The sequence below is a fragment of the Caloenas nicobarica genome, chromosome 11 (assembly GCF_036013445.1).
Source record: "Caloenas nicobarica isolate bCalNic1 chromosome 11, bCalNic1.hap1, whole genome shotgun sequence".
Classification (NCBI taxonomy): domain Eukaryota; kingdom Metazoa; phylum Chordata; class Aves; order Columbiformes; family Columbidae; genus Caloenas; species Caloenas nicobarica.
The window spans coordinates 12,248,682-12,392,860 of NC_088255.1; the positions used below are offsets into that span (position 1 = coordinate 12,248,682).

The following is a 144,179-nucleotide window of genomic DNA, read 5'->3' on the forward strand; positions in this document are numbered from 1 at the left end:
CCAGCATGTCTCCTTAGCATCTTTACGAGTTGTTAGTAAAATGCAACACAGGCCCAGGAGTTCAGAAAAGAGCACCTGAAGTCACTGAGAATCATTTTTTGTGAGAAAAGATAAAGAGTAAATATGAAAAGCTTGAGGGGAATGGGCCCAAAGGGAAAGGCTTGGCACTCAAAACCAGACGCGTGTTAGAAGAATTAGGGTACGTTTAAGTATATCTTGTGGATAATGGGATGGATAAAGAAAGTTTATGATGAACATCAGGGGAAAAACAAACAAACAAACCAGTCCTGAAAGGCAAGTACACTAGAAAGTAGAACTATCTTAAACACCCCAAGCAACTGAGCTTTATCACACCTCTTCTGAAACTGGACAGGAAAAGGCTTTAAGTGCCTAAAATAAGAGATAAAAAAGGAACTACCCGGGGAAGGAAAGAGAAGACCAATTAATCTCTTGATTGTCATATAATTTCTTGCAGGAGGCATCCTCAGCTTCCCAGATACTGCATCTGGGCCTCAGATGTGAGGTTCTGGATTTGATATATTTTGATTCCAAGGGCAGGGCAAATGCACAATTGCGCACCATTCTACCACCAAGTGGACTGAACCAGCTCAGGGAAACTCTAGCCGAATAGAACAGAAACCTTCCAGAAACGCTGAATTATAAGGTGAGGAAAAAATATTAGAGGTAGAAATAATCTGAAGAAGTCATTTAGCCCATGCCAAACCCTAGGGCTGGGCTCCATCATGGAGAAGTGGGGAGAGGGGCTTTGAGAAAGCTGGGTGAGCTATTCCATTGCATAACTTACCCTACAACTGCCTCAACAGCTGGTCTCTCCCTATGGTCATCCAAATCTGTAACTCCTTGTCCTAAGCACTATGGGCAAAGAGAACAGATCATGCCCCCCCTCAATGCAGCACACAGTGCTGAAAAGCTTTGTAACTCACACTGATTTTGTGATACCTCTTCCACTGTCTGGCTGCAACAGCTTTTGCAATCTGGGGGAGTGCAGAGAAGATCACGGGGCGGTTTGGAGGGTGGGAAGGGGTGGCAGGTGTGCTGCACTGCCTTCCCTGGCTTCATTTCCTGAGGAGCTGGGGCAGCAGCAGGCTCGCTTGGGGCCCCTGGCGGGATGGGCACCGCTCACAAAAACTTGTCACCTTCAGCCTGTTGTCACCTGCGGATGCAGTGACAGAGTTACGGTACTTTCCAACTTCGAGGCACAAAGGAGCAAAAATGTTTGCAATACTCATCATGATTCAGCCTGTTCCCCTCCGGCCTGTCCAGCGCCCGCCTCGCTGTATTGCACTGTGTGTTTGTTGTAAAGCTCCATCTCCTGGAGCCACGACATTAATACAGAAATGACCCAACTTCCACTTGAAATAAGGTTGCGAGTTAAAGAGGAAAGTTTGCAAAGGAGTGAATCTTAAAGGGGCAATATTTAAAATTATGAGTGTCTTCCTGATTTGTTAGTTTTAAAAAACCCCTTAACTTTTAAGCTCACCACCTCATCTGGGGGAAGCCAGCTGAATTTCTCAGCACTTGAGAGCAGGATCATTCTGCAGAAGCTCTATTTAACATCTTCTCAGAGCCCAGTACCCTGGAGATTTAAGGCTTTTGCCTTACATACATGAGGGTAAGCACGGCTGCCCCCGCCATTTAACTCGCCCCCCTCTTTCCCCGCCTTTGACCTTCCCACCCCGGGCAGCTCACAGCGCCCCTCTGCCGAGCCGGCTGCCTCGGCCCGGAGGCCGCTGCCGTGTGCGGGGAGGAGCCGATGTGCGCGGGGAGGAGCCGATGTGCGCGGGGAGGAGCCGATGTGCGCGGGGAGGAGCCGATGTGCGCGGGGAGGAGCCGATGTGCGCGGGGAGGAGCCGATGTGCGCGGGGAGGAGCCGATGTGCGCGGGGAGGAGCCGATGTGCGCGGGGAGGAGCCGATGTGCGCGGCGGGGCCGGGCCGGGCCGGGCCCTCCCGCGCTCCCTCAGGCGGGGCAGCCCCCCCCGGCGCGGGCGGCGCCTTCCCGCTCCCGCAAAATGGCGGCGGCGCCGCGCGTTCCCGGGGCGGCAGCGCCCCCTGCCGGGCGGTGGGCCGCGGCTGGGTGGGAGCCGGCGGGTGCCCGGGTGGCCGAGAAGGCCGGCAGCAGCCTGGCTTGTGTCAGCACCGGGGCGGCCAGCAGGACCGGGCAGTGACGGCACCGTGTGCTGGGCATCGGGGAGGCTGCACCTCAAATCCTGCGCTCAGTTTTGGGCCCCTCACGACAAGAAAGACATTGAGGTGCTGGAGGGAGTTCGGAGAAGGGAACGGAGCTGGTGAGGGGCCTGGAGCACAAGTGCGATGAGGAGCTGCTGAGGGAGCTGGGGCTGTTCAGCCTGCAGAACAGGAGGCTGAGGGGAGACCTTGTTGCTGTCTACAACTGCCTGAAATGAAGTTCAAGTATGGAGGGTGTTGGTCTCTTCTCCCAAGTAACAAGTGATAGGACAAGAGGAAATGGCCTCAAGTTGTGCCAGGGCAGGTTTAGATTGGATATTAGGAAAAAATTCTTCACAGAAAGGGCTGTGAGGCATTGGAACAGGCTGCCCAGGGCAGTGGTGGAGTCGCCGTCCCTGGAGGGGCTGAACAGACACATGGATGATGTTCTTAGGGACATGGTTTAGAGGTGGGCTTGGCAGTGCCAGGTTAAGAGTTGGACTCGTTCTCAAACCAAAATGATCGCGCTATTCCAGGGCGCGGAGAGGCTGTGGCAGGTTTGGGCTCCTGCTGCTCCCCTCCTGCTGCTGCACTTGCGGGGCGGCAGCGGCCGGGGGCTCCAGGGCACAGGGGCCCAGGGCAGCTGCTCCCCCAGCCCCCCTCCCTCAGTTCTCAAACCCTCAGTCCCCGTCAGAAAGTCAGAAATCATCTGTGAGGGGCAGCACACTCCCGAGCCTGCCTCCTGTCTGTAACCACATTGCTCAGAAGAAAGAGCACTGCTTGCAAGCGCAGAGGGTTTGCCAGGCCTTTCCTGGCACTGCTCAGAGGAGTTTTACTGTCGCTCACAGCTGTCACAGACCTCTCCTCTACTTGGCAAACCAAACTTCAGTTGCTGCTGTGCAACAGAGAGCCTCTGACCTCCAGGGAGGCCGTGCTGTGGTCCCGCTGAGCAGCCAAGCCACGTGTGTCACCAGGGGAATGCAGGTTTACATCTACCGGTGTAGCCTGGGGCCGGCAGCTCCTGGGTCTCAAGTTCGTCCTTGCTTTGCCCCCATGTTCCAGAGGGCAGCTCTGCGTTGTCCGCTCTCAGGTTTCTTGTTATGGAAACGGGATTGCACATAAGGTTTCTCACCCTGCTCGCCTGTCCAAGGAATCCACGTTCTTCCGCTTGCGAGTCGAAGTGTGTGTGCTTGGTGACGCCGCCGGCAGCGCACTCTGCGCTCTGCTGGGCTCACCATCTGCACGTTTCATCCTAGCGCATCTATCAGTGTTGCTGACCAGGAAGGCTCTCCTTTCTCATCAGCCATTTTTTACACTGGTTGTTTTGTTTTCTACAAGATCATAACACAACTTCAAGAAGGGCCGTTTGCCTATCTGCAGCCTGATTTGAGTCTTTTTATCAGGTCTGTCTTTTTTTTAAGGCAAACAAAATCAAATTGTTCAACAGCACAAAAGTAGATGGTCAAGAAAGGAATGCTCAGGAAAATGCCTCTGCCCCATCCTGCGTTTGAGCTTTCCTTCCTCGGTCCTCTTTTGTGACCAGTGTTCACCGGGGTGTGAACACTAACAAATGGATGTAGAAGACTTTTCAGGCACCTCTGGAACAACCACAGAGCCCATGCCAAGACAAGCAGCTACTGGTAGCCTGGTGGCTTTCCCAGTTCTTTTGATTATTTCTATCACCAGTGCGTTGCAAAGGCCGGTTTCACAAGCATTCCTAGATCTGCTGCAAGATAGTCCCAGATTATTGCAAGAGAGCATAGTGACAGTGACAGGTGAATGGTGCTAAAGCTGCCTGAGAGAATGAGTGTCAGGGTGAGGGACCAGAGCAGACTCGGCAGGATGAGCTGAACAGCTGCACTTTGGAACTGTTGACTGCTACAGCTCACATGAAACCCACAAGGATGAGCTGTTTCAGTTACACCAATACCATCGTACAGCTCCCTTGCCGAAAGCCCTAACACACAACTATTGCACTTTTTCAATAAATACAAACTAACGAAGCAAAGAACTGGATTGTCTCAAAGATAAAGGTCGGGCCTTCTGCTTTCATTGGCCCAGTTCAGTGTCCTCATCCCCAGCACAGTTTAAGATCAGTTTGAATCCTGCAGGTATCTGCTCTGGGTCCAGTTCTGTTCCAGAGTGTTATTAACAAGATGGCATCATAACATAAAGTGTCCCTGAGAGTACAGGCAGAGCACAGTGAAGGGAGAAGCACCCGTAAAAACCTTATGGAACAAAATGAGAATGCAAAAAGGTCTTAAAAAAAAAAGACAAAAGTTGGAAAGGGTATCAAAGTTTGCAAGACACAGCTGGAGGGAGACAAGAACAGACCAGTACACTTCAGGCAAAATCAAATATACACCACAGGACGTCATGGCTCAGAAACAACTTGGGCAGAAAATGACTTGGAGAATATGGTGGGCCACAAATTGGATACAGTCAAATATCCCTTTGGGATGTGCAGACAGCACAGAGGAGGCCCCAGCTGCTGCACCGTGTCCTCATTTGGATGCAGCAATTTGAGGACGGGGGAGACAAACGGGAGCAGAGCAATGGCTCAGAACAGCACACGCTGTCGGGGAGGCTGGGAGAACAGGATCTGGTCAGTCTTTCAGGCACAAAACCGGGCTGGCTGGATAAACTGAGAGAAATTCCCACGTGCGGGAGAATCACCCGTGGGGAGTCAGTCACCACGCGTGTTCACGGTAGCGTGGAAGGACAGAAGGACAAGATGAGGAACGACAGCTTCCTTTGCTGCTGAGACGACTTGTCTGAAATGTTTGGTGACACCCTGACTGACCTGCAGTCCAGCGGCTTCTCCCTGCAAGGTCCCAAGGGCCGGGGTCAGTCACAGGAGGAGTTTGTCCCCAGAGCCACCCAGCTGAGAGCTGACCCGGAGCGGGGCCGGGACCGAACCGTACGGTTTGGTCCCGGCCCCGGCCCCGCTCCGGGTCAGCTCCGGTCACCCTCAGTGCGGCCGCCTGGGGCAGCAGCTGGAGCCCAACACGGGCAAGCGGGTCCTTTCGTTAATTACCGTGATATAGCTGCAAAACAGCCGCGAATAGCGAGAGAGAGAACAAATCCCTGCGGAACGGGTCCATTTATGCTTATGAGAGAGCACTGGGCGTCGAGAAGAGGCTGCAGTGACGCAGGGGTGGGAAGGGAGCTTTAAGAACCATTAAACACGTAAAGATTTGTTTCCTGTCGTGTCACGACAGCAGAAGGCATGTATCAAATAGCACTAGCCTGGGCAACTGTTAAATGTGCGGTTTTCAGTGGCCCTCAAAACTTCTCATGTCTTTACTGGCCATTATATGGTCCAGCAATTATAAAAGGGACCACGGAACAGGGTGCAGAGGGAAAAGCCCGGCCGGGAGTAGTTTCTGTCACTGCTTACTCATGGTAAGAATTTCCCAAGGCCAGAAGTGGTTCAAGAACTTGGTCTCTAGTTTATTGCACTAAATATGGAGAGAGAAAAGCAGCTTTCCTGAGTGAACACGAGGACAGAGGGTCAACTGGAAAATGAAATAATGCAACAGTTTAGAGTGAACCTTGCAGACAAGTTGGTAGATAATAGTCCAAAACTTGGGGAATTTCTTCAGGCGCCACGTTCACATGCAGTGAAAGATCAGAAGCAAAACGTGATTGCCGTTTCTCTGTAGAAACCAGAACATCCTCTTTCAGCTAGAAAACACAGAATTGTTTCTTAACCTAAAAACTTAAGTTTGTGGGAGAGTAGCAACCCCCTTCCTATTAAACCATGTAGATACCAAAAGAACATTATAGCCATAAAGAATTTGTTGGCGTGAATGTCCTAGAGGCAAATGAGGATGAAGAGCTCTGATTACTGAAAGTTACAGACAAAACACAGGTCGGTCTCTCATTGGTAACAGCAGGGATGTTAAAGGGATGTAACTAGGATGCCTTTGGTAATCTGTGCCGTTTCCAAACTTGTCTAACTGAAAAACACTGACCTCAGACACATTAAGATGCAAATAACCTTTAAACCCTTCCTAGAAATGTGCTATATGAATAAAAATGCCAAAAGATTGCAGGAGGGTGCTTTGTACAGTTGCAGTCAATAGAAGGCATTCACTCTAGATTTTTTTTTTTAATTAATCACTAGGTTGCCACTTAACTATTGCAACAGAAAACTCATATAAATAAGATTCTATCAGGCTTCAGCTGTTTCCCCTGCCCACCCCCCCCTCCCCCCCAATACAATTAACAAAGAAGCTAAAAATAAAAGCCTGACTCTTTTGTAGCAGACCCAGAACAATCTTGCTGGAGTCATGACGCAGCTTTTCAGTAAACTGCTCAGCAAAACCCACCACGAGCACATGGTTTCTCACAGCCTGAAGCAGCAGCAGAAACTTTTTTCAGTCTGTTTCCTGCAACCCCTGAGCAGGGCATGAACTGAGAAAAAATTCCAAGTCACTTCTCGAGGAGCATTTCCTGCTAGAATGTTTAAAATAGCCATAGAAACTGAAGTGCTGCAGACAGAGGTGCCTTGCCGTTTGAAACCCTCAGAATACTATTTCTGTATGAAAAATAAGATCACATTGTTCAAGCCAGCAGTAGATCCAAGAGGATTTAAAACAGAAATCCAAGTTTGTCCTGGGTCTGGCTGGCAATATGAAAGGCAGCAACAACCCTCGCCCCAGAGCTTCCTGCAGGCTCCGAGAGCTGCAGGCCGGGCCGGGAACCCAGAGTGACGCTCAGGGTCACGGCTCGTGTCCTTCTGAGCCCCGGTGCCCACAACAAGGACACGAGGTTTCCCGCAGCACAGCCCTGCCGCGGCAGCCGCCCGGCCCCAGAACCTGCCGCACACCAACCAACCCCGAATTCCAACTGCCGCACGAGCCACTGAATCCACGCGAAGACTTTTTTGAAGTTTAACTGCAACGTACTTTGTAATCCCAAATACATGCTGCATTAGAAAACTATTGCTACTGCAAGCATTTAAGTAGTCCCTGTGTTAAAAAAAAAAAAAAATTAAAAAAGATCAAGGCTTTAAGGAAATGAACTTTTCTGATAGCAATTTTTAAATTTTAGTATCAAGAGCCAAATTAAGGGCTGACCTTCACGCTTGTATTCTGAAAAGTAAACTCCATTACATTTTCTATTCATATGCTACTCCCATATAATAGTTTTTAATAGGAAATACACCCATGAAACCTATAAAGCACCTGTTGCCTGGTTTTCTGGAGTTCAACTGCACATTTATAGCTCTGTCTGAATGGCCATATACAGAAATAGGCTCTGGGCTGTATGTAATTATGGAACTTTCTATCATCCAGATTTAGAAAATACAAGCTATGAGAGAATAGATTGAGTGCTGCACCTCCCTGCTCACGGAGCAGCAGCTGCCTGGCTGGAGGGCTGTAACACCTTCCACAAAACACAGCTGCTTCGAAATGCAGGAGGTTTTTGGTCGTGTTTGTGTTTTGTTTGTTTTTTAATCCACATTTATGTATTTTTTTTTAAGGCAGGAAATCCTGATTTAGTAAATACAATCTCTAAATGTAGGCACATATTAAGATGCTTACTGTGATGTTAAAGCATTATTTCTGTTTTTATTAGCCATTGCAAAACAAAAAAAAAAAGCAGATACATAAATGGATCCATACCTCAAAGTTCTTCTGCAAGTCCTTACAATAGTGACGCTAGTGCTGCTAAAACAAACATATCGAAAGGTCACAGGTGCTTAAAGAACAAGTTTATTGACAATATCTTCACAAATAAACAGTCTAAATAAAATTTCAGAAATCTCTAAACTTAGAAATTTTAAAATTTTGTTCTCATTGGCAATATATTCCCACCAAAAAAAAAAAAAAAGAAAAAAAAGAGAGAAGTGTAAGATGTCACCGTATTTTTAAAGTTTCCTAATTTCAACATTTTGGTTCAGTCCTTTAATTTTATAATACACATCCAACCCTTAAGCACAATGAAAATGAGTCAAAGTACAATTTTCCTTCTGTAAGGGGTTCTCAATCAATAGGATTTTTATTTTTTGGCAAGCACCTCCCTTAATCCTGTCTGTTTACAACTTGATAGGTAATGTCAGCAAGAAATAACTTCATAAATATTCCAACTGAGCCAAATTATTCTGGTGTTAATCAAAACCTAGATTTCCCCCAAATGATACAAAGCATACCCTGTAGTACAAGAAACTATTAGCATGCACTTCAGAGGTCATTTTTGTACTTCAGGTATGTGAACTTAAAAACCAAAGAGGGACAATTCTGATAAAAATGTACTCAGATATTTCATAACATTAATATTTATTGCTTTATATGAATACTGTATTGAAAGCCCAAGCATTCAGTTTACACACAGAAATTATACAATTATATACCGTTTCACAATGGCAGTGAGCACTCATTACAATCTACAAAAATCTACTTTACAGAAATTTAAAAATTCTAAATATCAAAAAGGTACAGTTGAAGAAACAGGTATAAATTTGGCAGCCAGTAATTGTGACTGGGAGGTTGCAGCTTGCATGTCTTTAAATATGGGAACTGAAAATATCCAGAGTTTAAAGCAGTAGTTTGTGCTTTGAGCTGGTCTGAAAAAAATGTAACACTGGCTGTCAAAGTAGCATGTTCAAAAATATCTAGTTCGCTCCCAAAATGTTATACAAATCATGGTGATTTCTATGCACCCCTACACCTTCTAGTTGTTTAGCTCAGGTACATCACTATGGTCATGTATTAATTCTTCCAATACAGTGGTGTGATCATACCGATACCATCTGCCAACCTTAAAATAACTTTGAGACTTCTCTACAATATTCACAATGCTCCAAGAAGCGCTCGAAAAGGCAAGTACCTGTTCATTTCTTCCAAGATATTTTCTTATCATATTTTCAAACATTTCTTCTACAAAAGTTGAAGCTAATGTTTTGATTACAACGTTCAACATAAAGCACATTTGCTCATAAATAAATGAAATCCTTTCACTCAGGCACCTCAGAAGTATACAAAAATGTTGTCATCTGAACAGTTCTCTTGGAATGTGTTTACTCTGGTGTTTTCAACAATGTTAATATTTCCAGGGTTTCATATGGGCCAGATTTCATTTGGTTTGTTTTCCAGAGGCAAAACAGAGTGCCTTGAGATGTGAACTCTGTCTTTTCCTATAGAAATTCATCTTTTATAGAGACAGAAAAATATACCATTTCCCCCTTAGAACAGTGAGGGTACACATACGTGTGCATGCGTGCGTATATGTGTGTGTGAAATGTAACACATTTTAAACACACAACATAAGGTTTCATAGTGTGTAATCAAATAAAAATCTGGAAACCAGCATGAAACCCCATATTTCACAGGTCAAATGTTGAAACTGTAACCAAAATATGAAGTAACTGCTATAGCTGTCAGAAAAAGACAAGACAAAAAGCTTTCTTGCTTACATACAACTAGGTGTGGTAATCTCCAAAAAAGTTGTCAAAATTATAATTACCTTCCAGTTTAAAAACTTTTATTCTAAATAAAAAAAAAACTATACACAAACCACTGATTTGACCAAACGAAAGTTCAGCGGTAAGCAGGACCTGAAGGAGCTGGTATTCACAGTTCTTATCATGTACAACTCTTTCAAGGTTCAATCCGTGGAGAAGTTTATTTTACAACCTGCTTCTTTTTTGTAAAACTAAAGGTCCACTTTATTACATAAAATTATTTATACAGTGTAAAACTGGAGCCTTATGGAAAATACTGCATCTAAGTGTATTTAAATTAGTCTTGCTCCATAGGTTCATCTGCAACTTCTGTGGCTTCATCACTGTTTTCCATGGGGGTCTCTGACGAAGTTTCTGGCGTTTCACTGGCATCGGACCCCAACTCTTCCGTTTCACTGCAGTCAGCTCCACTACTGGCAGATCCACTAATTTCACTGTCATCTGAGTGTAAATCCTTCTCAGCCTGAGACTGATCAGACTCCTCCATTTGATTGCTTTCCTCTGAGGTCTCTTCATTCACAGTTGAGGATTCAGTGTCTTTTTCTTGATCTTTTCTGTCTGGACCAACATTTCTGGGAGACATGGACTCTAAAAATGGTGAAAGTACAGTATTACTAAGGCATTTTTAAACAAATCTTAATCCTGCTACTTTCCATTCCCAGCTATGCTGAGCAGTGCTTCTACAACACAGCCAAGGCCAGGAAGAACTGACAATCCTAAATTGTATTAGTATTAGCCACCTTCACCAGGACAGCCAAACTATCCTAATATACCATAAAGTCATTTTTAAAAAATTAAATAGGTAGTTTCACTTAATTATATTTCAGTGAACGAAGACAGTCTAACAAGTAACAACTTCTTGCTTCCCCACATTCCTCCTTCTATCTTCAGCAGCAGTCTTTTAGACATGTTGAAAACATTACTGTTTCAAGCGTACATCTACCATGATCTAGAGGAACATTTAAGAAATATGTGAGCTGCAAAAAAATAAATATGAAAAGGAAACTTTAAGAGAATGATCTATTTTTTACATATTCTCTAACTGCGGTTATCTTTTTTTTTTCATTAGGTACAAGGCATGCCTTAGAGTGGGGTAATTTTTGTTGTTCTAGTAGGATCAGGAGAGATTGTTGCTCAGCCTCCTCAGTGAGAGAACATAACTTTATATCCATATTTCAGTAATTTATTAATAATATAGTCAAATGTAGATATGACCCATCCCCCTTCTGAAGACGACATGAGAACATCTGATGATACCCCGAATGAGGATTCCTGAATTCTCAGTGCATCATTACCATCCTCCTGTAATAGATTTTAACTACCATTTTATAAATTTTCAAATACAGATGTAGGACAGAGAAAAAAAGAAGAAATAACAGAATTACTGAACTATGTGAAACTGAAGCATAAACAAGCAGTTCACCTTTATGCACAACTGGAGACATTCAGCAATCCTGACAGCACCAGCCTCCAGCACAGAAAATTCCAACACCTTGGAAAATGCACAAAGACAATTAAAAAAAAAAAGAAAACTGAAATACCTTCCTCCTCTTCCTCTGTACAGTGCTGTGTGGCACAAGTAGTATCTCTTTCTTTATCCTGAGATGTAGAGGATGTTCTTGTCTCTTCCCCCATGCCTGAAGAGCCTTCACTGGAGGCAGTTTGGTTGGTTACATCTCTGGCTTCCCCTTCCTTGTCAAACTTGAGTCTTTTTACCTCACGTCCTTCTGCTTCTGTAGGATCATCTTCAGAATGCTTATTTTTTACTGGGCTGCTCTGAGCACCTTCTGATTCAGATGCTGGTGATTCACTATAAACAACAAAAGCAGCTGCAGTTTTTACTGAAGAAAACCACTCTGACATACTTAAAAAAAAGTAGCAGCTATTTCAAGTTAAACACTCCACAAAAGGTAACAGTAGAACTCGTTTCACTTATTACACAACAAAATCTTGAAGCCATCACTACTCCTTCACCTGGTTGCCAAGGAAAATGCAGAATAATCGGGCTACTCTGGTGGGTCCAAATTACAGATAGTTCCTACTGTGAGAATCAGTGGCAAACGTCTATGAAATATCGTATCTGGTTAGAGCTTAACATCCTGACACAAATATGGTAACCGTGAATTTCTGAACTCTCTTGTTCACTCCTCCTTTTTTCTATATATCCTGTACACTTATGAGATGTGTTACTGTGACTGTGGAAACTTGAGCTAATAGTTATCTAGACAGTGTAAAGAGTAGTAAATACATATCAAATCCTGCTGCAGATACTCATATATTAAGACTTAATTATGCATACCTTCAATGGCTATTCTCTTCTCAAATTTTTTTTTAAATGCAAGTGGAAAAATCTGAGAATAATAAACACTCAAAATACATTACTCCCCACAAACCTGTGTTTTTTATCTTCTGATTGCGGAGAGCTTGATTCTTTGTGTTCCGTGCTGTCTGGCAAACCGTTTGTTGTCATAGGATTTGACAAAGAAACCTTCGGTCGATTTACTGGTCTGGGGGTTCCAGGACCATTTACATTAGATCTTTAAAAATAATAACAAAAAAATTAACCCATTTAATAATTTGTTCCTAACAGGCAGAAAGGAGCTATAACCTTGTTTTAAAAGATCGCCAAAACAAAGATGAGGTACTTTGTTATTTTATATTGAACAAAAAATTCCTTGCCTACAACATGCAAGAAAAGCCTAAACACTTTAAAATAACGAAAAAATATTCTAAACAATGAGGTTACAAGCACATAAAAAATAGAGTACATAGTGTGTGTGTGTTCATGCCTCCTCTTCCCTCCTTCCCCCAGTATTCCATGTCACACCCCATTTTTGAGGCTACTTATTTGGGATCAGAATAGGTAATGATAAAGAATCTGAACCAGCTGCTTCCAGAACCACCTTGCTTTTATCCAGAAAAAGTTAACTCCCCAAACTAAACTTACCTGTCAGAGTACCCTGGCGAATTTCCTGGGAACATAACACCATTCATTCGATTTAAACTATTGGAATTATTTTTCCTAACAATGAAAAGGTAAGAATTAGAATGTTACGAATAAAGGAACTTAAATTACTTTAAAGATTGTTTGCACAGAATTCCCCCCCCCTAACTTAAATACTCCCTCCACTATCAGTCCTCAAGGGGTTCTCTACCTTTACATTATACTGGGAATATAGGCCAGGATACAAATTCACACCATTATCGAGGGGTATCCATTTTTTCCATCCCCACCTAGGGTATAAAATAACAGCTTAGCATCCAGGAATAATACTGAACTGCACCATATATCTGATTCCAAAGCTGTTTGTTCATTTCCAAATTACTACAGGTAGCACCTGCAGACCACTACTCTTAACTACTGGCAATGAGAATGGAACTCTGCGTGTCTGTCTTTTGGATACAACTACCAGAGCAAGAGAAATTCTAGACAGACATGTACACATTCTCTCCTTTACTAACACAAGCTGAAAGTTTCAGGAAAAAAGATTATACTTACTCTGAGGATGGATACACACAGCTGACAACCATGACATTCTGTAATACACAAACAACATATTAAGAGTTCAGAAACAGAAACTTCAGCTCCTGAGAACACCGTAAAACTTAACAGATAGGACCAAAATCGTGTAACCTGTTGAAGTATCTCTACAGAAAATTGGGTTGAAAGCTACCAACAGATTACAGATACATAAAGTGTCTCTTCTCACTCTTTGCGCGGTCAGGCCATAATCGCACTAAAAGCTAGTATTTTCATAGGTGGGTTGCTGTCAAAACAAGACCAGCACACTAAACCTCAGGCCCAAGTGTTTGTAGTTTCTACTTGAAGTATCCCCGGAAAGCAAAGTATTCTGAAATGTGGAAAAATTCCTGAATTGCTGCAGAAATGCTCTGTTTGTACACAAGTCCTGCATTCAGAAGTTTGCAAGCACCATTAGCTATTTTTGGCATGGCCACATATTGTTAAATTATTTTGGCCCTACATAAACAAAGGACAGAAATAATGATTAATTCAATGTATTTTAATTAGGCACCTCTCCCTCTTGAATGGCACTGCCAACTAAATCAATTTTAACATCCAGAAACCTAGCTTTAAAATTAGTAAGCTCCTCTCTTCAAATCAGTACTTAAATTATACAGAGGGGCTTTTTGCACAGAGCCAGCTGAAGTTGCAAGAATAAACCTGACCATACCCACTGCCACAGTGAAAACAAACCCATTTAAAAGTTAACCCTTCTTCAATTGAACAGCTTACATAGGAACCTCAAACCAATTTTGCCATTTAGAAAATCCTACGTGGAACCACATCCTGAAAGGCTGTTATCTAATTTTGAAAGATCCCACATTCTGACATAAGCTATAAAATACCATTACGTGACATCAGTGTGCTTTTACAAAGGCACAGTCCTCTAGACAAGAGGATTTAAACACTGGAACAAAACACACTGGAGGGAGGGAGGCTCCTTTCTTCACCTACTGCATCTAATCTGAACCCAAATGTGGAAGGAAATGCCTGATCAAAAAAATCAAATTATTTCAACTGATTATTTGACTATTTCTAGCTAGGACTCTTTAAAAAGTGACCTTACGCTCTCCACAAACTACAGTTTGAGCACTGCGCAGTGATTAGGAAACACAACAGTTAGAGCTCAGAGATTTATTTTTATGTCTTAAATCAGTTATTTTAAAATTGCTTTTTGATGTTAAAAGGTATGAAACAAATTCATACACTTGGACTAGCTATTAGCTATACTATGGCTGTGAGCCATAATGAAACCAACAGACCTTTAGGAGTAATTCAGAATTTATTTAAGTGGTGGCTGCGACTAGTTGTGTTCTCTCAGAAAAATACATACCTTTTCCACACCTCTTAGAAATTTGTCTGTTCCTGTGTAATTCCTCCTAGGATCTGTCAGCAACTCACAGAGTCGCTGAATAGTGAAGGGGATGCTGCAATGAAATAGATTTATAACAATTTAATTTTATTTTAATGAGGATACTGCTAGGAAGCAACAACATTATTGCTTGCTCCTCCTTACTGAGAAGATAAAAGCAAATAGTACTGAAATTTGTCATCATTAGCAACATACAGTAGTAACTCAAGGTCTTATTTTTCCCTGTCTCATACACTGAGGTAACAAAGCTCCGTCTCTTGTGCTCACCACCACAATACTCTTAAGTAGAATTCTAAATACATCATCCCACGCTCAAAACAATTCATTAAAACAATGAAAAGGAAATCAGATAATCAACAGTAAAATAGTTTAAGGCTGTATTTATTATTCAAATATACGGAACAGAAATGGCAAGTGATTCAAAACAAATTTGAGTCATACACATTAGAGCTAAAAATTTCTCAACTTGTACTTTATTTCATGTTTTACAAAATACATTTACAGAAAAAGCATTAAATGTTGGCATTAGTAGAATCATTGTACTTTAGCTGTTACAAATACTCCGTTTTGCCACAACTGTATAGTATACTTATCTATCAAGGAACAGCTCAGTAACAATAATTAAACTCACAGTAAGATATATATAAATCCATAAGCATCACATTCACACTTTCTGTTTTCCGACATTTCTGCACTCAACTTCATTCTCACTTAAAGGAGCAACTGACCTTTCAGACAAGCAATACTTGACATACATTTACCAGTTACCCGTGATACACTTTCATTGCAAATTCAGTGTCACATTTTAACAAACTTCTGTGACTTTTGACAAAACAGTAAATACTTTGAAAGTTATTGAAATAAGATAATAAAGAATCATGCATTTTTACAGTTAACTATTTGAAGTTGAAGCCATGAACATTTCAAAAATTCATCTAAAAATAATATTTGGTACAATTGGATACTTAAGAACCATTTCTTGATTGGAAATAAGACTGATACACCAAATCCAGAACAATAAATTCAACTTTTATTATTTTCTGAGGAATGCAGTACACAGTATCTTAAGTCTATTCCATTAGCTACCACAACATGTATCTCTAGTTTAGTTCATTGGCTAAAAAGCAACATCTTAAAGATGCACAGATCTACTACTAGTTTAGTGCAAACAGGTCAGCACAGCTCTGATCAATCACACCACATGACACTTTAACTAAAACCAAGCAGTAATCAGAGAGGCCAAGTATCAGACATTTAATTATGTTTTTCAGAACTGTCTATGAAATTACTGAGGAAGTTATAATCCTCAAGTGGAAAACAATAAGGAGGTGAACTACAATGCAGCCACCCTTAGCCCTAGTTCCAACACAGCTACCTGAAAAAACACAGAAGGTATCTCACATTTACGCTATTAGTTCATGCCTTCCCTCGCTATTCACACTGAATTACACCATACCAACTCGTATTTACTTGACTTCTTAGAACAGAAAGATGGTAAAGTTAAATATCCATCAATCAGCTGTGGAGAGTTAGAATACAGCTGATGAAGCATTAAATACATTAAACACTTGCAAAAAGTAATGCTGTAAAATGACGTCTGCTTTGACATGTTATTGCTTATAAGCAGGTAAAATGGCAGAAAACAAGTGTTTTGGCACACATGCAAAATACATTTCACCCTGTTTTGATCCAAAGTATCTCCTCCCCCATTCCCCAAATTTGAGAGGTACAAACCAGGAACAATTGTTCCTTTAAATTCAGTTTATTATGTGAAGGCCTGACAGTGGTTCTGTCATTATTAATTTCCCTAAAGCTTCCTTAGTATCAAATAGTGCTGCTGTTCAGCAACTTTTGGCCAACCAGTAATCCTTCTGACACCCAATTCTTCATGAAGTTCAGCTTCTGTGCAGTGCCCTCTTTTAGGGAGATTCCTAACTCTAACTTTGTCATGAAGAATTTACTTGATGCGTTAACATTTCCACACAGGTACAGCAATAATTATATCTACTGTTTCTCATTGATGGCCACTTTGGTTTTGGGTTGAGAAGTCCATAATTAAAGAGATTTTGCAGTTTTTTAATAGACTAGACTGTCCATTCACAATCAATTTATTTCACAGCAACAAAAGTACACAATTTTGAATTCTTTTTCATCAGCCAAATCTGTAAGACATCCTGGAGAATCACTGCCTGGCTAATTTGCATTTAGCTGTACCCAACTGGACACCTGGAGTACTCAGACAAATTCTGGCTACTTAGGGAATAAGCACACAAGAAATCGTGCAGCCTGCAAATATATCCAGAACTAAAAGTTGCCTTCCTATTTTACTGTCAGCCATAAGATGTTTAAACAAAAGCTAAAACCAGTTTATTTCCCCCCCAAATTTTCCATAGTAAACTGAACTTCCTATATTGAGCAGCAGATGGCACCAAGTATCACACTATCACCTCCTCTGTATTTAATTTGTTCAACATTTTAGTGGTGGTTTTAGTCGGCAAAACCCAAAGTTAACTTCACCTTGTGTATCCTTTTTGGTGAAACTATTATTTTAAAATAGCATAACAATGTGATTTTAAAATATAACTAATTGAAATTGGTGCAAATCTATGCATGAACACCAATGTAAAAGTTTGTAAGCAGTATAAAAATTGATCTTAAATGCTTAGAAATTTATTTAGTTCAGAGCATTAACAGACCTAATCTGCCTACTTAAGGTAACCACTTAAAATTCCATATGAAAATATTCAAAACTGCACTTCCTAGCACTACAGTTCAGAATGAATTACAAACCAAAAATTCATCATATGGACAAGATTCAATAGGTATCTGGGGAAACTACTTACAACAGCCATAGTAAATTGTAGTCAACAATATACATAATGAAAAGTTTTGTTATAAATATGTCTATTTTATTAATGCTGTGAAGGCTCCTCTGTCATCTAACATCCCCCGATAACTTACCTTGGAACTTTCTGCTTCACTAGCAAAAGATAAAGACAACGGCAAGTCTTAAGAACTTCCTAATCCAAAGCAATTCTAAAGTATAGCAAGAGAATCTGGCTCTGCAAGCATATTACATAACATTAAGTAAGATGCAGTAAGGTTAAAACAAACAGTTTGAGATTTCTTTAAAAGACACTTCACCTATAAAGACCCCAAAACAAGGGTAATTTTAAATTTGTTACTACTTTGACTTTTTAAAAAGTTTTCAAAAATTAGCTATTTTTAATGAACTCCTTTTTCCCCTCACTCTTTTAAACAAACACCAATAAAAACATCCTAATAAAGTCACATTGAACAGCTTCCTTCTGCACTATGGTAACCTGAAGTGATACCACAATTCTAAATAAGAAGCCTGAATATATCCAATCGCACAAACCTAAACCTGCTGCTGTTACTTTTTGGACACATCTCCACATGATTCAGCTTTAACACTCATATCCTCACCATAGGAACTGCAGGATTTACTAAATGAACCACTCTACAACCCTAGATTCTGAAACATCCTACTGTATTATTTTAAGATAACTAATGCCCGCAGTTTACTTCCTCAAAGACTGGGTGGTTCACTTCAAACTACAAGGAAGCTGAGCACTTTGAGGTGTTACAGCAACAGAAGAAAGTAGCCAGAGCAAGCTCCAGACTTGGTCACCAGAAGTTTGTTTAGTCCACTTGGGAACAACAGAAGATAACAGCAGCCCATTCATTAGCTATCTCCATGAGAGAACATTAGAAACGTCGTGGGCAGTGAAGCATTAACAAAAAGCTGGAGGAGGCAGGAAAGAGGCAGACTCTGGCATAAAGGATAGGTTTGTTTTTGAATTCCTTTAGTGAAGTGGCCTGGTATAAATATTGGGTAGCTGAGAACAAGCTGAATTTCACATTCTTAGAAGTATCCCACACAAGTAGCAATTGGGGGTTGGAGGATGGAGATGAGATCTGACTTAAGACACTTAAACTGCAAATAAATTAAGTAGTATGGAAGAGTGTCAGTAAAAATTACTAGCCTAGTATCAAAATATATGATACTATGGATGTGCTGGTAGCAGCGCCAAATCTGAAAGTTTAGGGTAGCAGGGAGGCAAGCTTTACAGCACACCCATTTACCAACAAGCTGAGAAAAATACTGAAAATCTCCCTTAAGCAAGCACCAAGACTCACAAGCAGCCTGACTCAGCTTATGGTAAGTATGTAATCCAGCTAAAACCAAGAAAAATACTATATAAACTATTAAACACACATACACCAAGTAAAAGAAGAAAAACCAACCAAACAAAAAACCACAACCAAGCCACACAAACACACATACAAACAGGAGCTTTATTTTAAAGGAAATAAAACGTCCATAATTATTAAAGCAGCAAAGAGTATACACTTTAATCTAAGACACTGTCAGCAATAGGTCGAACACCACAAGTCTCTCAATTAGTATCACTCAGTCTGTGTATCTGAATCTGGCACAATTTAACAATTCAAAGCTATGTAGACCTTGCCTCCTGGTCACACCATGTTTATCACAGCATTACTTCTTCAAAAGCTACTGAACTGCCACAAAGCAATTACGAATTGAACACCAAAAGACCTCTTTTTATTAGGTATTTCAAAATATATTGAAAGAAATCTGACTTTACTATCTATTTTACCTGTTAAATATACATAGTAATATCATGCTTCACTGAAGGGTATTACTTAAAAACTACATGTTAAAAAAAACTGAAGTAACCAACACATCACAGGATGCCATAACTTTAATCAAAGACAGAATAATGAAAGTTCTGAAACTACTGTAACATATTTTCAAGGTATATATTTGCTTCTGCTCATCTACTTGAGAAAGCAAAATGAACAGTCGGATAGCACAAACTACTAAATTGAAAATTGGAAAAATATTTTTGTTATCTTGATTTTACAAAAATTATACATACCCATTAAATCCAGTGACAATTTTCAGGATTCTTTCTTTCATCTCTTCAAAGGGAATATATTCCACATTTGGATTGGGGGGCCCTCTTGGTTCTGGAGCTGAGGTTCTGAAATCGTCCATAACTTTCTCCAGTTTGAAAATAAAATAGCCTTTAAACTGAGACCACTGAACCCTGCATAAAACACAAGAATAAAGACTCAGGCAAGTCAGCCCTAAACCCACAGAAAAGCAGCATAACTTCGTTTACAAAACAACATTCATGCTGGTATGCTAATCCTAAAATAAATGGGGCAAGTAACAGTATTATTTTTCTTCCTGAATTTAAAGCATAACTATTCAAATAATTACAGTTGTAATTATTACACAGGTCAATTGCCATTAACAACACGGTAAGCCATTTCCTTAAAGAACCAATATCCACTTCAAACTTAAATGTGAGATATGCATGCATGCTATACCATTTACCAGTGAGCCTACATGGTACCTAAAGTCTTCACTGAGCTCACAAAGGGGAAAAAAAATTTAAAAAAAAAAAAGAAGATTGAGAGTTTCAAGTCTTGAAACCATACAGCAATTGTACACAGCGTTATCTGCCTTTCGTTACAAAAATCTTATTGAAGGGCTTTTTGTAATTAACTGTTCAGTATCCATGCACCTTAAAAGCATTTAATGGTACCTCTTTTTCTCAGAATGGCAAATATATTTTGTATCACCGTTAGCACTTGTTAACGAATATTTGAGCAAAACAACTTTGACTCCTAAAAAACATTCCCACGTCAGTAATCTATTAAAATCTTTCCAAATTACCTTCTGCCTTACAACTTAGAAGTCCTAGCATTTATAGAACTCTATATATTGACATTTTCATGAAAACAGGTCTCCCACACTGCATACAATGGACAAGGCAGGAAACTCCTGACAAAGCCCTTCTACACCAATCACCCCACACAACAGTCATAGAAGAAATTCTGGGTCTCCTCTGGCTGGTGCATTTCTCAGCAACATAAGGAGAAACTTGAAAGCAACTGACAATTTCATTCTATTCATGCTGATGCAGGAGCTTTCAAAGCTACAGGATGGAGATGCTAGTGGAGAAAAAGCAGAAACAGGGAGAATAACAAACCAACATTAAAAGACAGGAAATTATCTTTGACGTTCATCTGTAACATATGCAACCTGGAATGAACAGGTTCAAATCAAATAAGCATAAAATCTGAACCCTCTGGACAGCCCTTGAGCTCCTGCTGAACACAATGCTACTTAACCCCAGGATGGATTTCTACAGGCTGCCTTTGGTAGCAGGGCAGGCTTAAACAGCCCTGACTATTTTCAGTCCCACATAACATCTGACCTTCTGTTGGGCTGATACAACTATTTGTGTGGTGAACTACATGTGGTGACTCGCCAGCAAAGTGAGGATGTTTGTGTCCTGCACACTGTTACTCTCAAGCATCCCTACTACCAAATATGAAACCACAGGCCAATGAAATCATATTAGCCTACTTTCACGAAAAAAGGGTGCCATGTGGTCTTCACCTTAATTTTCTCCTTGCTCTTAAATTAATAATTATGAGATTAAAAAGAGGGAAAAAAATCAACTCAGGTTTATCTACAGAGATTAAAACACAAACCTCATCTTTTATCAGGAGTGATAAACCTGCAAGAATGGAAGGAAATCCAAAGAGGAAAGCAAACCTCCCTTTTCCTTCACAAGAACTCATTAAGCACCTCACAACAGAGGGGAATTCAGGACTTAGTGAATAAAAATAAAACCAGAACCAAAAATAGAAAGAAAGAAAAAAGATCTCAAAAGGGAATGGCATGGATAGATTAAACAGCATCGACTCTCATTGGATTCCTGCTCTAATTAGCATTACACTGCCAAAGCAGAATCACACAGAATCATAGAATGTTAGGGATTGGAAGGGACCTCGAAATACCACAATGTTTCCAATGCACAATATTAGACATGACTACAACAAATGTTAAATTAAAACGCTATCCAACTCTGCAGTGCTACCACCATGAGACCAAAGCTTTCGTAATAAATACATAGGCACATCGCAAAACACAGGAAAGATACAGCAAATAACCCCATGCCAGAATAGGATTATTCCCTACAGAGCATCCCAGGAGCTTTACTTGCCTCATGAAAGGGGATTCCACTAGCATTCTAAACATTCTTTGACAACCCCATCGAGAATTTTTTTTACACTTTAAAACTTGAGCTGTTCTTTATTTTCATTGTTATCTATTTCTTGCTAAATAGTAACACTTATATTTTCATAGATTATTAATCCAGTGTTGTGTTGCCAAAATAAACCAACATATGAGATTTAAAATGGCAATCGATTGCCTGAAAGCGGTACTTAACAGCTTCTCCTTACAACGCTGAAACATAAACCACCCCAAACAAAACAAATACACACAAACCAGCAACTAAAGAATGTAACATTTTGCCCCATATAGATGTCTAGAAAACTATCGCTTGTTTTAAACCCAAGTATCTTAATTAGTATTTCTACTATCATAACAAGGTTAAGAAACTGCATCTGCAATACTGACATAAAAAGCATGTTTCATCCTGTATTTCTAAAACACATGATAAATGACTGCCAACCAGGTGATACAGTCCAGCTTACAAATAGAAGCAGCGGAGTTTAAGGATAAACTTCTCCTGCAGTCACAACTTGACTACGGCTAAGGCAGAGACAGCAACACCAGCTTTAAATCAAGGAAACAAGCTGTTGCTAGAAACAGTGTAACCACAGCAGAGGGAGTTCAGGCCAGGCTTACTGTTCACACATTTACTCAGTTTCTCAAGCAGGTTTTTTCAACATTGCTGAATTCTGTGCTGCTGTGGCTGCACTACCAGCACCATGAAAGCTAACTGGTTGAAGGGGTACGATCACATTGCAGTCACAGATGTAACTGCAGTTCATACCATAAACAGCTGCTTTCAAGTCACAGAGGTGTCTCGTGCTTCTCATCTCCTGACCTCAGTGTTGTAATTTAGACATTAAAACATAGTCCCATTTAGATGATTGTCTTGAAGCACTTTCAATCTATGCAACTGGTTTCTGACAAACAGCTTTATCCCAGTATCAGCAAGTTACATGGGAACTCCAGCCACTCAACAGTAAATATTATTTGCACCACAGAAGACTGAGTCGGCTCCAGGCTCTTCAACCACATATAAGAAATCCAGTTCTGCAGTGGCAGCACAGTGGATTCCTGGAAGGCAGGAAGGAGGTTTCTGGAGGCTGCAATGCAGGTCACTTGTTTCTGTGAGGCCCGACTCTGGACTCTGTCGTTATCCTAGGATGAAGAATCTCCACCTTCTGCGTGCCACCCTTCAGTCATCTCCTTCCTGCCTCTCCTACCAACCCAACAAGTAGCTGCCCCTCTTCCCCTTCCCTCCTTTACTTATAATTCTGTGTCTGCCAGGAAGGGGGCAGGACTGCACACTATTCCTACAGGAGGAAGAAAACACTTCAAAATCAAGGGCGAGCAGCTCCAGAAAGCAGGTTTCTGCTCCTTCTGCTCTCCCCCAGAACTGCTATTGCTTCCTTTTCCCTCAAAGCCAGTCCCTTAGTCAGCAACAGCAGCATCTACCACCATACTTCCAGACACCAACAGCCTCCGAGAGCTGTGTACTATGCCTCTAGTTTAAGCGAACCCTGAACAAGTCCTCAGAAAAGAAACATAACACACAAGGTGGATTAATAAAGGATTTATATAAAAAGAATCTCACCTTAAGAAATATGCATAAATAAGGTTGCTTGAAGAAACTTATCTACACTTGTGACAATGTGCTACAAAGTTTGAACACTTTTAAAACTGTTTAAAAAAGATTACACTCAAACTGATCTACAAAACTGAAATATATCTGACTGCATATCTGAAGAAAAGAAGTGGTTAAAATAGTGAACTCAGTTCTGACAAAAAGAAATATATAATTTCTGCAGGGACAGTAAGATTTTCTTAATTTCCATTTACTTCAGTGAAGTGTCAAAAGTGAGTATCAAAAGAGGAAAGTTACTTTTCCTGTTTTGCCAGTCTGTGAAAGTGACATGTAGAAGCTGATACCAACTAAACCCTTGAAACTCACTTGCATCTTACCCACAGAGAAAACCATTTAGTTCATAAACAATGGGTAGAACTGTTAAGCCAATGCAACACAAAATAATTAAGATAAAAATAGCATATCCTCCTAATTAGCAAAGCGATCTATATCTACACCTCTAGAAACTAAGTTATCAGCATCCATTGAAAGACTGGTCACTGAGAAAGCCAGACAGTAGTAGTGAGAAGAAAAACAAATGGCAAGTATCTGTCTTCAAGAAAAAAAAAAATCTTCCACATGTACCACAACCTCCCTAAGAACAACTCCAGCATTAGGATGCAATATCTCTGGTTTAGCTGCTTTGTCACAAAATGGGAGACACCAAAAATAAAGTTTGGTCAATACCTCCTGTAATTAAACCAAGAGCCAAATGGAAGCAAAAGAAAACTCTTCCACGCAGTTTTATGTACAACCTCATTCAGTTTTATACACTGGAAAATAACTGACAAACACTTTAAACTCCGTAAAGAAACCAAACTGAAGAAATTCCATGGAGAAAATACTACTCACACTTTCTTCTGAGCAGGCACTTTTATAAATACTTGCTCTTCCTACTCAGCATTGTACATAATCGGCCTTTTCTAAATGCACATTGTTGTCTTCTAAATCATATTTTTCCTGTCTGCTACGCAAACTTGTGAACTTGTACCAGCAAATTTGAGAGCTCTTCTATAGCCACTCAAAAAAAACCACCCTGGGAACACTGTATTATCTGTAAAAACAATCTTCATAAACAATACTTTAAAAAAAAAAAACAGTTGATCATAAAATGTTTTGGTTCAGTGTACTCTCATTCTAGAAAATGACAACTTTGAAGTTATATACATTTTATGGATATCTAAAGCATGTTTCACTAAAATATCTGAGTCAGCCTGTGTAAATACACCTGTATAAATACAGTTCCCTTGGGCTAACGAGCCTGTTGTTTCACAGATCATAAGCTGACATTTCTTCTAAAATGAAGAGCCCACTGCTTCCCTCCCACCAGCTCCTGCAGCATACTTCCCTTGTATCAACCTAAAGATTTTGCTCTGACATACAGAAAAATAGAGGAAGAAACTAATTTTCGGAAAAAAGCATCTAGCAAGGAAAAAAGTCACCATAGGCAGTAATGAATGGCAAAAAAGCAGCAACCAAAGCACACTTCAGAACTATAGCTTGTCCGTGTATGTAGATATAGATATATCTCTCATAGCAGAACCGCGCATCTCAGATTCTCCCAGGACCGATAGAAATCCTGGTAGCTTAACTCAACAATTAATTTTTTTTAAAAAGTGCCTTCAACAGTCATGCAACAGACGAAAGCATAGAAGCTAAGACAAAATCCAACAGTTCAGTCTTTGTATATTACTTAAAAACATGATGCTACGTCCTAGATTTGATGTATGCTAATAACTGTGCTTTAAGGTACAAAAATATGTTTAACATCATGATACTGCACCAGAACGCAGTCCCTGACTTTGCAATTTAAATAAGAATTAAAAACAGAGAAACATGGATGAAAACACTCCAGTGTTTGAAGACACTGTGTTTTACAAATATTAAACAGGAAAGCAAACAGCACCTGACAGAACAGCCAATAGTATGGCAAATGTAAGCAAGTTCTGAGAATATTTACATATAGTTAGAGGCAGCATGAGAACAGGCTAAAAAAAAAAAGTGGGGAAATACATGTAAGACATGAAATGAGCAAGCAGAGATTAAATAAAAGGACAGGCTACACAAGAAACCACACCAATAAATGAAAATTAAAACAAAAAAATCCCACACACAAACACACAAAACCCCAGGATGGGGTCAGAATTACTAAGTAAAGACAAGAAAGCTAAGCCCTATGAAGAAAGACAAAGGAGTATAACGAAACTCTACAGTCAAAACAGTACTACAATAACGTTCTTATTCATTGAAAGTTGATGAGGCAGCAAAAATGTCTCCACTGGATAGGGAAGGAAGAATTAAAAACCAGATTGATTTAGACAAGGGATATAACCTAGCATTACCAGAGCAGAAAGAAGTATGAACACAATCCTAAGTAACTTTGTTTTCTAATAAAAGCAACTATTTCACACCTGTACTTGAACTACATGATTTTCTGTTGGAACTAATCCATTACTACAGATCAACTGTAGTTTGCCAAGCAACATCAACCAAGTTTAGAAATCCAGCAGTTCTATTTAATAAACAGCACTCTGTGACAAGGGACAGAGGTCACCTACAGACAGAAAGCAGTTCATGTAATCTGATGCTGTGCTTTGATTTAAAAGAATTACTAGCACAAAGTTGCTTCCAAGGTACGATTGCTTCTCTACTAACATGATTTGCACAGAATTAATCTTTCCAAATATGCATATCGAAAACAAAATTGCATTTTACATGGAAACGATCTAATCCAATCACTCCCAGAGTGCAAAGACTTCCCTCCCATTCCCTTATCTCCCGCTTAGTCAGAATGTTTGTACTGATGAAACTGAGAAAGCAGCTTTCTCACTTACTGCACTGGTTATTGTGAAAGAGGAAAACCCTCTGTCGAAACCTTGTGCTATCAAGATGGCTTTTGTATGTCAGAGAATTAACCGATATTTTCTTCTGACCGTTGGTAAAGTTCTTATATTTGATTCTTTTGCCACTTAGTAGATGCACTTTGGGAAACTTGAAATTTCAACAAATAAGAGCAGAAAGTCAGAAACATTAAACAAATCTGTTAAGACAAAGGCAAGATTTGACAAACATTAAAAGCCAAGTAACAGAAGTAAATAGTGAAAAGCAACTTAAGAACCTGAAATGGAAAATTTTGAAGTCTGGAGAACCACAGAAAAACATTAACTTTCAGAGAAATAGAACAAGAAAGGAGACAAAGCTGTAATTGCAATATCCCTACCTCCATCATAAAACACAGTGCTTCCCCTACTGCTCTTAAGAAAAACTATCCATGTTGAACAAGTAATACAGTTCTTTCTCATGTATTTAGGACTACACTGGAAGGCTTTGCTATGACACTTCAATCCCTAACATTACTATATAACTTGGACACTAAGTGTAGATTGGACTACAAGTCTCCACAAGTGCAGAAGACAGCTAGTATAAGTTACCGATCTCCCTTTTTAGTAACTATATTAAAATATCAGACACAACTCTAAGGTAGTACACATGGCTTACACACTTCATACAAACTGTACCAGATTTTAAGTTTCAGACTTCAGTAAGACTTGTGGAAGGTTAAGCCAGGACAATACCTAAAAATAACTGAACAACAGGAAGAATTCAGAGTGCCTGAAACAAGGCTACCTCCTGAAATAAAGGTACAGCAATTATTTCGTAAATCTTTCTGGAATTGCTTCGAAGATTACAGGTTTAATTAAGAAAAACATTATACTGAAGGAATGTTAAGCTTATGGAGACCTTAAGAGTCCCAAGAGTCCTGGTGGGATGTCTGTCTTCAGATTTCACAGTGGTTAAGTTCATTGCAAAATTACTTGGTTTAAATTTTAAGAAGATGCCATCTGTTCTGGAGAGATGCTATATGCCACAAAGAACATAAAATGAAAAGGAAAACAAAGCAGATCTACTATTGATTCTGTTCATTGCATAGGCCATAAAAGAAACATCAGAACTTAGCAAGAGAAGGGAGGACTGCCCTCTACACCCTTATCCTACTATTAGGTCTCTGAAAACAGAAATAAACTTAAAACCAGTACAAAATAGTATATTTAGAATGCAAACACTCTACATACAGCTACAACGATTTTAAGCCAAAGTCCCCAGAACACAGAAGGAAGGAACCCAAGGACAATCTTGGAGGGATTCACCTAACACATAAGAAGAAATAAGAGTAGTTTATATTAGCTTCCCCCTTCCTCCCCAGTTATTGTTAACTGAGATTAGACTTCCACAGACACTATTTATTATATAAATAGTAAATATTGCTTCTTAATGAAGAGTGCTCAGTGGTAGAGACAGGGCTTTTGATTTCTTCAGAAAACACCTCTGAAAAATTTTGTGAGTAGAAAGCTGGCACCACTGAACTCCCATGAACGGGGAGATGAGCTATGCAGTGGTTCAGTGGGGTTTTCATCACGTGCCCCCCCACATACTCACCTTCGTGCCTGGTCTACACAGGAAGGGCCAAGCCTGCTGCGCAGCTCCCACACCTTCCTGTGATCCCGCACACGGGGAGGTGAAGCAAACCACTAGTCTAACCACAAAATTAATGCTACAGATAAGCAAGAGTAAGATGTGTGATGTGACAATAGAGAGCAGAGCCATTCCTTTAAGCAGCTGCCCTCACGTACCAGATATAAGAACATACCTTAATATTGGAAACTAGTGGAATTAAGTAATTTAATTTTGAACTTATTTTCCTACTTCTCGTGCTTTACTTTAACACTCATTTTTTTGGTGCAATAATTTTAGTGCCATCATTTTGAGCACTGTTGCTATTTTCACCATCCACACAGTGCAGATTAACAAGGGAAATTCCAAGTAATGCCAATAGATTTACACAATAAAATCCCCCGTGCATCAATGCAGGCTAGTTTCCTAAATGATTCTGGCAAACACAACCTACATTAAAACCATAAGTAAGTGCTAGATTCTTATTCATGTTTCTGAATGAGCAATAAATTTTAAATTTTAGGTGATACAGCACAGTGAATTTACTGGAACATTGTGCTTTGCTCTTAAGTGGTATCCTCCTGTTAGGAAACACCCTGGTAATCACTCTTCCTGGGGGAGCTTCCTGTTCACTTTCACCTGGTAATTCATGTAAAATTAAAACACTCATGTTTTATCTTCAGTAGGATTTGACCTCATGTTACCTTTCACTTTAATTAAAAATACATTGAAGAGCTCGAAAGAGGAAAAACTGGTATTTCGCACAAGCACAGAAGGTATTTTTCCATTTTCACTTGCTGATTGTTGTCAGCCTAATTTAAGTCTTTGCTCTCCTCCTTGTGAGCCCGACGAGCTCATTGCAGAACCACGGAAACCGGAATACAATAGAACTACATCTACTTCGGTAGAGTGTTCACCTCTCTACTACTTGCAAATTACTACTGCTATTGCCAGGAACAAAGATTAAGACTTAGTTATGGAAACAGACAGCTGCTGAAGACATTAAAGTAGTATCTGTAATCATCAAGGGACTAATTCTGATCTCTCCTGATAAATATTCAGCTGACTCCAACAAAATACAGCTGTTCCACAGAACAGAAAAAATTTGAACTAAGAGTCAGAATTTTTCAAGAAAGTACATTTGGTAAAATAGTTACCTAAAAACAAATGAACACAAACACATTTCATTTTCTTTTATTTTCAAGGCAAAAACTGACCATAGAACAAAAGAGGACAAGATCACAACAGATTCTTCATTCAGGAATTAAATTCCTTGAGGCAGAGTAGAAAGTGATACATACAAAGTAACTAAGAGCCTACAAAACTTCCACAGGCCATCAGCAGTGGCTTATCTATAAAGATGAAAGTGAAAGTGCATTTTATTTTCATTGAATTTTCCTCTTCCACTTGAAAATTCACTTGAAGTTATCTTGGGCTGCTAAGAATAAACTGGTGTATTTACTGATCAATTTCACCTACTGTGCTTCTGCATTATGTACCAGTATTTCCATTCTCACCTTACTCTGATTTCTTATTCTTCATATATTTCATTTATGCCTATATTCAAATACATTTCTTAAAAATCTCAAGTTTTATTGCAAGCAGAATTATCACCCCCGATACTGACTTTCTCATAAAGTGCACATCGACTGCAAAGCTCTCCAAGTCTTACTAACGCAGACTTTTGGATAAGCATCAATTACCAGCTAAGTACTCCTCCATCTGAGCAGCATCAACTATAGTTAACCTATTTATTTACAATTTAGTTATATTTCCTATTGTGCAGAAAAATCACTAGTTCAGAGAACCACACTAAACTTATGCAACAATATATGGAGCTCTAGTATCCCTGCTGTCACATTTTAGAGCATACTTTACCTCAACAGATTTTATTTCTCTAGTTCTGGATAATTTTTTTTTACCAATATTCTGTGTAATTATTACATTTAGCTTTGTGAAAAATTTAGTTAGCACCCATTGTACTAGATTATTTTAAAATCATCTGAGTTTTGTGTGCTTTTAAATCTGATTGATAACCTTCTAAATAATCTTTCCTGGGTAACTTAATTATATGGCACACAGAATTTTCAGGAACTCTCAGCAAACACTGTGTAGAGCAATGTTTTTCAGCCCACATCTGCCTCATTTGTGTAGAATATATCTTCGAGACAGGGACTGGATTACTGCATATTTCTGCAACACTTCCTACAAGACTTTGATTCAGTTATTACTACAACAAACTATACTAGAAACAATTATTCCAAAGAGGCACAACTTCAGTGACCATATTATTGAAATTTCATTTTTAACCTGTAAAGGACATTCACATCAACCTCAGAATTACAAACAAAGTTTCACTTAAGCAACCAGCACAAAGAGCTCAGGAGGGGGAAAGTATTAGACTTCGGTCATGAGCTACAGTCACACAAACACTAGGAACATTTATATTCATTTGTTCTACCAACAATAACTGTAGCTGCATTTGAACAGCACTAGCCAAATAGATCGTCAATAGAAGATAGGTATTATCTGTGCCAAAATAACTCCCCAAGACCACTTACATAGTAATCTAGATCTGCCTTTAACATGATTGGACATTTGCTTGAAATTTAGACAACCACATTTCAGCTCTAACAATTCCATGGATTATTCTCATCTTTTCCTTGTTTCCATTTCAGATAAAATTTCACTGAACAGATTAGTATTCACTGATGATGCCATGCACTGTATTATAGAGATTCTGCAGGAATATCATAGCACAATTCAGAGTGCGTCCCACTCAATAGATATGGCACAGGAAAATACTCCATCCAGAAAGGGCACAACATAATTCTATAGTACTCTGGAGTTGATGCAGGCAGAATATAGACACATTAAATAGATGACACGTTCTCAATGAACCTGTACAGCAGATGTGCAGAGTCAAAACTTCAGTAAAGTATTATACAATAAGTGAAGCATATTCAAAAGTCTTCCTGAACTTACAGCAAGTTAAAATTACTACTTCTATAGGAGCTGCCTACAGACTGCATTTGGATGACTGCATATATAAATACATCACCTCTTCTATACCCAAACTAAATTCCGTGTATCTACTAATATCAGACACTGAAGTTATTCCAGGTATCACCAGTTTACACAGAATAATAAAAGGAATGCTGCAATTCACCTGGTAAGTGTAGCTATTGCTGTTAAATGACCAGTGCATCGAGATCCACAAGTTACATCAGAAAAGCAGTAGAGCCTGCTGAGATAATACTATCAAATCCCTACTACACTGAGCAATAAAGCTGGGAAACCAGATAAATGAAAATGTATCCTGTACTACTACTATTGGATTTGAATTTGCTTTATGCTGTACTCCTATGCGTGCTAGTTCGTGCATTGTCCTACAGAATGACAGGCTTCCCTCAGGTCTGAAAGCAGTACTGCTAGCACCAGGTAAACTGCACTTCCTTTACTAATTCCTTCCAAAACCAGAAACAAAAGCCATCCAATTGGCTTCTACACAAGGCAGTTCAGTTGACACACACATAAACTTGGGCTGACAAGCTGTATCCTACCTAAGTGACCTAACACACTGGCATGAGGTATTCTTCATCACCACACTCCCCCTCACGACTTCTGAGCAAAGCCTCATCAGGTGTAGCTATCATGGAAATCTTGTAACCATCTTCAAGTGGTATTATTTCTAAAACTGAGGCCTGCTAAGACACCAGCTTTGTGAAAAAACAGCATGTCTGATTTACCCACAAACCTGATAATCCTTCCCAAAATCTGTAGAGGAAGAGGGAGCAAGGCTCATCAATTACATGGTAAAGACAGAAAAAACATCTTTGCTACTATAAAGTGTAATATGAAGTGGAACAATAACAAAATGTCTGGGAAAGTATTTCACGTGAAATAGTAATGAGCAAGGCCACCAAGGAACAGGAGACTTGAGGACCACTGGAAAAGACAGAGGTAAAGTTGAGGCAGCCACTACAGCTATGAAGAAACATTACTAAGAGGTAACGGTAAGAACTGATAGAAATTCTGAGGATGAGCACAAATTCAACTAAGCAATGCAGAACTGTGCCTGAACAATAGAAGATGCCAACAGAAGGATACTAAAGGTAATAGATGGGGCTTTGAGCAACCTGGTCTAGGGGAAGGTATCTGTGACCACAGCACAGGGTATGGAATTAGATGATCTTTAAGGTTCCTTTCAAACCATTCTATGATTCAGGTGACCAGAAGCACATGAAACTGTATTAACTGCTACAGAACAAATGGGGGGCAGGGGAGGGAGTGGGTGGAGCTCTGTGCAAAGTAACAGTGAACTGTCTGCAAAGAGACTAGAGGGAGTGTGCTCACAGAACAGACTGTTTATTGCTCCAGGGAAGAGATGTACTTACAAATGGAAGTCCGCATGCACATACAGTTACATTTGCAGTCAAAATAGCCCTATTACACCAAAAAGGTTACCAAAGCTATGAGGAGTTTGCCTTTTCTCTTGCATTACGTATGTATTCTATAGAGACTAAAGTTTACTAAGATCAGTTTGCCATGCACGTTTTATAATGGTAGTTGAAGTCTGACCTTTATACTGTAAACCCCACTCCCAATAGATATGAAGTAGCAGCATTAAAACTCTATAATAGTGTGCATTTCCTAAAGGAGCAAGTGATTTCACTTGTATCACAATTAAGTCCTCTGAAATGCTACAACTGTACACTTGATACATATATATTTTTTAAATATAGGTACAAAAGCCAGGAAGCTAAGCTACCTTTGACAAAGATAAATCAGCAGGCTTTTCAATTGAGATTTCCGTCCATTGGAGGCATCAGTGGATTACAAAACAGAGAACAGTGTCAGTGGAATGGGAATTAGTGAGGAATAAGTCCAGCCACTTAGTGGAATGGAGTTACTAAGAAATAATAGTAGGAAACAATGCAAGGAAGTTTACTCACATCTCTTGCTTCACTGAGAACATGGAAATGGAAGAGGCCTATACTAACAGAGGCACAGAGACTTCTTTCAGAAAATATTATCCTGTTCATTATGGCAGAAACTTGAAAATTGTTTTATTTCACTTTAAAAAAAAAAAATTATATTCCCCCAGTAGTGCTAAAGATTTCCAGGTAAAGATTTGCTTCCAAATCAGACCAAAATTTTCAAACTAGTCAAAAAATACTAGCATTCACATGTCAAGCAACAAAACTGCTAGCTGAATAAAACTGAAAAAAAAAAAAAAGAAAAAATATAGAGTTAAATTTAAGCATGGGAAACAAGCTAGAGGACATATGGCTACAAAAAACTACATATTTGTAACATAAAAAGGGAAATTACTATACAAGAGTTCAGAATATGTCCTTAAAACACTAAAGCTGAGAACAGAAACTTATTCTCATCCATGCTCACTGCTACCATATTTCCACTCACGTCTTTTCTACAGCCAACAAACCATTTCACTCCTGTAAAGAAATAATATTTAAGATAAACTGATCCAAAAGTGTTTCAAAAATGTAGTAAAAAAAAATTTCACTGCTTCATAGGGTACATGAAGCAGTATCAAAGGGTCATATTTTTGTTTGCCATTATCTCTGACAGAACTACAATTATGTAACTTAGATTTATAGTTATATAAATTACTAACAGCAAATCGTGCCTGGTCTACCTGACTGACTCTGCCGATGGGGGGGAAAAAAAAAAGCAAACACTATTTTGGCTTTACCAAGACACACAGCACACTCTCCCACAGCATCTTTGCAGCCAAGCTGGACAGCTACAGACTGGGTGGACCATTAGGCCTACACAGTAGGGGTTGTGGCCAACGGAGTCCGAAGTCTGACCGCAACCCAGTACAAAGGATGTTGCTCAGAGTCAATACTGGGGCCAAGACCCGTGCTGAACATCTGTCACTGCGGCTCTGTTGTGACAAAGGCTGCCTGCACACTGGGTTACATTTGCAACATCAGAGAAAGCGATTATACCCCTCTGCCTGGCACTTAAGAGTCGCTAACCACTGTGTCCAGTTTGGGGTCATGCAATAAAAAAAAGAGAGCAGAAAGAGTGACATGACTGGAAGGCCACTAAGACAGTTCACAGAGCTAAGACAGCATGTCTTCCATAAAACAGGCAGCTATGGTGGAGGAATCTTAACTGCTGCCTTTCACAACTCAAGGGGTAAACCGTGTACAGTCAAGATTAAAACAGGTTCCCTTCACACATACACAAATGGGGGGTAAGAAGCAGTGATCCCAGCTTGCTCCAAGGGAAACTCCGGGCTGCAGCAAGGGAAATCTTATTCCCAGTGCACGTGGTTAAGCAGTGAAACAAGGACTCAAACAGAGGTGATGGAACTGCCACCACTGGAGATGTTAGGCAGAGCTGCACAAAGCCCTAAGCAACCTAAATTTTGGAATTAGCTCCCCTCAAATACAGGGCCTGACTGGATGACCTCCAGAAGTCCCTTCCAGCTTACATTGTTCTATGATGATACTACAGATGTTCATATTTGCTCTATAATCACATGTACTTTACAGAAAAGCATTTCTGTTGGTCCTCAACTGAAAAGACCTCTGTCTTCAGGCTTAGATGAGGTGCAAATTAATATTTCAGATCTTCCAAGGAAACTCTGAGGAAAGAATCTGACTACACAAAGAAATAAAACCAGAATGTATTTTAATGGCTGTTTATACTGCATTCATAGAACTGGTATAACTACATTACATCCTGGCCAGGCCAGTGATCTCTGCTTAAGCCTAGAACTATTTTACAGTTAATCACTTCTGCCTAGATACTTTATTTCTCCAGATTTTGGTAGTTCACTACTTATTTCTGGATTCCTTCACTGTCAGTAAGCCTCTGTATTATACTTTCCACTATAGTAAGCCATTAAAGGTGTGCTTCATAGGTTGCCTGCCCCAAGGCAGGTGTGGAGGAAATGCAGAGAAAATCGACAAAATTTTTTATTGTTTTTGGTTTTTAAGTTTTACTTTCAACTTTATAACCAAAGGAAAATTCTAGTTTTCCTTTCCAGTCCAACAAATTGGATTTTCTTGATGAAGTACCTAAACAAAGGGTTTAGAAACATTTTTGCTCATGAAGGGGCAGAGCGATTTTAAATCCAAGAGAATTTCCTAATAGGTAAGAGAAAACGTACTTTAAATACAAAACACAAGGTCACAATTGATAAAGAATGGGTATGACGATGACTTAAGAATTCTTTGGAAGAAGAAAAAATATTTCACTTTTGCATTTCACTTCTAGTACTGCAGTGCTGTGATTTTTGTACCGCCTCTTAAGGCTGTTTTCTTAAGGCTGTTTTTAATGCGAAAAAAAAATAGATAAATTGATTTATTATGCAAAAAAAGCACAAAAACATTGCTGTATATGAAAAACTTCTTTTAAAACAGCCTAAGTATTAAGAAATTTTGTTTATCTTCACTTTACTCAGTTTTGCAAGTCACACTGATCTTTTACAAACTAGAGGAAAGGAAATCATGATGATCTTCCCTGATTCTACTTTGTCTCACTAAAGAAATTCCATGTTAGTATCTCAGTAAAGTGTCAAATCAATTAAGGAGTACATCACTCCTCTGAAAAGAAGTCCTAGGACTCAACGCAAGACTAAAAAAAAAGAAAAAAAAAAGGTTGAACCACAAACTTTATATTTCACCCAAGGCTAAGTCTTACCATAGCAACTGTTAAGAAACAAAAATATGTTCTAAGTAGCCAAGCAATCAAACTTTTGCTTCTGTTCACCTATAAAGGAAGTTTAGACAGGCTTTTGTAAATGCAGGCCATCATTCCATAAACAATTAAGTGAATGGTTAACTTCGCACAAGAAGAGAACGTAAACTTCAAATAGATGAAGTTAACACACGTGATAACACAATCAGGCTTTTACTGCAAGGTACTGGTAACACAACTAAGTTTATGCTGATAATATAACCAAATTTAGCAACATTTGTATTGCAGACCTTCCCTCTAAGTGAAAAAGACTTTTAATTACAGTAGAGACACACTCTGAAGAGCCTTATCATAGCTGCAGTGCTGGCTTATACAACTCTCGCCCTTTGTTCCTCCACTACGCCACCTCTTCAGCTGTGCTGGGGTTTGACATATCGGTTAACACAGACAAAACAAGCCAGGATCAATGCACTGAACCTTGCTAAAAACAGTAGTGCCAAAAAGAAAGGTACTACAACTGTGAGCAGTTTCCTGCACTAGGTTACCATGTAGCTACATAAACAGTAGAACAAGCACAAGCAAAATAGTGACCCAAGTGCTGCCTTAGACAGGACTGCTGCCAAGAGAAATACTAGTAAAATTACAGCCTAACCTAAACCTGCATTTACCTGTTCTTAACTCACTCAGATGAATAAGCACAATGAAGGAAATGGGAGCAGGGAGGTGCACACCAGCCTTATGTGAGCCTGCGCTTTCAATTTGGTAAGCAAGCTAAGCCACCATCATGCTCTGATGAGAACCTCAGAAGTAATTTTCATTTACTTCATTAGAAACCTTTCAAACTAAGTTTACTAATTGTTTACAAGACCTTTTGCAACTATGTTCAAAACAGGTTGGGGAGGAAAGAACACTCTACATTTAACCCAGGATGTTGACTGCAGCATATAATCTAAAAATCTGTATTCATCATGGAGTAAGCTAAAAAGCTGAGAGAACCTCCATGAACACTATATAACTCTCCTAGAAACAGCAACTCAAAGCAAAATATTTCACTTGTCCTTGTTTGCCTTGGTCCTCACTTACATGGGTACTTTTTGTATGCTACTTTAGGGACAGGCTGTGACTGAATAAGACCCATTGTTTTTCAATGAAAAAGTCTGCAAACCATTTGTGTAATTACCTGACTGAACCATCCTCTAAAAAAAAAAAAAAAAAAACCACACACCAAAACTGAGCTCTGAACTTCATAAAAATCCTAATAAACATCACTACAAACTATTATTTTAGATTCAATCTTCTCATTCCAAGGCAAGCTATTTATTTAATAGAAATCTAAACCAGTAATAAAGTTACTTTTGCATAACTGGAAATAAAGAATATTTAGCTCATTTTGAATTAACATGTATTTGGTAGGTTTGTGTATTCAGGAACACTTTCACAGTGATCAAGCTGTACTGGCTTAAAAATACATTAAGGTCTTATAATGCATATTACCAATCTTTATGTGAATGTTTACCAGGAGATTTTAGTTTTTACTAATTTCTTCCTGATACTTTGACACATAACACATCACTGAAAACAGAAGTATACTTGAGGAAGAAATACAGACTTCAGTAGATAATGGGAAGCAAATTAAATCTCATTGAACAATAGTTCCATGTTTGTCTCCAGATTATATTAGATACTTCTGATGTTCACATCCAACACTTTTTAAAAAACAATTTAATGCAACCAAAAGGTCCAAGAATGACAAAAAAAGCTACAGACCTGAAAAAAGCCAAATAAAACCCTGGAAAAATAGAAGGCCAAGGTCTGCATGAAGTTCCAGATGATAAATTGCAGTTCAGGTTTAAGCAACAGTTTGTAATAATCAAATAGTAACATAAGAAAAAAAAAATCTACATTTCCCAAATGGAAATAAAAATCAAGAGTTCATTCTCCAAGTTTCACATAAAGAAGAATTTTCCCAAGAACTTGCCACTACACAATCACTTTTTAAAATTACTTTGGAACATATGTAATAATAACAGAAACAATAAGACGGTCTGAAAAAATACTTCAGAACAGGAAAAATATTTTAAACATATTATACAGACAGACCACACCACAGTGAGCCCATACTAAAATAAGTACCACACCAAAATATTAAGCATTATAGCTGTGGATTTCTGCTGAGCCAAAACCTTCTATTCAAGGAGCAAAGCACGTTTCAGAACTTGCTTTTCTTTTAAAACCATTAGTTCAAGCAGTACTAGCAAGCTACCAAAAAAACAAACAAAAAACCCAAAATACACAGCTCACATACACCAAAATCTACAAACCTCTTACGTGTTAGAGGGATTCTAGAAACCCAAAGCCTCTGTGATCCCTGGTTGCTAATAAAAGACTGCTAAAAGCACGTATCTCTGGCTGAAGCCCGTAGTCTGGCACTAGGCCTCAAAAACACGGAGACAGCCCGGGCGCCAGAAAGTGAGCACCTCTACAACAAGGCACCCGGGGAAGCCTTTCCCCTTCCTGCCAAATAGTGATCCACCAGGAAGTCACCCCGCGCTGGCCCGGCCGGAGCGGGCGGCACAGCCCGGCGGGCACAGCGCACCCGGGCCCGGGACCCGCCGGGGGGCTGCGGAACGGAGCCCAGGAAAAGAAAAACTCCCGTGCGAGCTGAAAAAACGAGCGGCTACGGAAATCCAGAGGAGTGCCCGTACGTCTCCTCTGCAGCGAGTACCGACGTGGTTCTCCCCTCTTCACCAAAAGCATTTAGACAGAGTCATCGCACCGCACGGCAGATAAAGCCTAAAAGAAATAATCTAAGACATTCATATCTCTGTGTAAATAATACTATTAGCTACTGTTTACAACAGGTACTACAACAGCATACAACAGACATTACAACAGTGAGCTCAACTTTCAATTTAAAAAAAAAAAAAACAACACATTCATGTCACATAAAATGTAGAAAGAGCAACAGGTTTACTGCACTGAGGGGAATAAGTCAGACCTGACAGATACCCCTCAGCAGAGACCTCCTGCTACATAAAACTACCATCAAACAAAACTAATACATCCAAAATTAAGTGGGAACTAAGGCAAGGTTATTTGGCTCACGGAAGCAATCTACAGACAAAAAGCGAACCCAGGCAGCATCTCAGTGACTTAAAACGCAGAAATGTTACACGCTACAACTAAACATCACAACAAAAAGTCACACTTACATCGTCTCTCCAGTCTTAGCAACATGACAAAGAAACTGATCCAGTATTGGACACACTTCCTTCTTTCCTCTCTTCTCAAAATCTGTTGGTATGAGAAAGACACAAAAGGAATGGTAAAAGACGACAGGATAGAACAAAAATTAATCATAATTAGGGGCTTATTTGCTTTAACGCTTAGCACAGCTCCCGCAAAAGTATTTTCACACTTTAACAATGCTTCAGTTGTTCCCAGGAGCTCTGCCAGCTTCCCAGCCCTGTAAAACACTTATTATTTTCGTGTGGAGAAACTACGTGCATCTGAGTAGCAAAAGTTGATTTGCAACTTCTTCTGAGCAGCTACAACAGCGAAAGAGGCTGATTTCCTCAGGCTGCGCCCAGCAAGGCAAGCTAGCCCAGAAGCGGACTGGGAAAGGAGAAAGAAGGTGAGGGCAGAGGAGGGGAGGCAGGCGGGGGAGCAAAGGGCACTCAGGCAGGGGATCCCCGGGCCTGGGGAAGGGGAGCCGGGGGGTCACCAACCTCCCCCAGCCCAGAGCGAGCCCGGGGATGGCCCGGGCAGCGGGAACTGGGGGCTCTCCCCCCCCTCCCCACAGGGACCCCCGGGCCTCTCCCCACCCCCGGGACCCCCTTCCCTCCCACGCGGGCCGCCCCCTCCCCGCAGCGCGGGGACCCCGATCCTCGTCCCGCCGGAGGGGACCCGCAGCCACGGCCACTCCTTCCCCACACGCGGGTCTCAGCTGCGAGGGAGGACCCCTCCACCGCCCCACCCCGTCTCCCCTTCAGCGTGGGGACACCGCTCCCCCACCCCCCGCTCTCCGCGACAAGCCCCGGCACCACCTTTCAGAGCCTCCTGCAGCCTCTCGACATCCATGATCCGCCTGAGCGTCTCCCCCCCGCTCCGCGCTGCTCCCCTCCTCCAGCCCCCCCCCGCCCCACGCAGAAAACGGGCTCCAGCCGCCGCGCACACACAGAGACCCGGGGCTCAGCAACCCTCCAACATGGCGCCCGGGCCGTCCCCGTGCGCGGCCCCGACAGCCCGCCCTCCTCTCCCTCCCGCCCGCCGGGGGGCGGTGGCGCGCAGGGGGCGGGGCCGCGGGGCGGCCCTGCGGGAGGCGCCGGGCCGGGCCGCCTCGGGCTGCAGCGTCTCCTCAGGCCGGGGGTACCGGCCTTTTCACGCCGGCCCCGGGGGGAAGGGGATGGGAACGCGGAGCTCCTGCTTGACTGGCGGGGCGGCCCCGCCCCGGCCCCTCAGGGAGCGTGTGCGGCTTCCTGCCCCCTCAGGCCGAGGGTGACTGTTCCTCCTCCGCCGTGTTTGTGCACAGATACACCTGTCTCCCTTTTATTCTCGAAAAGGAGCTGCGTTCCCCTTTCCTCACTCTACCCACCTCTCCCACCTTTTTGCGTGCTTTCAAGCCCAGCACCCGCTCTCCCCCGCACAGGCTGCCCGTGCTCCCGGGGACGGGCCCTCCTGCCACCCTGTGCCACCCCTGAGCTCTGACCACGGGGACACGAAGTCCAGGCGGCCTCTTGTCACTCCTTTGCGAACAAGGTCCCCGGGGAGGCAGGAGCGGGTCACCCAGAGCAGGGACTGGGGGCTCTGGCCCCGCCAACCCCAAATGCATCGGCAGGACTGAGCGACACTGTCTAGTTGTTCCTGGGGGAAAGGGAAACGCTAATTCAAAAACACAAAACAAAAGGTTGTAAATAAGGCAGCCAAGTATCAATGCCAACTGTCACTCAAGGCACACGTGAGCCGGCGCATCTGCAGCGGTTCACTATTAAGTGAGGTCCTGCGATAGACCAGATCGTGTCCCGTTCTCCCAAGCCCCACGCACGGAGGCAGCCGGTGTCCCTGCTGCCCTGCTCACGCATCCCGGCAGCCACGCGTGCGGAGGTGTCCGTGCTGCCCTGCTCACGCATCCCGGCAGCCACGCGTGCGGAGGTGTCCGTGCTGCCCTGCTCACGCATCCCGGCAGCCACGCGTGCGGAGGTGTCCGTGCTGCCCTGCTCACGCATCCCGGCAGCCACGCGTGCGGAGGTGTCCGTGCTGCCCTGCTCACGCATCCCGGCAGCCACGCGTACGGAGGTGTCCGTGCTGCCCTGCTCACGCATCCCGGCAGCCACGCGTGCGGAGGTGTCCGTGCTGCCCTGCTCACGCATCCCGGCTGATGGCAAGAGCAGCTCCGCTGCCTACAGCAGGAACACCGACTCCGCTGCACCACCTCAGAGCAGCCCCTACAAATATCATAATGCCGGTGGCTGTACTAACTTTTCCACTCTCCCACGTGCCGGCTTATCAACAGAAAACCTTTCACGTGCCTGCATTTCTTAGAAATGCTGCTAATGCCACAGCAAAATCACCCAGTTTGTGGACCACCACAAATGGCTAAAAGACAAACATGGCACCTGTAGAGAGACAAAAAGATACGACTTGGCAAAACCTCTAGAGGAAAAAAACCAAACAACCCCCCACCAAAAAACAACCAACAAACCCTGGTGCACAAGGTGGCATTAAAACCATAGTGAATTTAGCTACTGTATTTCCTCTGACCACTTTGCCCATCATAGAGACAATGAACAATGTTCATTATGGGCCACCCTGCCCTTACAGCTCTGCTAACATGGCTCTCCCTGCCCCTGGGGCACATGTACCTTTCCAGCATTAGAAATTATGCATTAACTGAAACTACATTAGTTTCCATTTATAATTCGACAATAAAATGCTCTCTACAGCATTAAAAATATCCTCCCCCAAAACATCAGTGAAAAATTTCCTCGACGCAGGAAGAGCTGTGTTGAGAAAGGAGTTGAGAGAGGACACGGGAAGGTTTTAAAGCGAGCAGCGGACATAGGGCTGAAACAAACACTGAGGCCTCTGCAGGTGCACCAACAACACACAAGGGCGATACAATCAAGGTTACAGGTTACCCTGCATCCTTTTCCTTGAGGTCCACTTTATTATTTTAAAAGAGATATCAAAGTCCAGTTACAGTAACAAAACCAGCAGCTTACCTTTACAACCTTCAAAACAGCGGAGACCAGACCTTTCCTAGAGCAAAGATTCTCTTAAATAACTTCTACATCCCAGCTGACAGCATTTCCCCCAGACACCCCATTAGCTCCCAGCACAGCTTGGCCCTTGTAATAATTCCCAGACCTGGTCACATGCCCTCAATTTTCAGCTCTTCCCGAGGAACTGCTTTTCCCAGCATGATTGCTCTTAAAGAATCCCACCAACTGAAATAAGCCTAGAGCGGCATTAAATGTGCATATTAAAGACTAGTGTGGTTAAACAACCTACTTGAAAAACCCTGGGAGAGCAAACTGAATCATCCTAAAAAACATCTCGTTCCATTTACAGGTATCACCAAAACCAACAAAATAAAGCCCATCATTGTCAATTTGAAAAGTTGTGTTGCTAGCCTGTTCTTTTAAAACAGTAAAAAAAAATACAGTTGTTCCCAAGATACCTAGAATTACTATTGAAAACTGGGACAACACAGCATTTCTTCACTAAGAAAGCAAGTTGCATAATTTTTTTTTTTTTTTCTGAATTCTTGTATGACATTCTGTACAAAAAGATAAGCCTAATTTAACAGTTTCTAATAGAATAAAATAGACTCGGCCATTTTGTTAAGCACTTTAGAGCCACTTTCTGCACTCAGAAGGTACCAGGTGAGTTTTGATGCTAACGCTGCACGATGTGGCAGGTGTGCTCGCGGCGCTGGGACTTTCTGCACGTTTGCTACACGCAACTCACACATTTCCTTGGTGCTACTCTGCAACACAGACCCTGCTCTGAGGATGGGGAAAGCCACTGGGGCCACCATGCTCACATCTTGTCTCTAAAAGTGAGATACAAGCTAATAAAACAATTTCTGCAGAATTTACCTGATAGGGAAAAAAACCTCTGGTTTCATTCTGATCCTTTGATTTCTTATTTTGAAAAAAGGTGGACGTTTACTTTCGGAAGTGTAGCACTTATCACATATGTGTACTATGTTAAATAAATTACCACTGATATGTTGGAGATGACACCGAAGGAAGATCTTTGTTCATATTGTGGTAGAATCCACAAGAAGTGAACCTATTCTATGTCATCATTGGCTTCTCATTGTTGAGCAGCTTTTCTAATCCTTTCCATTTGTTCAGACTAGATGGCAAATCTATTCTAAATCTAAAAAATAGCAGCATTTTGTAGTTTACACAGGTATATGAGTGATGCATAAGGCACGCTGCACAATGGCGTTACTGCTGCCACTTTGCCCGTAACTCCCTTCAACAACAGGTGAACCGTTGCCCCCCGTGAGCTCCCGGCTGCTTCCTCCCCGCTGGCCAGCCAAGGCCAAAACTTCTGGAAAAAGAGACAAAATGTGAGGTGCCGGTTACAAATATCTTTGCAGTGAGATGGGTTTTAATTAAAGTGACAAAACACAGACATTTGACTAGATTGGACCCTCTTGGCAATCATCAAAAGAGACAGTACATATGTTTTGAAGATAGTAGAATTCTGTGGAAAGCTATGCTTCTGATCTGGAAAATCTCAAATGTAATTCATGGAGAAGTTTCAGTTTTGCAGTTCAGTATACCTTCGAATCCTTGCATGCACTGACACACCAGAAATTGTCTAATTGCTTTCTTTTCCTTGAAATCTTGTTTTCGATACTGTTCATTGATAGATAATGTGTACATAAGTCTACCGGCCCAACTATAAAACTCTCAGATTCCACTGAAAAAGTATTTAAGAGAGACAGGAATCTTTCATTTTAAAAAAAGTCATTCCCCAGTTTACAGGAAATAAATGATAAAGCCACATTCACTGTCTTCTCTCCTCATGCCCTCCTACCATGGGAGGAGAAAAGAGAAAATGCTTCTTTGCATTTCTCAGCCCTCCCTCTCTCTCTCTCCCCCCGCACCCCCATTAGAGGAAAAAAGATGAGTGTTTCAAATAATATACTTCTAAAAGCTTTTTGGTTTCTACAGGAAAGCCATTTTAAATTGAAAAAACTTTTTTTGAGGAAAAAAAATAGCATCTACCTGTTCTGAGGACACTAGAGCCATCTCCTCTGGAGCAGGAACAAAATAAAACCCACAATTATTTCTATGGAAATAAATCAAACAAAGCACACGAATGACTGGTATATTCGTGTGTGGTAACAAAGATTATTTCAAATGCATGTTAGGATGGGGCTCAGATTAGGGGAAGTTTGCATGTTTTGAAACCCACATCCCCTCAACTAAATGAAAAATATTTCAATTCATAACAAATAATCTTTTCCTCCCATTTTCAAAGGAGAAACATTTAAATGTAATCCTAGAATACAAGAAAAGCTTGTAGGTGGTTTCATCATCAATTTGTTATGTGATCTCAAGCAAATGAGTCAGGCAATCATAACCTGTGTTTCTTCATTAATGAAATAGAAATGATAATTACTCTTCTTTGTAAGATATTGGGCACACCTTGTAATAAAAACATACACAGAGAGTAAGATTTCATTTGTGTCAGTCTCCCATGCTGCTTGTATTTACAGAGAATCAGCAACGAAAATAAAATATCACTGTGTAGGACATGTGGTGGTTTTAAACAGTTAACTAAGAACAATGAGAAATTGTTTTCCAATCCAGATTTTGTTTCCCTTCTTGCACTAAACTTACACAAAGCCTTATTCAGATTTACATTTTAGATTTTTTTTAAGCTTCTGCAAAACATATTTGAGAGTTTTTAAGGAGAGCAGGACCTGGTCCTGCCTACAATATGAGTTTAGTTCTGCCTGGTGCACTTGGACAAATCTCTGTTTTCTTACTTGATCTTACACTTGAGAAGCTCAGCTCAAGCACTGATTTGGTAAGACGTAAGTCCATATTCTCCACTACTGGAGGAAGACACAGTAGTAATATCGAAGTTACATAGCATGATTATGTACTTTCACATTCTCGTCTTCCTGAAAAACAAGCAGAAATTAGAACAAGCTAGTAACCAAGTGACAGCAACATAATCACATCACAGTCTTTGCAGACATAAGCAAACAAACAAAAGGGGGCAGAACTAAAAAAAAAAAGAGGCAGAAAAGATATTGCCAATTCTGACGGATCTTTAAGAGACTAATGTGCACTACCCCAAACCCGAATTCCTGCATCTCCTGTTCCTTTCTTGCTGTCGACCTAGTTGAAAACAATTATTTTTGCAAAGCCAGTTCTCAACACCCTCAGCGGGTGTCCTGCAGCGTGGCCGGGACGGCTGGTGCAGGGAAGGGCAGGACGGGGCGAGCTGTGGAAAGGACGATGACTTGTCTGGGCGGCCACGGGGCCTCAGCTGGGCGAGTTTATCTCGCTGCACTGGAAGGTCTTTAACTCCACAATGAACAACAACACCTGACTCTTGAGCTTTAGGACCATAAGGCTTTTGAAGGTCACCACAGAATTATAGACTGTCCGACCCCTGGGCACAGATCAATAGGCTCGATGTTGATTAAAATTATGGAAGGCGTAGGAGCAGCAGATACTTTTGCTTTCAATAACAAAGCTTAGATTAGGTATATAGAGATGCCTGACCTAACCTGACTTAAAGTAATTTCATTCACTGATGTGTGACAGCAATTTATAAGGTATTTCAACTCAGTGTGAACCAAAATTGATTAGTGTGCTTTGAAAGAATCTGTAGCAATTCAATACAATACCAAGGAGCAATTCAATACAATACCAAGCAAGTGAGATACAGCAGAATCCGAATAGGGAGAACAAGAAGAAAATGAGAAAAATTCTGTGTTTTGAGACCCACTTAGATCTTCAGAAAATATTGTACATTGATACAAATGATTTACAAAAGGCAGTTAGGGTGTTTGTTTTGTTTTTTAGTTTATTGCTGCAGGAACTCAAGTACGACACAATATAACAACACTAAAAACTTGTGTGTCTCCGAACCATTTCAGAATGGAAAAGTTTTTTATTTTTTTTGCTTTAAAGTACATCATAGCCAATTCGAGACCAATTATGTCCCTCCTCTGAGAATATGACTAACAATCTTTAATAAGCTTTTAATAGACCTGGAAGACTTGGGGGCATCAAAAGATCACAATAGCTCACGTGTGGTGCCTTAAATCCAGAAAAGGCTGAAAATGGAAAAATAAAAATGGTATTTTGGGGAGTTGGGTTTTATTTTGAAAGAGTACTCACAGTGAGATTTAAAAAAAAGGAAGAGTTATGTGCTAACCATTCTAGGCTTTACCTAGGTTGGTCACTGAGCCCTATACTGACACACTTCAAGTCCCCACGTATTTTCTCATATTAATCTGAGAGCCCACAGCAAACCAGCACCAGTGCAGTTTTCTTTCCAAGCTGCTTTCTCACACCTTCCTCCCAGTACATCCCCTGGAGAGAAAGCTGCTTGTAGGCTGCTCTACGAACTACAGGATTGTTCAGATTAAAACCAGACTTGTTTTTTTGCCTGGAGCATCGGGTGTGAGGAAGCCAGTATTCAAACCAAGTTGCCCTTTAGAAGTGCCGAGCAGAAGAGGAAGATCATTTTTAAAGGTGTGTACCCTGAGAAGGCACCTGCTTGGCACGGTTGTAACCACCACCACAGGGAATTAACCTCTTGCAGGATTTGGGAAAGACGTTTCTGCAGGAACGGGTCAGAAAAAAAAAAGGGCCACGTCATTTCAGCATCACTATTTCAGTATGACCAAAGTTTTTTAGTTCTAAGACGCTGTTACACATTTTTGGACTACACTGTAGTTTTCACAAAATAACATAAGCGATTATGGTACATTTATAGAAATGTGAAAGTCAAAACATTTTACCTCAAAAGAAAACATTAACAAAGTGCTTTGTTAATCTTAAATGCCGATTCTCATTTTGGTGTTGTCTGAATTTTCATTTTCATTTGAAAGGAAGTGTTGACAGTTTGTTTTTTATTCCGATCCAGAATGAAAGCAAAATTTCCAAATATTGCTATTTCTATTGAAGCACAAATAACAATTCCTCATCTCATGCCAACGATGGCTCTTCAAGAATCTGTAGTCTGTGTGTATCCCAGCGTGGACACAAGTGCCTCAAGAGCACAGGGGTGGAATGTTCCAGCATGTGGGGGACACCCCGTGTCCCTGTGTTATCCCATCTCTGGGTGGGGACTCAGTGACTATTTACTAACATCATATTTGACGATATCTGATGGAGAGGAGCAAAACACTATCTGAAAGTTGGCTCCCTTGTGGTTACAGGTACTCAATTCTTAGTAGCCTCATCTTGAAAAAGTGGGAAGGAAATTATTTGAAATTAAACGATCAACAGTTTGTGTTAAAGCTGATAAAGTGTCGAGATATATCCTGGTATTGAAGTCTCACATATTTTTAAGTTAGTGGTGCTTTATTCCCAGCTCCAAATGTCACAGAACACACAGAAATGTTCTCTACTAGGATATTTAAGAGGATGAATGTAGAGTCACAGCCGAGCTCCATTTAGACGCAAGCTCTGCAAGAACGTGATGAGGACGTCTCCTGGCTGTCGATGTGCAGTGAGGGCAGGGGAGAGACCACACCAGCACCCAGGTCCCTCAGCTGTGGGTAACCGAGCGCCAAGGCCTTGCTTCAGTGTTCATTTGTTCCGTTTGATTATGGAACATGTAACCAAGCACCACACAACCACATGCTTCCCAGGCCAGGGACGAAGCAGCGCTGCACAGAGCACTGTTGTTGTACAGCTGCCCTTATCTTTTCTCATGAATAGCAATGGGAGTTTTATTCTTGACTTCAAAGGGAGCGTGACGGAGCCCAACATACTGTACAGTTGAGCAAGTTGGGCAAGTGAGAAAACAATTTCATCACCGGGCAGACAACTGGTTTGGCTGACTAGACGACTCTCAAACTTCTGTCACACGGAAATGTCACAGCAAAACCAAGGACATCGCAACAGTGACCATATAAGAGTGTCAAAGAAATAAAATTACATATAGGAAGAAGGGAAGGGAAATGATGCTAAATGACCAAATACTCTAAGGAGCCAAAGATAATCGAGAAACAGTAAAAAGTAAGAAGAAAAGGTAAAACTTCAGTTTCCTTTCAGATCAGGTTGTGATCTATGGTCACTGTGACACAACTGGAGTTGCAGGATGACCCATTAGCACTTTGAAGTTAAATATATGTATTTGTCTCTTTAGTAACATACCCAATCTAGTACTCTTTCACTACACTAAGAGTAAAATTGTAAAAGAGGAACATTTTAATCTGCTTGATGCAGGCATAACCTGTACACGTACACCGTAACATCGCTAATCCTAAACTCCATCCCAACCAGACCCAGTGTACACACACAAAATCTGACATTTAAAAGAAAACTATCAACACGCAGAGCTTGCTTAAAACTTCATTTATTTGTAATGTAAGCCAAAGGATCTTAACACAGAAATGCACTGCTAGGCCTCCTTGGGAGCTATAAACAATTGGTGCACTTGTCAAACAAAAATAAACAAGCAATTAAATGACAGAGAAAAGGTACAGAATTCTTGACACATGCGCTCTTGTTGTGTACACACGCACACATAGACACACAAACACACAGAGCAGTTTCCAGTTTCCACCCGTAAGTGAAATGACAGCAAAGCTCTCTGAGCCCACTTTGTACTACGCAGGCAAATCGCCTAGAAAAACTCTGAGGTTATATAAATGATGCAACCAAACGCTTCCTGCTCTGGCGGTTCTGTGTTGTAGAATGCACACTGGTCGCCTGACGCTTTCTTAAATGGCTTTGGGCTAAAAGGAGGTGCTCAGCAGCTCTTAATATAAAGCCCCTATTTATCTATCTTCGGAAAGTTCAAGTATAAGATAGCAAATTTAAAACCTGAATATTAGACGCTGATACAGCATGGCCCTGGTTACATGCTTACATGCTTAACTTTATGCACTGCGTATCAGCCTACCGACCACACAGGCAAAATTCAGAGTATCAAACTTTTGGTGGGCTAGGGCTTCCATTCACATAACCCGGGTGCAGTCCTCTATTTTCTTTCTCAGTGTGAAAGGTGATTCTTTTCCTTTGTTATCAACACATTCCATGTGCTGGAGTTTCTCTTCAATTAAAGAGAACTATTTTCGTTTCCCCCCCTATGTTATGATGACCCTGCTCAAGGTGTTACATTAGCAAAGGTGTTTTGCTTACATTATACCATCGGAAATAGCTAAAATACATGACAGGAAGGGGAAATGAGGATATAAAGTCTATATAAGTATTTACACATCCCGTTATTAAAATAAATGTAGGCTAATTATCAAGGAATTAGCCACAGGTATAAAATAAGAAATGAATGAAACCTGGTTTCTAAACAAGATTAATATAAGAATTAACTACTGTTAAAACCAAAATACAATATGGTTTTGGAAGCTGTAATAAAATATAAATTAATAGTTCTAGCAACAAAACCAATCAAAGCTACATAATTGTTTTAAAATGCTTTGGAGTACTCAAATTGTAGCTTTTTTTTCTTAGAAAAAGCATAGCGGGGGAAACCTCCCCCATTCTTCCTGCAAGTTGATATTACATTAACAAAAGTCTTCATGTTAAAGCATATACTTCATGTATTTTAATAGCTGTTGAGAACATAACACAGTTCTTTCTAAACATAATGTAGCACCTCCTGTAAACATGAAAAGCACTGTTTTAATCTCTAATCATTTCATATGCAGTAATGCCTTTGTTTTGTAATGAATTCCATTCCTTCATTTTAATGTGCCCGTAGTTGCAGGGTTTTGCTGAATCACAGCTTACGCAATCACAACCTCCCAAACTTCAGAGGCTGAGCACCAGAGCTGCAACTGTCTGGGCAGCAAGACTTTTGCTCTGCGACTTTCTGTGGCGTGTAGATACCAGAGAAATGAGGAATTTGGAGTGGCCAGCTAGCCTAAAAAGTTTAACCTCTCATTATTTAGGCTTATGTTATCTCAAACTGTTTAAAACAGCCTGCTGAATTTTTCCTTTCTTTGCCTTCTGGTTCTGAAGTCCTCAAGGTCCATTTGGGTTACATTTTCAAACATTCCTCTGTAGCTAGAAATGTACTGTTCTTTTTAAGTGGCAACTAAAACTTCAGTTAAAACATAAAGTACTAAGGCAAGTTGCAAGAGACAGTAACTTCTACACTTAAGTTTAAATGCCTTTCTGGGTCTCAATAGGAAATTCCAGGCTTTCAATCAAAATAGATGCAGAGCTGCCTCTGCCCTTTGCGTGTTGATTTACACTTACGTGGCAAAGGCTGCAAGACAACAGACCTGAGTCAGAAACACACACAAACTGCTGATTAGAATTTGCACCACACAGAGGCGCAAACAGCAGTTCATTTGTCTGTTGTGCCTGTGAGGAGGAGTACAGAGCTGCAGTGAAATTGCTTGGACCAAGCCCATCTGCCCTTATCACAAGCCTCTAACCTGACACCTCCGCTCCCCAGAGGACTCCGTAGCAATGCTGTTTGCCACGCTGGGTCATTCACACACCACGCTTACAGACATGTCACAGACTTTTTCACACTCCAGCGTTTGGCAAAAGTTTGCCGGCACTGCAGTCCTCTGCACAGCCTGTTTATCTGGCAGCCCGAGGTGCCAGCAAGGCCTGCGTTTTCCCTCCTTTCATGAGCTGCCACACAAGGAGAGAGGAATGTGCAAACTAAAAGGACTTTCTCTTGAAGATTGTTTTTCTTATCAGTCCTGACTGAATAAGGTAGAAATCCTCAAAACTGCAATTCTTCAGAAATCCTACTTTTTAACTTAGGAAATATATCCTTTCCCGCATCCACATTCCCCAAATATTTATCTCTAATAAATGTGTGTTACATGTACAAGATACACAACCTGTATCAGCTTTCCTTTCATTAGAGCAAAGCTTCACATATTTCACCCTCCTCACCTCTCTCCGACTTTGCCTATTAGATATAGAAGTTCCAACTAATGGCTAATTTTTTTTGCTGAACAGACTTGAAAAGTGAGATCATTTTCTCTGCTGTTTTCTTAAACACTCACCTACACACACCCCTTGGGGATTACATTTAGAAAATGCCCTTTGGGAGTCTGCTCTTGTATTGCTGCTCTTTAAGAGTGTCCTCACTTTGAGTTTCCCAGCACCTTTCAGCTACTGCAAATTTTAATTAGCTCTTGTCTGTGCATGTCCTAATACGATCATCACACTTTCAAAATCTGAACTAAATGAAGTATTTTAAATAAACATCAAAGCCATCTTGTATCCTTATTCACTTTGGGTCTATTCATTATGACCTTAGCATAAAACATTCTACTTCCAGGAACAAAAGCACCAAACAGAAATATATTTCTATGCCCCAGGTTTCTGGCGAAGCGGGACAGGGTGCGTCCGAGGCAGCATTCTCAGTCTCCCAATGCAGTGATGGAAGAACAGCTTGTGGTGGCATTGCATTAGTACTGTGCAGTAAACAGCAATTAAAGAGGATTAATTAAAGAAGAAAACAGATCAATAGTACCTGGTTTTGTACTCTTCATTCACAATATTCTTGGACTGTGCCTAATGTAATTATTATGACCCAGGTAAGGAATACATTCTTAAAAGTGTGAGACAGTGGAGGGGAGGCCCATGGCTGTACTCCACGCGAGAAAGAATTCTCTGTCTGTTCTCCATTAGCTGTGCAGGTGCCACAGCCTCCACCACACTCCCCTCCCATTCCTTGTACACTGTTCTCTTATTTATGCTGTAATTATTTTCCTTCTAATTCCTTCATGAGAAGCCCTCACAAAACCACTGAAGAGCAGAAGGGGAAAATGACAATCATAGGCACAAGGTGCTGTAAAATACAAAGTAAATAGGCACTTCTATTCCCCTCATCTTTTTGAGTAAGAGAACTCTTAGGTCCTACATGTGAAGAATAGCAGGTAATATACCTTCAGACAGAAGTGCAATTTTAAGAAAATACTTTCCTCTTGCTATAGTAAATTTTCACTTATCCTACCACAAGAGTGATCATTTCTGTAATTTGGCATTCTTATGACAGTCAAGAATATTTGCCCTATCACTTCCAGAGTTTTATTCCCTATGTGTCACATAGCTCAAATCGTAACTTCTTTGTCAAGCCCAATATCAGTACAAGCTTTTGCTCAACTTCAAAAAAAGTTACAGTGAATACAGCTGTACTTAAACAAATAATCAAACTGAATTCGTAAAATAAAAGTGAGAATCAATCATGAGTGTTGCAACCAAGAATAAATGTAGGAAGAGAACAAAAGGACAGTTTAGGTAGACTTCTAGGTAAACTTCCTCTGTTTTTGTAATTTCATGGTTTATCAGGAAATTGGATAAGGAAAATATTTTAATTCTGAGTTTCAGTAAAGGAGCTCGTTCATACCCTTCATTTATATATTTCATGAGATAGGGTACAAGAACTAGAAACTCTGCATAAAAATATAGCTACATTTAGTATCTGTGGTTCGCCCCCAAGTAGACAATGACACGATTTTCATACACCTTCTTCATAGTTTTCTCAATTTGCTTCAAAAATACTTGTGGAATTCTCCCACATAAAGTGTGCACTGTATCCAGAAACTTCGACTGCAGAGGGTAGTACAAAGACTGGAAGAGATTGTCTTCAAATGGAAACTAAAGAAAAGAAAAAAGAATTATTGGTTTTCACTAGTTACAAAATGGGATTTTAGAAGTTTCTGTAAGACAACACCTTACATAGGTAGGCAATGAGTTGTCCTTCACCATCCCAGGGTGTCATCAAAGCCTATCAACTGGAGCCACTGGTATTCTAGAGTCTGTATTTAAAGGAGATTTACTAACATAGGGATACTGTAACAAAACATATATTTTAGACAGTGGAGTTGTAGATATACGACATTCAAAGTGGAAATATGGAGCTGTGTCTGCAAGCTTCTGCCTTCCCTGTGCGCAGAGGCTCTCAGTGCTCAGGAAGGACAAGCTTTCATTGGGCATTTATTGCCCAGAGCTGCACTACCAGCAGGAAGAGTTCTATTCAAACACTTTTTTTTTTTTTCCCCCACCTCCAGTATTATAGAAAAGCAATTTATCAGCCTTTTTGATTAGAAGTTTACTATGATATGAAGAAGGATCACTTAAATCATCTCAAATATACACATGCAATAGCACAGGAGAGGTCAAAGCAACCTTTGTGTCTGATGTGTGTACACAAAGCACAACTATGCTCAGCCTGATCACCTGGAACAGCAATCTGAGTCACCCAGATAAAGCAGCGATCTGCACTGAAATAAAAGCACTGCCTCTATCGAGATAAAAGACTTACATCACGTATCACTTCATAGAGTGTCTTGAATGTAGGCTGTTTGTCATCATGATAGACACCTCTGTTTCCATGGAGAATAGAGACACCTTCTTCTTCTGCACCTTTACAGTTGCTCCCGTACATACAGTGATCAGGACGGTAGTTCCACTGACATGGAAACACATAAAGACACTCTGCCAGTGTCAGGGCAGACAGGGAGAAAGAAAAAAAAGGACACATCAAACAAGAGTTACGACAAATTAAACCATGTTTCTGTAAAATAGCTGGGACAGATGATCAGAAAAAAAAAATCAGTTACTTCTTTTGCAAATATCCCAAGCAGCAGCTAGACTTAAAAGCTTCCTTTTCCTCAAAGGATGACTGTACAAACCTCAGCACTGTTGGACCTGAACTAACAAAAAGCAAGGGCAACACAAAGACCAAGTGCAAACATAAACCAAGAGCAGTTTACGAAGATGGAAGTGACAGAATCAAACCCAGAGGGTATGCGCCAGGCAGCACCAGCCAGGGTCCTCTGCCCTAGTAAAGAAGTTTCCAGAGTTACAGAAATTGTTAGAGAAGCACACACGGCAGCGAGGGTTATGCAAAATCGTGAGTCCTTCTGGAGATGGCATGGGAAAGCTTGCAAAGTATATCCAGTGTTTGCTGCTGAAGCTTTCATCGAGGCTATGACAATTTATTATACTGAGATACAGCAGAGAACAAGAGGTAGGGTGTTTTATGCGCAATCCTAAGAGTTGTCATCCCTTAATTTCACAAGTCCAGGTTATTTAAAAATGAGCCTAACTACTCAACAGAGCTTGTAACCTCCTTTCTCATACTGATTTTTTTTAAACTTTCTCTATGCACCCACAGTATTTGCAATATGCTTACAATAAATCATGCCAGTCCCTGTGAACTTTTTGCTTCAGAAATGGAGTCCAATGATCATTGCCCTGTGCCAGCAGGTCATGTCAGAGGCACTGAAGACTGAATTCCTCACTTGGCCTTTCTTAGCTTCCCAGGAAGCCTGCAGCTGGTCCTGTGTGGCTCTTGAAGAAGTATCCGAAAAAGTTTCTGAAACATTTCTTCCCTCAAGCCCTCTCCAGTAGGAGACTCCTCAAGAAAGGGTAAATTGTAAGTGGTTTCCACTCAGTCTGACCTATCACACGTTCAGAATTGCTCCCCAGTGCCGCTGAAAGCACAGGAAGAGCTGTAAGTCCTGATCCAAACCTGTTGCAGTTAACGGGGATCCTTCCATTAACCCTGAGCAGATGTTTGCAAGTACAGCTCATCAGCAGATCACTATGTGGAGAGGATGTCATCAGGTGCTTATTAGTTTTCCTACATGTTACTTGAGTATTCTTGATCTTCTCACCGTGACGCTTTTATGAAGTTTTTGCTGTCACAGCTGGACTCAAACTCCAGCTGTTCTGCAAGCCTTCAAATTCATTAATCATCAGAACACACTTCAGAGATGGGAAAAAGGGAGCAACTTTTCAGGCCCCAGGTAACACAGTTCTGTGGATTTATAAACCAATGCACTGCATCTATAAAATGCCACTTGCAGCTGCCTCAGGAAAGTCTGGTTTTCTATTTTAGTTGTATCCAGTTCTTTTGTTTTCTTTTCTTGTGCAGTCTGATGTTACGTAATTTGTAAAAAAAAATATTTACCAGTTACAAGAGAAAGACAGACTAGGGTGCAGAAAAAAGTCCCAACCTGTGGATTTGATAGAAAATGCTCTCATTACAAAATTAAAATATTTTTGCAATAATTGTTTTTTTCCTCCACGCTAAAGTTAGCAGCTTGAGTTTGACTTCATGACTGATCTGGCTTCATCTTATTCTTCCTCCAGTAGACCCTATTCCCATAACATTAATTTCTTTTTGTAAATTAATTTATTATTTCATAATGAAGATTTCTTCCATTTTATTTTTCCCCAGGATTGAGGGTAATACATGGTGTACCAGAGACACTGATGTTTGACATCTGTCTGCAGTAAACAGATGTTAGCTTATTGCTTTGCTTCTGCTCTCTCCTTTTATTTGCCTGGATTTGGGTATATCCAATTACCTACCCTATGACTCCTTGGAGGAAAAGAAAAGGGAACAGAATAAATAAAGATAAATCCAAACTTATTCTGTTCTTAAGATCACTTGAGGGAATACGAGGTCACATAGGAAACAAGGAGAGGCAAATAAAAACGGATACTCAGCATACTCAGAGGCATGAAATAAGGTTTTCAGCTTATTTGGGAAGCATGTACTATGCTACAGTTTTGAAATCCTGGCATTTCTCAGACATTACAGTTTTTGGAAGTGCCTGAAGGCATTTCTATGTGATCAGTGTGAAACACTTGGAAGAGGCTGAATTTCCAGAAACTGTCTCAGCACTTGTGGACAAAGTCACACCCTTTTAAAATAAAGATGCCTAAACTTGCCAGTTCCTTGGAAATACACACTCATGAGAATGCAACTCCAATTCAAGAGGAAACAAAGGACAAACCAAAAATGTTACAAGTTGTGACAGGCAGGAATCAGATACGACATTTTCATGGGCTGACAAGTACGTCCATATTGGTCACACACTGGGACAGGTGGGTGTTGCCATCTGTTCTCTGACAACAAGGTTTTGAGAGGCTTGAAGTCCTCCATAGCTCCCCACAGTCCCAGGGCAGGGAGAATACAGAAGAGTACAAAATGCACAAATCTAAGCAGCAGAATATGGACAACACCACCCTGGTGCCTGCTGAGCCTGGATCGTTCAGCTGAGAGGCTGGAAGCACCTTTCTTAAAAAGTAACTTAGTGAAGGAGGGCAACGGTTTTAGACAAGATATTCCAATGGCTGTGTCCATTTTGTGTTTATATTAGCTGTGTTACTCATTTGCATAAATATCAGAATTCAGCTGAATTTCCAAACAATAGAGCATAACTTTGAAGAAAGTTTGGCAATTTCACATTCAGATAAACACCTGAAACAAATATTTTTCAGCTAGGCCCTGGTCCGGTGACACTGTTCGGCACATTCAGAACTTGAACTTCATTCCTGCATTTGATCATTAATGTTATACTTCCTTATTTTCTCAGAATCTCCACAAAACACGTGTACTTATTCAGTGGAACCAAGTCCAAGCTCCACTACCTGCACCGCTTTCAGAAGTATTTTCATAGGCTGTAAATCCCAAGTACACTTCCACCTTAACTTAATGCCACAGTACATTATGCAGTTTCTTAATTTTTCTAGTTCAAGAAATTTTCTTAACACAGATAATCATGACTCCAAGAATCATTACTTACCTGGATTAAAGTAAAAAATTATATTTAGTAAATCCTGGTCTCCCCATGTAATGTAATTTTTGTACTTTTGGTATAATGGGTATAACATTTCCTCCCAAGTCAAACCACTTGGTATGATGCTGTTCTGCAGGGCAGAAAAAGAAAAGCAATGGGTTAATACTGTGAACAGTGATGTGATATATGACTCGGAGTGTGGCACCCACATATTTGTTAGTCTGCTAAGCCATGCCAGATACCCAGATGAAAAATGAAGAACTTCCAGGAAATGTTAGACCTGGATAAGGTTGCAACAGCAGAGCTGACCGTGCCCTTGTTTATCTAAACAGGAAAGCCAGGTCTCCTGGGTCCAGCTCTGATGTCAGCTCCTGCTGTTCAGAATCTTTCTATTCTGAACAAGAGGAGGGAGAAAAAGTGGAAAAATGGAAAAATGCAGGGACAAGGTGAAAACTGTGGTATAAAAGTGAGGAAAATTGCAGACTAAAAATTACCATCCTTTCCCCAGGAATCTTAATGATATTAAGAGCAAGGGCTTTTTTTCACTCGAGCTGTTCCTGTAATGGTATAGGAAATCCCTCGCCTTCACTGAGAAACAAAACCACTCAGGGCAAATAAAGTTTTTAAAGAGATGAGAGAATTCATACTCAGCAAAACAAACAGATTTTACAAGTCAGGTCTTTCACAAAAGAGGGGAGGAAAAAATGTCCCCTTCTCATTTATATCAATTCATGGAATCACTTGATCTGCAGCAGGATACAAAAAATTATTAATTTCCCTGGATATTTACATGAAGTTTCTCTATTTTAAAAACAATACAGTGACTGCTCTGAAGATCCTTGAGTTTATTCTTTCATGTACTCTTCAAGGGAAAATGAAATGTCGAAGCTGTTTTTACTACTGCTAACAGACTGCTCCACCTGCAAGTTCTCAGTGCTCCAGCTTTTTGGGGAAGTTTCACTTGTTTTAACAAAAGTTTTCACTATAATTGCTTGTAGTATCCAAATATACATTCTATATCTTCACAATTCTTTATATTGCAAACTTCATATGATTTTACTAAGTTTTACAAGATGTGAAAAACACATAAATCCCTAGTTTGTGCAACAGCTGTTTTTCTTCTCACCTTGAATTGAGTGTTGCGTATCCGTGTTAAATTCATTAGCATCACTCCAGAATTGACTCCAGTTGTCCCATAATAAGGGTGACGCGCAAATCGACTATACCAGCCAATCTTTGGGATTTCATGTTCTGGGGCCATAGCAGCTAGCTGTGTTGAGTTGAACTCTTTAAGGATGTGCCAGATGTCATCGATGGGCCTCAGGAAGAGAACGTCAGTGTCCACATAAAGGAGAGAATCCACATCCTTTAAAATGACCTTTTAGGTTTGCATAGGGAGGAGAGGAAGAGATGAAAAAGAAACCAAATAAAAAACAAAAGGAAGATTATTGGCAAAAGGTACTTTTATTTTAAACGGATAGCTTCAAAGAGGTTATTGATTTATCAGCTAAATGTAATTACACACAGGAATGACAGTTATCAGGTTATTGGCTTGCTGCTTTGTTTGTTTGTTTGTTTTAAACTGCACAGCAAAACAGCTACCAGACCACAGAAGTCAGATTCTAACCTTCAAAAGAAACAGTAATCCACTAGGCTCTCAAAAAAACCTGCAAGGCCTATTTAGTATCAGTTCAGAACTAAAATGCAGATAGTATCTATTTACATAGCTTTGTTACTTCTTTTAAAGAGCTGCAAGTGGTATTGTTATACCAAAAAAAAAATAGCCATTTGTAGAAAACGTGTAATTTTTGCACACTGTATAGCAAGGATTATGAAAGGATTACTATTGAAAATGATATAATATACGGTATCTTATGAATCTGCTACTCTGTGTGTGAAAGACGCTTCCACAATCAGTCGCAACAGCTAATCTGGATCCTGAACCTGCAGCTGGGTTGGCTAGCACATACCTTAATGAAACATATGCCTTCCTCCACAGACAGACAGGGTAAGCTAATATAACAGAAAACTTTTCACCTCCATTTGGTATCATGTTCCATATGCCTTTCTAATGACTGTTTTTCCTATTACAAGCTTGTGCTCCTAGAAGACTCACACTCAGTATTAATATATATAAATGTTTCACATTAAGAAAACCCTAACCTTCACAAACATGTGTGCATCCTCCTGAAGAACAAAATTTGCCTAGTAAATAGAATTGTTGTATTAAAACTTATCAGGTCAGATTCTGATCTCTGTTATCAGACTTTGTATCAGGAATAACCACAGTAACATTATTCAAGTCAGAAGGCTGTAAACTGTAAATTAGATTCAGGATATTTAATCTGTTCTTGTTGACAACGTTCCCCCTTGTGGCTACCCAAATCCTTACATGCTCACTCATTTATTTCAGTGGGGCAAATTATATAGTGCTTCAACGTTCTCCCTTGATGTTTGCACCAGCTATGTGTAAGGTTGTTTGTTAGGTAATAAATATCTTCAGCTAAGGCTGACCAGCAGTTCCAACTGCATTTTTGTTGCTCTTGTTCATTATTTGCTAAAACTGTCCAAATATTCCTGAAGGACTGAAATTTTCTTACTGTGGTCTCAGCCAAAAGCCCTATTTCTCTCTCTTTCTTTAAAAAGCAAATCCAAACGGCTATTGATTTTCACCGTGTTTTGGAACAGAACAATCACCCTGTCATCCAATTGCAATGATACTAATGACAAATGCTCCTATTCATGCAAGTAATTTAATAAATTCTGCTAAAGAAATTGGATTTTACATAAATTGAAATGTATTGTGACTGAAGATTGCCTGTGAGAGAACATTAAGATTTTGAACAAGTGCGGGGAAAAATTACCTTTAAGCAGGCTCAGGAGGCATCCACTAAGATGCCAAATCTGTGAGTATGGACTTAAATTAAATTTTTTACCTGACTGAACACTTTGGGATTCAGACTGACGTTTAGCCAAGTTTAACAAATCCCTGACCTGTATTTCTGACATGATAACTACATGTTACCCTACATAGTAGGACGAGCAGGAGAAGGCAAGTGTCTCTACATTTTAAACAGAAGCTGTGCTTATAGGAAACTCCATGTAAACAAATGCAACACAATCCAGATAATTCTGCTGGATGGAAGGTTGTAGCAATACATCTTCTGGTATACAAAACAGCATATGAGGGTATCAATATATGAGTCACACAAATAGTTCAATAACATGGTAAGAGCTCAGAGGCAAATATTTGCAAATGTTATGTATCCTGGAGTGCAATACTAAAAAAGAAAAAAAAAAAGAAAAAAAGAAAAAAAGAAAAAATATAGCTACTTTAAAAGTAAATCAATGGAAGACAGTTGAAAAGAAGAAAGGGTTTTTCATCTTAAGGATATTCTGGATATTGTATATTATTCTGTAGCACCTAGAAGCCCTAATTCATAGGGATGTATATAAAATCAAAATATATTAAAAATAAAAACCACCCCAAAAAGCTATTAGACTTTGCCTGAGGGATCCACAGCACACTGTATTCCATGTAAGATTTTTTCTAAGGGTGCCCTGCTAAAAAGCCAAGTTCAGGCATTTTACAGCAGAGGGTTAAGGCAGAAGTTTAATGGGTGCATATAGACACTCCTCCCAAGCATCAATGACAGCGTGGGCAGTGCTTCTTCCAGCATAACACTGTTCTTTCAGCAACCATAAATATACACATAAATTTAAAACTGTGGAAGTCAGCAGACTGAAATAATTTTCCTACATACAAATGGATGGATGCAGATATTTCAGTTCTTTGTGAAGTGGGTGCCTAACAGCATTGGACCCCACGCTTTCCACCTTGTATTCCTTCACTCGGGATTCACACACTCTCCTTTCTGGTTTGTCAGAAGGTTCTTCCCTCTCCTGTGCCCGAGGTGTTGCACTGCCGTGACACCCAACAGGCTAAAAACAAAAGCTGTGCTACTTCCTTAAAGCCCTTCGCACTTTTCTCTTTCACATGTGAAGTGTTAGGACTTATTTAAAACCTACACGTGTCAGTTTGAATTGATCACATCCCCTCCTGGCTGTGCATTTAACTTAGAGGAATTCGATTTCAGAAATTATGGCTCTAAGAGTTCCTCGCATAGTTCCTGTGATTTCAAAGGAGTTACACTGGGGATAAACGTCATCTAAAGAACTGCAGCATTCCCAACATCCCGTAGCTTTCAGGTAGCTCTGTTTCCAAAGTAAACAGAGTTTTCAAAAAAATATTTCAGGTTTTACACAGCCCTTAAAACAATATTTAGCTTTTACTTATTCCAAAGCATACGAGAGGGGATGCTGTATTTTTGGCTGTGCTGATTTTCCATGTCAGAAGCAGTTGAGTAACACATGGTGACCCTGTGGGACAAGAGACCTTCCTCCAGCTCACTCTGCCTGAACCAGACACTGCACGGTGAGGGCGGACCAGAGGGACAGGACTGCAGCTTCAACATGACACACATCTGACCTGGAACATAAGCAACACAAGTCTGTGCCTGGTAGCCTGAGGTCAGGCTTGTTACCATAAACCATGTAGACATACCTGACAGACTGTGATTTTTGAAATGAATGGTGAGGAATATGGCTTGACTTCCTCCTCAGTCAACAGGTACTTACAGCTTAAAAAAGTGTGATTTTTTTTTGCAGCTATATAGAGTATTCTTAGTAAATCTGTCAAAAAGTTCTGCACAAACCTGGCTATATTTAGCCTGACACTTGACTTAGAACCTCAATTATCTGTAATTTGATTTCACAACTTCTGTCTCCATAGATTCTCCATATGTTAGCAAGGTTGGCAAGTAATACCACGCTACTGTGTAAACACACATTGGTGTATTGTGAAGCTGTGCTACCCAATGGTTTGCAATGGCTAGCAAGGCAGTTTATCAGAGCTTTATCCAAAATCAGGGACAAATCACAAATCCTGGTACTAAGGTAGCAGTACCATGAATCTGAGTTACTAAATTTAATTGTAGTAAGCAATTAACTCAAGTTACAACAGAGATGCAGACTTTTGTCTAGATAATGTCCTGGCATCTATTCCCAGTGCTGCCACTGATCCACTGGTTTGGATACTTGAGTGTACTCAAGAGGACAGCCATAATACAGAGATCTTGCTAATCTACCTTAAAAGCTCTTATGTAGATTAAGTGTTTTCAGAAGGGTTCTATATTTTAGTTACTGTTGGAACTAAAATAATCAAAAAATCCCTTAAGCATTTCATGATACTTTAACTGATTGTTTAGGTAGCTCCAAAGCAGCAATACAGAGAGAGCTGCAAGCCAGCTCTGTGGTACGCACCATTCGTGGGACCAGAAGACAGTTTTTCACCTGGTGTCTTAACATCCATGTTAGTATTACAAAACAGTTTCAAGTGATTGCTGAGAGCATTACCGTCCTAGTTTATTTTTAAAGTTTCATTTTGTGTTCCTGTTAAGATCTGCATCTTCCTCATTCTGTCTTTACAAATCCCATTGATGGTTTTATTGTAGTAGATCACAGCGAGAGATTTAGACTTGTGAGATTACATGGAGGCTCAATCTACTTTCCCTGCATATAAGTGACAAATGTGATCAGATGTCACAGAACGCCTCCACTAAATGCAGGATGCTGCATGATCTTCCTCAATATTTTAGCAACCCAAGTAGATTCAACAAGTTGGGAATGAGTACATCAACCTATCAACTGGGACAAAAGAGTTCATTACTACAAGCTGCAGGATCACATCCCAGAGCTGTAGTTTTATCAGTGATTAAAACCATTGAAAGATTCTTACACAATTTTCCCTTAACACATTCCTCATACCTTCCTCTCCACTTTCACATGCCTGCTGGGGCTGCAGAAGAGAGATTTCTGTGTCAGGAGAGGCACTTGTGAATCAAAGATTCACATTCCACTCAGGCTTAGCATTATCAGGAGCAAGACGATTTGCACAACTGAGAGCTAAACAGCTGATAAACTCAACTCCTGCTCTCTGGGGTCCTCCCTAAGTCCAGTCACATTTTATGCTGCTGCAGGGGAATATGGTTAGTACGGGGAAGGATTAAAAAAACAGGATACTGACATTCCACTGGTGTTTATTAAAAAAAAAAAAAAGTCAAAATAGTTCTCTAAACAATAACACTAGAAACACTCTGCTCGTGCTGTGTGCAGACTGGATTCCTGCAGCGTTGTCTTGTTCAAATGACGTATAAGAACCTAGTTATCAAGCACCAAAAAAAAATAATGGTGGCTGAAATTACCCAGAAATAGCCCAAGGTTCTGTCAGCCTGTGAACTTGAATACCAAAGTCCAACTAGACACTTGCCACCTCAGCTCTTGCTACAACTTGTTTTCTTTACTATATCCACATCAACTTAGTGTCAGCTACAACTACTCTTGGACAACCTCTTCCATTCAAAGCTATAAACCCCATTTTGTAGTTGCCCCAAGAGAAAAAAACGTTTACAGTTCAGGCTGCCTCCTAGTTTTGCTAAGACAACATGCAACAGTGTAATATTCCTTACAAGAAGTTACTGGAGCATTTCGGCAACATGTGAGCAACAAAAAAGGAACCAAAAAAGCACTGCCCAGCCTAAAGGAATCAGCATGAGTATAGAACCCTTTTCTGTCACCAGAAGGGTGATGACAAATAAAAGCAAAACCGTTTCTGTGATCAGAGTCTAATAAAATGACAAAGATAGCAAAGAAATAACAACAAAGCATTGTGTTTACCCAGTGAAAATAGCCCCATTTGAGTACATCCTTACAAACAATCTGTGTTGAACAAGCTAACACTCAGGGATTATTTTCCAGGTGATATAAATATTTACTCAGGGAAGAGAGGACCCCTGCTGAAGCTGGAGTTACTTTCAACCCATCTGGCCTTTGTGCATATGATAGTCTACCCTAAACGGCAGATAAGCAGAACTGCTGACAGCACATATTTTCTCACATATGTATTCATAGTTCACGTATCTGGACATGCAGCTGTCTCCTGATGGTTTCCATCTGAGAAAGTAAAGATTTCTTCGTGTGTCCAGCCCCCCCTCCAATTTCTCATAAGACAGCAATGAAGAAATCTGGATCGTATGAATAGCACGTCACTTTATTGGAGTAACCCAAATCAACAGCAATGCATAAGATATTTTTGATAGATGTTCTCAATTCCACAGAAGTTGCTTTATGCGAAAGTTCTTTTGATTTCAGATATTTCTGCATATGCAAAATAGTTATCGACACCTTCCTTCTCTCCAGCAACCTTATATATTTTCCAAGTTTATGACAGTAAGTATTATGCAGTAAAGAACACAAATTTATATACAGACAAATCTGAAGATCCGAGGATACACAGGGCTCTTGCACGAAATCTCATTTTAGGCACCACATTGGAATTATTACCTTAAGGGCAAACCTGACAGTCTTGGAAAAAGAAATAAAACTCAATGAAAATGGATTGCTGAAAGCATCAGTCTAAGGGCTAACATATGGAAAGGGAGATAGTGGGTGAAGAGGATATGATGACTGCACGCTGAAAAGAATGTTATTTAGGGAAGGCATACTGCATCTACCCTGAAAGCATCTGCCCTGAAAAAGCTCTTGCACTGAATATGAAGAGTCTGAGAGGCTAATGGAGCTACAGACAAACAAGAAACACACATCCTTTGTTAGCAGGACAAAAAGCGAGGCTGGATTTCTGGTTTGGGTGTTTTGTGGATTTTTTTTTTAAGTGGCTAAAGCACAGACTAAAATATCTTTAAGCAGATGTTTCAGCCCGAAAATGGTTTTAATATTACACCAGCAAAGCTTCCTTTCTGTGGAATTAACTTTTTCCTGAAGCAATCTACTCAGAAATCCAGGTGCCTTACCGGAAGAAAAAGGCGCTGGGCTGCACATGGTTTGAATAACTTTTTCCATTCCTGAGCGTTTCCTACTGAGAAGGTTATTGGGTAAATGTTGTATTCAAACTTCTTTGTATATGAGGAAGGCCATTCTTTTAACTGAAAGACATAGGGAGGAAGAATTAGACACTACGTGTTATATAGCTTTTTTAAAAAAAAATATGCGCGCATAAGGAATTTAGAAACCATGTACAGTAAAAAAAAAAGTGCTTAGCTGCTACTTGTTGATGTCAGTGTAATTTTTCTGAGATTTGTGATTTATAACTAACTCATTTATTAATTTACCAAATGACAAAGAAACTCACCTTCTTCTCAAATTCAGGTTTAAGGGAATCTTCAGCAAAAATGTGAAAACAGAGCCTCCTGTTACTAAAGAGAACTGCTGATTTCAGCATGATTAGTGTCTCTTCCAGCCGGTCCCCACATGCTACAACTGCCAGATGCATGCATTGCAAAGATGGAGGCTCTTTTGAATGTTTCTGTTCTCCAGGCTTCCTGAAAATTCATAAACAGGCACATAAATAATACTGAGGTAAACATGAAGAGAATCCCACATTAACAGAATACAGGGTTTTTTCTTCCCCTTCATTTTGTAAGGGATCAGAAGGGGTTTTTTTTCTGATTATGTATCCACAGAACATGCAAGCGGCATGCCAATTTTTGACAATGGTACAAATCAAGAGTGTTAAAATTACAACACAAAGAAATATGCTATTTTCAGAATTTTTCTGACTATTCCTAAGTTTCTGGATTTGCATAAATCACTGCACTACATACGCAGATGAAACTACTCCAATAGCACCTCAAACCAGACAACGACTTGCTCTGTGCAAATGATAGCTTTTTTTTCCCTGTTCAGAGGTTATGAAGCCAGAAGGGACTTACTGTGACCTAGCCAACTTTATAACACAATGCAGGTCACAGAACTACATCCAGTAACTGCATTACCAGGCCCATAATGGTTGGACTGGAATATGACACCCATACTTTAAAAAAATCCACTCCATGCATATGTAAATTGTTCTTACAGTTAATTAATTTTGCTAAAAAATGCCTGCCTTAATCCTGGCCTGAAGGTACTGGCATAATTTCAAAGGACTGCTCTCCATTTCACCCAGTGGAACCCCTGAGATTTTGCTAAAACAGAGATTTTAAAAAACAAACATATTCACATATCCCAGATGAATGGGACTATATTCCACAAGCAGTCAAGGGCCAAACTATGGGTTTTTCACTCAGCACCAATCTATGTAGGCTTAAAATAAATTTCAGCTAGACTATAGAGGAATCTACATGTAAAAGGCATATGGAAGTTACCTGTTAGCTAGAAAAATCAGAGTTCTTTTGGGGAGTTGAAGACATTTTGAAAATGTGGACTTTTGGTTTTGTTTGTCTCCCCCCATCAGTATAGATGTAAAATCATGTCCTCTAGGAATGTTTCTACTGTATTGTATTCACATTCCAACATGGATTGTGTTTATACTCCATTAGATGGATGAGTGCTGACAAAGCAACTACATCACAAGCATCGTAATCGTTATAGGAGAGTTCAAAAGGCTAATCATAGATCACCACCAGTTCTCGACATATCACTGAACGGAGGACATCAATCCCTGCCTCTTCTCAGCACACACAATACATACATGCAATTAATCAGTAAAGTTAATATCGAAACAAAAGTTATAAATAAAGGGGAAAAATGACAGTTATCAGAGCTGTCATTACCCTTTTCCAGACATTAAAATGCTGCTCTATGTAACAGCAGCGTTCTATGCTACAGGGTAATCCACTTCTATGTTAAGCAATACCAGCCAATAGTACTTTATCGACTATACAAAGCAACATGTTTCATTAAGGATTTAAAGTCTTAGGCTTTAGTCTTAATTAAACCCCAATTTCACCAGTGCATAAATAATGGAATACTACATTTATGTGAAGTGGTATTTACTTTCCGACCTATTAGTGTAAAAACCACTGAATTATTGAAGTGAATAATTAGCTGCTCACACAGATCCCCTTTTCCCCATTGCTCCCTCTCTCTTTAATGTTTCCTCTTAATTGAGTCTCTAAATCAAGCCATATGCAGGATGAGAACTGCTTTGGTATAGCTTGTGGCAATGGAATTCACTGGGAGAGGGACAAAACTCTGAGTTTTTATTGTAACATTTCAAAACCCAACACCAAAGCCCTAAGCTTTTCTTTGCAAATTTTAGCCACAGTGAACGCTCCATTATGCAGCTATTTTGTGGTGAAAAATCCAGTATATCTAGACAAGCACTTCCAATGAACAGGCTCGGCAGAAGCAACCCATGATGAAAGCAGAATGCCCTGTAAGCCCATGGGAGCTACAAATGAACAAGAGACGTCCTGCCTGCCAACACAGACACCCTCCCAATCCCATGGAGTGGAGGAGAAAGCTGAACCTCGGAGAATAGGAATTATGAATCATGAAGGTCTGGGCTGAAGGGGTTCAGGAGCCTGCAATGGCCTCAGTGGGAACAAAAATCCCCAAGAAAAGGAGCACGAGGTAGTATTTGAACTACTTCAGTAGTTGTCTGGAACACTGAGGGCAACAGTCAGTGAGGAAAGCAGCAACGAGGTACAGTAGAATGTTGGGACACAACATTTGGTATTTTTTGTAAGTACACAAGGAAACAAAGAGGACTGTGAAAATAAAGGTGAGCCAGAAAGGGAGATAAAAGTGTCACAGCAGGATGCATTTAATAGTAACTTTAGTTTAGCCTTTACAAAATTATTATCCAGAAGGCTGAGAAGAGGCAGGTGTAAAGGCAAAGTCAAACTGCAGGAAGGCAAATGAGTGGATTACAGCAAAGAACATCACGACTCCCTTTCCCTCCTCTGTTTATACATGCATGTACATACACTGCAAGGAGGAAGGGAAGGGACAGGGAAAAATAACATCTGGATGAAAGGATATTCCTTAAAGATCTGCAGGATACAGCCAATGTCTTCAAATCAAAACAGTTCCAGTGGTACCAACAGCATCTGGGATGTTTCTGCTTTACACAGAATAAATGGCTATGCTGTCTTATCTGGATCCCCTCTTGAAGCTAAGAGGGCCCCCATCATGTGTTGTCAAGAGAGAAACTGGAGGTTAGAACTTCGCTCATACCGGTGGAGCAACTGCTTCTTTTCTACCAGTGGTAGGTTGGGCTCAGCACCAGGAGCCTTTGTGTTCAAACAGACTCACTGCTTAATCAAAGGCCTTCGCTAAGCTGAGGTTTCATATAAGGCACACACCAAATTCTGATTCAATACAGTATATGTCCTCTAATTGCAAATGTTTTTCGTGTAGCTCCAGTGGTTGATGCAAACATACTGGGAAGTTAAGAGTTTTCCAAAACACCAACTGCTCAGATGCTCCTGGGCCACGCAACAAATGGAACAGACAAATGATGCATACCTTTTTTTAAAGGATGGAGTATGTTAATACTACGGTAAATTGTACAAAGAATCAAATTAGTTACATAGAATAAAAAATAGCTGTCAAGAAAGAAAGAATATATTGCTGGGTTATCAGCCTAAGACATGAATAGGCTTTTGACATAAAGAAGTACTCAGGTAGTAGCTGAAGGGTAAGTGAGCACCGTTATTGACTCTATTTCAGTAAGTCAGGCCCTGCAAAGCTTTCAGTGAGTGAATAATTCTTTATGCTTTAGTTGTCCTACCTGTAAAATGGCAACAGCTGTTACAGTTGTAATAGTTACCTACGTCAAGAGATTTCCAAGCACATTAAAAAGCACATAGATCCACAGAGTACTGCAATTATTATTAGCCAATTCTTAATGCTTACAAGCGCATGCATTCATTCATTTAAAGTCCAACTTCTTGGTTATCGATACAGTCTATAATTGGGTTTTATGACCTAAATTAAATGTTCAAATGCATCTAAAACAATTCAGTGACCTGGGCCTTAAAGTTTAATGTGTTTGACAAGGACAAGTAAAGAAATTATATACACAAGGTCTTTGTTGCCTTGATATCGTTCTTCTAATTTCAGTACATAAATGTAGCTTGTCAATACATTGCAAATATAACATTGTGTCAAACTCTTTGCCCTGTTCCCTGTTTTAGCCATCTGTTCAGAGAAAATGGCTTCTGCTCTCCCTTTCCTCCTGTTCTCCTACTATATTATTATCTGGTTTTAAAATCAAGCACTGTTGCCTAAGATTAAGCACTACAGAAAGCACCACAAAATACTTGCAGGATACATCCCTATGAAACAGCTGAAGACAGACTTCATAAGATGTAGCACAATAAAATGTTCATAGCAAAGGCCTTCCAACAATACAAACCGACTCCTATCCAGTTGCCCAATGGTATTTTATTTACTGCATACATTTTTTTTCTGACAGGCGTGGATATTGACATTGCAGATGAAGCCTGAGTGCTCAAGCACAATAGTGTATGCTTCTAGGTCTTAAAGTTTAGATTACATGCAATTTTCTTATTAGTCACAGCCAGAGTGTCTCAAACATAATTAACCCAAAACCTGTCTAAATCAATCCAGATCCATTGAAAATAATGCATTCCTATCTCATTATAGAGCCTGCTAATCTATTCAAGCCTTCAAATTTATTCCCGAGAGAAAGATAATGCATGCAGATTCTTACAAAATGCAATATAGTTGTTAGTTTTTGAAACCTTCTTCACATTATGATCTCATTTACTCTTGCAGCACAAACATGGTTAGATTTAGGCAATGGATCAAAACTGGTGATTCACTCAATAGGCTCCTTTCCTGACAGTCAACACTGAGTCAATGTCCCAACAGTGGCGTCGTTATATGAAACACATTCTTTCACACTTGAAAATTTAAATTAGAAATTCTCTAAAGCTCTAAATGTTTATAAATAAAGTTCTCTCACTTTATTGCAGTTACACAAAACCAACTGTAGTTGCTGACTATCAAAAAATCGTTGAAGTTTCAATCTGCTTCTGCCACTCAAAGAAGAGAATGAAAGAATGAAAAACATTCAAAACCAGAATGGATATTTGTATCTTCTTCTTTTATCAAGTGGGTTCTTTGTTAGATGATTATGAGGTACTTGGGCCTTCAGCATGTTATGATAGGCTATCAAACTCAAGCCAAACTTGTACGTGTGTGCACACAGGCGGCAATGAAAGCAAAACTATCTTGACAGGTTGCCATATAAAAGATGTTTTGCTTTGGTAAAGTTATTTCCAGAGAACTAAATGTGCTGGCAAAAGTTCATTTCCTGAGCCTTGCCACGCTGGTTTAACAGAAAGTGTGGTCACATCTGCCCTTCAAATGTAAAATAACCCTTTTGCTTTTTGATACTTTGCACACATTGGTTTGGCACATATTTATAATTCTTCATATGAAAAAAATCTCACCGAACGCATAGGACTTGCTACTTCCAAGCAGAAGGATCAGTGAGACCACAATCAAAAAATCAGATTTCAAAGATAATCAGAAACTTAAATGCAATGATCATCTAGATTCACCAAAATTAACTAATGACCAAAGCAGGACACATGAACGTATTTACTAACATTTGCTAGGTACCAGCCAGCTCATGATATGTGACTAAATTAAGCTTTTATCATGTATGATTACTTACATTAGAAGAAACCTGTACTTCTTAAAACTTAAAAACTAACATCTTCTATTATTACCATGTGACTACAGAAGGCAGTATTACAAATTCCCAGTTAAACTACAATTCACCTTGCCTGCAACATGGCTGATTCTTATAAAGTGAACGTACATCCTAGATAATGCCTTTGATTATTTCTAAGTTTGGCCCAGAAGCTGCATCCTTCTGACAAAACTACACACATCAACTTGGCAAAACTGAATTAAAACAACTTTGTACATTCGCATAGACAAAACTTCACTAAGGTGATTTGAATCAATCATGCAGTCTACATATAAACACATACACCATGATCAGATCACAAGATCTTACACAGTCGTAATCAGAATTATTTTCTCCTGAAGGAATCAGTTAGATCATATATGATCTCTCAGATCAAATTTAAAAAAAACAACCAAACAAATACAACAACTTCCTTTGCTAATAAGAAAAAAAAGAATCTTCCCTTGCTTATAAGGAGTAACTAAAATAATAATCATGTATATTATAGGAATGCATAGGCAGTAACAATCCTAATTCAGCATGTTACATTGAATCTGCTTGCATAAGCAAAACCTATTAAATCAGTGGGAATACTCACTCCTGAAGTCAGTAAGTAGTTAAATCACTGCCTGTTTTTCCCACTCCAAATCCAAGCCTTCTGGAAACAGCCTCACACTGTTTTCAGTGTTTCTTGGATCAGAGTATCTAAGCAAAGCAGATCCCACCACCTGATGCCTTCGCTGCGTGAGCGTGGATGTGATCCATTCCAGAACAGCACTCACTGGCAGGCATTTCAGCCTTCCCAAAGTGGCAGGTATCTCCTCGACTTGGTCCACAAATTTTTTTATGGATATCCTCACTCAAATTTTATTTTGGTAGTAACTAACACAACACAGAATCTTTCAGCAAGCGGCAGAACTGGACCCACAGAATCATGCTTCTCAGTTATCCAAACTCCTGCTGGTGCCAGTGGTGCAGGATCATGCCCTGCCAGTAGATGTGAGGGAAAAGAAAAACAATCAAACCCCACAAAAGATAAAACATCAACAACAAACCAACAAAAAAACTACCCCGACCAAATCTGAAGAAAAGGCGTGGTATAACTACAGCGTTCCTCTCTTTTTTGTTGTGCTGCAGACCTTGTAAGAAGTACTTGAAAGTCAATAAATAATAGAAAAGTTAGATAATGTCAAATTTTGGAACATGAAGATGCTCACTGAAAAGCTCATTGAAATGGAACAGTTGTTTACACTCTCTAGCAGTTTCATACTTTGTGGGCTCCTTCTGTCAGTGTTCTTGATTTCCATGATAATCGCAGAGATATGCCTTAAAGAAAAATGACTTCAGGAGGTACAGTTGCTAGCGGAAATAATCCTGCTTTAATACGTGCATTTGAATTCTGTCCATGATCCATTCTCAGCCACAGTAAACACCTCTTGCATTCAGTAGGGTAACAATGCTTGTAAGAAACCAACTGCTTTAATAAGTTAAGAAATAAGAGCTCAAAAAACGGGAATAGCCTTTCATTCAGAAGATCTCTGTGGAACCATGAATCAAAGACACAAAGACATACCAAGTTAATTAGATATATGAGGTCACACTGACCATAATATAGTTGGAATGCAAAGGGGAAAACAGTCCTCCACCCACCGAAAGCACGCTGCCTGCATCTTTTGCTGAAGTAATTACAGTTTTTAAAAAATATTCTGCCTGTAAGGTGCTGCAAGAGGGAACACAACACACCATGACTTCAAACTCTTTTTTAAAAGTTCTGCTAAATTAATTAACATAGTAAAAACATTCAAAACAAAAAGCTCAACAACTTAAAATCCCTTGGATCCTCGAAGTTTGGAACCCAGTGGTACCACACAGAAACAGCTATCCGCCTTCCCTTTTCCCTGCAGCATTAATGAAAAATTCACAGAAGTGCAGCTCCCGAGCGTGACAGCGGCTCCTCACAGGCTCGAGCCAGCGAGTGCCACATTCCCCACGTCAGCCTTCAAAACAAGGCCAAAACTTACGGAAAAGCAGCTATTTCAGAGGCTGCCCTCGCACAGGCACGCCGAGGAGGTATCGTCCCGCTCGAACTCAGGCACCAGAGGCGGAGGTAACACCTCCATGCACATTCGTGGCATCTCTGGCAACCACACTCCAAGTGAAAACATAGGAAAAAGTTGATACTTCTGTTCGCACAAGCGTTTCTAATCATCGGTCACCCGCAGAGCCGAGGGGGAAAGATCTGGGAAAGGGAAGCGCCCGACGTATCGGGCGGCAAAGAGACACCAGCAAGCGGCCACAGCAGAGGGGACCCACAGGGCGGGAGGGCCCGGGCACGCGTGGGGCTGGGCACGGCTGACAGCGGGCGAGCTCCAGCGGCCGGGCTGGAGCTGGGCAGGAGGGGTCTGGCGTGCTCCCCGCCGAGGGCAGGGACCGGGGGCGGTCGCGCGTGGGGCGCCGGCCGGTCTCGCGTGGGCCGGCCGAGTTCCCGCGTCCCGGCGCCGGTCAGGAGCGCGAAGGCTGAGCCGCTGCCGTTACCTGGCGCTGGCGAGTTTGCCCCCGGCCGGGCTCCTCCGCGGCGGGCTCCGGCTGAGCCGCGGCTGCCGGCGGGCGAGCGGCGCGGCGGGGCGGGCGGGCGCGGAGGGGGGTGCGGGCGGCGGGCGCGGGGGCGCGGCGGCGCTGCCCGCCAGCAGATAGAGCAGCAGCAGGCTGCCCAGGCACAGCAGAGCCGCCGCGACCTTGCAGGAGAGCCGCATGGCGCGGGGGGGGTCAGGGCGCGGGGCGCACCGCCCGCCCGCCCCTCAGCCCGCCCGTCGCCGCCACCGACATCGCCCGCGGCGCGGCCGGCGCGGGGACGTGGCCGCCGAGCCCCAGCCCGGCTCCCGGCAGCGGGGGCGGGGCGCGCCCTACCGTACTCTCTGGACTAGCCGCCCCGTCCTCTCCTCGGCCCCGCCGGAGGGGCCAGCCTGCACCGGCCTCTGCGGTACTGGCGCCATGGCCACAACACCTCTGGGAGGCGGGTCGCGGAGTTAGCGGGATCGCAGAGGCTTAGTACAAATCGTATTATTTACTAACGCAGTCATCAAGGAGCGTTTCCTCGTTACAGGAAGAAAGGCGAGTCAGGCTCCGGGACCTGCTGGCAGGCTGTTTTACTCAAAGGTCCCTTTGATTTCCACACCACGCCAAGATCCCGGTGTGTGCAGGTGTGCAGTGCTGGGTGTGCATGAGTGTGCACAGAAAGATGAGCAGGAAAAAAAGGTGAGAGAGGAAACTGGTCTCTGAGGCACGTTTCGTCTGTCTGCGCCAACAGGGAAACTGGTGCTGAGCATCCCTCCGTCCTGCAGCCCCAGTTTATCACCTGCCTACACACTATTGTCATCCCACCTATTTCAAAGGCAGGTTGTATCAGGATAAACTGCAATATTGGTAGAACAGTGAAGGAATATAAGCATTCACTTACTTTGGGTGGCTTTGAAGTTGTCCTCATATGACTGATCAAGTTACTTCAGTAATGTTCTGTGCAACATCAGCAGAGATTGCAACACTGTGAATTTTACAGAAATAAATTCACTTAGGTTCGTAACCTGGTTTATCACCTTTAAATGTGGAGTATGACAGAAATACAAGTATTCTGGCTGCCTTTGTTCTAAAATAACTGCTCAGTGTCACAACTGTCGGGTGAAAAGCACCACGCAAAGTCACAGTGCTACCTGCGGGGAAGCGTTACACCTCAGACGGTCACTACACAGGCTGTGAGGATAAAACCTCTTGTGTTTGCAGATCAGGACCTTGCCAAGGTCAGGGATCAGCATATTGTAAATGATACAGCTCGTGCAAAAGGGTGAACCTCCTGCTGCACAGCACTACTTTGTGAAGTCAGGTTTACTTTTAGGCTAAATCTTCCAGGAGTTGGTCCTTCCCTATTTTAAATGGCATTAACTTGGCAGTGAAGCTATGCAGCCCGGCCATTTTATACGGCTGTCACAATGCGCCTTCTCTAATGGCATCCCAAAATGCACTTTATCAATGCAAATGCAATGAACAATTACTATTTCAGGTTTTCATCCAGCTCAGATTCTGAGCAGATGTAAAAATATAAATTACTTAATGCTAAGAGAAAATAGCAATACTAAATGCGAAACTAGAAAACCACAAGGAATAAACACATACTATTTTCTGAGAATGTGCGCACTACAGTAAAACCCTATGAAACTTGATACTAGCTTTGGCACAAAAAATTCAGATTTGCCACAAATACGTGCCATACCGTGTGTGCCTGTCTCCGCACTGCTCCACGGGCACTGATCTAAAAACCCTCTTGCTTCGCAGTGGCAGCTCAGGCTCTCACAGAGGTTCATGAGGGCCTCTGCGTTACCAATACTGATATTACAGTTTGTGTCCTTCGGTCACTAAGAAGCTAAACTATAACTTGATCTCTTACATGCCAACTTTACATGCACCTACTTCGAAGCAAGTCTGACATCTGTTTAGCTGGTAACACCACAAAATGTAACACCAAGAAACACATTACATAATTACATCCCTGATTGTTACGATTTCATTCTTGTAAAGACTAACGCAAGTTTGATCCTGAATTTATAAAGACCACCATCCTGCCTCTAGAGACCCATGTTGGTATCCTTACCTGAAAAAGCACAGAAGGTCTTTGTGATCCAGGATCCTTCCCTCCTCTGGAGAAATAAAATGAGAAGCTTCATTATCTTTGGATCATGGAAACTGCAAGATGAAAGAGCAAAAAATAAAGCTATGAAGATATCATGGTATCATGAACACAGTAATTCTGTAAGTGAAACTGTTAAGGATTATAAACTCCTGGAAAATGAAATCTATGGAGAAAGGAAACTCAGAATAAAATGCATTACATTTGGAGGAACGCTTCAGGCCACTTAGACAAAATAAACTATTTTTTTTCACTTCTTTTCAAAGTTAAAGGGGAGAATAATATGAATTTTGCTCAAGTGTGCAATGATATCTTCTATTTCCATCTCGGGAAAAGCCTTCAATTATCATTTACATTGTTCATTTACGCTGAACTTTTGTGAAGTCTGTCTGACAATTACGGAACTATTTCTAGTTGGTTATAAAAATTATAGCACTGATAATTTACATGACAATAGTTGTCTATTATATTGTACTTCATAATGTATTTCACAGAGAAATATGCTTCTGATTGAAACGTATACCTACTTTCTTTCCATTTGTTTCCCGGGCAGAGAAACAGTTATTCCTCTTTTTACTTGTTAAACTACATGCATATTTTGTATCCAATCACCATTTTTATGTACACACCGATTATATATCTAGAATATACAATGTGTCACATCCGTGGGACTATGCCAGGTTTATTTGTTATTATTAGCCATGTGGAGTCAATTGTGCTCATAAATTGCAAAGCTTCATGTTTCTATTTTTCAAAGGGACAGCAAGTTGTAGTAATTACTTGCCCAAAACGTTGTAGATAATGCATTTGCATTCCTCAGTGCTCCCTTAAACATATAGCAGCCAACTTCATCAGGAAGATGCACCAAAAGATGTGGTCTTTCTACATTCCTAAACACAACTTTTTCATTACAATTCTAAAAAATTCAGTATGCTGTGTAAAGAAGAAAGCAACACAAATTTAGCAGAGATGCTCCTTCATACTTAATGTGGATGGAAAAGCAGAATGGCTGATGCACCAGTTTCTTCACTAAAATCAGCATATAAATATTTCTTTTCAAAGGAAAGTATTATCAGCCAAAAAAGGCTGGCAGTTCTTAGACCCTAAAAAATATAATTCTGAGGCAGTCTTGGAAAGTGTCAGTTAAACAAGAATAAACTCTCTGATGATACATCTTCCTTATCTTTCATAGACTTGTTTTATGCAAATTTGAACTTATCCAGTGAAAGATGGTGTCTACTGGTTCATAATTCAGCTTCTAGTCCAACATTCCCACTACGGAAAAGTCAGTTAGTGTTGACGTTCTCTGGAAATGCATCAAAAGTTTCAGAGGACTTGATCGAGGCCTTGGTCAAGATCAAATCAGCATCTGAAATTAGATGTCATTAACTTTTTAACAGAAAAAAATGCATTTTATATGCCATGTATCTTCAACTTCCGCATGTAAAAAGCTAGGTCACAACACAGTTTAGGCCAAATATTAAAACTATCCATCAGTTTTAGATTAATGGGGAGAAAGATCTATTTTGAAGCAATTATTTATTTTTTGTGCAATATTTAAACTGCTGGTTCAGTTCTGTACAAGAGCAAAGTGTTCTGTACATCTCATGAAGAGATGTCATATTCAGTGGATTTCCAGCAAGAAAAATCAATCTATATCAGTCTGGAAGATTGTTTGTCTATTTAAAAAACCCCACAAACTTCATTAGCAGAACTTCCATAACTATGTTTCTTCCCTCCAGGAAAAACATTTGAAGGCATTTTGGGAGGGCAGGGAGAAGGAGGGAATCAGTAGCATTTTAAAACATACAGAATTATCTGGAACCAGAATACCTTTCATGATCTAATGAGAGAAAAATCAGATTAATTCTGCATTAGGTACTCTATTTAAAGTTAAGTAAATTATGGCTTTTAAACCAACTTTCCTGCTTTTAGCAATTTTTGAGCTTCTTGTTGTATTTTCTCCTTAATGCTGTATTTCTTTTGATCCATCAGGATCTGCATCTATTCACGTTGTAAATCTTGTTCGCATTTATTCCCTGTCTTAGAAGAAACTTAACGTAATTGTTGAGAGTCCTGACAGGGTCACTCTTCTGTTTATTTCTGCAGCCCTCCACTTCGATGTATTTCAGTTCTTGAAATCAGAGTGCTGACGGGGTCACTCTTCTGTTTATTTCTGCAGCCCTCCACTTCGATGTATTTCAGTTCTTGAAATCATTTTATCCTTACGACAATTTAAATTACACTAGGCCCAAACCTTCCACCCCTGTTTACTCAGTTCTTAACTCCATTCTCTCCTCTCCAGAGGCACTTGTTCTCACTACACGCTTTACTTACACATACGAGCGCTTCTTACATGCTGTGAGACACACCATTTACTTTCAGTAGCCTGTTATGTTTAAAACACAGTACGTGACTGTGTCAGATGCTTACAGTTTTAAGTAATATCTGCAGCTATCACAGAGGAGGAAAGAGCTGAGGCTGGCAGGCGATGTTCATGACTGGCATTCCCATAGATCGATCAGGATGACATCAGTTGAGGGGTAAAATGCGACTTTCGTCTCTTGAGATCGTCACACCTCCCTTGAACCACGACGTCTGGCCCACCGCATCATCACTTTTGTTAAAAAACAAGGTCAGTGGGGGGGAAATCTGAGGGAAGGAAAGATCCCCTTCACCGGCGGGGCCCGGGGCGCCCCAGCCACCACCCGACCGTGAGGGGAGACCAGGCCGAGGGGTGGTGGAGCCTCTCTCAGCCTCCCCCCCGGGACAGAGACTGCTCTCCTGCCGGTACTACAGTTTCACGTCCCTTCCGTTTGTGTCCCGCCCCGAAGGCGGGCAGCGGCCGCAGGGGCGGCCCGTGAGGGCGGCAGCCGGGGCTGGTTCCCGCCCCGCCGGAGCTGCCTGCGCATGCGCGTTCCGCCCCAGCGCCACACGCGGCGGTGAAGGCGGCCGCGGGACGCGGGGTGAGTGGCGGCGGGGTGGTGGGCACGGCCTGAGCGGAGCGGGGCTCGGCTCGGCTCTGCTCTCCCCGCGGGCAGCCGCGGCCCTGGCGGGCTCGCTCCTCCGGGAGGCCTCGGGAGGGGTGGTGGCGCTTGGCGGCCCTCGGCCGAGGTGCGGCTCTGCCGGGGAGAGCCCGGCTCGGCCTTTCCCGCACCGCGGCTCCCCGGTCGCCAGGGCCGCGGCCGGGGCTGCCTGGTGTGCCCCCGGCACGGCTCGGGGGTCGCGCTTTGGCCCAGTTTAACCAGCAGCGGAGGGAAATTATGTCTTACTGTGGTGCCTTTGAGGGAAAGCCAAGCAAAGCGTTCGTCCCTTTCCCTGCCAGCCCTGTGCTGCAACAGAAACTTATTAGTTCTGCTAGCTGTTTGTGGTGGTTTCGTGGCTTTTTTGTTTTTGTTTGTTTGTTTCTTTAGTGCGTGGCGGCCTTTTCACAGAAAAGGCTGGGAAGCTTCATTTTGGGATACCCGATTTTTAGGTTGGGGCTGGGGTGTTGCGTTTCTGTGGGATGGATGTCAGTTGTCCCCAGGCCGGGGTTTGTGCAGGAACCTCCAGATCAGGTTGGGGCCATTAATTAGTGTCGGGGGCCATTAATTAGTGTCAGGGGCCAAACGTGCAGCAGCGCTGAGAAGCTCCAAGCAGGAGCTTTGAGGCTGCTCTTAAATGTTACGAAGCTCTGATTCGGGAAAATAAAAATGCAGGCTGGCCTGTCATCCTTCAAAGGTCTAAATGAGCTGGTGGATTTTTATTACCTCTTATCCTGTGTTGTTAGTGTGTGGTGTTTAAGTAGATAAGAAAGTCCATAGAAATGCACATTGGCTTGCAAGAGTTTTTCAGGCCAGGTGTTCTCTATCTAGATAACACTCGGTAAACACACGGCAACTGCTCTGCGTGGGAACACTGGGAGTCTTGCCCTGGAATCAAGTGATACAGGAAAATAGGGAGTTTCAGTTATTTTATACTTGTCAGTTGAGGTAGATTACCCATATAAAAAAAGGTGAGTAATCTGTTAATTTAGCCCTATTAATAGTTAATGCCCTATGTTTGCTCATTAAATGCTAAGAATGGGGATATGTTCAATAAAGATAACTATGAAAATCCCTAAAAGGTAGCTCTTTTCCAGATAATAGTTATGTTTTGCGTTTTTTGATAAAAATATTTTTGTCTTCAAAAGTTAATTTTCAGAAGTGTGTGGCCCCCCCATTAAAAAAACTGGATTCTAAATTAAACCTGAGGAATTATCTTGCATTTCAGAGCTATTGAAGAGTCAGACAAGTTGTGTATCATGTGAATGGTACTATATAAATTCCTTTTCTCGTACCAAATATCTATGCATGCCCATGTACATACATTTCGTTCTGATGGATGTTGACCTAAAATGTCCTTAAAAGCACTTGGTGAAGGATATTCCAGACATCCTCTAGATAAATTCAGTTCAGTTACAACTACTGTATTAGTTATGTCTTTGACTGAATCTTCAGAAGGAATGTGACATTTTTAGGATGCTCCTTCAAGATTTGTGAAAAGCCTGCGAACTGATCAAAATAGTGAGCGCATTTGCATTGGGCATCTGGAGTGTGTCAGGTTTAAACTGTTCAGACAGCTCTTGTCTTGAACCCACTGCAAAGGAGCACCTCTGACTTACTGGGCATGTACTGTCCCAGTGGCTTATGCGCTAAATTTGACATGAAGAGCAGTATGCTTAGTGTGTATGCTCAGGTAATCTGTTTGGGGTGTACTGAATCAGTTGCTTGTGTTCTGGCTAATATGTGTCTGAATTATAAAATACAGCTCTAATTTTTTGAAAGTATTACTGGTTTTCAATATTTTCTAATAGTGATTTGCAATCAGTTCACTAATGAACTGTAGAGATCTAGTGTCTGCTATGTGTGAAATTATAAACAACAATGACAAAAATCTGCCAAGTTTCAGGACGGAATTTAGTGTATTTTTTATGTGGACTACAACAGGTGCTTTCCTGTGCTCCAAATGTTTGCATTTATGTTCATTTGTTTCACTAAGGAGCAGAGAGGTGGTACCTTCAAATTCTTGATAATACTTCATTTTGTTGCTGTTGTCGTGAGTGTTTTCTTCTTGGGCATGTGGAAGATAATTTTGTGAGAATGTTGTTCTTACAGAATTTTGAAGAGGCACTATTTTCTGTCATAAGTTGGGAACTACAATAATATTTTCTTGTTTTCCTTTTTTGATAGGGCCACACAGCCAGTGGTTGCTTTTCCTGCTGGATTCATCATGATAACTCCAGCTTTTGAGCTGACCCAGGATCTGGATTTTCTTACAATAATGATCAAAATACCTTATGCCAGAGCTTCGGAGTTTGATGTGTATTTCGAAGGGGAAGATTTTAAATTTTATGCTAAGCCATACTTTCTCAGGCAAGTAGTGGAAGGATTTAAAAAAATTGAACTTCATAAAATAAATAAAAGTCAGTAGGGAATGAACTTCATTTTAGTCTCTTCAGAACATTCCTCATCTGCAGCTCTTACACTGTAGACTGCAGACAGCCCATTTTTTGCAAATAATTTTTTAATGGCTCTGGCCTCTGTTTCTAGGCATTAAATCATGTTAAAGGGAGTTTAAAGAAATATTTTTCCAAGTTTACTTTATGATAGATTTTTAATTATGAAATGGCAAGACAATTCTCTGAATTTATGGAAGTCGCTGTTGAGAGCCAGATACAGTGTATTTGGTGAAGAGTGGATTTTGATGCACTCGTAATAACATAAGGGGAGAAAAGTCACGTGAGCGTGGGCAGTAGGAAATGAGGTTCCAGGTGTATCTTTTCTCTAGATAGCAAGTTCCCCACTATGCTATAGGAAAGGAACAAGAGACAATCTCAGTATGAAAGTGTTAAGAGAACCTTTGGCAAGTAAGAGATGACAAACTATTCACCTTTCTTATTTTCTCTTTCCTGTATTGTTGGACATGCTTCCCCTATTATACATTAGTAAACCACAAGGGATTTTACTGGACTTGTCAAATGCAGTGAATTAGTTATTTGGAATATCAGTACAAGAATTTCTGTCACTGTGGGTTAGCTCAGAGTTTTTAAATTGCAGAATCTTTCAAGTGTTGCACATAGGGCCAAGGGTGTCATTTCTGTGGTGGCTGTGACCTTAGCCAAGCTGTGAAACGAGGAGTCGCAAATCTTCTCTCATCTCAGATGCTGTTGTCTTGTACCAATAGTTAGGGGAAAAAGATTTTGAAGTACATTGAGATTTAACTGCATGACTTCCCTTAGTATCAATAGTAGTCGTGTACTTAAGGCCTTTGTACTTCTTTTGGAATGCGCCTTTCATTTTTATGGGCTGAGATGGTAAGTTGCACAATTAGTCAGGCATTCAATGAGACATCTCATTTTTTGCCTGCAGATTGACACTTCCTGGAAGAATTGTAGAAGATGGCAGAGAAAAAGCATCATATGATACAGACAAAGGTATTAGTTAATGTTCCTAGTATACATGTCATCAAAATGCTACTGTCTCACCAATAATTTATATGTTGCTCCACTGGAATCGCTTAGAACTTTAGTGAAGTATATGATACTGTAAATAAAGGTAAACTTTCCGATATGTTATGTAGTATAAAAAATCTTGCTTAGGATTTATTGTACTTATTTAGGCCTTGTTTAAGAACAAAGGACATGTTCAGAACTGTCCTAATAATGAAAAAATTATGTACAAGTCTCCTTCAGAGCCTGTGGGGGCTAGACATGTTGTTGTACCAACATCATTAGGCCAGTACATCTGCAAAGAAGTCAGGTAGTGCTGAGCAGAAATGAGATAATCCTGAGGCAGTCTCTTGGCCACGTCTTAAGAGAGAAGACATTAGACTTTCTCCACACCTTGAGGTGGAAGGTATTTCTGGAATAAAATATGTACCTTCTGGAATTAATGTATTCATTAAAAAAAACCCTAGCAATAAAGCCTATAATTTGCTGCTTCCTAAGCCTTTATTACATGCTTGACTTAAGACAATAATGTAGCTTTCTAGGATCTTCTGTTGATTGCTTGATTGGTAGAAGGATTAAAAATAAAATAAAGCTTGTTTCCTGTTGGTTTGTGTTCAAACAATGTGAATCAAGAGACCAGAACTAGTTAAATGTTCTCTTTCATGCTTTATTGTTAAAATCTTTGATTTTTGTGAAAGTTGTGAAGTAAGGTTAAAAACATGCACAGAGACTGATGCATAATAAAATGCTACCTGCATGTGTCCCAGTTTCTATGAGCCTTTTTCATTAGAGGAAAAATGCACTCTTTTTTTTTTTTGTCTTGGATGTTTTAATGCAATAACTATATTCTGACTTATATTTTAAGGAACTTTTACAATTCGGTTACCTAAGGAGATTCCTGGCCAATATTTTGAGGGACTGGACATGCTGACATCTCTTTTAGCACCAAAGAAGTCAAGATCAGCAAAACCTTTAGTAGAAGAGATAGGTATGACAAAAAAAATCTTACTTAAACTAGTGATATATGTATATAATGAAATAGTTATAGATTTAAAGAGTGATATATGGAGAAAAATAGAGTATTTCTATTATTCTAATCCAAGGTACAAGAAGTGTGTGAATGAATCTGAAAGTATGGTTAGGTATAAAAATACATGTGTTGTAGGTGATACACGTGTTCTCTTAAAGGCTTAGTTACATTTACATTTTTCCAAAATACGCTTAACATATGCTAATCCTTTGTAGATCTTTGTACCCCTCTAGTGGCTGTATAATACAGACACATTTGAGTATTCTGCTTTCTACAAATTCGCACAACTGGACTTTTAGCTGAAATAGTAGAAGCTACTTAAAACCACAGAGTCTAGTGGATGACTTGCTTAACATCAGTATTTAACAGACAAGAAGGTTTGACTATCTGTGTTTAATTTTTAATACCCATCTTAAATTTTTGATAATGTCACTTTGCTCCTGTCAGGATTCTCTTAGCATCAAATTCTGATCTTGTTGAAATCAGTAGAACAATTAATTCAGTCTTTAAGTAACTATACTTAAAAACTTTAGTGTTCCTGGTCTTCATTTTTAGAAGTTGGAGGATTTGGAGCAGGAGCTATGGATTGCTGATGTAAGCATCTGCCCTTGTGACCCAGCCTCATATAAGATTTCTTAAAAGATGTAGTAAAATGAGAAAGGCTTATTGTGTTACCAGTGTTTGCCTTTCTGTTTTCTATGTAATAATTTTCTTTCTCTGACCATACAATGTATACAGCTGCCTCTGCTGAGTTCTCTGAGGAGGAGGAAGAAGAGTTTGACTGGGAAATAGAGCAGACCCCTTACAAAGAAAATGCAGAGAGCACTCTACCACTACAGTACCGTTATGGATTTGGGAATTTGTGCTCAGGGGTGTTCCAGCGGCTGCAGGTAGATGCATTTTCCTCTTTTCCTATCATAAAAGTTCTGTGTAACTTTCTGATTAGGTAAGCTTCCTGGCTCATTCTGTAGTCAGGAGGGGACCGTTGGGTAACCATTCTTCTACATTATCCCATTCTGTGACTGAGAATATTCTGCTTTTGCATGTAGTAGTACAGGCAAACCCTTCTTTGTGCAAAAGTAGGGGGTGGTCGAGACTGAGTTAATTGTGTAGCAAAGTCAACAGGCCAGTCTATTTCTGCAATAATTTCAGTGTTAGAGGAAGGGGCTGAATGGGGTCCTTGGTAAAAATGGCCTCTGGCTGTGGGCTGCTGTCAACCAGCAGGGCTCAGCTGGCCTGCGGAGGGACAGAGAGAAAGGCCTGTGTGGAGTAGGCCATATGCCAGGTGAGTAGTTCTGGCAAGATGCAAACAGTCTACAGGCTGTCAACAGTCTGCTGTTAGTGCTTTTGCTTTATATTTGGTATTGTCTTCTATCCTGACTTCAAACATATTTAACATCAATGTGCAGTATATTTCAGGTGCCATAAACTTTAACTTATTTTTAAATTACAAAGAAATTACTAAATTGAAAACAAGCAAAACAAACCCCGAACAGCAACAAAGAAACCCCCCAAAACCCAAAATAAACCTGGCTAATCGATAAGTCCTGTTATGGCTCCTGCATCAAATTTTTTTTCATTGTGAAATTCATGGCAATTTTCTCATTGTACTTCTTATTTTAGACTTGATTTTCTCACAGGACAATAACTTTTGAAGTGTGCGCTCTTCAAGGTGTCTGCCCACCTGGAATCTGTGGGATTTACTAGAGTTATGCTGATGCACTGGAATTTGCTTTTGTGGATTAACTGGTAGGATAGGAGCTTTAAAATGCAGTTACTTTGCTCTTGAGCATTCAGCAGTTTCTTTAATTCATGAATAGATTGAAGCTAATCTACAACCTGTAGCATGCCAGGTAGTATAATAATATTCATAGTATACAGAGCTTTTATTAAAATAGTGGATGATAACCTGATTTTTTTGGTAGTGTTTTTACTCTAAGCAGTTTAAGTTTAAAGCAATTTAATTATGTAACTCTGTAACTCATAAATGTATGAATTTTAGCTTTTTCAGGGTTTGGAGCAGGATTGCTATTTATGGAGAAAGTATTTACATTCTGTTAGGATATATACACTGGCTTATTACCATGACATTCGTAAAGAAGTACATTTCCCATCAGCATTAATGTACCACTACTTAATGATGCTTAAAAGGGCACTGCAATTGCCCATTAATTAATGCCTGACCACTTCAGAGTGTGAGAGTAATCTCAAAAGTCACAAGAACAGTATCTATGACTTTTATCTTTGTTATGGTTGTGTGCTTTTGTTAAACATTGCAAATTTTATCATAATGCAAAATAACCTGCCTGCCTTATGATAAAATGGCCTGAACACATTTAATAATACCTTGAAGTCTAAGGACCTTCAAATAATTGAATTTCCTTGGAATGCTGATGTTTTAGTTCCACAATGGAGCCTGAATTTGCAAGATTTGAAAGGGAGGTTGAAGTGCATCTAGGGATTTCAATGGAATACTGATAAGTATCTTTCCTAAACTCTTGCTGAATGCATCTTGCATATCATACCTGTGGCTTGGTCTTACTGTTTTTGTTCCATTTGCAGGATGAACTCAGTGATGTTATTGACATCAAGGATCCAGACCAAACTCCTGTAGGTGAACGCAGGAGGAAACGCCTGGCAGCTGAGGCTGCCAAGTTTGACCCTGATCATTACCTGTGAGTATTGATTTACTTCACCTGGTCAAGTGAAAGTACTTCATTTGAAATATATTCACTTTTCATAAATAATTGGGTTTAAGATCGCTTTAAAAAATAATAGCTTTGCTTGTTTCTCTGTCTCATCACAGCAAGCCTGAGAGGATCTTCTTAAGTATGACACTGACGCAAGACATTGCTTATCTGTTTTGGGATTACTCTACCGTTTAATTACTGCTTAAGTCTATAGTCAAGCAGGGCCTGCTCTGAACTGTTGCAGAATGTTTTTTCATAGTTCATCTCTCCAGCAGCTGAATAGCCAGTCCCTGCCAGCATTTTGAGTTGTAGATGTCAGAACTTTGTTTTCTTCTTGTGAAACAAGGATTACTGAACAATCCTGGGCTATGAGGAAGTGAATCTAAGTTTTGAAGTTATGAAGGTTTTCTGGAGGCCACTTTGTTTTTTGCCTTCATCACATGGAACCTTTTTTACAGGAGAATGAGGAAAAAAGTTCCAAACCGAGACTTTGTGTTTCTTTGTGCTTCATCTCATGTATTGAAGGTGGAAATGAGTCTGTATGCCTTTCAGGTTGGAGTATTTCAGGTCAAGTTAGGTTCAGAAACTTCCAGATAAGTAAACTGAATTGAAGCCATGAGATCTATTAATATAGTGACTCCTGCAAGATGGATTTGGTGGGAGAAGAGTGTAGACACCAGTAGGGAGAATTAGTATTTGTGGTGTGTTTTGTCAGGAGAGGTAGGCTTAACCCCTTTTGAGTTGTTTCTTTGCAAACTTGGAATTTTTCCTCAGTCAGGTGTCCCAGAGGCAGTTGGCATGGCTTTGTGTAGCACATAGAAGTTAGAAAAGTTTGCTTGAAACCTCACTTGGAAGTACATTTCACTAGAACTGAAGCAGTTCCTAACCTATAATGTGATGCAGATTACAGTAATTGCAAGTTTCCATCTTAGAACCTGCATCCTAGCCTGGTAGATGAGCCACAACCGTTTAGTTTAATGGCTATGTTTTGGAGGCTTCAGAACAGATACCAACCTTTCTTCAACAAAAATCGCTTTCCTGTGTACCCTAACGAGAAGGACAGCCCAGGGAGAAACAGCGGCACATAGAAGTATTTTGTTGCCTTTGAGAAAAATGTACACTTGCTGATATCTTTAAGTTACTTTATAAAAACACTCAAGGTAGACATAAAAAAATCTGTCAGTGGAAGAGTAAAGGAAATTACATTCTGTGTTTGGTAGACTGGGCAGGTTTTGTATGATGATTAAGAAGGTATTAAGAAATTTCCTGCTTTTTTTTTTTTTTTTCTTTTCAGTTCTCAGTATTTGTACTGTTGTTTGGGTTGAAGAAAAAGCTAAAATAAGAGGAGGCTTAGAACTTGAATCATTTAGTATAAATTGTCCCAGAGTTACTGTATTGAGATTTTCACCACAGTGGCTTTGTGCTGAGGAGGTCATCTCTCTTCCAGAATTCATGTACAGTTCTTTTTCTACCTTGCTACAACTTACCTAAAAGTCAGTCCCTACTTTGCCCTTCTGCTGCGCACCCTTCCTCCCCAAAGTATACTCAGTTTTAAAGTGGGAGACCTTCCCAGTAAAACCGAGTTTGCTGCTGGTGACATTCTCTGAGAAGTCTTCTCTTTCGAATGTTTTCCCTTGGATTACTGCAGAACAAGTCAGGTTTGTTCAACTTCATGTCATGCTGCAGCTCTTCAATTTTCTGGGCTTCTGGGTGGCTCAGGAAAGGTGGAGGAAGTGAGGAAGGGGTACTATAATAGTGCTTATACTGCTAATAATGACTATTTTCTGGTTTTAAGTCAAAGAACAGATACTAGTCAGGTTTATTGTATTTATGATGTATGGAAGATAGTCTGGAGCCAAATCAAGTGTATTCATAGTATGCAGTAAAATATACCCACATACACTATAAATTGACGTAAGTAACAGATAACTTTTTTTTTTTCTAGAGCTGATTTTTTTGAAGATGAAGCTATTCTGCAGATTTTAAAGTACAAACCATGGTGGGTTGTTGCTCATAAAAAAATGATAGCCTTGAAGGGAGAAAGTCATCAAGAACATGACACCCGTACATTTGGTGAGAACATATATATGTACACATCTGTAGCTTGAATGATAATTGCTGTAATACCATGTTATGTTCTAGGTGGTTGTTCTTAAAGGAAGAAGTATGGTTTTATCCTACAATTTTCAGTGTTAACTGTTCTTAGAGGAGTATTCTGTTACTTCTCCTGTCCTCAAAGAATTTTTTTTCTCTGAGGGACAGTTAAGTACTGAGATCTTTGAGACAGTTGTGTGTGGAGCAGTTGACAATATGTTATAAAGTGGTTATTTCATCTTAAGCATTTACCTGTTAATCAGGTAGTGTAATGTGTGCTCTCTTTTTCATCTGCATTACATGTTTTGGAGTTAACTGTTCTTAAAGGCCATTCTAGAATTTCAGATATCTATGAAGAAAAAGTTCCTTTCTGAGGATGTGCAGTAATCTTTTAAGATTTCGAAGTAGCTTCCAGTGTCAGTAAGTCATGGCATCTGAAATAAAATCAAACCTATCTTTGTGTAGTAATTGTGATAGCCAGAAAATGAATACTTCGTTTCTGGTGCTTATCCCTTCTTTTTCTCAGTTTTTTTTTCAAGAATTTTTCTCCCTTTCCTAGTTACGTTTTCAATGGAAAAAATAGTCAAAGCTGGTTTTTGTCCCCACTTCCAAATATGGTGCAGATACTTTGCAGCAAGTTTCCCAAGAATGAGCTGTGGAAGATTGTGCTAATGTCAGCCCTTGTGTTTGTTTGGTAACATGTCCTCTGTAGGATGCTTTATTTACACAGTATGACAGAAGTTCATGGCATTTATTACTCTACTGCTATTTTTATGGGTCTCAGAGACCTTTTTGGAAGGAAAATCTTTGTGTCCATATAGAAACTAAAAGGGATGGTTTCAGCTTTAGTAGGTGACCTTGTAACAGAACAGTTAACGGATAACTGAGGTTACCTTTCTGTACACAGTGACTGCACAGAGCATTACGAGTTACTATTATGCTTATTCTTTTATTGTCCTTTGTTCATTTCCTATGTAGTATGAAAATCCAATATTACTAAAGTAGATAATGATAATCCCTTCACCAGAGGTTCTTAACAAATATTAATGCACTAATAATACCTGCACTTTCATATTCTCTACAGGAGAACAACAATGGAATTTGGGTAAATGTTGTGTATTTTACTGTGAATGTAATCTGATCTTCATTACTGGTCTCTTTTCAGCCTCTGAAGCCAGAAATTGTTAATTATACCCATCATAAGCATTTGATTTAAAAAGCATTGGACATGTACAAGAGGCTTGAAAATAGAATAATGAGGGTTCTTACCCATTTTTATCCATTCACTCCTTAGTAAATGAAACACTGCTAATGTTTGCCTGTGTTAAGGAATATAATGAAAAATATAATGAAAATTTAGAGCTGCTGGATGATTTTATTGATAAAGTATATTTTTACTTCAAATTGAGATTCTTAAGAAAAACAGATGTATGTTGCTGAGTTTTAGAGGCAACCACAACAAACAAACTACTCAAAAGCCTGGCAAGCCTGCTCATGAAAGTTATGCAGAAAATGGGGCTACATAAAGGATCATCTTTAAACCAGGGGTGTAAAACTCACTTTCACCAGCCTCGCAGTTGCCTTCCAAGGGCTGAATGTAATTTTACTGGATAAATGTAGGAGTGGTTACCCCCCTTTTCCCCCAGAAAGACCTCAGGTTTTATAACATTGTTAACTGCTGTTTCATTGGCAAAAGTGGCTGAGGATCTGAAACTGTTGGGTTCCTAAACCTGAGTGAGTTGTGGTGAAAGAAGCCACCATGAGAGGGAGTGCAGGTTCCACCTGAAGGTCTCTTATGAATGGAAATACAAAAGGGCAGGAGGTGGGCCCAGACTGTTGGACCTGGAATCTGGATGAGTTCTGTGTGGTTTTGTGTTGTTTTTATGCTTTGTCAAAGGGATGATCTGGCTGAGTTACGCATTCAGGAGTTCTTACAAGCTGAATGCAATTTGACTGCATATCTGCATGGATCTGTATTCAAGTGTGCATGCTTGTAAGTGGAAGTGACATAGAAAAGGCACGTAAATGAAGTAAAGGCTGTGCTAACTGAAGGACTTTCTGTACTACTAGAGAAATTTTACATGATTTCCTGTAGAGCTGGGGAGAAGTCTGACTGCATTAAGCCAAGGTGAGCTATGCAGCTGGAAGGATGAGGAGGCTGTCACTGGTATCAGACTGGTGCTTCGCTCTGAAAAGCCAAAGGGTACTGGAGCATGGAAGCTCTAGGGGCACTAACATTATACATATTGCAGTATGGTCTAAGGTGTTTTATGAAGTGATGTGTGGTGAGTGTTTGAACCTGTGCGTGCATATGTTGCCCTGCAGGTAGGTGTGAGGTCAAACTTTTTTTTTTTAATAAAAACAGATATAGATGTCCGCTGTTCACTTTCGAACCCTTTTAAGGGCATAAAGGAGGATGGGTTGACACCTTCATGCAGTTTATTGCTTAGGGAAAGAGGCATAAAATTAAGAGTATCCAGATTTCTTACTTTTCCTAAGTTCCAAATTCATGTCCTGTGTTAAGGAAAGCATCTAAAATAAGGTAATGTCCATCATTTTCCGTGATGAGGACTTACAAGCATATAGCTTCTAAAGAGACCTCAAATATTGAGGTGTGTAAAACATGTACAACTTGTAGTAGGTGTACTGCCGTGACCAGCTTGCAGAAAACATTTGTCTGTCCTGCATGAACGTTATGTTCTTGATTAAACATGCACTGTTCAAAGCCATTACCCAAGAACATAGAAGCAGAGGAATGACGGAAATCATGTGCTGTCAGATGTGCAGCATCTCATACTGAGGAAATCTGCTTCCCTCAGACATGAAATGGTGTATCTTTTAAGAGAGGTGTTCACTGAAGGTGACTGTTTGGAAAGACAAGGAGGTCGGAATGATAATGTTAAAATTGATGGTAGATTACAGGCTATCGCAATATTGAGGTATTGGCAGTAGAATTTGGCACCTGGGACCTTTAGAGTCCCCGTATTTTGGGCTCTGTTTTTGCTGCCATTAGGACAGTTCCCACCTATGCAGTATCTGTGGAATCGGGAGTGTCACTGGGAACTGACTCCTCAAGTTACTACATGGAAAAGTGAATTTACTGGGGGAAAGTGAAATAAAACTTAGCAGGTTCTTTAAAAATATATTTTCTTATTCAGAAACACCGAACCAAGATAATTATTTTTTTGTTTCTTTCTTTTGCTGATTTATATTCATGGCTTTATCTTCTTTGGTTTCTTGGAATGAAAAACTGGTTTACTTTTGTCTTTATAATGTCTTCGACTACAAGGAGTAATTAGAAATACAGATTTTTTTTTTTTTTTTTTTAATGGCACTACAATTAACTGAAGATTTTGTTTGGTTGATTACTGCTCTTTTATCGCTGTTTTTTCTCTCTTCTGTTTTTACATCATGAGGTTTTTTGAATGTCTTATTACCAGATTTTTTTCTTTTTGGATCAGCTCTTCTCATTAACATTTAAAGTTTTCAGCTCTCTTCTGTCCTTACCTTGAATCTATTTTTATATAACCTTTTTACTTTTTCTCCAGCTTGTTTGTCTGGTGTGTGTATTTTGCCTTTTTTTTTAATTTCTTCTTTTATTGTCCTAAGTGTCCTGCCTTTCTTTTGTCCTTTTTTACATTTTACTGTGTGTTGCAATGATTCTCTTGTTGCCCTTCGTGGGTTTTTTGTTTATTTCTCCCTAGGCTTGTTAGCCACCAGGCAGCTGAGATTATTGTCTTTACAGTATGGCTGAGGAACCCAAAGAAGAAATAGAGAGCAGTTTTCACTATCGTGTTTGCCGCAAAATATCATTTTTGGACTGGACATTTCTAAAGCTGATAGGCCCAGATTTTGTTCATGCTTACGATGTCTAATGCAAGTCAAGTAATACTCTGCAAAGCCTGACTAATTACACAGCCTATCTCATGAGGGAATAACACTTTTGGAAAGTGTGCTTTCTGCTGCTGCTGAAGTTCACACGAGAGCCTTGCTTCTACAGATTCCAGATGAAACGCTTTGTATTTTGTAACAATTCAACTCAATTAAAAGTCTATTTTTATTCTACTTCAAATTGCACAACTGCAAAAACTCCTTTTTAGGCAACACAATAATCTTCAAGGACATATGCTGACATATGCATTTAATGTAACATTTATATGCACCAGGGATAATTTATTTTGTTTATGGTAACCTATCATGCTTACCAGTTACTATTCTCTTTCTGATCTCTTTATAGAATGAGAAGCAATTTCTTTTTAAAGATCCACTTTCGAGTAGGGCTCTGCTCAAATATATACAGTTACTGGTAGGATCATAAACTTTAGATGAATCACTTTTTCATCAGATTTCTGCAATTGTTCAGTCTACCTGTTTTACTCAGTCTTCTGGGCCTTTGCAGCATGTGTGTCTTCCTGGCACTGCTCTGCTGCAGAGCAAGGATTTTCATGTTGAATTCTTAACACATAAATGTCAGGTCTTTCTTGTAAAAGTATCTCGGATTTTAAAAGGCCAGAACAGTAAGACATGGAAGCAAGAATGATGTATGGTTTTGATATGGTTTATAGGAACTGCAGATTTGTTAAAGAATAATGACAAAAATTAGTATAAAGGAAATTGTGAGGTCCAGGAAAGACTGTCCAAGTCCAATGACTTATTGGAGAATGCTTTGGAGGAAGAAGGTCAGAACTGATACGGAGGAAATGTGTTGTAAATGTCGATTTGAGGATTAGAAAGGTGGAAGCTTCACATGGAAGAAAAGATACTTGTGAAGGAGCTAAAATACGAATGGAAGAATTGTAAAGAAAGGAGAGGGATGAACAAACCAGACTTAACTGATCGTAGTTTCAAGTGAACATAAATGTGCAGATGAAGACAGCTTTGTGTTTTGGGGACTTGTAGTTCACCTCGTGAAGAACCGAGGCTCGTCCGATCACAGTCTCCTTGACAGAGCTTTAGGAGGGCTCAAAGGTGGCTCCTTCCTACCAGTTCTGCAGAAATGGCCCTGTGTACACGGGAAAGAGTGCTTTCATGGAATCTTCAGTGTCATTGTCTTAGTTGTGGTAGAGTCCCTACAGGAAAGAGATGTTACCAGCATGTCAGCACTGTGGAAAGTTTCAGTAACCTTATCAGCAACAAATTCAAGCACAAGAGACACATTAATAGAAAAGCAACTTTGTTAGTTCAGTTATTTGTTTAAGTTTATGGTATTATCAAGTATTTTTAAGGTGATATGCAGCACTGGGGGACATCCTGGTCCTGAGCACAGCCTTTGGGTATCTTTGCTGTCATAGTAGTGCTGCCTTTCCTCTTCTTGTGTCTTAGGAGGAGCTTGAAAAGAAGAGAGACTTGTTTGCTACTGATTAAAATCAATAGCTAACTTTATTCCTGATGAATTTGCTCTCTGCTGACTAATCTCCTCCTTTATGTGGTGTTGCCGATTCCTTAACTCACAGGGACAGATATACACATTTAAGAAATGTAATATCGTAGCATAGTATTTTAGTTAACATTAAAAAACCAAACGAACCAAAAACCACCAACAACAAAACCCAAGGATCAGTTCTGATGAGTTATTTTCCTTCAAGACAGCTGTGGAATTCAAGACTTGGCTTGACAGGACCAGAACCTAAGGCTCTGCTTCCACCAGAAGGCCTGAGCAGCTGATTCTGAGAGGTCCCTTTTGACCTGTCCTGCCCTGGTTTTCCAGGTCTGACCACTGTGTCAGCTATCTGTCTAGATAGCACGTTTCATCTGAGTACCCCTAACACATTTAGAACAATAAGTGTCACAGTAGTCTTGAGATATAGATCTTACACTGGCTTGATTTAAGCGATGTGATCGGCAGCGTAAAATATCAGTAAGACCATAACAAAGCACTCTGTAGCTGTCAGATCTCATCCTCCCCTTTCAAGATTAAACTGTGCTTCATTGAAAATCAGGTACTGAAGAGCGATTTGAAATATCTTGATTTTAACATGAAGAATCGCTAGTTTAAAATAAGTAAAGGAGGTGGTTAAAAAGCAAGGGCAATCTCTGTAGTATTGTCTGACGCTTACTTTGTATATGAGATTAGTTTGCCTGATTCCTTTAGACATGGATATATTAATACACACTTATACTGTGGCTAGAAGCAGCATGATTTTGGCACTGAAAATGTACGAAACACTTTAAAATCAAACTTAAAACTTGCGAATTTAGTACTTGATAAGTAGCAGCAGATGCTGCTTTGCGTTAGATTAATACAAATTGTACAGGTATTGTTAGATAAAACATTGGTAACACAAGTGTACAAAATACAGGCTTAATACAGCAGAAAGTGTAATTACAGTTTTACTTGTTCTGTTAATCCTATACTATGTACTTTTATTTTTGAATTAGGAAAACAAAGTACGTGGTAGTTTTGACATATTAATAATGAGTTTTAGGCCTGGATAATATTCAAAAACATTAAGGAAAGCATAGATATTTATTTGCAAAATTGAAGTATTTTCTCCAGAGAGAAAAAATTTATTTAGAACACCTGGCACTTTGCAGTGAGGTAATGAACATCTTGTAACATTTACCTTTGGGAATTGTCTAGTCTACCTCTTGTTTGCTGTTGTATAGCAGACTTGCATTTTCTGTGTTCATTGTCCAGTTGTCTGTGTTATGATGCTTCAAAGAGTTTGGATTTTAGGGGAGGAAAACTTTATCCCATATGTTTAATGAAATTCCCTAGGAGTTTCTTTGTTTTCTGCTTAGAAGGGAAGTATGGTTCACATTTATATGTTCCTCTAGAATGTGGATTTTAGGGAATCTTAACAAATACTTGTTAGTAAGACTTTAAAAAGTTGGTTTGTTTGCTCTCACTGTTGGACTGTTTCTTACCTCTGATGGTAAGTATGTCATTGGTTAATCTTCATCAGCTATGAGGCAAAAACAAACTTCAGGTTGTAGTTGCTGATTAAGAAGAGTGGATTCTCAGTAGTGGATCCAGAACTAAATGTAATGAGTTTTTGAAGGAAAACTATGGGCACAACTTGACAGCTAATGGTAGCAAGGACGTTGAGGGGGCCTAGAAATATGAGAGTGCTGTCTTAACTGGTTTGTGTCCATCAGAGCAGGTATTTTGCCTGTGATAGATTCGCAGATGCTTTAAAGGAATTATTTAGCTTCTTTGTAACAAACTTCTTTATTACTGTAGTCATCAAAAGTGATTTTAAGCTTTATGAATCTGATCTGCTCTAGCAGTCTTTGCTAGCAAACTTTTGGCGGTTTGCTTTTCAGAACTTCTTTTTCTTCTTTAGCTTCAGTTTCATCCCCTCTTTTGAGTTGCTCCTGAGGGTGAAAGGGCCATGTGCGTATGATTTTATAATAAATTGTGTTGTACTCCATGAGAGGGTTTTCTACTGAAAGTCAGCTGAAAGTGGAAATGCCTTTTTTTCTTTCTAATTGGGCCTTCTAACTGTAAACACTCTTGTGATACCTCATTAAACCCACCCTACTGCAGCAGCTTATAAAGTGGTTTTATGTTATGTTCTTCAGAAACTAATTTTTTTTTCAAACGTGTTACAACATTGCACATATGGTTTTATGGATAATTTTAGTATGAATGATAAAGGTGACTCACTGAAGAATCAATGCCATTTATGAACTTATGAAGAAATTTGCTGATAGCATATAGATACATCTATATTGGTGATTTAAGGGATAACACTGAACTGCATTGCACTAACAGAAAAACAAGAATTAGAACTGCTATAGTCTTGCTGAGTTGGAACTTTATACTAGATCGTAGCAAGTGGAAGAGATTGACTTTCTCAAGATGATATAAAAGCTGGGATTTCTTTTTGTGGGACCTTGTAAATAAATGGAGGCTGGCTTGACTCCAGAGAAATGTTTAGCTCATCAAGAAGTTTCCAGAGGGATTTAAATCAAGTATTTCATGGTTATGAAGCTGATAGAAACATCAAAAAAGTTCATAAAGAAGAAACATTCAAAAATGTTTTTCTTAATTTGTAATTTTATGTCTTGATATGAGGTGTGTGCATATGTACATGCCTTTGGCATCACAAACATTTGTTTCAAAACATGTCATAAAATTAGAAAGCTTGTAGAAAACTCCTGGGATAAAGACGACTACATGTCTTATAGATGGATTGTATCCCTGAGAATGTGGTTTGTGTAAAATGATGATGAGCACTGTTTGAGAAGAAACATCTAAAAGTACACTTGCAATCGTCATCCTTATGATATAGAAATGGGCAAGAGGTGTAAAAAGGATCTTGGTTTACTAGGAATTGTATAGAATAGAATTGTATAGAATGTCCTGAGTTGGAAGGGACCCACAAGGATCATCGAGTCCAACCTCTGTCCCTGCATATGACAACTCCACAGTTCACACCATGTGAACTCCATGAGGAGTTGCAAGCTTTTCTTTCTGTAACCTGTGCTGTAACACCTCCCTCCAGGGCTTTAGCTGCTTGTGTCCCGAGGGTGCAGAGCTCGGGATCACAGCCTCTGCTCACCTGCGTGACCTTGGCTCCTGCCGCTGAGAAGGAGCTGTGAGAAAGTCTGCAGAAAAATAAGAACAGTCAAATTGCAGGTAGAGTTGTTGAGATGGGATCATTAGTAGCTCAAGGATTCCAGAGGTAAATACCAGTGTGGAAGATATAAAATCATAAACTGGAAAAACAGGGAACTGAGTTGAGGCAGGAATTGTTGGGTTATCGGGTCAAGTGGTTAGTGCTGATGAAGCTGGTGGAAGGTGGCAGCTCAGCAATATTCAAGGATCTGTCTTGAGGAGCAACAAAGGCTGACCCCAGGTGCCTGCTTCATCTCGGTGTGTTAATCATTAATTATTTTACACTTTTAAGTTCGTACATTTTGCCTACAGCTTTTCTCTGCCCCAGCCAAGTATACCCAAACATAGTGACTCAAAAAAGGGTGGTAAAAGAATAATTGAGATTTTGATATTAATTGTAAGGTTTTGGGTTGCGTCCCCCCGCCCTCCCCCCCCAAATAATTAAAATTACATGATGTGCCCTTCAACTCGTTTATCTACCCCTGGTACTTTGGGTTTATTTTGAAAGAGTAACAAGCGTACTGCATTAGGCTTGTTCCTGTCTTCAGAGAAATCTCCTCCAGTGAGTGGTATTTTAAACTCAGGCTGGTTCCAGTGTTACTTACGCTTGAACAAATCATGGAGTGGGACAAAGCGTCAGCTGTCAAGCCAATGACATTGCTTTCTCCTGTCAAGTCACCTTGTGCCTGTACCTTCCTTCTGTGGCGTGACCAAAATGTGCTCACTACATGTGTCGTGTTCAGTGATCGGAGCCTGTTGGTGTGGAGTGACCGTGCTCTGTGCAGCCAGGGTGAAAATCTCTTAGCTTTGGCTTCTGGCTGGTTTAATCACACTAACTGGCTTCTTGTTTTACTCTGAGTTTGTACAGAGGTGGCTTCTAGTCAGTTATCTACTTGATCTCTACTGTTATTTCAAGGCGATTCTGCCATCCTTTCTGCAGTAAGTACTCTTCAGAAGGGTTACCATTCAATATTCAGTCTTAGCTATCCAGGTCTATGCCACTGTTTCCTAGAGAAATGCTTGGATGCATTGTCACAGCATGCCTGCTGTGGTGTCGTTGTCACCGTCTTTATGAATCCCAAAGCGAAAGTACTGGGTGAGAAGGTTTGGTTTGGTGGTTGGTTTTTTTTGAGTTGGGTCAGTATAGCTGGTCTGAACTAAATGAGGTATGCAGAAGGTAAGCAAAATATGATGGTCGCTGGTGGTGGATGCCATAGTTCTTTGGCAGGAGATGCAGCTTTGATATCAATGTTGGTGGGGACAGGATTTTGATCTTTCTTTGGTCTTCCTCAGAAACTGGAAGGATGTTATCAGACAGTGTAAATGAAGCCTCCAAATCATGCTGAGGTTATTACTCAAAATTGATGATGCTTAGACATACAGAATTGTACCTTTCTTTCCCCCCCTGCCCCCTTCCCTATTTCCTTAGTTCCTACCCTTTTCTACAATAAGAAAATATATTTGGTTTGGTTTTCTTGTTTTTCTCTAGTACAACGTGGGCTTAAGAAGCTTCAGTTTACTCAGATCCTGAGTGTGCATTTATCTCTGTGTAAGATACCCAGGCATCCACAGAAATCCTTGGTGCTTTTAGTGGGGTTCAGAATTGCCAGTGTTGCACACAGTACTTTGCAGGGTTGGAACATGACTTTGAAAGGGCTATGTCAGAGTTTAACAAAAGTTAAAAATGAAAGTAAGGATGATTTAGGCTTTTTTTTCTTGAGTGATGAATTACTTGTGATTAGTAACACACGTCTTTTTAAGGAGACTGTCCAAGTAATATTATTACCTATTAAAATGAATGTGCCAGCTTTAAATTCATAATCAATTATCCTTCTTATAGTTGTCTTCTCTGAAGAAGAGAGAGAGCAGCTGAGAAAGTTCACAAATAAATCTTATCTTCTGGATAAAAGAAGCCGTCATCATATATATCTTGGTTTAATTGATATCCTCCTGGCGTATTGCTATGAAATCTGTGTCAATGAAGGAGATAAGAATGTAAGTAAAAAAATTTAGTATGTTTTAGGAACCTAGTGCTGGACCCTGTACTGTCATTTAGGAAACTTACCTTTTAAAGTGAACTTACTTACAAGCATTAAAAAAATATATAATTGAGTAAGTTGAAATACTTTATATCTCTAGATCGAGCTGTTGGGTGTATTTAGGGATTAGTATGATTTCTAAATACTTCTGGTCTTCTGGACCAGCATTTTAGCCGTGGGAGAGAAGTGGTGATGCAGGAGACTCCAGACAATTTGATGAAGGGTTTGCAGGGGAAACCGTATGAGGAGCGGCTAAAGTCACTTGGTTTGTTCAGCTTGGAGGGGACCGAGGGGGAGACCTCATGGTGGCTCCAGTTTCCTCACAAGGGGAGGAGGAGGGGCAGGTGCTGAGCTCTTTTCTCTGGCAACCAAGGACAGGACCCGAGAGGATGGCAGGGAGATGTGCCAGGGGAGGTTCAGGTTGGACATTAGGAAAAGGTTCTTTACCCAGAGGGTGCCGGAGCACTGGAACAGGAGGTGTCAGGGCCCCAAGCCTGACAGTGTTCAAGAAGCGACTGGACGACATCTTCAGACACACGGTGTGAATTTTGGGGTTGTCCTGTGCAGGGACAGGAGTTGGACTCGATGATCCTTTTGGGTCCCTTCCAACTCCAGACATTCTATGATTCTATGACTTGCTTCCCATATACAACTTTTCGCCTAGCATCTCCTCTGCTGATTCTAACCAAGAAGATGTTTTCTCAATGCTTTTAATCAGAGTATTGGAACATATGATCAAAACCATTCTGTCATAGACTGAATTGCAGGGCATGGACTGTAGAATGGCAGAAGTGTCCAGACTTGCTTATTCAACAGAATAAGATGGTTGTTGTACTGTGTGTTAGTGTTGCACAAAATTGCAAATATGGAAGGAATCCAATTGTATAAATCTTTATTTATCTTTGCAATAACCATATGGTATATGTTGAAAACACATTGTGATTTTTTTTCTTTTTTTTAAATAGGAAAACCAAGACATTCAGGCCATACAAATCTTTACTAGAGCCAGAGTTATAGATCAGGGCTTCCTGGCTTTTTGCCTGATCATCCCACTAGACCATGCTACCACACAAATACTATGAATCTGTCGCATTTGAAGAAAAATGACATTTTACATGTACTGCTGGCTTTAGGATCCTTTCTGAAAGCCAAGAGTCTTGAGCTGTTTTCATGAAACAAGGCATTTTAGCTTGAGCTTTGTTGATTCCAGTTTCTGTTTCTTGGTGAAAAGGGACAGCATTCCTCTATAATACAGTTTTCTGTGATTGCTGTTGTATTTTAAAGGCTTTGTGCATAGGCTAAATATTCCCAACATGGAAATCAATTTAGTTATTTAACATATGCATTGCAATATACTTTTAATGCTGTCCTGTGGCCATTTCAATGCACATAATGTAATTACTGCTTCGTATTCACAAAGGTTCTTAAATTACTGCCAGAATGTTATCTTAAATAGTTTGCCAGCAGTCTTGAATGCTGAATTAGATAATAGTTGTTTTATGGTGTCCTTTTACAATCAGGTTGAATCATCTTGGAACGTTAGGAAACTGAGTGCAACGTTGTGTTGGCTGGAGGTAAGTTAAAAGTTAAGTTCTGCATTATATATTTGCTGTATTGTTTGGTTTTGGTATTGTATATTGCTTTTGTGGAAGGCTTACACTTCCAGTGTTGAAAATGTATTAAGTGTATGTCCTCTTTTCAATAAATATTACAAGAACTTGATCACGATTTCTGGGCTCCCAAGTACTAGTAGCCTCAGGAGGCTGGAATGCAAGCTGTCATGTGTCTGGGTTCTCAGCCTTCTTCTGGCCCATTCTGGAAAAGCTAAGGGTAAGCACTGCAAACAGGCTGCTCAACTACATGCTGTCCCTAGTTCCTGGGCTTGATTCACAAGTCCTGACCTTTATTTAGGAAGTAATTGCAATTATTCCTCACATATGTCCACAGTATGTGTGTGCAACTCCATGCTTAGGGCAAGAAAACAGAGCCTTCTGGCTCCTTGATCAGAACTCATAAATATCTTCCCGTTTAACTGGCTAAAGCATGTTAAAATAGAAAGGGCATAAAGGGCAGAAAAAGCAGGGAATGTAATTTCTTTGGGTTCTTGTGTCCTTTTGGTCCTACCTCAGATATGTTTTAATAACCTTTGAAGATGGCAGGCCTTAATAAAGCAGCTTATTGTTCACTTGTGGGAGTTTTGACTGCTGAGCCTTTCTTCAGCCTTCCCAGTTCATCATTCGGTACTTCCAGCTTGCTCTTTTTCCTGGCTGCAAATCAGGTGGTTTCTGTGTTCTCCATTCTGCTGTGTGCCTTCAGGGTATGTTGGAGGGTGGAACTGGGGAGCCCTGAAGTAAATGAAAACCAATTATAGGAAAAGCTCTTAGAACTCAATCTTTTTTTTTTTTTTTTTTTTTTCCCCACCTATCGTGGAGAAGCTGAGTTCCATATTCTTGTAGCAAGAAAACCTCAGTTCTGTAGCTGCAAAACTGTTGTCTCATTAAGGCTTTAATGATTGTGTGATCTTTCAGACAAGTGCTGAATATGTTTTTTCGAGTTGCTTTACCCACCCCCCTCTTTTCAGTGGTACTGCAGCACCCGCTACCACTGGCCCTTTGGTATCAACAGAGACTTTCAGATCGTTTACTGGAAGCACACAGGCCTGTGTAATTAAGGTATTGCAGAGTTGGGAGTGGAAGGGACTTCACCTGGCCTGTAGACCATGGTTTTTTATGATGGCAGCAAGCTAGAAAGGACCGTCCCTCCCTCATTCCTGAAATTACTGAGCCAAGTCTCAGTTTGCAGGAACAAAAATGAAATTTGTGACAGGATTTTTGGGTTCTGTCCTTCAAACAGTTCTAGTAGCAGCCAATGTTACATTCAGTACAGATTGGTTGGTTTTAATTTGTTTCCAATTGAATATTCTGCAGTAGCAAGTCACAAAGGAGGGCAGTTAAAATGCAGTGATTGCCGTAACTCTTTAATTTTTTTTAAGATCCATATCCTAACACAGCGAGGGAGTTTTCTGCATGTGCTTATCCTATAATGTAGCAGCTCTTGGCGCAGCCTGTGCCAACAGTATATTTCACACCCAGAAAATTCAGTCTCCTGGCACCAAGCTGTTAATAACTATATCTGTTATACAAACCATGTAGAGGCGGGTGTTTTCATCAATCTGTAAACAAAATTGCCTCAGCTATGGTTTATTTGAACTGACTGCCATTTTGCTGTGTGTGACATGTACACACCTTAGACTCTTAAATATTAAATAACAAAACATAAATGATTTAAATGCTTACCGGCAACCCATTAAAATGAAAAATGGGTTGAAGCAGTCACATAATACAAAAAAGTGCTGGCTGTCAGCAAAGTGTTTTAATTAATTTTAATAAATTGAGAGTTCAAGATGAAATAGGTATTTTTATTTGAATTCATAAATGGAATATTTTGTCTTGAAAAGTGAAAGCCAGAAAGGAAATTGCTCTCTTAAGAAAGTCTTTAATAACTCATTAATGCCTCTGGCCTGGGTAAATTAGAGGTCTTCCTCACTTGTAAAGGAGGACAATGAACCACTTTCCCTGGGCAGATATATTTATCCCTGTCTTGAATGTCTATAATTTTCGTGAAAGGCAGAATCATGTATCATTTTTAAAGATCTTATATGTACACATGTATTTTGTTAATATCACGTGGTTTTAATTTTTCTTTATTCTTAAAAGGCTTTTTATAGTTTCCCCTTAATATATATAATAATGTGGGACAGATGTAATTTATTGCTTTAATCTAAGCAATGGAAAAGTCTTGAGTTAAATGTTTTATTCTAATGTTCTCTACATTCTTTTTTTAAATTCAAAACCACGAAATTGTATAGGACTTCTGTTATTCTGCCATGCAAACTGAATGTGCAGTGTCTTGTTTCTGTGTAACATCTTGATATCTGTATCTGTTAAGCCACAGATTTTCAGATGCATACTATATTAAAACGTGCGTTTTTTGCTATGCTGCTATGAATTCTTTTTTTAAAGGAGAATAAAAAAACCCCTAATTCTTCGTATTGAAAAGCACAAAGACTAATTCAGATTTTTCACTAATACACACAGAGTTTCACCAGCATTCATGATGTCCTGGTATCTTTTGGAAGAAGAGTGCTCTGCTATCCCCTGCACAGACATTTTGGATTAGTGACACGTGCCTTCAATGATACAGTCATGATACTGCAACTAGGTAAGTTTTTTTAGGGATTGGAAGTGATGACTACGTAGCCACATTGTTTGTGTGTCTGTCTTTTTAATAACTTTTTTGGCCAATTTCACCCAAACTTGATAGATATCAACATTCCTGGACTTCTTGTGGTTTTTGTGAAGATGGGACTGCGGAGAGAACAAAATTAATGTCTTTACCAGGAAAAAGCCCCCAGAGCAACTCATTTATTAGCCAGTGAACAATACGTGCAGTTGTGGTGTAAATTCAGCTGTATTATTCATGCCAGAAAATCAACACAAGAAATGTTATGAATGTCTCATCCTGAGAAAAGTCTTTTATCAGATCTTGTATCTTAATAAATTGGGATATTCCAGCTGTGATTTGTAAAGCTTTAGGGAAAAGGTCTTCAGAGAAAATAATAGTTCATTGTAATTGTTCATGTCGTGTTGATTTTTGAAGTCTTTTTCTCTATACTGTATTTGTCTGTCTGTGAACAGATTTTTCTGTTGGAAAAGACCATATTAATGAAGCTTTTCTTATGGTAGGTTAGATACTATAATTGGTTTAGACCCTATTCTAAAGGTGTATAAGTTTTTATTTCAAAGCAGGGTCAGTTTTTGTTGCAAGTGTAGCTGGAGTCCAATTGTTTTCAGTTCGTCTTTAATTACCTGACTGAAGCCCTGTTAAAAAAGATTGACGGATTTCTCATTACTTCCATGATTTATTCCCACCTAAGGGAAGTTTTTAAAAGCATCCTCTTTAATTGCTCCAGCTGTTCTGTTTGACCAAGTTCTGCTCATCCTGGTTTTGCAGTTGCAAATGTGGGCAGCTTCATTGCATGAGTTACTATTTGGAAGAACTATTGTTTTTTTAGGATTTTGACAGGAAGCTTACCTTAATGTTGAGTTCCAGCCCCCCTTGCCACTTTCTTTTTCTAGAATTAGATCTTCTGTTGTTATGTTTGTTTGTTTGTTTTAAACTTGAGTCAGTCCATTATATATTTTTTTTTTTCCTGTTCAAAGTAACTGTATTTAGTTTCCAGCCATCTTAATTCCTAAATGGTTCCGTTGTGTGTGCCAGTTTAGTGTTGCCATACCGAATCACACATTTGAGGACAAGGGGTAGTTTTTGGTTGATATTCAGTGTTAAAGTTCTTTGTAGGATTAAGGCAAAGTGTTTGAGATGTCTCTGTGGTAAGTCCAGTGGTAATCTGGGAAGAACAGAAATCCTGAATTTGTATCAGCATTGAAACTTGTTTTGCATCATCATTCTTTTAGTACTTCCTATATAATTTTTCTGTGTTAGGAGCAGAGGCCAAAATCTGTGTCTTGCATTTGTTTGTTGGAGGTTTGTGGGGTTTTTATTTGGTTGGTTGGTGGTGGTTGTTTGTGTGGTGGTTTTTTTTTTCCCATTTTGTTTTTGTTTACATGGGTTTGTTTTTGTTTTTAATTCTGCAACTCACAAGCATGGAAAAAAATGCAAAGTGCTGCTTCTCGGTGACTCTCCTGTCAAAAAAAAAATCAAACACTGAATGCTTTTTTTGAAAGTAGTAACTCTCAATAAATAGAAAAGTTGTAAGTAACTTTAAAAAGCCAATATATAAATGTGGTTGTGTACAATTCCACAACTGAAGCTGGAGTAACCATAGGTTTGAAAAGTTGTACTGTTACATGAAAGCTGTCTGGGATAAACAGGGAATATGTAAAAGGAACGTCACTGCCGAAAAAATAGCTTGCAGTCATTGAGATCGTAGAATCATTTTGGTTGGAAGAGACCCTCAAGATCATCGAGTCCAGCCATAAGATGACAGCTCCGCTCCTGAACGTGAAACAAAACAAAACTACAAATATGTAGTGCGTAGTCAATTTTTTAATTCTTTTTAAATGAAATATTTTTTAAATTATTTATTTTTCAACAGAATTGTTTTCATGGTATTCAGTACTTGTTTTTTATCAACAACCCTATTTGGCTGTTATTTAGAACTGTCTTATTTTCCTAACAACAAGCAGAGAACTCAGATAACACATACAAGAGGATCTAAAACCAATTTATTGAGAATTAGTGTTATAGTCACTTATTTACATTGTTACTTGACAGATCAGTAACAGTAGTGGATGTTGTAAATGGTTCAGGCTGGCAGCTTGACAGGTAGAACCTTACAAAAATTAGCAAAATTTCAATTCCACATATCATTTATTTTTAAAAGAGCAGGCTTCTTTTTAGTCAAAATAGTTAAGTTTGACAAGCTTGGCTTGACAAGCATTGATGGCGATACAATCTAAAAGTTCATCAGTTATATTTGGGATTTTTTGTTTTCTTTTGCGTTCTTTCCTGACACTTCTTCAATTGCTCTCTACGAAACCAGTGGGTTTTTCAGTTCTACTTGCTGTGGCTTTTTGCTCTCTGGGTTCTTTCTCCTTATTGCTATCTCCCACATCCTTTAACTTTCATTTTCTCTATCTATTTTTTTTTGGCATGGAATTATTTAAAAACAAACAAACAAATTTTGTGCTCGAACAGCAGGGGGAGTTCTGATCTCTCGCTCTTTTTTCTTTTTTTTTTTAAAAAAAAAAAAAAAAAAATCTGTAAAATGTAATTTCATCCCTGTTCAGGTTTCATAGCCTAGGAGGAGCCAGCCTCTTGAGAGAGGGTTATTAGATTCTATTTGCAGTAGTGGCTGTTTTCATTTGAATGTCCCGTTCCCCCCACTATTAAACAGTGAATTTTTTTCTTTTTTAGTGTTGCAGCACTTAGCCCTTTAGCAACCTTCATCAGGAAACTAAGAGATGAGATTCCAGCTAATCGAAGGTTACATTAGTTAGTTCTCGTCTTCATAAACAATGGTTGCATAATTAAGAAAATTAAAGCGACATCAAAAAGATTTCTGGTTGTGGAATGAGAAAACATTAATGTTTTTTATCTTTTACTGCATTTATTAACTGTATATCAAATGGCACCTTCTTGAGCCTGAAGTGAGTTTTTCTTTTGGAGGCTCAATTTGCCACATTATTCTGTAACTAACAGAAGCAGGAAAAGTCCTGCTGTAAGGCTGTGGTTAGACGTCAGGCAATGGGATCGCTTACATCGTTTTACACAATTGCTGTGGCTTCTGCATGTTTGATCCTGCTGTGGGCTGTTTCCATCCTAATTATTTTCCAGAACAGGTATTTGTGTAGGCATACAGGGGAACAGGCTTTCTCTGTCTTCAGATAAGTGATGGGGCATAACTCTTCTTTATTTGCAAGTTGCTTTTTTGTTTGTTTTTACACGGTGCGCTGTATGAGTGTGCTAAAGTCTGGGCTGGACACAGCTCAGGGAAGTGGGAAAGCTGGGGGAAGGGGCTTCAGCTGCAGAGAATTACACGCTTGACTGTGTCTCGAGGCTTTAGTCTTGCACAGAGATTCCTGCTGAATTCAGAGGCTCTGCATCCACATGGATGTGGATACTGAAGGGCATAGTCACATTACTGCCCTTCTGAGACTGTGGATCAACTTAAAATTACGAGATGATTGTAGATGACGTGGTTATTAAAGCCTCAAAGGTGAGAAGATGATGAAGATTGTCTGTTTTGGCTTCTAGTGAATTACAAAAGTAAAAATCTCTTTCTAGGAAAAGCTGCAGTTTTGAAGTGTCTGCTGGACATTCACCAGATTTTTAGGGAGAATGACCCTGCCTACATCCTTAATGATCTCTTCATTACAGACTATTGCATCTGGATTCAAAAAACCAAGTAAGTTCTTAAGCAGTTGTTGATGTGGGAAATGTTTTTAGCATACTTAATCTATGAACAAGTATCAGTAAAATCAAAAGAAATGTGATCTCCTATATATGGAAATGTGATCTGGCTTTTTAACCTTGGCTATCCAGCTATTCTTACTACATAAACAAAGACATTCAATGCTGCTTTTTTTTTTTTGATGTAGTGACATCATTGGAGAAGGGAGAGAGGAATTGCATTTATTTGAAATAAAAATATGAATTTTCATTAACATATTAATGGTTTAGGGGAAAACAGCTTCTGGGGAATTTTCATTCTGTTGCAATCTTTCTTTGGAAGAAAAATGTTTATATAGCACTTAGGTAACATTAAGAAAATGTTCAGAAACAACTCCTAGTTCAGGATTGAATTTATAACTTCCAATGGAATCGACAACTTCCAGTTCTGATCAGGTGCTCCTGCAAACCATTTACATCTGTATGAAACTGCTGATTTATGGACTGCAGCAGTTGTACCAATTGGTTAACAACACCAAAATAAGTGTCACGTCTCTGTGCGCTGTGTCCTCTTCCCCTGTAGCTGCTCGCCAGCTCGCTTTCCCTGGCAATGTGCTTTGGCTTCCACTTCACCTGAGACGAAACAGCGACTGTGCCACTTCCAGATAAAGTCTCTGCACTTCAGCAATTCTGTGTCTCACCTGTGTGACTTATTTCCTTATTTCCAGAGTCTTGGGAACTTTGCAGCCAGGCTGGTTGGAATTATCAGCATGCTTTAATGGTTTAAAAACAGTGAGAAATGGATTAAATGATCAAAGAAAGCTTCATGTTCAAATCTTTATATTGTTCTTGTCAGATTTATTTTCATACAGCTTTTGTTTTTTCTCCCTCTCTTTTTATGTCTTCACAGCCTTCTCTGAAGGCCCACAAAAGTATGAGTATGAGTTGCAGTAATATTTATCTGAAAAGGGAGGCACTCCTAATATAAACAAAAAATGTCATTGTCTTGTTTGTTAATAAAGCAACATATAGACTCATAAAACACAGGTTAAAAATAGTCTTTGCATTCCAGTGCACAATTTAATGAGAGACTGCGGGAGAAAAAAATAACTTCTTGAGTGCACGAGACACAAGAAGCAGTGAGAGAATAGAGAGGGAACTTCGTGTTAATCATGATCAGAAAGGGGAATATAAAAGAGAATTGAGACAGCTTGCATGGGCTGTACTTTTAGGTGTGACCTTACTGGTACTTCCAGAGAATTAAAGGTCTTTAGTTCATAGCTGTGGATTACATGTTGTCGATACTGTTGATTCTTCTCTGTTTACTTTCAGTGACTATGTTCCTATGGGTAACAATGCACAAAATATTCTAAAGCAGCTACAGGTGTTTCCAAAAATTTTGATTCATTAATGCTGAGTAGTTCCAGGAACAGCCAGTTCATTTTACATTGTCATTTTTGAGGAGGCCTTTTTCGGCCACACCTTAAATACAGCTATGTGGAAATTCACATTCAGGTTGAAATTGAGTTGAAGAAGTGCAGTAAATGAAGGAGGAGAAAGATATTTCATGCATCTTTGCACGAAGAAATGAGTCACAAGACAGTAATATCACTGCTGTCCATATCAATGAATATAATGTCTAGCAAGTCAGTCATAAAAAACAAGGCTTTCTTTAAATACAGCGGAGGAAAATGTATGGTAGATGTGACTGATACATTAACACATTTACTTCTAGACGCATACATTATGTACCAGTTAAGCAGAACTGACAGCTTCTGGAAAGAGGGCAATTAAGCTTTCTTATTGTCATAATGACATGGCACAATAGCTGTCTGTCATCAGAACAAGAGAAAGAGGATCTGCAGAAACCGTTCCTATTTTTAGGGTCTGAATCAGGAAAGCATTTAAGCATCTGCTTAAGTCATTCCTGTTCAGTTTAGCAGTGAAGCATGTTTGAAGTTAAGCATGTGCGAAGCAAACAGGAACCTTTGTTTTCTCCCTTAATGCTGAAGGGAACAACAAAGTTCACTCATCATTCAGAAAATACCGTAACAGATACAGAAATGGGTGGTGACTTGTCTGCTGAGGACAAGGGTGAGTAAGGCAGCTGGAGAGGAGGGTGGTACATCTTCCATTCCAGGGGAAGAAGGTTATGACATCCCTCTGGTAATTGCCTTTGTGGTGAAAGAGTTTTGGGAGGGGAAGGTATTTATAGGTATTTCTGTGGTGGTCTTTCCATGAAGTTATTTGCGTGTCCAATCAGTCTGTATACTTTGTTTTGTTTCTTGGCCATTCTTTGCTCTGTGCAAGCTTCATTAACTTTCTTTGTCTCCATTTTCTCTTGTCTTTTCATAGCTGTAGTCCCAGAGTGCTCTCAAAATCTGTGGAGGGTTTTTCTTTTATTCCCCTTTTCCCCTGGTATGTAGCCAAGTCCTAGTGGAGGTTGAGCCCTCGTTGTTCAAAAAGTTAAAACAGACTATAAGTTCTTTATAGTGAAGAATCTGAGCACTTAGAAACAGCTGGAAGCAAGCTTGTTAGCTTACCTGTACTGGCAGAGAAAAGTCTGGGAGCTGTAGGTTTAGAAAAAAAATCTAATGGATCTATCAAGTGGTAGTAAGCGTGCGGCCCTGTTCCAGATTAGGCTTCCAGGAGAGGAACACCCTGGTAGAGATTGGCTTGTAAATATTCAATGTCGAAACAAAAACCTTGTAGCCAACAGTGTGTCAATAGCTGGTTACAAATTTGGTTTGAGATCATAATTTGGCTGTGACTAAATTAGATGAATAAGTGAATGTGTCACTGGGCTGGCAAAAGATTCATTTTAAGCACAGTATATCTGGAATTGGTAATGATTAAGCTGCTGAATAAAACACATGCAGGTTGCTAATAGTCAATTTGAGATGGTGAGTACAAGCTAGTTCTTTAATTCTAACACACTTTTTTTAAAAAAAGAGATGATTTCGTTCAGGTTCCTGTTATGAAAAGTAGATTCCTAGAAGTCTTGGAAAATGCAAGATATTAGCAGCGTAGCTAAAGTTTTGTCTTCCTGCTTGCAATCTTAAAGTTAGTTTTAGCTGCTTTCTAGGTTTCTAGTATCTCTCTTTGAGCTGCTTGTGAAGGTACTATTAATAATCTGATCTATTGTATAAAATGGCATGTAAAATCCTTTTAACTGTTCATTAGATTTTGAAGAAAGGGAGCGTGTTGCTCAGCAAAACTTACCAGAAAAGAGGGAAAAGTGAATGTTAACCTGGGTAACAAAAGCTGGACAAAGACCCATGGAGGCAGCTTGTAGTAAATCTCAGCAGGTGGTGTCAACATTTATGTTGAAAAGCCAGATGCAGCCAGATGGAAAATTGCATCTTTAACCTCTGAGGTCATAATGACATGTCATCACTTCATTTGATCCCCCTGCTAAGTGAGCCTATCACCCACCCTGCTGTCACTTCTGGTTTTACTTTCATTTCCATAATAAAATTAAATTTAATTTGTCTGATTTGCATTTTTTTTTCCTTTAGATCAGGGCTTTTACAAACCACTATGGTACACACGGCAGCCTCTCCAAGGTGAAGTTACAACTGAATTTGCATTATAAGTCTGAGGTTTTTCTCCACATCTTTCATACCTTACTTTGAGTACAAGGAGATGAGGGAGAGGAGAAGGAGCTTTGGGGCAACCACTGCTTGTCTGATAGCTGCGATATGGGCTGGAAGCCCATAGGTGTGGTTTGTTGCAGGAGCGCTTTGTCCTTCTGTCCGTGACCCCAGAGGAGTTGTGTCCTTTACAGAAGTCAGAGCAGTTTACCCACTGACTCTTGCTGTGCGAGGTTCCTTTGTGTAGCCTCATGTCTTTCTCCAGTGTTTTGTATTCCCCTCTGTGCCAGGCTCTATTCACACCGCTTTTTATTGTCCGCTGTTGTGCATACGTGCCTTCTGGTGGCTCGGCCGCGTGACGCCTGCTGGCCCTGACACGAGTGGCTCGCTGGAAAGCCCAGCGACTTCCAGGAGTCCTTGTCCAGGCAGTTCACCACGTACTGTTCTGCATCCCTACCTAAGAGAACTTTTACCTAACCTTTAAATACATGTTTAGTTTTAAATATGTACCACTTTAGTATTAGTTAATGTACATTTTCTGTGTTCCTGAAGTGGAGGTGAAGTTCTTAGGGTTCTAGGCAGTTTTTCCAGGGTTAGTACACTTACTTATGCACAGTTGTATAGTTGTAAACTTCTCAGAGTTTTGTGGGTATGAGGAATGCAGGAGAATAAGGTGTTTGTTCTTGTGTAATTTGTATTTTTTCATTATCACTATTTTTTTCTACTTTTTAACTTACCATCTCACCTTTTATTTGTGATCTGTTCTATTGCAAAAAATTAGAAAATCATTATTTGTGTTGTGTATTGTAGCAGCTTCAAGTCATGCAGTAAAGAAGATCTTTATGTTGAGATGAGCTGTGTGTCCTGTGGAACTGTATCTGCAGCCTGATTTGTTATACCAGTATACAGGCTGCTTTAATGTATATGTGCTCTGTGGTAGCACTTTCATGTATATGTGCTTCACAACCGCAGACAAATATAATCTTGCTAATTTTGGTGACTGTAGTTGTAACATGCCAGTTCAAGCATGGACTATTTGCTTTAAAGTAAAAACCAGGATTCCTGGTGGCATTTATAGAGTTTCTGTAGAAGCTCCTGTCTTTATTGGAACTAACTAAATTAAAGCTAAGTCAGATATTCCTAAGCCTGTTCTATTTCCTTCTCTTGATTTTCAGGTCAGACACACCTAAAAGATAGTCTAGCTTCATAGGTCTGTTTTCTTTTTCATCTCTTTGTTGTAATTGAGACCTAGTCCTTGTTACGACATAATTACCTAGTCTGAAGCCAGCAGGGAGTTGCTGCTTTATGTGTAGGGTGTAAGTTCTCTAAATAAATGTAGGATTAATTACATTCACAGCATGTCATTGAGGTGATGAGAATGACTGTGATTGCTCAGTCCCCCTGTTCTTTTCCCCAGGTTTTCTGAATTACTGTTTTAATCAATATAGTGTAAAGTGGGCCTGAAATGTTAAGGCCTGATGTTGCAAAGGCAGTAAGGAGCCCAAGTCTTTCAGGGGGGGGGAAAAAAAATCAATGAGATTCAGGATTTTTACTGTCTGTGTCACATTGGATCATGAAGTGCACAAGAGAGTAGGGAACTCAACCTTCAGGATCATAATTTCAGTCCAAGATTTCTTTGTGTTCTTTCTGATCTGCTTCTTGGCTTTAGCTGACATTAAAAACTGATTTTACAAGTTATCGTCTCTTTATATTTGCAAAAAAGACAACTTTCAAATGTGTAAGACAGCCTCCTAACATTTTTTCGAAACATACATTTGATAATCAGAGTAGTGCTGATAGTTTGCTTTTGTGCCCGTTTAAACACACTGTACCTCACTGAATCTTCAAAAGCCTCTCTTCAATTCATATAAATATTGGCATAGCTATATGGGTTTGTTATTAATTTACATTAAGTTCTCTCCTTTATGGAGCATCTTACATATTTTCCTTGTATCTTGTTCCACAAGTTAGTGCACTATTAACCTGTTAGTTTATTAAATTTTCAAGCTGAGGGTAGGACAGAATGTATTAACAGATAAGAAAAATTAATCAGTGCTTTAAAACATTCTCAAATATTAGAGGAATATGCTAATTTTCAGCTGTTAACCTCTTGCATTTGGCAGCCATGATTCAGAAGAACAAAAGCATGAGCAGTAATATATTCTGGATGAAAATCCTGGTGCTTGGCTGTTTGGGATTAAACTGATTTGTACAGCATGTTTAAAGCACTTCATAGAGTTAAGACCTTGGGAAGCAAACACCTCATAGTATTATGTTATGAGCATTACAGTTTCATGGTCAACTATACTCTGCTTTGGCTGCAGTTTAAGTTTTACTTTACCTTCGTTGCTGCCCACGTTAACCTTAGTTTAGTGAAGGCTGCGGTAATTTCAAGTTTGATAAAAACTCCAATATTCAAAGTAGGTGGTGCAGAGAAGGCCGAATTGCTTTCACATTGCTGCTTTGAAAGCAGCCTTGCCATTAGCATATGCTTTTATTGTATGTTCTGATGTGGCCAGTTATGTTATTTATCAGATAGTGTAGCAACACTATTTCCACCATTGCAAAATCCCTTATTTTGATCTAGCTCGTAGTTAGAGGATTATATTTTTCACTACACTTCTTTAATAGTATTGTCATTGTGGACATGCTAAAGCCACTTAATTCCCTGTCCCCCACCCCCTGCAAAACAACACAACTTGTTGGATTTTAGAGGTTTTTTTTATTTGAAGACTATTGTTTCTGTTGCTCTTTTAGCTTAATAAGGGCCATACAGGTACAAGGGATAAACCAAACAGTCTTGGTGCTGCTTGTGCTCACACCTTGTCCCTGAACGCAGTCAGAAAGCTGTGCCTCATCTGGTAACATAGGCTTCACTCTTAGTGTCCTGTGATGACTTGCTGTAGTAGCTCATGGCTACAATCCCCAATTATTGTAATTCCTTCTTAGCAGGCTTTACAAGCTGGCATCACTACTGCTGGCAGCTAGTTCAGCATGCAGCGCTACGTTTGCTTGCTGCTTTGAGTAATCATGCTGCGTTAGGTTTGCTTTTCATTCACTTCTCTGGTGGCCTGTGGTGGTGTATTAACTTTCAGATGTCCCAGCTGGTTTTCAAGCTTTTACCAATAATGGGAGTGGCCACTTCAAATGGTCTCTTTGCAGGCTCATTGAGGTTCATTTTATGCATTTTATTTCAGTTTACATACCACCAGCTGCAGGAGTTACTAATATGTCAGTGTTCTAGAAAATATTGGAAAATAGGAAAAAAAAAAAAGCGCTGGGAACATACAGATAGATGATTTTTTTTTTTCTTTATGAAGTTATGGTCATCCATTGTTTTCAGAGTCTTTGTCTGAGTACTGTCCACTATCTATATCTGTCAAAAAAATACAGTATATGTCTTTTCAGATTAAAAAAAATTTGTGACATTAAATGTTATTTATTGATAGGTAGAAAATGTATTGCACTAACTGACCCAGACTGACAATATGTGCTTATTTGAATAGTATGTATTTTAATACAATCAGGTATAAGATGGCACATTCACACCTGAATCTGGTAGAGAACCCAGATTTGTTTTCATCCCAAGTCATCTGCTCTTAATCCTTAGATCACAGTTCTTTGATTTAAAAATAGTAACTAATAATTTGCAAGCACATTAGATGTGTCTCTTTTTTCCCTGTTTTGATGCATGTTTTTAATACAGTTTCTTTTTGTTTACTGTCATCTTGAGCTGCCATGCCTCTCATTAAATGTTGCATCTTATTTAAGGCCTAAGCTGTCACTTCAATTTGTCTGTAAAGCAGTAGATGCACAAAGAACACTTTGTAAATAACAATACCTAAGTCATGTAATATACTGACTGAAGAGCCTTAAAGCAAAACACTGTTTGCCCTGAAGGATGGAAAAGGTGATAGTCAGGTGGATATAATACCTGAAATTCCCCTTTATATATGTTTTAGCAAGCCCTGTAAAACATGGTTTTCTAACAAGGGGTTTAATCTCTCCTCCCAGCTGCTAGCTGCAGTTCTCTTTGATGTTTTTCCTCTCCTTTCCTCTGGTGTGTGTGGTTTTTGGTTTTTTTTTCCTATTTATTCCATCATTTTTCTATAGCTCATTTTCTTTCAGGCTGTCTCTGAATGCACCTTGCTGTGGGTAGAGAAGGCAAAGAAGAAAGCCATTTTTTTTCCCCCCCTCAGGCTACTGCTTTGATTTTTGCAAAGTTGTTGGGAGGCAGTTCCTATCGGCCGACAGAAGGGTCAGCGATCTGTGTCATGTCTCTTCAGTCAGCACATCTCTGCTGACTCTTCCACAGTTTTGCCGAGGGGAAGGATGAGCTTGTGGAGTTGTTGCTTTCCCAGGCAGGTGGAGTGTGCAGCTGTGATCAAAGTGGGGAGCCGATCCGCAGGCTGATGATACCGTTGTGTTTTGTTTGCAAGCTTGTCAGTAGCTAGCTTGGTCTCTTCCACCCGCCCCTTGCAGTGATTGTGCCGTAAATCTCAAGACAAAACAGAGGTAGAATGAGGGAGAAAAAATGTTGAATGAGAGGATGATGATTTAGTCTGTAGTCTAAAGCCCACTCCCCACTATTCCCTGGGACTCCTTCTTGCAAGAACTGGACAGTGTGGTGCTGCGTGCGCGGCCTGCAGGGTTCTCTGTTGCAAACCTGCAGCCAGTTCAGCGGGGTGTGGCGATATTATTAATTATTATCATTCGTAAGAGGCATGATCGTGCTCTAGAGCGTCTGATACAAGGTGCCTTACAAACACAACAGGGTGGAAGGGGGAGAAGGTGGGAGCAGGCTGTTCAGTTTAGGCTCTTGCAAAAATCTGCTTTCCTGCCAGGAATTTGTCTTTTTATGTTGAGACATGTGAGTTGAGAATGGACTCTGAGTGGGAAGGCTACAGGTGATGTTTTCCTTTCTGGTGTTACGGGTGTCAGTCAGAAGCAATGGAGCAGCGTCAGAGTTAACTCTGACCTCACTAGGACTTCTGATGTTTGGTGGATAAATTCCATTGTAAAGGGGTAGGATCACGTTCGAGTAATGTGTTCGAAATTGTGTTTTTAAGCCTGTCCATTGTCATTGTCATTCTTGTTTTTGTAATACATTACTTTACTAGCATTATCCTGACACTAAAATTCACATCGTCTGCGCTGCTTTGTGTGAGTAGCTTTCATTCCCATATTGTAGTACAAATGGTATAATTTACAGCGTTAGGAGTGCCGTCCGCTGGATCACCAGGGGTGATGGTGAAGACCAAGTTCTAGGTAATGACAGTTAAGAAATTTGAGGGAGATGGGGCTAATGGGGAACAATTGTCAGTGTTCCATTTGTGTAATGCAGCCAATACTTACTATCACGTTATAAAATCTGTTCATTTCTCTGTGTCTGTTTTGTGGTGAGTTATCTATTCATCTTTCATTATTTGTATTTATCATGTATAACTTTGGAAGCTGTGCCATTGTTAGATGTTTGGACTGGCTGCAACTTACTGAAGCTATTTTGGCAACACTGAGCTGCTTCTAAGCTGAGCTAAAGTATTGTTAAAACATAAATACTCCTTGGTTTCTTTTTATAGTCCAATATTAATTCTAAGTCTGTTTTCTCTTATGCATCTTTTCATAGTATCATCTACGTAAGTAAGCTGTGCTTGATTTATTTTATAATCCACAATATATTTGGTTTCAACTTATCAAAAAGGCCAAGTAGTGAAAGTAAGATGTTATATGGGAAAGCTGCTTTTTTTTTTTTTTAATATTTATAAATGTGAAGTTCAGCTTTATGCAGTATTTAGATTCATTATGAAAGAAGTACTGTGGCATTTCAGAATAAATATGGAGGGAAAGTCACTTGAAATATTCAGACTTACAAAAGAAGTCACTAAAGCTGAAACAGTGGTGCTATGTTTTATATTTGATTTATGGTTAACAAACTGTAATAACTTAAGCTATGTCGATAGCTGTTCAAGTTTACAAGACTGCAAGATTGCAGTAGATCACTATTAGTTTCAGAATTCATGTAATGCCCTCTGAAAGCCAGAATTTCAAGATGAAAATGTTTTATGTTCCCCTGAAACCCTTTGGATTCTTCCACATCAGCCATTGTTTTATGGTGCAGGTCTTCCTGTCACCTGAAAATAACTGGTGGGTTTCTCTTGTCATAAGTAGTCTCTTTATGCTGGATTTCTGCTCTTCAAATCCTGCCAATTTAAGGTGATGGCATCTTGCTTACAGGGAGATGTATTTTCCAGACTTGTTTTTGAACCAAGTGCTCCCTTTTTTGTAGTGTGGTTTTCCTATATTCAAGATAAAGATCTGGTGTGCAGTGGAACGCTTTTCCAGTCTTCGCTTTGTCTGATGTCTACAAGGGAGGGAGGAGAAAAAAGAAGATTCTGTAAACCTCTTGCAAACCTAGCCCTTGTGCCTGAATCTCTTCACTGCATCCTTTGACACCTCCACATGTGGGAGCTGCTCTCAGCACTGATCGGCTGGTTGGGACGGACACACTGTGAACTCCGACCAAGCCGATGCACGAGAGCTATGTTTGCTGGCCCTTTCTTGCGAGGGTCATTGTTTATACCTCTGCTTATTTTCATTAAATACGTACGAATTTGAAGATCTTTTTTAACCACCAGTTGCTCTTAAATGTGATTGAAGTTGCCTGGTATTTCCAAGAGCTGTTAGAAAGGAAATATTTAACAGTAAGCATAGATGTGGACAGTATAACTGTGTACACATAAGTGATCTAGGCTAAAAATCAGAATCCATCCTCTTGAGAAATGGAAAGAATGAATTCTTAGCTGCAGTCACATAAAATACATTGAATAGACTGAGCACATTCTGTTTTAGCAGCTGGCTGTTGTAAGGAAGCATAGATATTAAGCAGTTCTTAGTGCTGTGTTGTGGAGATGGCTTGTTTCTTTCCTCTGAAGACAGTGGTTAATCTAGTCCTAAATCATGTGAACAAATGTTTCATTGTTTCTGTGTTTACACTCATCTTTCTTTTGCTGAAGATAATGTAGAAGATTAGTTAAAGTTTAGGTCAATTTTTACCTGAGTCCTGAAGAAAATGGTCCTGTTTCTCCTTTGCTAACGCATTAAATTCAGCTTTGTTATATTATCTCCCGAACTCATTGATCAGAGCTAATGAGATTTTAATGGAGTTATTTATTGGTTCTGCCTCCTACTATATACATGTGTAATAAACTAAGTACATGAAGCTGTTGAATGGTGCTGTATGTATTTATCTCGCTGGCTGTTAATTGTACTACCTATTCTGTGATTCTTTCAAATCTCAGAAGCCAGGTAGGGTTATGATGAGTTAACCAGCTAATAAAGGCCAGAAAGTGGTTTAGTAAATGTTGCGTATTCATCTTTCTGTTTAACCGATACAATAAGGAATTTTGTGGATAGAGGTGCCACTTTTTCAAAAGAGATGTAAAATAGGCTTCAGACTTTTCTTATTACTAGGAACCTATGGTATTTTCTGAATGGCAGCCTTTTGTTTCTATGAAAGAGTTGCCCTGTGATTCAGGTGCTCTGTGTATTTTCTGTTCCACTTCACGCCTTAAATTTCATGGCAGTATTGTTATGCTTCGTTAAGTTTTAGCCATGTTTCACTGTAGAGAATAGTTGTGATCTCAGAGCTGGATGAGATAAGATCAGTGCATAGTTTCCCTAAGCTTGTGGGTTTTGGGGTAAAGGCGTGTATAAGGTACTTTACAAGAAAGTTCTGTTCATTGTTATAGTCAAACAACAGTGTATACAGATAGGCAAAGTGGTTGTCGCTGTCAACAATTACCAAGACTATGGGCTTTCTGCTATGAATTTCTTTCAGAACATCACTTGGAGTATTTTTGTTCACTGATTCTGAGCTTGCTTTTTCAAAACTGTTCCACTATGGTTGGAGGTCACTGACTAGTGTGTAACTTGAGGCATTCATTAGGAATAACCTTGAAAGTGAAATAAAAATGGTGAAATATGGCAACTCATATAAAACACATGCTAAAAGGTGTAATTGTCTCTTAGTCTCTTATCTCCAGGCAGATTGTGAGGCTTATGTTCTTTTGTAACCCATGACTTCTAAAGAGTAGTTTCAGCAAATTGATGGTATGTTTAGTGTGATGAGTTTCTTATTATTGTAGCTTAATGTCCATTTCTAAGGATTCTTTTCCTGCCCTGGAGGAGTGGTGGTGGGTTTTTTTGTTTGTTTGGGTTTTTTTAATCTAATCTCATTGTTCAACCATTTATGCTTTTTTTGTGTGTGTTGACTTTAGATGCTTCTATGTTAATGAAGTCTGCTTTAGCAGTGATAACGGTGGCATTCAATGCAATGTTTTACCAGTCAGGACTGATCAAACCTGTACTCTTTTCATGTCTTGAATATCTTATTAAAATCAAATTGTCTTTCAATTCTGTATGATAAGAATTAAGTCATATTATTTTTTTCTTTCTAGCTGTTTGAAATTGCATGTCAAATGTGGAGGGATGCTTGACTTTGTTAGTTGCGTTTCTGAAGGAAGCATGCTGCTCTTGGTCTAAAGCCCTGAAATTTAAATTATATTACAGTAATTCAAGAGTATGTGTCTCTCCCTCACTTTATTCTCCACTCATGGGTGTCAGAATATGCTGTTCCAGTGACTTACAGTGTTGCCTAAGAGGGTGAGCTCAATTACCAGTTTCAAGAGACTTTCCCCACAGATCACCAGTTTGGTTGCTCTAGCCAGCTATGCAGGACTAGATAGAAGCTGACATCTGAATTTTAGAATGAAAACCAATTTACTTTCTTCTCAAGTATATATAAGAATAGTTGGATGCTTTGTCAGCCATGTCATTCTTGTATGAGCTTACTTTCTTATACTTTTATGTCATGTTTGGCTGTAACTTGATGAGCCTTCTGCTTCAAGGGAGCTTAAGCAGTACTCACGGCTATAGGGATATTAATTTTCATCAAGATCACGACAGACTTCCTCTAGGAAGTTAACGTTGGCATTATCAAGGGACTGAATGTTGAATAATGTCTCTTCATACCCTTGGCTCTGGACAGATAAGACTTGGGCTGAAAGACAGTGATGGATGGAGTCCAGCAAGAACCACTCTAGGCAGGGGAAGAATAAGGTGGTCTGAAGGGTTGGGAGCATCTGGCCCTTTTGCAGGTGCCCTTTTGTTCACCAGCGACAGTCCATGCAGAAACATCAGTTCCATTCTATTGCAGCCTGTTCTCAACTAGTCTTGTGGCAAGGCAGAGAATTGCATTATCCCATATAGTTTAACTGGCATTTCAGTGTCTTGCAGATACTAAATTTACACATCCTCTGTATCTGAACTGCTGAGGCTCTACTTTGGGATGATATCTGGTGATGTCTGAGATAATATTAACTCCAGAATTGTCTCAACACTTACGATGCCTCTGGCTAAAAGAATAATTGTGGGAAATTGTAAGCTATGATGCCAGCTATGTAATTTGGAACACATTGAAGTGGTATGTGTTGTATTACTTGTTATCTTATCTGTTATATCTAATATAGAGGGTGTCTGTGAAACTTTTGTAAGTCTGAGTTTTGCCAGGCCTTGTTGAGAAAGGTAGTGCAAATAGAGACTGGTGCTTTCTCCTTCAACTTGGTTGCTTCTCATACAGTAAATGTATAAAATTAAGGCAGCTGGGAATACCTTGTGGTCCAGCAGACAGAAAGCCTTTTGCTTAATGCAGCAGCTTTGCTACAAGATGGATTCTACGTGTCCAGAGCTCCTGCTGAGTGGAGATAAGTTAAATAACCACCCTTTTGATATTTGTCAGGCCTGCTGACTGGCACAGAGTGCTGGGAGTTTGTGTCTGAATGCATCTCAAGGAATTGTAGGCCTACTGGGGGATGGCTGCCTTGCAATGAGACAGGTCCATTTTCATATTTGGTGGAACTTACGACACTGCAAAGGCACGTCTGCACTTGAAGCATCTCCTTTTTCTTTCAGACTTGTTTATCTTGCCTGTAAGGCCTAAAGATAATTAATGTAAAATGTTTTACATGTAAAACAAGGCTTGTCAGCCTCGTAGAGCAAAGTTAGGGCACTGCTAGCATGGAGGACTGATTCCCATTGTAACACAGTGAATAGGCCCTCACTACATTTGAACAATGTGATATAACGAGACTCTAGTTGGTTCCAAGATTAGTTGGGTTCCAGCTTGGTTCCAAGACCAGTTAGGTCACATTCACACAGTAGGCTGGTAGCCAAAGCTGTTGCCAGTGGTTTTGATAGACAGGTTCCCATGCTTTGGTGCTTTTGTGTTGTGCTTGGGCAAGAATAGCTTTATCTGCCATGACAGCACTTGTGCCTTGTGCGCTGACTTGTGATTGAGTCAGGGTAGATAATAAGAAAACTCTATTGCCCTGTAGTTGTATTTTGCTATGTCTTACACCTGGTTCACAGTGTGTACTTCAGAAAAGTAGATGTTTGTATATGTTTATGAAATGCAAAGCCAAATTTATGAAGCAGTAGAAATAATCCTTCTATTGTTTACAAAAACAAAAGCAAGCTATAGCTTGTGCTTGTACACGAAAAGTCGCTTTTCATTCCATAGTGAAATGTTACTGACTCCTGCTTCAAAAGACTCTACTGCCAGTGTGACTATTTACTGCCGTGTTTGCAAATACTCTGCGTGGTGTTTTAGATACGTAACTCCCATGCCGTGATCGAGTGTGCAGTGCCACCCATCATACAGAATGAGGAGCAGAATGCTGATTTTTTTTTTTGTATTTACGAGTTCTCTTGGAGTTTGGTGGTGGTGGTGTGGTGTGCTTTGTGGAGTTTATTTGTTTGTGGGGGTTTTTTGGTTTGTTTTTTTTGTTTTGTTTTTGTTTGGTTGGTTTTTTTAATGTAACTAAACTTCCAAAGCAAGATAATTAGATGTAAGGTTGTTTTTACCAGTCAGATAGAAAGGCCTGGCTCATTAACACTTTTTCTTTAAACCTTTAAACCTTTCCTATTTCTGACTGGTAGGCATAGTTTACAGAAGCATCATTACTTATTTTTATTTTAACATTTGGGGAAAAATTAGAGGATTTTGTGGCTGCATCTATCCCCCAAGTCCTGCATTTATTTTTTACTTTCTCTGGCCGGGTTGACTTTTGTCTTTCCTTTCATCTTATGTTGAATCTTCCTTGGAAACAATCAGTCCCTAATTTATATCTTCTGTGAGACTTTTTTCTCATAGCACTGTTCTGGATATAACAGCTATCTCGACTCATCAGATCCTCACGCCCTTTTTACTCCATAGAACAGAAGGTAGAACCAGAGCCCACAGGAGCACCAGTCTTTCCCTGAGAAGTTGTGTCCTGCTCCCCTCATGCAGCTGCCGCTGTCTCAGCGCTGCACTCAGTCCCCAGCACCGTTGCTTCTCTTTGTGCTGCCACAGGTGGCTTTGCTGGAAACCTGTAATGATTTCCTTTTCCTGTTGCCATAAGCATCTCTTTACCCCTTGTTTTATCCATCTCCCTTTATTTGCTAAACGTCCTTTGATTCTTTGTTCTTTTCACCCCAGTTTTACTCTTTTATAATCTGAGATCTGTGGAACAAGATTTTTTTTTTTTTTTTTTCTTCTGGCACATGGTGAAGCTGTCCTGCTGCCTAGACAAGGATTACAGTAGTTCTGTCTTGAAATTTTAATTCCAGACGACATGGACAAGACCTGAGATGCCTCTCTTTGTTATCTGTTCCTCAAAGCTATACATTAAACAAAACATGCATCTGATCACTTTAACCTGTAATTAAACATTTTCCTTAAGCAACTGACATCTTGATAACTAATAATTATAATGTGTAGCACCTTTAAAGCCTATTATGCATGTTTATGTAAGAACACTATTACCATAATAATAAGATATCATTACTGCAATGTGCATACTGAATGAGCATGTCTTAAAGTAATCATGTGATTCTATTAATCATACTTGAAAAATTATAGTATTTGCTGTCTAGTCTCTAAAACACTACTCAAAAGGTTTTGGAAACAGCAGGACCTGTTTACTACAACTCTAATACGTGATATCTCATTTCTAGTCTCTCTCATTTTTGTTTCCTGAATTGTTGCTTATCCATCAGCTGGGGAAATCATTAGTTCAGAGACCCTCAGTCTCCCATTGAAAGCATTTCCATATTTTGATTTTTATGCTATTTGTCTTGTTTTTTGTCCAGGGAATGCTGCAACCTTTTCTTAAGGCTGATGTGAAATGCACTCCTGAAACTCAGCTCTCCTTGAAATTAGATAATTGCCTTAATCAAGATGGACTGATAGCTAATTGTAATTCTGTTAGTCCCTCACACAGGGGGAGAAAAAAACCCCAAGCTGTTCAAGTGCTCTTTTTTTTCTTTTAATAGAAGATTGGAAAGTTGGGGAGCGGAGTTTTCTGTTTTTATGTATAAATTTTGTTAAGAGTGTGACAGAGTTGATTTCTCATATTGAAAGGCTGAGCTCTGTAGACTGTCCATTTTTGTTTTTTTCTAGAAGAGACTTGTGAAAGTTGGGAATAAACATTAGGCCTACTAAGAAATATGAGCAACTGAAGAGACTTTTTCATACTGTTTACACGTGACTAAGAGCAAAAAAAAAAAATAGTAAAATAATCTTATAGCTTTCAGTGATTTGTTAGAAGACTTGTGGTTGGTTTAACGTGATCTTTGGGGCACTGATGGTGCAGAGAGAAAGAAGGTTGTGCGGGTCTGCGTGAAGTCCGCGCCCCTTCCCCGTCCTGGACCTGAACAGAGCTGGTTGGCGTAACAATTGGGGCCTCGTGTGTGGTGTTGGTGGGACCACGACATGAGAGAACTGAAGTACAGAAGTTGCAGAGGTTAAGAGGATAGACGGGATTGTTGGCCTTTTGCAGGCATTTAACTCATCCAAGCAGAGTGTCCATTTGCGCTGTTGTTAGAAGGGAGGAGCAGGCTGTTTAATCAATGGCTTTTTTTTCCCTGTAATCATTTGTAAAGATAAAAAGCATGTCCTCTCTCAGTAGTTCTTTCAAAACTTTTTAGAAAAAGGACTAAACATGGAACTTGAAGCCACAGTTGTTTTATGAAATCAGTTATTGTTGTTATTTTGTAGTGTATTTTGATCACTCGGAATTAACCCCCGGGTTTCAGACTAAGAATGCTTTTTGCAGTTTTACAGTTGTGCGGTGGGATGGATGTTTCTCTGTAGCTGTCATGAATCACTCTTTTCATTCATCCGCTTTGAACTCATTGATAAAAATGCATTTGTGTGCCGAGTGACCAAACGCTGCTTTACAGAGGCCATTTTTTGGCTGTCAGTAGTACCACATCTAATTTACTAACATAATGCATGTTGAATCAAATGAGTATATCGCTGTGTATTTTCTTCCTTACCGCTTGGTGTGACGGATGTGCTCATCTGTGACAGTTGGCATTAAGTAGTCTGGAGCACAGTGAAGTATTTATTAATGCCAAAAAGTGCTTGATGCCATACGTCTTCTTAACACTTGATTCATAGTTATGTGACATGTTTCTGTATCTAACGCGTTAACTGCATTATAAGAGAATAGTAAAAGAGGGGAGAATTTTAAGGGAGTGATTTCAAGGACTGAGAGCATCTAGCAGGAAAAACATGCATGAAAAATCAGAACAGCAGAAATAGGGGAAACCCAAGAAATACATACAGGATTGGGAAATGAAGTGACAGACATGATAGAAGAGGTGAGGACAGATAGAAAAGAGATTTTGAAAGTCCTATTTATAATAGCAGTAGTAAAACAGGTAGGTGAGAATGAGGTACCTGAAGATGTATCACCAGAGAAAATTGTTGTGCCTACAGTTAGTTGCTCATGGCTGTCAACTAAATTAAAAGGAACTACCTATAAAATGAGTACAAAACAGTGTTCTCATTCACAGTGCATATTTAGCTTTTGGATCTTCTTGTATTCTTGTGGACAGTCAGGCAATAGGACAGGAAAAAGGATCGGACCTTTATATTGTTAACGGTTCTTCCACGGGAAGGGGCAAGTGCACAGATGGACGTATGTACAGTTGGAAGGAAGGAAAGAGACTGTTTCAAAAGCAAAGCAAAATGCTTCTGAAAGGGATATAAACTCTCATGACTTGAGGTATAAACCAGCTTCTCACCAATATGTTCAGGAAGCAGATTTCCCTGCAAGCCAGTTATTCTGTTATCACCTACCTGCAAAGCTTCATGAACCTTTCTATGTATCACTTGGCTTCTTTTTCTTTATTTTAACCTATGGAGCTGGGAGAACACTTTCTTTGTTCCCAATTAGGTTGGCTATTTCTCAAATCCTCCTTAACTTTTCAAGAAAAATTCAAGTTCTTGACAAAAATAAAATGAAAATATATCATCAAAGAGAAAAAAATAGAATAGTGTTAGGTAAACAGCTTTTTAAAATTTGGTATGTGTGTTTATATTTGAGGCTGCTAGAATAAGGTTGTGATTGAATTCATAGCTTTAGATTTAAAAATTCAAGAAATATAAATTGTTCTCTGTTGCTTCAGTTATTTCTGGGAAACACTTCTTAAGTTTTCTAGTCTTCTGGTTGAGCTAAGAAAGTTTAATATGTTTTATTCCAAGTTCAGCTTTTAAATGTTGCAGTGTCTCTGTAAAATGTATAAGAAGCTGCATCGAATTCCCCTTCCCCCACTTTTAAATACAATTCCTTTAGGAGGAAAAAAAAAAAACCCACATGAAGTGTCTATGTTATACTGAGTAATTATGCCCCCTGGGAACAAGAATATAAAGATCTTTAAAATCATTCAACTGAGAGAACAAGCACTTTAACTTTTGCCTCGCAGGAGTCATGTATTACACGATGAGCTGCTCGCGCGGTGTCGGTGTGCGGTGCCTGGCAGGTTCACAGCTCTGGCAGAGGAAATGAAACCCCGTCAGTTACTGCAGGATTTATAGCAGACCTGCTGCTGCAGGAAGTGGTGAAAAGTTGATTGATAGTCTGAGGCAAAACTCTACAACAAGAAACAGGATGTGTGTTTGTTATTTTATACCCATTTTCCTCTCTGCCCCCCGCCCCTCCATTTCAAGGCACTCTTTGACTTTTTGTTCTCTCTGTTTATAAATCCATGATGCGCTTTTCTGGTAAAGCATGTGCTGACTTCAAAACATCTGAGGAAATGGTTATGGCTGTACCAAAGGTTTGATGCTGACATAGCGTGCCCGCTCCATTAGAGGTGTTTATCTAAATGAACCTGATATTTTCATTGAATTATATTTCAGCTGAGTTACAAATGAAAGGTAAAGCACATCTACAGACAGAGTATTGAACTTCTGCTATCACGTGTGCCTAAAGCTAGCTGTGACAGGAGGAGAATGTGCCACCGAGATGGTCAGCTACGCTCATCTGCATTTAACAGACATATCTGGAAGGGTAGTAAAACAAAATGATTCTGCTGCATGTGAACTTAATCCAGCAGACTACATACTGCAGAATTCACTGCTAAAGACAGCAATCCTGAAAAGGTTTGTTCTGAAATCCATTTTCCCCTGCTGTGCAGTGCTGAAACATCAAAGCAGCACGATCTTTTCTGAATGGGTCACCAAAGACTTTCAGTGGGATATTGTCTAGCCTTGTGGGAAAAGTTACCCAAAGTCATAGTAATTACGAATACTTTTGATTGTTCCTGCAGGATCTACTTTTGCAGTCATATCTGAAGAAAGTTGTTTGCAAAGCAAGCAAAGAGTATAAATGTTTAAGATTTGTTTTCTCGTTATCAAATGGGAAAGTTCTCTTTGTGAAGCTAAATAACATATCTTGTTCTTTGTTAAAGGTCAAAAAAGTTGGCTGCACTTGCTGAATCCTTGCAGAAAACCGCCCTTACTAAGTCCCACATAGGATTTGAACTAGAAGAGCTGGAAGCAGCAGCGGTGCTGGTGCAAGAGGAAGAGCGTGTGTTAGAAGCTGCTGGCACAGTTTCCAAGCAACAGCTGCCGTCCTCTGAGTTGGAGACAAGTGACTCTGAAGAATCAAGCTGTACTTCATCATCTGAGACAGAAGGCTCTGATTCAGACGAGCGAGAGTCCTCAGCTAGTGAAGACGGGAAAATAAATTCTCTACAAGGCACGCGTCTAGAGGAGAGGACAGCTCCACTTATTGACTGTAATGGATTAAGGCAGGGCACAAACACTTCGTTTGAGGTTAGTGATGAAAAACCAAACGTTTCTTTGCAATCTACATCTGTTCCTGGAAAACTGATAGAAGAATTAGAAAAACAAATGCACACTGCAATTAGACTTTCAGAACAGCCTGAAGGATTGGCTACTGCAAGCTGCATTTTACAGGAACGAGAAGAAAACGGTGTATGTGAACTGGACAGATTTTCGAAGGATACTACTGGGAAAAAAAATTTCTTGGAGGTGTCCTCAAAGGCAAACCCATTACTTTTTCTTTGCAGCACAAATGAAGATGGAGACTAAAGGACTGTGCTAGAATGTGGTGTGACCCACTAGCAACACAGCTTGTGGCTATAAGAAGGTGTTCCCAAGGCTGTCCTGAGCTACAGAAATAAGTTGATATTTTTCTTCTTTGTTCTGTTGACAGTTTGGAGGACAAGACTGCTTTGAAAAGAATTTATATGACTGTATGATAGTTAGATTTTTATTTTTCTTCTCTGGTTCAACAGAGTCTCAGAATTAATGGGGGAATGTGTAATTTCAGTAAACTTCTAGAAACAGTTTTCATTAAACTTATTCGGTAGTAGAGTAACATCCTAAACAAATACAACTGAAATGAGCTGTAGCATCCTTTTAGTTATCTTTGTCTGCTGGGATTTACTTGAAAGATATCCTTATTATGTTTGTATAAACTTGTTTATTTTGCTGCATTTTTTAATTTTAAAATGCTTTATAGCTAACCACTTCAAAAATAATTGTTATAACTTTAAAAGTCTAAATAGTGCTGACAAGTTATTTAAAATATATAAATATTTTATATTTTTGTACAAAATAGATTTCTTTATCATCAGTGCAAGACAGAAGGGTTATAGCTTATATTTCTGCAGTTCTTACCTATTGCAACAGTTTTTTCATGTATTTATTCTTTTGTGGTGTTTTTGAAATGTTTCCACATGTGGATACTGCTGTTGCTCTTTAAAGAACAGAAATCCTAACTATTTCTTATTTCTTTCTGTATTTACTCTTAGTATCACCACAGTAATGTGCTGTGATTACTTTTCAACCTTTTTTCTATTAAAAAGTGTATAAAAGTCCTAAGCTTAAAGACTACTTCTTCACCAGCGCTACACCCTGCTGGAAATCAGCAGCCTCACTCTGTTCCTGTGCTGACTCCTGTTCAGTGAACTGCAGCCCTGATCTGCCAGTATTTTTTATGTTCTTAAATACCTACCAGTCGCTTAATCAGCCTCTGTGTTCTGTTCCCCAGGGGAGAAACCTTTCCCATCTTGCATGTCAGTGAGCACTTACTCTTCTAAATGCTAGCAATAAAATCTACACTGTAGCTGCAATTATTCAGCATATGTCTGAGGGGAAAAAAATGCACGTAAGGAAAAAAAGAAAAGTAACCTGCATCCCTCTCTTCCCAGGTTACACGTATGAACTCTGAAACTTCCTTCAGCTGAACATGGGCTGGAGAAAGCTACATTAGAATGAGCTAGGAAATACACATTGTGAAAAATGATAGGTATTTGTAATATCCTGTGTCTTTGGCTCTTTTTTTTTTTCATTTATTGTTTCTTCTCCCATTTTGTGGCAGACTGAGGAGAATGTTCTGCTTTTTCCAGCAGGCCTTACTTGCAGGGGCTGGCTGCCTCTTCTGGAGTGAGGAAAACATCTTTGGTTAATCTTTTTGTTCTTTTGTCTACCTGCCTAAAAGCATAATTTGTTTATGCCATTTGTATTTTCTGCCATGTCTGTGAATCCAGTTTGGGTGTAAATGTCTTTAGTGTCCATGTAATGTTATGCCATAGTAAATGCCACACGAGAATATGACACACAGATGTTAACTCCCAGATAACTTAGATGTCATTGATGTCCTCACCTTCGAGACCCTAAACAGCTGAGCTGTTTCTGCCTCCGAAAACATCCTGGTGCCCGCTCGTGTCTGCAGGTCACAGTGTGATGTCTGCCCAGCTCTGCCCCTGCACATGGGCAAACCCTGAGTCCCATTCCCAGGTTTCTTCCTCTTCTTGTCCAATGTTGGTGCTCATCATTGCCTTGTTTGCAAAACTCTGTGTTTGGTGATTGTGGAGCTGGTAATGAATGATGATTTATATCTTGATTGATAGGAATTTTATGTGACCTTTGCAGTGGTGCGGTGGGAAATTTTTCCATATTGGGTGATAAGAATTTCATGTGTGGCTGCGTTATCCAGCCCACCCCGCGTGCTCAGGATGAGCGGTGCGTGAAAGAGACACCTTGCTTCTCTGAAAAGACCACACTAAGACACTTGCAAAAGTGGAGCTCTGGAACCCTGTTTAGCCAAAACTGAAGCTTGATGAATCCATGAACCACAAACACTTGGGGAAAACCAAAAAGCCCCAGACCCCCTTGCCACCCCCAACCCTTCAATCCCGTAGGTTGCTGTGAGCTCTGAAAGAAGTGAGTGAGCAAGTTCCAGGAAGGAGTCAAATTTATGTAGAGGAGCTATTTGGATAAATCCACAGGAATTGTTCTCGTGCATGTTTTCCAGGATGGAATTCAGTTGGTATATGAGGAACTCAATACATGAGTAGTCTGTTCTGTTGGTTTTAAAATTCTCCTTGGTTCTAGTGCCCTCCCAGTCCCATCCACGGAAGCTCATTTGTAGCACAGCCAATACTTTGTTTTAAGCGATTTGTTGCTCATCATCATAATCAGTCCAAAAGGAACAGAATTGGAATGTCTGGATGAAATTCTTACTGAAAATAAGTTTGAATGTGAGCTAAGCCTGAGATGGGATTTTGCTGGAGGAGGGGAAAGCAGGTTGTCTGAGGTATACAGAGTGCTCTGGGGAAGAGGTTAGATGGAGTTGGAAATGCAAGTTGTTTAATGTTTTCTTGTTAATCAGTTAACTTTATATTAGACATTTAGGCTAAATAGAGCTTTTTTTGTCCCAACTTTATCCTGTGGCAGTGATGCAGAGCTCCCCTGAAGCCAACTAAGGTGGCCATGGGAAGGTGGCTCCAGTTAATGTCCCGACACTTCTCTGCCACCCAGACCGTCACTGGGACAGCACCGACCTCCGTTCTTACCCACACCCAAGCAAAGGTGAGGCCTTGTCCCCAGCCCTGCGTCTTGGCAGAGGTGTTTGTGAGTTGTCCTTACAGAAAGCCAATCTCCCTGGGTACGTGTGTGGCAGCAGCCTGGATTCTTGCCTGAGGCCCCGAGGGAGTCTGTTCTCCATCCTGGCCACTGCCTGGGGTGCAGCTCCTGCCAGGGACAGCGGGACAGGGATCTGCAGGCCCTGTCTGTGCAGATGTGCCAGCCCTGCTTGACTTCAGCTGCCTGAGCATCACGGAGCCCTGGGAAACGAGGATGGTCACGAATCCGATGCTCTCAAGTCTTGGTTGGCTCTGCTGCTCGGTGGCACTGAGAGGGAGCATGATGTGAGCAGAGGTGTTACTTAAGAATAAGGTGTTAAAAACAAAAAGTGAAATATTGGAAATAATCAGAAGTAGCTAAACAAAACTAGTTTGTGGGGGTTTTTTTCCTTCTTTATTTCCATGGGGACAGTGTGACCCACAGGACATTTTCATTCCTTTCCCCAAAGAAAAAAACAGTGCTGAATTGATTAAATATTCTGCGCCCCCATCCCAGCTTATCTCAATTCCAGACAGCTTTCTGAAGAAAGTTTGTAAAGCCTTTACTCTATATCTAAAGAAGCAAGCATTGATCATGCTTGATTTACTACAGCAAACTGTGGATATGGCAAAGAAATTGCTTCAGAGCACTGGAGTGAAGGGGCCAGGCAGCCCTTCGCCGTTGACACAGCTGAATTCTGTCAAAGCCTGAGCCGACTGTCTCAAGGCTGGAGAAAACAAACAGAGAAACGCATGTCAAACAGATAAATAGCTCTGCTGTTTAGAGCTCTCCATGAAGGCCATTTGTCTCCAAGATAAGGAAGAATGCACTCCAAAGCTTTGAGAAGATAAGCTGGGAAACAAAATGAATGTGGAATTGCTGTGGCTGCGCTTGGGCGTTTACACATGGAACAAATCGGGTACCCCCAGCCCGGGGGGCTCTATGGTGAGGAAAGTGTAGCACCCAGGGAGATGCTGAATGTGAACTTGCAGACTTTTCTTAAATATTTCATTAGGGGATAATATTTACACCTTTACAGCATACAAACAAATGGTATTGGTGCCAGTTGTCTTAGCAAGTCACTAATTTTAGTTTCTGAGCCTGTCATGGATCTGTTTCTCTCCTTTTTAGTGGTAAGTGGGCTGTAGCCTGTGGTTATGTGGGCATGTGTGAGGCATGATTTTGCATTGACACAACAGATTTGGGTTTGTAGTATTGTGGCACCTATAAATCATACTATTTTTATATTCTTAGATTTTGGAGAAGTGACAGTACCATTTCCACAAATACTGCATTTGGAGACCTGACATAGATTGTATCTGAAATGTGTTTGGTAATGTTGGTTTGCATTTCCTTAAGCATTTTCTCATAATCAGAAGCCGCCGTACAATTGAGTACAATTGGCGGCGTGTTGGAGGATGCTTGAGGACAAGAACAAAAGCTGTGTCCCGTAGGTGAGGACCAAGATGTTGGCAGAGCTCCATGACGGAGGACAGCTCTGACCCCACAGCTGCTCATTTCCGTGGGAGAAGCTTCCTTTAGTCGGGTAGTGCTGGTTAGTGATTGGCAGGGAAAAGAACAGAAAATTTCAGGTTTATAAACTAGCAGAGTCAGCCAGGCAGTAACGGTACTAACCAGTAACTCCAGGAGTGCAGTGGCCGGTCCTTTTCTTTGCTGTTGATGTTCTGAGTGGCATTGCAAATCGCGTTCTCTGGTTTCACAGAGGTGCTGGGCCTAATTCAGGAAGGTCTAGACTTTGGAAAGGAAACACAGAAAAGCAGTAAAAAGGAGTAAAGCACCAATCTGACAGCTGAGACTTCCTTCTCTGCTACTGACTTGTGCTGAGCAAGAGCGAGAAACTAAAATCTACAATTTCTGTGTATCAGTATCTGGCTGTCTGATTTGAGGTGGCTGGTGCCTTGGGAGCTGCAGTTCTCACCAGCTGGAGCCGCTGCTACTCTAAACCCCTGAAAATTAGACACACCAGGCCAAAACTAGACGCCGGAAACCTCTTCAAAAAAATAACAAAAGTACATGTCTAAGGCTTGGTGGTTGTTCCACTGCATATCCGTACCTCTGTAAAACAGACCTCTTAGCTCCGCCCAGAGGGATTTGTGAGATCTCATCGCCTTGTGAACAATGCTTTGGTGGTTGCCTTCTGGAAAGGTCCTTTCTTGGGCGATCCCCGGGCATAGCCTTGCTTTGGGTCAATAAACCAGGATAAAACACATGGTGTGTGCGTGAGACCGTTTCTAGCACTGGGAACGGATCCCTGGTGTTTCCTCTTGGCAGGCAGATCCCCTCCTTTGAAGAGCCCAGAAATTTAATAAGCCTCTCTCATTCTCATCAGTGATTTGGCTTGCACAGCCCTTTTCTGCGCACGACCCTGCTTTCAGCCCAGAATCCCATTTCTTGTGTGCTAAACTGCTCTTGTAGGTCCCACCTCTGTCCACCACTCCCCTCGTGGCCTCGCCTGTTCACGGGGCACTTGCCTGCATCACGCCCACGTTTCGTGTCGATATATTCTACTCCTCACGCCTCTGTTCTGCCAATGGGATGTGGTGACACCAAACCATGTCCTGCCTTGGGGTGGGAGCTGCAAGGAGTGAAGGAGAAGCTGCTGGGTGGGGAGTGTGGAGTCAGCATGGACCTTAAACAAATCTGTGTCTGGCGAGTGGTGAGAGGAGAAAGTCCAGCTGCTGGTTTTGTCAGCAGACAGCAACTGTGTGTGCTTGGCCTCTGCTGTATGAGCTGGGGCTGGCAGGGAGGGCGGGGGGCTGCTGCTTGCAAGGAGGATTTTGCAACCTTCGGTTGTGCTTTTTGGTCTGGAGTCAGTGGTAGGGTGAATGGCAGTAAACATAATTCTAATTATGGATGTGTGAGAGATTTGGGGTTATAACTTATAAATGGTAACGAGATGTTTAAGGCATAAATCAACTGCATATCAAGATGAGAACAAACTCCCCTCAGGTGTACTCCAAATAGTCCAGGTAGTGGCCTGATTGCAGCACCCTACCTGCCAGGGCTGTTGTTACTTTTCATCTTGTGTCTGCAATTTTTAGCAATTATGCAGAAATATCCCATTTCCTGCTGGAAATAAATTGGGATTCGTGTTTTGCCTTGATGTAACTCCTCCTCCTCTAATATGCTGCATTGTCCATTGATTTGCCTAATTATGTGTATTACAACTGCATAAGGCGCTGGGTAGCAGCAGGGGTCCGTCGCGTGGAGAGGAGGAGGGTGATTGCTCCATCTGTTCCACCGAGCTGCCGGGAGAAGCGTTGGCGAGTGAAGTGGGAAATAGAGGGAAGGAATTACCATTTAGTGCAGGTGCCTCTGGAAGGGGAATCCCACTGCCAGGTGCTGGCAGGCAGCTCTCCTGAGCTCCTCACACGCTTAATTACCCTATAGTGAGACTTCCCGTCTCAAATTAGAGCAGGCAATTGCAACTGAAGTCTTGAAACAAAATGGGAAGTGTAGCAGTGCTTAATCTATTTCACTATAGAGACCTGTATTTCTCATTCAGCAAGATTCATGTCCCATTCAGCTGAATTTAAAAGCAGTTACCTGGAATTAGATGATTAATTTTAAAATCTGAATGTAAATGTGTAAAAGCAGACAAGGTCAAAGCATCGGAGCCTGCAAATCTGTGTTTCAGTGATGATATTCTAAAAAGCAAGCGCAATACTTTGTACTGTGGATTTAAGTAGTTTCTCAGGACTATTGGAGCCAGAGCAGGGAGTACCAGGCAGAGCATGGCGAGGAACTGTCATTGCTTTTCAATATTTGCTGTTCTGGACAAGCAGCTTAATGCAGCCACAGCTGCTTCTGCCTTTCACACTCTCAGGATCGCTGATGGGTCAGTAGTGGCAATAGGGTAACGTGTTGTGCTTTCTCCTGCTGATTTCTAGGAGGCTGCTAACAACTGGAAGTGGGTAACTCATCAGATCAGTTTGTCCCTTAGTCTGACCGGAAAATATCTGAGGAATAAAAAAGGGCCAGAAGGTGGTGTATGCCATCGTAATGAGTAATGCACAGGGACTGTAATGTCCTGGGAATAATGCACTTGGGAGGGGGAAGGCTATCAAAGTTGCAGTGCGTATCCTTCTGTGTTTTAAATTGCCTTAGTGCTACTTTGTGTGCTTCTGCACCTTGGAACAGCACTGCGAGGAGTTACGCGCCGTTTGCATCTGTGCAGGTGTGATTGTGTCCATGCGATACATCCTAACTTTGCCATACCTGGCAGATTACACAAGAGTTTTTGGTCCTGTCATTAATTTAGGAATTAAATTGCCTGAAGTGGTCACATAACGAAGAGTGCAACAGAAAGCTGAGATTTTTGGTCCATCCTTCCAGAGCTGCTTTCTACCTGTCCTGCGTGACTGTCCTATTTGTGCCTGATCCCTACAGCTGGGGGCGAAAGAGTGAACTAAAATGGCCTCTCCATGAAATCTGGTGTAAGTTATAACACTAAACATCCTTTTCTTCCTATCTCTGTGGTACATGTACCCTGCTCAGGCCCGCCAAGCCATACCGTGCCTGCCCGTTTGGGCAATGGCAGAGGCGACGGCGCAGAAGCCTTGATGTGCCGAGACCTCTCCGTGGCACCCGTGGGAAGGGTCACGGCTTCATCTGCACAGGCATGCCAGGCTGTATCAAATTCAGGGTTGTGAGAATCATCTACGAGAGCAATGAAACTAAACCGAGGTGCTTGGCAGTGCTCCAGTTGTTCATCCCTGGTCGGAAGCATTAGGCAAGGGTTTGGTGTGGGGCACTGGCAGAAAGTTCCCTTTTGTCTTCGGATGTCCAACAGCAAATTTCATTGGTCACAGTAGTGGAGGATGTGTAGGTTCTACGGGAGTAAATGGAATAATATTGTCTAAAATTGGGAAAAATCTTTATTCTAAGAGATACTGACACTAGTGTGGTTATGCTCTAAGGCTGTGATCCTTAGGTATTTGAGTTATGAATAATTACAGTGATGTCTTTTCTGAACTTATTCTATATTGCTGAAACTATAAGCTCATGGACCCTTAATGCCGTGCTCCTAGTGACCCCAATGAAAACTCCTAAATCACGCTTTTCTTATTAACTGCAAAGCTGATTGGGTGCCATTGAATATCCAAGTAGGACAGACGGCAGAGGAAGCGCGTGTGCACGCATGAGTGTGTGTTAATCAATTTGCTTTTCAAAGTGGCTAAAAACAAAAGCCTGAGGAGTTCCCCCTGCGAGGCGATTTCCCTGGGTGCTGCTCAGTTTGCGCTAATGGTATCCTCTCACCAGAGAAAACATGGTACTTCAGATCTGAAGTGGTTGGCAGAAGCTGTAATTGAGGTGTGAAGTGACTTTCCACACAAGAACCTGCCTTATAGTGTTGGGCTCCTCACTCATCTCACCGCAGAACGCTGTTAACAGAGACTCTTCGGTAATTAGCTGTTCATAAATGGGGTTTGAAGCCTATTTCTATTCCTGCTATTCTATTTGGATTGCTAATCTTCCGATTTGCACCTAACATTTCCACATCTGTTTTAAGGGATTTTATCTCACTGACTGCAGTAAGAAATGTAACATAACAAAATATTTATAATGTAAACAAATATTTTTAGCACCAGCTTTATCAAAACCAAACTGCAATTAATATTTTAAAAATACTGATAGTTACTAGAACACTAATTCTGAGGCTTAGAAATAAGGTTTAAGATAATTTTTTCTTAATAAATCATCAGCTTTATTAATTTTGGATAGATTTATACAGGAGAAAGAGAAACTAAAGAAAATAATGGTGTATTGGGTCAGTAGGAGGCATGACTCAAATTAATCCCAGGAAGTGTGTGAAGTCTCAGACCAGTCCTTTAAAAGAATCGGTTGGATTTTGGCAAGTCATGGGAAGATATCTTCTTTGATAATGTGATACAGACCCTGATGCTCGTGTTAGCCTTCATGGGAACGCAGGAGGCACTGCAGTGGGAGCACCGAGGCGCGAGCCTGTTGCCTGTTGCCGTGGTTTGGGGATCCGTGTCTGCCTTCCCCGGGGGCCTCTGACCCAACCAGGCCCTGCAAAAGGTCTAGAGTTGCAGTATTGGGTTTTCATGGCTGCTAACGTTGTTTTAAAACAACATCTTCGAGTTCCCTGAAATTGGCCAGATATTTCCGCTGGATACAACCCCAGGCACAAAAGAAGAGAAAAGGGGCTGAGGAAGAGGATGTGGGATCGGGGACAGGTAATCGCAGCTCTGGCATCTTTCTGAGTGACCACAGGCACCTCCCTTATGTCCCGATGCCTCAGTTCCCTGTCCCTAAAATGGAAATAGCAACGCTGCCTTGCTGTGTAGCGCTGCTCCCCAGTTAAAAGCACAGAAGAGGTGAAATCTGTCCATATTCTATTTTTGTCTTAAACTTATATTTTACTTACAAATTACTTAAATCACAGGTTAATAGTACAGCGTAACTGGACGATCTAGTACAACAAGGCCTGAATGTTGAAGAGAACCAGTGACAGCTACAAGCTGTAGCTGTCAAAGCCCCACTGTGATATAAATATTAGATGGGTGTTTTATAGATTAGGGAAAATGGGCTGGATGACTGACAGCGATGGGGAAAATCCAAGTACCTGTAGACATTCAATACTGGAAATGTGGTTTGAGCGCTAAACTGACCATTGCATTACACAAGCAATTACAAACTGTGTGGTAAGCAGATGTGAACTCCAGGGAGATTTTAAGCTGGTGTAACGCGTGTGAGGTAAGGCAGGAGAAGATACACAAAACTCCCCCGGAGAGCATGAGCTGTGCGCATGGGAGTCCCACCTGGATTTGGTCCGTGAGCGTGCTGGTGTGAGGGTGTAGCTCCGCTTTGGTGAGCTGGATGCTGCCCAGAGCTCCAGGTCTTCCAGGCTTTGAGGAGACTTTCTGGCACTGCTGTGTGCCGGAGGAGAAGAGCCACCCGCGAGGAGGAGGGCATCGTGCTCAGGTGAGGGACAGGAGAGTCCTCTGCTCTTCAGACTCTCTTGTGGCTGCTGACGTTTCGTCCCCTTCCAGCTCGACCTTGTGTCCTTGCAGCATCCTCCACGGTAGATTCAACAGGGCGAGAGGCTGGGGGCTCTGCCCGAGGTGAGACCACAGCTTTCCTGGCCGCTTCCCTTACTGTTAAATTTGTATCTTTCTTTGGGGAATGTAGACAGGAAAAAAATAAACACATTCATCTTAAACTTAAAAATAAGATGCTGAATTGCAAATTCAATTGCAAATTCCAAACTCCCTGAGATGTCAAGGTGCCCGGCAGTGGCCTCTGCCCACCACGGGTGGGGTGGGAAATCGAAACCCAGAGATTTCACAGGCAACAAAATGTTGAGGCCTGAAGAGCTATGCAAAACAAACTGAAGAATTTGATGAAAAACTTTTCCAGGTTGCCAGCCTGTATTTTCACTCCACCCTAGTCCAAAACCAGCCCCTGGCAGTTATTTGCTGGCTGAGATTAGTACGTGGGCGTCTTTAATCTCAAACACTAAATTGGAGAAGCAGTTTCAGTTTGCGCAAACTCGCCCATGTTCGCTGTGAATTCTGATTCTCTTTTTCCGTTACTTTTTCCCCTATTGCTACCACAATTAATTAAGAATGGTTCTGCTGAACCCTGTTGATTCATTTGGCACTTGGAAGCTTAATGAGGTGTAAACCTGCAGACTGTGGCAACGGTATGGCTGACATGGTAATTTATATCAATTGGCGTGATTAGTCCAGGTCCTCAATCACCACATTGTTTCTCCCTGCAATCTGTCATAGCCCTAACAGGGGAACCTTAATACTGGATTTCTGTTACATTGGCAGTAGTGTTCTTGAGGTGCTGCTAACAAGGAAAGTACAACTTACGGGATGCTTTGAGAATAGCAACATACAAATTGCTTTCATAATAACATGCACTTTTCACTCCAGAGATGACTGAGATCCAGACTTCAGAACTGCCTGCTGTCTAATTGGTGTTTGCAGTTACAGCAGCTGCAGGTGTGGTGGGCAAATACCTGCGGGAGGTGGAACTGCCTGCTTCGGTTGGTGTGGCGTTTTGGGAGGGTTTTCTTTCGAGACATAGAAAACACCTGGCCGGAGGTCCTCGCTGCTTCAGACTGTTGGGATCCCGCTGAGAGAGGGCTGTGAAAATCACTTTGCGGGTTGCTGTGTGCACTCTGCCTTGGCCATATTCTTCATTGGTAACTATTAGTTCTGCAAATTCAGTCCAGGGACGCTGGGGCCACCCTAGATTTCTTCTCCCTTACATCAACCATAGTAGAGGGGTTAAGTAGAGCAGAACAAGGGTTGTGTGACCTCTGTGCAAGCACACATACCTCAGTTTTATCATTAGTGATGCTACTGCATCCTATTCCATATTCTAACAAAAATGCAACTATTCGGAGTTTTGGAAACAATTTTCTTGGTGAGATATGACAAGAAATTGAAGGAAATGGCTCCCTTTTGGCAGCTTAGGCTCAGCAAAGCGAACAACAATGAAAACATAAATCAACAGCTGCATCTCTGCTGTTCAAAAATAATTAGTTCATGGGGTAAGCATTTGGACAGGCAGCGCAGTTATGCAGACTCTGGTTGGAAAGCACGTTGCCTGTTGCTATTTCTCTCCAGGTATCCCCGTACGCGTGTGCCTCGTTTGTGCCCTTCGTTGTGCCAAGGTGACACTTTGTGGGCTACCAGCAAGCCCATGGCTGCACCCTGGCTTGGGGCAAGGGCTGGGACCAGCAGCAACCACCAGTGAAAGCGGCTGCAGCACACAGCGCAGCGCTGTAGATGTGCGAGGAGTCACCCTGCGGCAGCGGGAGGATGGCTGAGCAGAGGACAGTAAATCAGTGCTGGTAATGGGGAGTGGATTAAATCAACCTGATTGAGTTGGTGCTGTTTGGATGGAGTTGGTGCTACTTTTGCTTAAATTTTTTTGCGTGATCAATGGAAAAACAAATGAACCAACCCCCCTCCCCAACTGAAACCAGAAATGTGAGAAATCAAGCTACACCAAAATAAAACCACCTTAAAGTATTGCCTTAAAATGTGTCTCTAAACAGGTTAAATAAGTAAATGAATAAATCTAAAAAAGCAGTACAGTTAAGGTGAAGATCTTTTTAATGTTTGAAGAACGAGCAGGAAATTTAAAGTTGATTCTTATGGTAAAGAAAACCTGTCATAAATTCTGCATATTTGATGTTTTGTTTTCAGGCTGAGCAATGAAGCATGGGCAGATCCATTTCTGTACCAGGACCCTTCTGTACCACTGCAGCTGGGTAAACTAATTTTAACACTCTTTCTGTTTTCAGTGCAAAGAGTCCTTAGATTAAATGAGTGTTTGACCTGTAACTACTGAGAGTAGTATTCACTTTGGAGCCTATCTAAGCCCTGTGTGGAGAAATATAATTTATTTTAATGATATTTAAACTAATGAGCTTGGCTAATAGATATTTTTGAAACCCTTTATAGGGGTTCAGTCATGGGACAACATGCCACTGGGCACAAATGCTCATTTACTCTCCAAAATGACAGAGAATGGCCCCTCTATTAGTAAAGTGCATTTTGTTCGATTTTTACGAATATATTTCCATAAATTACTGCTCGAGAAATAAAAATAAATCAGCCAGCTATTCAGTGAAATCTCAAATGTTAATTGAGAGTCGCAGGAGTGACTCAAGCCAAAGCAGAGAAGGACATGGCGGGGGGAGCTGTCGGGATGGCTCTGCTGGTGTTTGCTTGGCGGCCGTGTTGGCCGCATGGTGGCTTTACTGACAGGTCTCTTACAAATGTGTTCACCCCAGGTCTGTATTAACTTCTGCTGACGGGGTCCCTGGCAAGAAACCTCTCCATGGCTGGGCAGATGTCCTGCCACCCGGCCGCCGAGCTGGCGGTGCTGGGGCTGCTCCCCTGAGCAGCCGGGCCAGCCTGGGGGTGAAAAGTGACCTGAGGGAGGAGGAGGATTGAGAAACTGCCTCAGGACCAGAAAGGTGATGGTCAAATGAGTCACCGCAGCTCCACACTGAGTGCAGTCACTTGAACTACATCACGTGTAGGCTGGTATCTATAAGCTTAGCTGCCTTCCCTATAGACCTGGTTGAATTTTGTGTGTTATGATTGTTCCTTGCGTGTTCCTTTCTACACATTTATTTTGCTCAATGCAGCTAACCAAGGTTGCCCTTTGAGGGAAGATGGTTTCTGCCACTGGTGCATCTGTGGCCAGCTTGAGCTGGTCATTTTCCAGCGTCCCCAGAATTTTCCAGGACCAAGGAGGGAAAACTGTACTGGTAAAGTCATTGCATCAGGGAACATGGGAAGGGAACAGACCTTGCAAGGTCTGTTTTCCTGCCCTCAGGCAGGTTGATCTGTGTCACAAGCATTCCCAGCAGCTGTTTATTTAACCCATTCTTGAACTCTGCCAACACTGGAGATCCCACAGTGTCTCACTGCCACCATCATTACAGTTTCGGCTACAGCATGGATATTTTGTTATAGAAGTGCTACATAACAAGGACTGTGGGTTTCTTTTCCTCTTGTTATTAGCAGTAGTGATGTGAAGCTCCTTTATGCCACAAAATAGCAGTAGCAGAGGGCAGCAACTAAATTGGTATGAGTCCTGTCTGTGGGCAAGCCCTGAGGCTGCTCAGCGTTGAAGTGGGACCCTGGATCTGAACCCCCCATCTCCTTCCTTTTCCCTCTGTAAGTGAAATGGTTTGGGTTTGTGCTGCTCATCCTCCTCCTGGATGTCAGTCTGGGGAAGGATGGAGCGGCACCGGTGGGCACCACGCAGCTGGACGGGCTGTTGTGCAGGTAGAGCTGCGACACCTCCGAATGCCAGCAAGCCCGGGTCTGCACTGAGCAGATGAAAGATTACAGTGATCAATTTGGTGAGAAGGGAGATTTTTCTCCATCTGTCCACCCTCGAGGCTCTATTTCTTCATAAACCATTCCCCGAGACATCAAGAAAATTGAAACTGTTCAGAAATGGAAAAGATAGTTAACCCAAAATGAATGAATATCCGATACACTGGCTGGCTCTCCTGAAACAGAAGGGAAGCAGCCAGCTGAGCCGATGACTTTCCTGCAGCATGCTGATTTTTTTTAAAATAGAAAAGTGCCTTTGTAGCCTATTGTTTTCACCCACCGTTTCTCACCTCCCAGCTGCACCCCTCAGTGAAGCACGTTGCAAACTCTCCTCCCCCAAAGATTCCTCGTCCCCAAACGGAGATCCAGCTCGCAAAATCCAGCTGCCTTGTGTACCCTGACCATGGTGTCGGTGCTCATTAGGAAAGCCTGGGGCTAAAGGACTGATCCTGGCTGGCCTCCATTGCTGCGATTTCCTCATTTAGAATATGGGCTCCCAGGCTCTGAGACTTTCTGTTTGTTTAGTAATACAATGTAATATATTTTGATTTTCTTTTTTAAGGGAATAGCAAAAGATGAAGAATACGAGACATTTTAAAGGGTGTATGTTTGTGAAGCTTTCATGGCCCATGCTTCAAATCCTCTCAGCTTCATTAACGCTTGGTGCAAATTGTTTGAAGCAGGAAGGTCATCTCTGGAGGACTTGTGCAGGTTTCCAAGTGGGACCCTGGAATACAGTGGGGGACCTGCCTCTGCTTTGCTCTCAGAGCTGGATGAACAGGAGGAAGGTGATCATGGGTCACACTTAACCAGGCGTGCCTCCCTCTCTGCCCTGGTTCTTGCAAGAAATTTAACTGTCTCTTCCTCCTCCATCACTTTTCAGGTGTTTTTCCTACTGCCAGGATGAAGAACATTTCTTACAACCCCACGTAGGCTTCTTGCCAGCTGAACACACACCTCTAATATGTTCATGCATTTGCAGACTTTTCTTAGTGCATGCTCTTTCAGTTTTCAAGCCACCTGCCAGTTTGTTTTGGTGTGTTGGGTGTTTTTTTATTTTTTTTTTTTAATGTTCCATCACATTTTTGAACTACTGAAGGCCACTGGGTGCACATCTAATGAGCTGCAATTACAGAGGAGGTCCTGATGCACAGATGCTACCCCCATTCTGTGGATCTGTGCATGTAGAAAGACCTTCAGAAGCTGCAGTTTCTTCTGCTGCTCTGAGCAGGAGATGCTCAGCCAGCTGGTGCTCGTCATCTCTCCTCCTTGTTTGCTGATGGCTTCTGCAATGCACGAAATCAGAGTTACTAATATGCCAAAATTACATGTCCTTAATTTCTGCTTTGTTGCCTTTTGGGGGAGATGAGAGGGCAGGCGATTCTTTTATATGATGCTGTGCGTGACTTGGTTTAGCAGTTTTTAATTCTGTGCTTTGTTCTCAAGGAGTTAATTTCTTCTTTCACTGATAAATCAGTAGGTCCAAATGTGTATTGTGGTGTGTCTGTCTGAGGTACCCGATATTTGCAGGGGACAGTGGGGCTGGGATGCTAAGGAGGGTTGAATGGGAAACCCAAGACTGGGCAAGATTATCTACGTGGGCCTGGTCAGGAGAAAGTGGCCCTTCCCCAGACAGGCCAGAAGGAAGGAGTGAGATGGATGAAGATGGGGTTTGGAAAGAACCTGCAAGGGGAATGCTATAGGTGGGTTTGTGGGTGAGCCTGCTGAAGGAAAAGACTGAGGGTTTTCTGTTGGCGTGAGGGGGTGGCCGTCCCAAGCGCCAGGCATGGCCAGGGAGCATGAGCTGGAAGATGCTGGAGCTCCTTGGAGATGTTGGGAGCTGCAGGGCAGCCCTCAGCCACCTTGCTCAACCTACAGGTGCTCTAAAGCCCTGAGGAAATGGAGGCACTACATGATTTTATTTTTGCCTAAAGCCATGTTTCTGCCAGGAAAACTTCTCCCACATGTCCCGATCTGAGTCTGCGTGGGCAGCCCCCAGCAGCTGGTGCTGTCTGCCACCAAAGTCTGAGGGCACTGGCTGTGGCAGGGAGGCCAGAGCTGCATCCCAAAATAGTTGGGGTCCTCGTAAGCTGAAGACTGCTGACCTCAGTCTGAGGGAACAAAAAGCATGTGTCCTACAAAAATATCCCAGGCATGAGCAGTGGATGATGCTGGAGGATTTCGGTGCAAGGGAGAAGCTCCTGGCAGCACCTTGCTGGTTCCCCAGCCCACTGATGCTGCAGGTCAGGGCTCAGCTCTTCCTGCAGGCACCATCCCCCTGCCAGCCCTGTCCCCTTGCTGTCCCCATCCCCCTGCCAGCCCTGTCCCCTTGCTGTCCCCATCCCCCTGCCAGCCCCGATCCATGGCTCTGGGCTTTCCGTTGCTTCCACAGTGCAAGTAACTGTACGGAGCAGCATGCTGTTGTAAGCACAAATGCAAGACCAGACCTTTTCCTACCAGCTGTCAAAAAGTATTATTTAATCTCAAATAGCTCTCAGGTTTTTTTTTTTTTCCCTGTTGTTTCCTCTAGTTTGTTTTAAGAAGGTGGTTGAGTGTGAGAAAGCAGGAAGCGGTGTCAATAACACAGTGGGTTTTTTCTTTTCACAGACACCCTTTGAACTCCCTTTACTCTGTCTCCCCTCCAGTAACATTTACACACCCTATAAATAACCTTCTAGTGCTTTGAAATGCTTTTATTAAAGCTAAAAGGGATTTTTTTTCCACAAAATCCAGTGTTATTTTCTACTTTATCTGTAGACAACCTCCAGAATAGTTATTATAAATGGCTTTAGGTTTTAACCCGTTTCACTGTGTACACTAACTGAGAAGGAAAGCCATGCATAAAAGCGGCAGAAGTTTGTGAAGGGGGTGATTGATGCGATGCGACCCCATCAGCCGCAGCTCTCCCAGCAGCTGCATCTGTGGGGCGAGGGGAGCGGAGGCTGAGCCTGGCCCGGTGCCTCGGCTGCCTGTGGTCCTGCTTGGGGATAGCTACCGTGGTCGCTGCAAGGTCCTACGCGAGCACTAGTGATGTCTGAATCCTCCATTCCCTACAGACGACTGGTCTGTTGGAAGGCACTGGGAGAAGCACCGGGGAGTGGAGATAAGGGGGTGAGATTTATGGCTGGCTTATCAGAGCGGGTGTAGCTATACCCGCAGGCAGGCTCTCTGGCCAAGCCCAGCCTGCTCTGCCCCAGCACCTGACAGATTTGAATCCATGGTCTGCACTCCGGGAGGGGACCTGGGGCCAACCTTCTCTCTTCAGTCTGACTTTCTGGGATGTGTATTTCTGTTGCTTAGTTTGTTACTTTAGGCTTTACTGAAGTAACTCCATCGGTACTCCTGATTTACGCTGATGTAAGTCAGAAGATAATCAAGTCTTCCATAATAATTCCCTGCTGCACTTGTTTTCCTGTGACAGAAGCATTGCAGATTTTGCAGATGCCTCTGTTCCAGGTCGCCCTCCTTGGCTGTGCAGTGAATTGATGACAGAGCCACCATTCTAGCTTTTATTGACCTGCATTTCTCCCTTTCCCCAGTGTTCTCATATTAGACATCGCTAAGACTGTGGTTTGAAGAAGTTTTGCTATGTCCCCTGGAGTCAAGTCACTGGAAAACCACCCAGCCTGGTTAGCGTAGCAGTTAATGACAGCAGATGAAGCTTTCTGGAAACTTAATGAACCACGAGGTAAGACCACTCCTACCAGCCTTGCAGCCTACAGAAGTATTTATCTCTGCCTCTTGTTATCTCACTGAACGATGAAAACCTTGTTCACCATCATCGATCTTCAGCTTTCTGTATCTCAGCAGGTCAATCCCAGCAGGTGACTCTTCCAGCTCACCTGGGTGAGGGACGGGCTTTGGGTCTCTGCAGGGCTTCTTGGTGGATCCCCTTGCAGCCACCGCCTACAGTTTTTGATGAGGGACAGTGTCACCATGAGATAAAGTACATCTGCTGTCATACCAGGATACCACATACCCTGCTACAGTGTTCAACATGCCCAACTTTAAATGAAAGATTGGGGTTTGGTGTGGGGACATTCCTTACCAAGTATTAGAGGCTGTTAAGGCACTTGTCACCTCTGTTGACTAATCTTGTCACCAGTTTAAGCCTGGCCAGGCAGTCACTCACATTTTCTGGAGCAAAACAAGTACTTGGCCTGCAGTTTAAAAAAACCCCATGATACAAACAGCTGATTTATTCTGAGCGAAACAAAAAAACCCAACCAACCAACCAAACAAACAAAAAAAAAAAGAAAGAAATCAGCAAGTGGCCACGCTGTCTTGTAGGTCACACCACATGGTCTTTCATAACTTGGCTTCACTGGCAAGAGCGTATTCTTTTTCTGAGGGGGTATTTATAAAGATGTAACTAGCTTGCAATAGTTCACTTGTTAAATCTAAGCAGAAAATAGGGTATGTCATGTTGCATCCAGGAGGTGGGATGGACGTGCTCAGTTCTTCTGGCCGAAGCTCACTGTGCTTGTACATCAGCATTTCAGAGCAGGTCACCCCATATCTTTTCACTGAAGACCAAGAGGTGATCAGATGCTCGTGAGTGATTTAGAGGAGCAAAGAAGTTATCGCTTCTCTCCTGCACTCAACTAATTGACTGCGTGAGCATTAATAGCCTATAAACATGTGATGTGAGAGCTCTGCTTAAACCATCTTCTGCAGGGATTTACTGGAGGCGCTTCCTCTTGAGCCTGTGGATGCAGAGTAACATTTATAAATAAGTTCCTTGCATTATTTCTAATGATAACCATTTTTTCTCAACTGCTTCTCCCCCCATTTATTAATTTCTGAGTTACCAGTGGCTCCAATTCCTTGCCTGCAAAACTCATAGTTTATGATATTGACCTCAAAGCAGGAGAAAGATGAATTTGAAAGAAATGAGATGGCAAAACCTGGCATTATTTTGAAATAATTGAAATACTTCTATTTGCAAACCTTTTTTTTTTCTTGCTTTGTTAATGGCTACAGATGTACAGCTAAAGATGACTCCTTAATACATACTGTGAGACTAGAAATTTAAGAAGCCTTTATCATAATTTTAAATAGAAGAAAATATTGTAAGAGCGGCAGTAGTAGACTAGATGTTCTTTAATACATTTACATATATTTCTTTGCAATTGATTCAACTGTTTTGAGGTGGACACTCTTGGTAAGCTGGATCAAAACAAAAAACCCAAAAAAGATTCTTGGGAAAATGTTACTATTCCTTAAGAATAAACCCACTGGTCCTGAAATATTTATAAATGCATTGTTGATATTATTGGGACAGTGCATTTTGGAGGAACTGAACGAAGGAGGAATTTTTT

General features: G+C 40.7%; 3 protein-coding genes across 4 annotated transcripts; 1 reads left to right on the top strand and 2 right to left on the bottom strand.

Moving 5' to 3' along the window:
• Nucleotides 1-7,787: 7,787 nt before the first annotated feature.
• PPP4R2 (protein phosphatase 4 regulatory subunit 2) lies at nucleotides 7,788-39,512 on the bottom strand. Its single transcript, XM_065642843.1, has 9 exons — nucleotides 39,438-39,512; nucleotides 38,604-38,685; nucleotides 19,477-19,647; nucleotides 14,513-14,606; nucleotides 13,156-13,193; nucleotides 12,604-12,678; nucleotides 12,050-12,193; nucleotides 11,198-11,466; nucleotides 7,788-10,244 (listed from the first exon to the last, which is right to left on the bottom strand). The coding sequence occupies exons 1-9, from the start codon at nucleotides 39,469-39,471 to the stop codon at nucleotides 9,934-9,936; spliced, it is 1,218 nt and encodes a 405-aa protein (XP_065498915.1). The 5' UTR covers nucleotides 39,472-39,512; the 3' UTR covers nucleotides 7,788-9,933.
• Nucleotides 39,513-47,948: 8,436 nt separating this feature from the next.
• GXYLT2 (glucoside xylosyltransferase 2) lies at nucleotides 47,949-72,543 on the bottom strand. Of its 2 annotated transcripts, none has more exons than XM_065642731.1 (7): nucleotides 72,198-72,543; nucleotides 64,344-64,533; nucleotides 64,006-64,137; nucleotides 57,264-57,515; nucleotides 56,144-56,267; nucleotides 52,867-53,039; nucleotides 47,949-52,199 (listed from the first exon to the last, which is right to left on the bottom strand). In XM_065642731.1, the coding sequence occupies exons 1-7, from the start codon at nucleotides 72,413-72,415 to the stop codon at nucleotides 52,017-52,019; spliced, it is 1,272 nt and encodes a 423-aa protein (XP_065498803.1). In that variant the 5' UTR covers nucleotides 72,416-72,543; the 3' UTR covers nucleotides 47,949-52,016. The 2 variants fall into 2 exon arrangements, with proteins under 2 accessions (XP_065498803.1, XP_065498804.1); XM_065642732.1 differs by lacking the exon at nucleotides 72,198-72,543 and adding an exon at nucleotides 71,684-71,754.
• A 4,719-nt stretch (nucleotides 72,544-77,262) lies between these two features.
• On the top strand, nucleotides 77,263-125,609 carry SHQ1 (SHQ1, H/ACA ribonucleoprotein assembly factor). Its single transcript, XM_065642722.1, has 12 exons — nucleotides 77,263-77,306; nucleotides 79,551-79,733; nucleotides 80,730-80,794; nucleotides 81,675-81,797; nucleotides 82,578-82,729; nucleotides 84,402-84,514; nucleotides 86,475-86,602; nucleotides 97,027-97,181; nucleotides 98,746-98,799; nucleotides 101,323-101,446; nucleotides 105,035-105,155; nucleotides 124,531-125,609. Exons 2-12 carry the CDS (start codon nucleotides 79,591-79,593, stop codon nucleotides 125,174-125,176), a joined length of 1,824 nt encoding a protein of 607 aa, XP_065498794.1. The 5' UTR covers nucleotides 77,263-77,306; nucleotides 79,551-79,590; the 3' UTR covers nucleotides 125,177-125,609.
• The last annotated feature ends 18,570 nt before the right edge of the window (nucleotides 125,610-144,179 follow it).

Excerpts from the sequence above, each read along its gene's own strand:
- PPP4R2 (XM_065642843.1), bottom strand. The coding sequence starts at position 39,471 with ATGGATGTCGAGAGGCTGCAGGAGGCTCTGAAAG. Across the intron at positions 12,679-13,155 it reads TGTGTGTATCCATCCTCAGA|GAAAAATAATTCCAATAGTT; the intron begins GTAAGTATAATC and ends TTTCATTGTTAG. Across the intron at positions 12,194-12,603 it reads TCGCCAGGGTACTCTGACAG|ATCTAATGTAAATGGTCCTG; the intron begins GTAAGTTTAGTT and ends TTATTTTTAAAG.
- GXYLT2 (XM_065642731.1), bottom strand. The coding sequence starts at position 72,415 with ATGCGGCTCTCCTGCAAGGTCGCGGCGGCTCTGCTGTGCCTGGGCAGC. Across the intron at positions 56,268-57,263 it reads TACGCAACACTCAATTCAAG|AACAGCATCATACCAAGTGG; the intron begins GTGAGAAGAAAA and ends TCTGCCCTGCAG. Across the intron at positions 53,040-56,143 it reads AATTTTTTACTTTAATCCAG|AGTGTCTTTATGTGTTTCCA; the intron begins GTAAGTAATGAT and ends TGACACTGGCAG.
- SHQ1 (XM_065642722.1), top strand. The coding sequence starts at position 79,591 with ATGATAACTCCAGCTTTTGAGCTGACCCAGGATCTGGATTTTCTTACA. Across the intron at positions 84,515-86,474 it reads TTTGACCCTGATCATTACCT|AGCTGATTTTTTTGAAGATG; the intron begins GTGAGTATTGAT and ends TTTTTTTTCTAG. Across the intron at positions 97,182-98,745 it reads TCAATGAAGGAGATAAGAAT|GTTGAATCATCTTGGAACGT; the intron begins GTAAGTAAAAAA and ends TTTTACAATCAG.